Here is a 144,179-nt window from a genome sequence, read left to right as displayed (position 1 = left end):
AATGGATGGTAATTATCATCTGCACCACCTGTAGTGATAGTTGGAAAGCTGTCATAGGACGTTGTTCCTAACAGCTACTTTCAAACTTGTTTGAGCAGTGGTGAGTTGTCTTTCAGTTGGGAAGGGAGCCTCAGTGCAGGCAATGAGCGACAAAGAGGAAAAGGCACTTGAACATATCCTAAAATGGTAACTTGAAGAGTTGCTCACCACAGAGTAGGTTCATGGAATGGATGTTAGAGTAATACTTGCCCCACGGCAGTGGAAAGTTTAAAAGCTCTCAGAGGCAGATGCTCCTGTAAAGTACTTGGAAGCAGAGGTCAACAAGAACTTTCTTGCTTTACATGGGGAAGAATTCCTGATTGAAGGTAGTTAACTGCAATGTTGATAAAGGCAATTATCAGGATAGTTGTATACAGATAGAAGCAAGAAATTTTATACATACTAGACTTTCGTTTTATGGATGTTATAGATACACTCTCCCAGTGTTACTGTAATTTTAAATCCTCTCATATGAAGATGTTACTATCAGATACTGGCAAGCTGTGATAAGCAGTAATGGTCATCATGATATGCTAGTGAGACTCTGAATATAGATTGAACTGCAGTGTAGTTAAAGCCACTTAAGAACATGGTCATAAACGCTTACAAGAGGAGGTTTTCTTCATGGTGTCCTTTCATTGAATGGATGTGATACAGCTTCTTTCCGAGCTGTGGTGAAAAGTGGAAACTCCCCTAGGAAGGTGTTCCCAACAGCCACTTGCAATGTAGGTTTAGCAAGGGTGCTTTCTTTTATATCAAGTAGGAAACCTGAGTGCATGCAATCAAATGCAAAGATGAAAGGCACTTTACAATATGATCCTAAAAAGCTAAAAGGAAGTTTTTTCCTCCACAGAGAACTTACATGGAATGGATGTTACAGATATTCTCTTGCAGCTGCAGTGCAAGTTTACAAGCTCTCAAAGGAGGATCCTGCTTAAAGCTCCATGCCAGCTGAGTTCAGCAAGTAGTTTCTTGCCTTACATAGGAGAGAAAGCCTGAGTGACGGTCGTTAACTACAGTGATGGAAAAGGCAATTTGCAGGAGGATCCTATAGACACAGCAGCCAGAGATTTTCTGCACACTTGACTTTCATTTTATGAATGTTACAGATACTCTCTCCCAGCTGTAGTGACAAGTTTAAAAGCCCTCCAAGGAAGGGCTGACTTACAGCTACAGGGCTGTTGGGTTCAGAACGGGTGTTCTTTCATTATATTTGAGGGAAAGCCTGAGTGCAGGCCATGAAGATCAATGATTGAAAAGTTCACTCATCAAGATGATCTTCAGCAACTAAAATGAGTTTTTTTCCACCGTGTATGGTATTTCAATGGATGTTATAGATACTTTCTCCCAGCAGTAGTGAAAAGCTTAAAAGCTCTCATGGGAAGATCTTACTTACAGCTAATGGCAACCTTTGCTCAGTAAGAACATTGTCTCCTATACTGTGAGAGAGAGCCTGAGTAAATGTCGTGAGCTGCAATGTTTGAAAAAGTACTTTTCAGTGCAGATGCTAAACAGGTACAAGCAAGGGTTTTTCTCCACACTGTGCTTTTCGTATATGCATATTAGAGATATTCTCTTCCTTGTGTAGTGAAAAGTTTAGGCCCTCTCATAGGAAGATGCTCCCTAACAGCTACTGGCCAACCAAGCTCAACAAGCACATTCTTTCGTTCCCCATGTAAGAGAAAGCCCGAATGAAAGACGTAAATTGCAACCTTTGAAAAGGGACTTTTCAAGACCATCATAAACAGATAAAAGAAGGAGTTTTTCTTCACCCTGTACTTTCATTGAATGGATGTTACAGATATGCTGTACCAGTTGTAGTGAAAAGTATAAAAGGTCTCGTTAGAGTATGTTCCCTACAGCTATTGGCAAGCTGAATTCAGCAGAAGTGCTCTTTCAATACATTGGATAGAAACCTGAGTGTAGACTATTAACAGGTTATGTGTGATATCAGTCATGTGTCCTTTGTGAGATTGCTCATTTATTTATGTGTGAAATCACACCCATTGTTATGAGTTACATCACATCAATAGTGTGACATCACTCCCACTGCTATCTGTGAGATCAGTGACATGTAAATTGTGACATCACTCCCATTTTGTGCATGTGATATCACACCCTATGTTATGTGTGATGTGACACACTTGTTTATGGGTGACATCACAGCCCTTTGTGTGTGCCAACATCCTCTTTGCGTGTCACATCCATCAATTGTGAGTGACATCAACCTTAATTTTCATATGATATCAAACCACTATTGTGTGCGGTGTTACTCCCAGTATTATGTATGACATCACACCACTTGATTGTGACATCACTTTGATAGTGTTTGACATCACGCCAACAGTGTGTGACATCGCTCACATTTTGTGTGTGACATCATTCCAATCGTTATGTGTGACATCACACCCATTTTGAGACATCACACACTTTGAGCAGGATAAAACTAGGTTAGCCTGTCACATCTCTCAAATTGTGTGATATCACTCCCATTGTGTGTGATGACAGTCATATTCTTAACAGTGATGTGACACCCACTGTTATGTATGAAGTCACTTCAGGTTTCTGTGAAATCTCTCACATTTTACTCTGACATATCGCACTGGTGTGTTTTGTGTAACTCTCATTGCTATGTGTGGATATTCACTCATTTTCCTTAGAGACACCACTCCTGTTGTCTGTGACATCACCAGGTTGGTGTGAGCCTTCACACTCATTGTGTGTCTGACATCACACCAATGGTGTACTTGTGACAGGGCTCACATTTGTGATTGAAAACATACCCAATGATATGTGTGACATTATTCACTTTTTTGTGGCATAAGACAAGACACTTTTTCATGTATGACATCACACCTATTATGAGCGTGACAACATTCAGAGATGTTGACATCGCACCAATTGCGTGTGACATGAATGCAATTTAGCATATGAGATCGCTATTGTTATGTGTGAAGTTACTACTAATATTCTGTGTGACGTCACACTAATTCTTGAGGACATCACTCTACTACTGTTGTGCCGTCACTCTCATGGTGTTTCTGTGACTTCATTCATATATTTGGAGTGACATCTCTCTGTTATTTGAGACAACATGCCTGTTGTTTTTATGACATCACACCAATAGTGTGACATCACTGACACACATGTGTGACATCAGTCACGAGTCCTCTGCTGTATTATTCACCTGTTTCTGTGTGACATCACTCACATTATGTGTGACATCATTTGAATTGTGTGACAACACTCTCACTGCTATGTGTGACATCGTCATGTCCCTTTTGACACAACTCACTTTTTATAGTATGACATCACTCCCATTGTGTGCATGGGATATCACACCCATTGTTATGCCTGACATGACACACACGGTTATGGGTGACATCACACCACTTGTGTGTGTGACAACATCCTCATCTTGTGTCACATAACATCAATTGTGTGTGACATCAACCTTAATTAGGATATTATATCCCAACTGTCGTTATGTTGGTGTCACTCCCAGTATTACGTATGACATGACACCAATTGAGTGTGGCATCACTCTGATAGTGTGTTTGACATCACTCCAACGTCATGCTTGTGACATCATTCACATTTTTTGTGTGACATCACTGCAATTGTTATGTGTGACATCACCCCCTTTTTTGGACATCACACACCTTGATTGTGGTAACACTAGGATAGCCAGTCACATCTCACATATTGTGTGATATCACTCCCATTGCATGTGACAGCAGTCATATTATTCAGTGTTATGTGACATCCGCTCTTTTTATTTTTTTTAATTTTTCGTTTATTGCAGTAACATTGGTTTACAACATTGTAAAAATTTCAGGTGTACATCACTACACCTCCACTTCTGCACAGATTACATCATGTTCACCACCAAAACACCAACTAAAACCCATCACCACACACATGTACCGAACCATCCCCTTCACCTCCCTCCCCCCCGGCAACCACCAATCCAAACTCTGTCCCTATGTGTTTGTTTATTGTTGTTATTATCTATTACTTAACGAAGGAAATCATACGGTATTTGACCTTCTCCCTCTGACTTATTTCACTTTGCATTATACCCTCAATATCCATCCTTGTTGTCACAAATGGCTGGATTTCATCATTTCTTATGGCAGAGTAGTATTCCATTGTGTATATATACCACAGCTTGTTTATCCATTCGTCCCTTGATGGGCACTTAGGTTGCTTCCAAGTCTTGGCTATTGTGAATAATGCTGCAATGAACACAGGGGTGCATGTACTTTTACAAATTGGTGTTTTCAAGTTCTTTGGATAAATACCCAACAGTGGAATACCTTGATTTTTTGAGGAATCTCCATACTGTTTTCCATAGTGGCTGCACCAGTTTGCACACCCACCAGCAGTGTGTGAGAGTACCCTTGTCTCCAAAGCTTATCCAACACATGTTGTTTCCTGTCTTGTTAATTATAGCCATTCTGACAGGCGTGAGGTGATATCTCATTGTAGTTTTGATTTGCATTTCCCTGATAGTTAGTGATTTTGAACATCTTTTCATGTGTCTGTTGGCCATCTGTATATCTTCTTTGGAGAAATATCTATTCAGGTCTTTTGCTCATTTTTTAATTGGGTTGGTAGTTTTTTTGTTGTTGAGATGTATGAGTTCTTTATATATTTTGGAGATTAAGCCCTTATCAGAAGTATGGTTTGCAAATACCTTCTCCCAATTGTTAGGTTGTCTTTTCGTTTTGTTGATGGTGTCCTTTGCTGTGCAGAAGCTTTTTAGTTTGATGTAGTCCCATTTGTTTATTTTTTCTATTGTATCTCGTGCCCGGTCAGACATGGTGTTTGAAAATATGTTGCTAAGACCGATGTCAAAGAGCGTACTGCCTATGTTTACTTCTAGAAGTTTCACAGTTTCAGGTCTTACATTCAAGTCTTTAATCCATTTGGAGTTAATTTTTGTGTATGGTGTAAAGTAAGGCTCTACTTTCATTTTTTTGCATGTGGCTGTCCAGTTTTCCCAACACCATTTGTTGAAGAGACTTTCTTTTCTCCATTGTATGTTCTTGGCTCCTTTGTCAAAGATTAGCTGTCCATAGATGTGTGGGTTTATTTCTGGGCTTTCGATTCTATTCCATTGATCTGTGTGTCTGTTTTTGTGCCAGTACCATGCTGTTTTGGTTACTATAGCTTTGTAGTATATTTTAAAATCAGGGAGTGTGATACCTCCAGCTTTGTTCTTTTTTCTCAGGATTCCTTTAGCTATTCGGGGTCTTTTGTTGTTCCACATAAGTTTTAGGATTCTTTGTTCTATTTCTGTGAAAAATGTTGTTGGAACTTTGATAGGGATTGCATTGAATCTATAGATGGCTTTAGGAAGTATGGACATCTTAACTATGTTAATTCTTCCAATCCAAGAGCACGGAATATCTTTCCATTTCTTTGTGTCTTCTTCAATTTCTTTCAGCAATATTTTATAGTTTTTGGTGTACAGATCTTTCACCTCTTTGGTTAAGTTTATTCCTAGGTATTTTATTCTTCTTGTTGCAATTGTAAATGGGATGGTATTCTTAATTTCTCTTTCTGCTACTTCATTGTTAGTGTACAGAAATGCAACTGATTTTTGTATGTTGATTTTGTATCCTGCAACTTTACCATATTCGTTTATTACTTCTAAAAGTTTTCTGGTGGATTCTTTAGGGTTTTCTATATATAAAATCATGTCATCTGCAAATAGTGACAGTTTCACTTCTTCCTTTCCAATCCCTTTTATTTCTTTCTCTTGCCTGATTGCTCTGGCTAGGACTTCCAGTACTATGTTAAATAGGAGTGGTGACAGTGGGCATCCTTGTCTGGTTCCTGTTCTTAGAGGGATAGCTTTCAGTTTTTCACCATTGAGGAGGATATTAGCTGTGGGTTTGTCATATATGGTCTTTATTATGTTGAGGTACTTTCCTTCTATACTCATTTTATTCAGAGTTTTTATCATAAATGGATGCTGTATCTTGTCAAATGCTTTCTCTGCATCTATTGAGATGATCATGTGATTTTTATTTTTCATTTTATTAATGTGGTGTATTACGTTGATTGATTTGCTAATGTTAAACCATCCCTGCATACCTGGAATAAATCCCACTTGATCATGGTGTATAATCTTTTTAACGTATTGTTGTATGTGATTTGCTAGTATTTTGTTGAGGATTTTTGCATCGATGTTCATCAGTGATATTGGCCTGTAATTTTCTTTTTTTGTGTTGTCTTTGTCTGGTTTTGGTATCAGGGTAGTGTCAGCTTTGTAGAATGAGTTAGGGAGCTTCCCCCCTCCTCAATTTTTTCGAAGAGTTTGAGAAGGATAGGTATTAAGTCTTCTTTGAATGTTTGGTAGAATTCACCAGGAAAGCCATCTGGTCCTGGATTTTTATTTTTGGGGAGGTTTTTGATTACTGTTTTGATCTCCTTACTGGTGATTGGTCTATTCAAATTCTCTACTTCTTCTTGATCCAGTTTTGGAAGGTTGTATGATTCTAAGAATTTATCCATTTCTTCCAGATTGTCGAATTGGTTGGCATATAGCTTTTCATAGTATTCTCTTATAATCTTTTGTATTTCTGGGGTGTCTGTTGTAACCTCTCCTCTTTCATTTCTGATTTTACTTATTTGTGCCTTCTCTCCTTTTTTCTTGGTGAGTCTAGCTAAAGGTTTGTCAATTTTGTTGATCTTTTCAAAGAACCAGCTCTTGGTTTTATTAATTTTTCTTTTTTTTTTGGTCTCTATTTCATTTATTTCTGCTCTGATGATTATTATTTCCCTTCTTCTACTGATTTTGGGCTTTGTTTGTTCTTCTTTTTCCAGTTCCTTTAGGTGCATTGTTAGATTATTTATTTGAGATTTTTCTTGTTTGTTTAGATAGGCCTGTATCACTATAAACTTCCCTCTTAGAACCGCTTTTGCTGTATCCATTAATTCTGGCATGTAGTATTTTCATTTTCATTTGTCTCCAGGTATTTTTAGATTTCTTCTTTGATTTCTTCGTTAACCCAGTCGTTGTTCAGTAGCATTTTGTTTAATCTCCACGTATTTGTGGTTTTTCTGCTTTTCTTCCTACAGTTGATTTCTAGTTTCATACCGTTGTGGTCAGAAAAGATGCTTGGTATTAATTCAATCTTCTTAAATTTATGGAGAATTGTTTTGTGGCCTAATATGTGATCAATCCTGGAGAATGTTCCATGTGCCTTTGAAAAGAACGTGCATTCTTCGGTTTTTGGATGGAATGCTCTGTATATATCTACTAGGTCCATCTGTTCTAGTGTGTCATTTAAGGCCAATGTTTCCTTATTGATCTTCTGTTTGGATGATCTATCCGTTGGTGTAAGTGGAGTGTTCAAGTCCCCTACTATTATTGTGTTACTGTCTATTTCTGTTTTTATGTCTGTTAATAATTGCTTTATATATTTAGGTGCACCTACATTGGGTGCGTAGATATTTACAAGTGTTATATCCTCTTGTTGGAGTGTTCCCTTGATCATTATGTAATGCCCTTCTTTGTCTCTTTTTACAGTTTTTGTTTTAAAGTCTATTTTATCTGATATGAGTACTGCTATCTCAGCTTTCTTTTCATTATCATTTGCGTGGAGTATCTTTATCCATCCCTTCACTTTCAGTTTGAGTGTCTTTAGGTCTGAAGTGTGTCTCTTGTATGCAGCATATATATGGGTCTTCTTTTTTTATCCAGTCAGCCACCCTATGCCTTTTAATTGGAGCATTTAGTCCATTGACATTTAAAGTCGCTATTGATAAGTATGTACTTATTGCCATTTTTTAACTTTTTTTTTTCTCAGTGTTTTAGTAGTCCTTCTCTGTTCCTTTCTTCTTCTATACAGAATTGATGGTCACTTTAGTTTGACCTCTGTCTGAAAGCTGTACTCTTTAACTCCCCTCCTCCCTCCTTTTATGTTTTTGATATCATATCTAACCTCTTTTTTGTGCTTTTGTATCCATTACCCTCTTTTTTTTTTTTTTTTTTTTTTTTACATTTTTATTGATATTTTAATGGTTTCTAACATTGTGAGATTTTGGGTTGTACATTTTTGTTTGTCCTTCACCCCATATATGACTCCCTTCACCCCTTGTGCCCACCCCCCACCCCCACTTCACGGGTAACCACAGTCCAGTTTTCTCTGTCCATGTGTTGGTTTATATTCCACATATGAGTGAGATCATACAGTGTTTGTCTTTCTCTTTCTGGCTTATTTCACTTAACATAATACGCTCCAGGCCCATCCATGTTGTTGCAAATGGGACGATTTTGTCTTTTTTTATGGCTGAGTAGTATTCCATTGTATATATATACCACATTTTCTTAATCCAATCGTCAGTCGAGGGACACTTAGGTTGCTTCCACTTCTTGGCTATGGTGAATAATGCTGCAATGAACATAGGGGTGCATAAGCCTCTTTGGATTGTTGATTTCAGGTGCGTTGGATAGATTCCCAGTAGTGGGATGGCTGGATCATAGGGCATCTCTATTTTTAATTCTTTGAGGAATCTCCATACCGTTTTCCATAGAGGCTGCACCAATTTGCATTCCCACCAGCTGTGTATGAGGGTTCCTGTTTCTCCACATCCTCTCCGACATTTGTTGTTTTTTGTCTTGGTGATTATAGCCATTCTAACGGGCGTGAGGTGGTATCTTAGTGTTGTTTTGATTTGCATTTCCCTGATGATTAGTGATGTTGAGCATCTTTTCATGTGCCTATTGGCCATCTGTATATCTTCCTTGGAGAAGTGTCTGTTCATTTCCTCTGCCCATTTTTTGATCGGGTTGTTTGTTTTTTTGTTGTTCAATTGTGTGAGTTCTTTATATATTATGGAGATCAACCCCTTGTCAGATGTATGTTTTGCAAATATTCTCTCCCAGCTGGTTGGTTGTTTGTTCATCTTGATTCTGATTTCATTTGTCTTATAAAAGCTCTTTAGTCTGATAAAGTCCCACTTGTTTATTTTTTCTTTAGTTTCCCTAGTCTGGGTAGGCATGTCATCCGAAAAGATTCCTTTAAACCCAATGTCAAATAGTGTGTTGCCTATATTTTCTTCTATGAGTTTTATAGTTTCAGGTCTCACCTTCAGGTCTTTGATCCATTTTGAGTTAATTTTTGTGTATGGCGATAGCACATGGTCCACTTTCATTCTTTTGCATGTGGATGTCCAGTTTTCCCAACACCATTTATTGAAGAGACTTTCCTTTCTCCATTGCATGTCCTTAGCACCTTTGTCGAAAATTAGCTGTCCGTATATGTGTGGTTTTATTTCTGGGCTTTCAATTCTGTTCCATTGATCTGTGTGTCTGTTTTTGTACCAGTACCATGCTGTTTTGATTACTATTGCTTTGTAGTATGTTTTGAAGTCAGGAATTGTGATGCCTCCTGCTTTGTTCTTTTTCTTTAGGATTTCTTTAGCTATTCGGGGTCTTTTGTTGCCCCATATAAATTTTAGTATTCTTTTTTCTATTTCTGTGAAGAATGTCATTGGGATTCTGATTGGGATTGCATTGAATCTGTAGATTGCTTTAGGTAATATAGACATTTTAACTATGTTTATTCTTCCAATCCACGTGCATGGGATATCTTTCCATTTCTTTATGTCATCGTAGATTTCCCTCAATAATGTCTTGTAGTTCTCATTGTATAGGTCCTTCACCTCCTTGGTAAGATTTATTCCTAGGTATTTTATTCTTTTTGGTGCAATTGTAAATGGTATTATCTTTTTGAGCTCTCTTTCTGTTAGTTCATTATTAGCATATAGAAATGCAACTGATTTTTGTAGATTGATTTTGTACCCTGCAACTTTGCTGTAGTTGTTGATTGTTTCTAACAGTTTTCCAACAGATTCTTTAGGGTTTTCTATATATACAATCATGTCATCTGCAAATAGTGAGAGTTTCACTTCTTCGTTACCTATTTGGATTCCTTTTATTCCTTTTTCTTGCCTAATTGCTCTGGCCAAAACCTCCAGTACTATGTTGAACAGGAGTGGTGAGAGTGGGCAGCCCTGCCTCGTTCCTGTTCTCAGAGGAATGGCTTTCAGTCTTTCCCCGTTGAGTATGATGTTAGCTGTGGGTTTGTCATATATGGCCTTTATTATGTTGAGGTACTTTCCTTCTATTCCCAATTTATTGAGAGTTTTTATCATAAATGGATGTTGTATCTTGTCAAATGCCTTCTCTGCGTCTATTGAGATGATCATGTGGTTTTTATTCTTTGTTTTGTTGATGTGATGTATCACGTTGATTGATTTGCGGATGTTGAACCATCCCTGCGTCTCTGGTATAAATCCCACTTGATCATGGTGTATGATCTTTTTAATATATTGTTGTATTCGGTTTGCCAATATTTTGTTGAGGATTTTTGCATCAATGTTCATCAGCGATATTGGCCTGTAATTTTCTTTCTTTGTATTGTCTTTGTCTGGTTTCGGTATCAGGGTGATGTTGGCCTCGTAGAATGATTCAGGAAGTGTTCCATCTTCCTCTATTTTTTGGAATAGTTTGAGGAGGATGGGTATTAAATCTTCTTTGAATGTTTGGTAAAATTCACTGGAGAAGCCATCTGGTCCTGGACTTTTATTTTTTGGGAGGTTTTTGATTACTATTTCAATCTCTTTACTTGTGATTGGTCTATTCAGATTCTCCATTTCTTCTTGGTTCAATTTTGGGAGGTTGTATAAGTCTAAGAATTTATCCATTTCTTCTAGATTGTCCAATTTGTTGGCATATAATTTCTCATAGTATTCTCTTATAATCCTCTGTATTTCCATGGTATAAGTTGTAATTTCTCCTCTTTCATTTCTAATTTTATTTACTTGAGCCTTTTCTCTTTTTTTCTTAGTTAGCCTGGCTAAGGGTTTGTCTATTTTGTTTATCTTCTCGAAGAACCAACTCTTTGTTTCATTAATCCTTTCTACTGTTTTTTTGGTCTCAATATCATTTATTTCTGCTCTGATTTTTATTATTTCTCTCCTTCTGCTGGCTTTGGGCTTTGTTTGTTCTTCTTTTTCTAGTTCTGTTAGGTGTAATTTAAGGTTGCCTATTAGGGCTTTTTCTTGTTTGTTAAGGTGGGCTTGTATCGCTATGAGTTTCCCTCTCAGGACCGCTTTTGCTGCGTCCCATATGGTTTGATATGGCATGTTATCATTTTCGTTTGTTTCCAGATAGTTTTTGATTTCTCCTTTAATTTCATCAATGATCCATTGGTTGTTCAGTAGCATGTTGTTTAATCTCCACATTTTTGTCACTTTCCCAGTTTTTTTTTCCTGGTTCATTTCCAGTTTCATAGCCTTATGGTCTGAAAAGATGCTTGTTATGATTTCAATCCTCTTAAATTTATTGAGGCTTGCTTTGTTTCCCAACATATGGTCTATCCTAGAGAATGTTCCATGCGCGCTTGAGAAGAATGTGTAGTCAGCTGTTTTTGGGTGGAGTGCTCTGTATATGTCTACTAGGTCCATCTCGTCCAGTTTTTCATTTAAGTCTAATATTTCTTTATTAACTTTTTGTCTGGATGATCTATCCATTGCTGTAAGTGGGGTGTTAAGATCCCCTACTATTATTGTGTTGTTGTTGATTTCTCCTTTTAGGTTTGTTAATAGTTGTTTTATGTACATTGGTGCTCCTATGTTGGGTGCATATATATTTATAAGTGATATGTCTTCTTGATGGAGTGTCCCTTTTATCATTATATATTTCCCTTCTTTGTCTTTCTTAACCTGTTTTATCTTGAAGTCTACTTTGTCTGATATGAGTATGGCAACACCTGCTTTCTTTTGTTTGCCATTAGCTTGGAGTATTGTCTTCCATCCTTTCACTCTGAGCCTGTGCTTGTCTTTAGTGCTAAGATGTGTTTCCTGAAGGCAGCATATTGTTGGGTCTTGCTTTTTAATCCATCCTGCCACTCTGTATCTTTTGATTGGAGAGTTCAATCCATTTACATTTAGGGTAATTATTGAAATATGAGGGTTGAATGTTGCTGTTTTGTCACTTATTTTCTGGTTCTTTTGCATTTCCTTTGTTTCTTGTCCCATTTGTTTTGGACTGCCAATTCAGTTTGGTTGTTCTGTCTTATGATTCTTCTAGTTTTCTCTTTGTTTATCATATGTGGTTTTAATTTGATTATTTGTTTAGTGGTTACCTTGAGGTTTGGGCGAAAAATCTTCTGTATGAGATAGTCCATTATCTGATAGCCTCCTATTTCCTTATACTAAGTCAATTCAGTCATTTTCCTCTTCCCCTTCTAAGTTGCTCTTGTTATACCTTATTCTATCTTGTGTTGTGGCTGTGTGTTTACAGTGATGAGGTTAAATTTATTTTTGGTGAATTTCTTCCTTTGATCTTTGAGTTTAGTATTTAAGTGGTTGCTAACCTATTCCGGTAAAGATCTACTATTTCTCTGATTTTGTCTACCTACTTTTCTCCTTACTCCAAGCTTTGTGTTCCCTTTCTCTTCTTGTTTTCAGGCCTGAGGGCCTTCTTGAGTATTTCTTGTAGTGGCGGTCTCGTGGCCATGAACTCCCTTAGCTTTTGTTTATCTGGGAGAGTTACTATTTCTCCATCATATTTGAAGGATATTTTTGCTGGATAGAGTATTCTTGGCTGAAAGTTTTTGTCTTTTAGTATTTTGAATATATCATTCCAGTCTCTTCTAGCCTGAAAAGTTTCTGTTGAGAAATCCGCTGAGAGCCTGATGGGAGTTCCTTTGTACGTTATTTTTTGTTTTTGTCTAGCTGCCCTTAATATTGTTTCTTTGTCGTTGACCCTGGCTAGCCTTACCACTAGGTGTCGTGGTGAAGGCCTTTGTCTGTTAATATATATAGGCGTCCTGTTGGCTTCGCTTACTGGTATTTCCTGCTCCTTCCCCAGATTTGGGAAATTTTCAGCTATTATTTCCTTGAATAGGCTCTCTGTCCCTCTTTCCCTCTCCTCTCCCTCAGGAATACCTATAATTCTTATGTTACATTTTCTAATAGAGTCCGATATTTCTCGGAGTCTTTCTTCATTTCTTTTTAGTCTTAGTTCTCTCTCTTCTTCCATCTGGAGTATATCTGTATTCCTATCCTCTAAAGTACTAATTCTTTCCTCCATATTGTCAGCTCTGTTCTTTAAAGATTCCAGATTCTCCTTTATCTCCTCCATTGTGTTCTTCATCTCCATCAGCCCTGATAGGTTTTTCTTTATGATTTCAATCTCTTTTGTGAAGAAACTCCTAATCTCATTGAATTGTTTGTCTGTGTTGTCTCGTATTTCGTTGAGTGTTTTTATGATAGCTATTTTGAAATCTCTGTCATTTAGTTTATGGGTTTCTGTGTCTTCGGGGTTGATTTCTGGTTGCTTGTCATTTTGTTTCTGGTCTGGTGATTTCATATATTTTTGCATTGTGGTTCCTGTGTTGGTTTTGATTTTCCTCATCCTGGAAGTCTCTGGTTGCACTTTCCACCTGCCGCCACTGTGTGGTGGTGAAGAGCTGTGTAGTCTAAGCCCCCTGCGCTCTGCCCCAGTTTTTCTGCTGCGATCCGCAGTTTTGTTTTGTTTTGTTTTGTTTCTTTTCCCCACTGCGATCCACGGGTCCAGTCCAATTTATTCAGGTCTGCCTCGGACCGCTAGATCTGGTCGAGCTGCAGACTCCGGGTTGTGGGGAGGGGGGAGCTCTCTCTTTTGCCCTCTGGGTCCCTGACGTGGGAGGCTTCTCGTTTGCCCCTCTTTATCCGCTCTCTGGGTTGCTCAGATGTTGATGGTAGCCCTGTGGCTCCTCTGAGCCCTCTGTGCGGGAGTTTCCCACTGGCTGAGAGCGCCCGAAGAGCTACAGTTTCCCGCCGAGGGCCGCCCCTCCCCCCTCTCTGGGAGCCGCGCGGACCGGATCGCTGATCTGATGGGGAGGGAGCGGAGTTCTCCTTACCTCTCCCCACTTCCTCCGGGGGCCCAGCACGTTCCGCTCTCAGATGTGCGGCAGTGTGGATCCCTCCGCTCCAGCTTTTGACTGTCTGGGATTCCGTTGTTTGTCTGTGGCTGTTACTTTTGTTGTATTTTGTGGGGGAAGAATTCACGGGAAAGCTCACTCCGCCATGATGCTGACGTCACTCTCCATTACCCTCTTATCATGGAAATAGATAGTTTTTCCTATTTGTGGTCTTCTCTTTTCCCCTTAAATCAGTCCCTTTAACATTTCTTGTAGCACTGGTTTCTTGGTGACAAACTCCTTTAATTTTTGCTTGTCTGGGAAATTTTTGATCTCTCCTTCCATTTTGAATGATAACCTTGTTGTGTAGAGTATTCTTGGCTGTAAGTTTTTTCCTTTTAGCACTTTAAATATATCATGCCATTCTCTTCTAGCCTATAAAGTTTCTGCTGAGAAGTCAGCTGATAGCCTTATGGGGTTTCCTTTGTATGTAACTTGACATTCTCTTGCGGCTTTTAGGATTCTCTCTTTATCTTTAATTCTGGACATTTTGATTATGATGTGTCTTGGTGTGGGCCTCTTTGGGTTTATGTTGTTTGGGGCTCTCTGTGCTTCCTGTACCTGGATGTCTGTTTCCTTCCTTAGGTTAGGGAAGTTTTCATCTATTATTTCTTGAAATAGATTCTCTGCCCCCCTGTCTCGCTCTACTCCTTCCGGGACACATATAACACGGATGTTAGTGCACTTGATGTTGTCCCAGAGGTCCCTTAGACTGTCCTCACTCTTTTTAAATCTTTTCTCTTTTACCTGTTCACCTTGGGTAATTTCTTCTAGTCTTTCATCCAGCTCACAGATCCATTCTTCTGTATCCTCTACTCTGCTTTTGAGTCCCTCTAATGAATTTTTCATTTCCAGTATTGTATTCTTCATTTCTGATTGGTTCTTTTTTATATCTTCCATTTCTTTGTTGACATTCTCACTGAGATCATCTATTCTTCTCCCCACATCAGTGAGCATCCTTAACACTCTTAGTTTGAACTCTCTGTCGGGTAGGTTGCTCATTTCTGTTTCACTTAATTTCCTATCTAGGGTTTTGTCCTGTCCCTTACTTGGAATGTATTCTTTTGCCTCCTCATTTTGCCTCTTTCCCTATGCTTGTGTATACGTATTAGGTAGGTCAGCTATGTCTCCTGTTCTTGGATAGGTGACCTTATGTAAGTGATGCCTTAGGAGGCTTCCAGTGTACTTCCCTCAGTTCTCAATGTTCCAGGGGTGACCCCTATGTGGGCTACGTGTGTCCTTCTGTTGTGGCCTGTTTGCTCTCCCTGTAGGCACCCAGGGAGGCCGAGTTATGCTCCTGGCCAGCTGTTGTAATGCTGAGCTGCTTGTAGTTGTTGTGGGCCCTTCAGTCTCTTTATGAGGTGTGGGGAGCCCCAGCACAGTTGGCTGCAAGTTCTAATACCACATTTGTGTTGCAGTATTTCTTTTAAGTGAGTAGGCCCCCAGCATGGGAGGTTGTTAGGCTCAGGGCCTTGCAATTGCTGTAAGCCTCTAACCTGTTAGGTCTCTTGTCAGCTCTCTGAGGATTGCAGCTGGGTGGGGCTGGCCTCAGGCACAGGAGCACCCAATTGCTTCAGGCTTTGGAAGGTGGGGCAAACCCCCTATGTGGGTCTTTGAGAAGCCCAAGTCTTCTGCAGCTGACAAGCCGTGCGGCCAACAGGTCCACACACACAGTCAACACAGTCCTGCCCCGTGTGTGCACCCTGACCTCCCCAAGCGGACCCAGTCTCTCCACGGCGGGAGCCCCACACACTCCACCACTGCCCCACACTCTCTACCCGTTCCTTGTGCACACCCTGCCCCACTAAAGTCGGCTCAGTTGCCAGGCTGCAGAGAATCCAGTCACCAATCTATGCAGGCCCACAAGTTGCCTGAGGGCTTGTTGTTGGGTGGGGCCAGTCTCTAGGGTGGGCTGCCTGCCCTGGCTGAGCTGGATTAAATCGGTGCTCTAGCGGGTGGGGCAGACCCTGGGCTAGCAGGTCCCAGGGAGAACTCCAATTGCCTCTGTGTCAGCACGCCCACACCAGGCCACAACAATGGCCGCCGCCAATGTCCCAGTCCCTGGAGAGGTCTCACCCTTCACCGAGATACACTCAGGGCCTATTAGGTGAGTCTCTTTTCACCACAGTACTGTGCACCTTTCTTTCTGGTGATTTTAGGATGCTTTCTGAAATGGGTGAGTTTGCGCATGGGCCCTTTAAGAGCCGGTTTTAGTTTCTTTGTGAACCGGGTTTTCTGGGGGTGCTTCCCAATGTTTTAGTAGCAGGCACAGTCTGATATCATGCCGCTGGTCTCGATTGTGCTGGGTCCACAAAATGCCCACAGCGGGGGCACTCCCCGGCTCAGGGCCCCGCACCTCCAGGGAGGCTGCGTACCTGTAAGCTGGTCCCGGCGGCCGTGAAGCTGGCGGCTTGTGAAGGCTGCGTTTTTCCTCTCCAGAAGGGAGTCTCTGTCTCTTCCACCTCAGTGAGGATTGTCCATTGTTGCAGGAATTCCTCTTATCCAGTTTTCAGTTCTGTCTCAGGGGTAATTTTTCCACGAGTAGTTGTAAATTGGCTGTGTCTACGGGAGAAGGTGAGTTCCGAGTCTGCTTACGCCGCCATCTTGACTTCTCTCTCCGTGACATCCGCTCTTATGTATGAAATAACACCTAGGTGTCTGTGAAATCTCTCACATTTTACTCTGACTTAAATCCCACATGTGTGTATTGTGTAACTCTCATTATATGTGAATTCACACTCATTTTCCTGAGAGACACGACCCCCATTGTCTGTGACTTCACCAGGTTGGTGTGTGCCTTCACACACATTGTGTGTCTGACATCACTCAATGTGTGTGTGACATCACACCAATGGTGTATGTGTGACAAGGCTCACATTTGTGTGTGAAAACACACCCATTGATATGTGTGACACCATTCACTTGTTTTGTGACATAATTCACATTTTTATGTATGACATCATACCTATTGTGTGTGACAACTTTCACATACGTTAAAATCAAACCAATTGTGTGTGGGTTAGGGTTAGTGTTAGCATTAGTTTTAGAGTTTTGTTTAGAGTTAAGGTTAGGGATAGAGCTAGGGTTAGGGTTAGGGCTAGGGTTGGGTCTAAGGCTAGGGTTAGGTTTAGTGTTTAGGTTTAGGGCTATGTTAATAGCCCTAGCTAGATTAGGTTATGTTTAGGTTTAGGGCTAAGGCTAGGGTGAGGGCTAGGTTTAGGGTTATTGCCAGGGTTACGGATAGGTCTAGGGTGTGGGTTAGGGCTATGATTAGAGTTAGGTTTAGAGCTAGTGTTAGTATTAGTGTTAGGGCTGGGATTAGGGTGAGGGTGAGGGCTAGAGTTAGCGTTACTGCTAGGGCTAGGCTTATGGCTAAGTTTAGTGTTATGGTTAGGGTTAGTGTTAGGGTTAGGGTTAGTGTTACGGCTGGGGTTATGTCCAGGGCCAGGATTAGGATTAGATTTAGTGTTAGGTTTAGGTCTAGGGCTACTGTTATCTCTAGACTTAGAGTTAGGGCTAGTGTTAGGTCTAGAGCTAAGGCTAGGCCCTGTGTTCTGGCTAGGGTTACAGTTATGGTTAGGGCTAGGGCTAGGTTTAGGTCTAGGGCTAGCATTAGGGCTAGGGTTAGAGTTAGGTTGAGGGCTTTGGTTAATGTTAAGTTTATGTTTAGGGTTAGTCCTAGTGTTGGGGTCAAGGTTAGGGTTCTTGTTAGTGTTCAGATTCAGGTTTATGTTCGGGTAAGGGTTTGGGTTCGTGTTTGGTTTCTGGTTTGGTGAGGTTTAGGGTTAGACTTATGGGTTAGGGTCAGTTTTAGGGTTAGATTGAGGGTTAAAGTTAGGATTAGGGTTAAGTCTGTGCTATGGTTAGGGTTAGGTTACAGATTAGGGTTAGGATTAGTGTTAGCTTTAAGGTTATGTTAGTGATAGCGCTAGGGCTAGGGTTAGGGTTAGGTTTATGGATAGGATTTGGGTTAGCATTAGGATTAATACTCCGTTTAGGGTTAGGGTTACACATAGTGGTAGGTGTTGGTTTTGGGCTACAGTTCGGTTTAGTGTTAGTGTTATGGCTAGGGCTAGATTGAGCATTAGGGTTAGTGCCATGGTTCAGGTTAGGGCTAGGGTTAGGGTTAGAGTTAAGTCTAGGTCTAGCGTTATGGTTAAGGCTATGGCTAGGATCATGGTTCGGTTTAGGGTCATGGTTTGTGTTAGACTTAGTGGCAAGGGTACTGTTAGGTTTAGGGTTAAAGATTGGGTTATTTGTTGGGAATGGGAGAGATCGGTTTAGGGTCATGGTTAGGGTTAGGATTAGCATTAGTGTTGTGGCTACGGTTAGGGATAAGTTTAGTGTTAGTGTTAGGGTTAGGGCCAGGGCTCGGGTTAGAACTGGGGTTAGACTTAGGGTTAAGGATAGGTCTGTGGTTAAGGTTAGTGTTAGGGCTAGTGTAAGGGTCCTGTCTAGGTCTGGGTTAGAATTAGGTCTAGGACAAGTGTTAAGGTTAGCGTTACACTTAAGGTGAGGCTTTGGCATAGGGCTAGGTTTAGGCTTAGAGTTGTTTGAGGCTTAGGTTTGGGATATGGGTAGCGGTTTTGGTTGGTGTTGGGGATAGGGTTATTGTTAGGGCTTGGGGTTGGGTTAGGAACAGAATTCTGGTTAGTCTTAGGGCTCGGCTTAGGGCTAGGGATAGGGCTAGGGTTAGGGTTACGCTTGGGGTAGGTTTAGTGTTTGGGTGAGGGTCAGGTGTATGGTTAGCATTAGGATTAGGTTTTGGGAAAGGCTTAGGTTTAGGTCTAGGGTTAGAGCTAAGGTTAGGTTTAGGGTTAGAGTTCGGTTAGGTTTATGGCTATGTTTAGTGTTAGGGCTAGGGTTAGTGCTAGGTTGCTGGTAGGGCTAGGGCTGCGGCTGGCTTTAGGCTTATGGCTATGGCTAGGATTAAGGTTAGTGTTAGGGTTAATGTTGCGTGCGTTAGCGTTTGGGTTATGGGTAGGGTGAGGGTTAACTTTAGGGTTATGTGTAAGGTTAGGTTTGTATTTAGGGTAAGCGTGGGGCTGGCCCCATGGCTTAGCAGTTAAGTGTGCAGGATCCGCTGTTGGCGACCCAGCTTTGGATCCCGGGTGCACACCGACACACCGCATTTCCGGCCATGCTGACGCCACGTCCCACATGCAGCAACTAGAAGAATGTGCACTTATAACATACAACTATCTACTGTGGCTTTGGGGGAAAAAAATAGGGTAAGCATTAAGGTGACGGGTAGGAGTAGCGGTAGAGTTAGGGGTAAGTTTAGAGTTGGGTTAGAGTTAGGGTTGTGGTTGGGGTAGTGTTAGGGTTTGGTTTAGGGCTACTGTTAGTGTTAGCATTAAGGTTAGGGCTAGGACTAGGGTTAGGGCTAGAGTTAGGCTTAGGGTTAGGGTTAGCGTTAGTGTTAAGGCTAGTGTTAGGCATAGGGTTAGGGGTAGGGTTAAGGTTAGAACTAGGTCTAGGGCTAAGGCTAGTGTTAGTGTTAGTTCTAGGGCTAGGTCTAGGGTTACTGTTAGGGTTAGAGTATGGGTTAGGTTTAGGCATACGGTTAGGGTGAGGGTTAGGGTTAAGGCTATGTTTAGGGTTAGGGTTAGGGTTAGGTTTAGAGCTATATTTATGTCCGTGGTTTGGTTAGGGTTAGGACTAGGGCCTGTGTTGGGGTTAGGGCTAGGGCAATGATTAGGTCATGGTTAACATTAGGGTTAGGGCTACTGTTGGGTTAGAGTTGGGGTTAGGGTTGTGGTTAGGGTCAGGTCTATGGCTAGGGTAGAAGTTAAGCCTATGGCTAGGGTTATGGTTAGGTTTATGGTTACAGTTACGGTTATGGTTAGTGGTAGGTCTCAGGTTAGGCTCAGGTCTCTGTCTAGTGTTTGGGTTAGCCCTAGGTCTATGTCTAGGTTTAGTGTCAGGGTTAGGTTTAGGGTTAGTACTAGACCTATGTTTAGGTTTACGTTTAGGGGAAGGGTTAGAGTTACAGCTAGGGTTAGGATAGGGTTACAGTTAGGGCTAGGGTTAGGGTTCGATCTATGGTTATGGTTAAGGTTATGGGTGTGTTAGGTTTAGATTTAGTGCTAGATTTACGGGGAGGTCTAGCGTTAGGGTTACTGTTAGGACAAGGGTTAGGGTTAGGGCTAGGTTTAGGCCTTGGATTAGCCTTAGGTTTAACCTTAGGGTTTGGGTTAGATTTATAGCTACAGTTAGGGTTAAGTCTAGAGTTAGTGCTACAGTTAGGGTTAGGGCTAGGGCTGGTCTTTGGTTTAGGGTTAGGGCTAGAGTTCGGATTACAGTAGGGTTAGGGTTAGTTTTGGGCTAGGGTTAGGACTAGAGCTAGAGCTAGGGCTATCATTAGGGTTACGACTAAGTTAGGGATAGTGTTAAGGCAAGGATTATGCTTAGGATAAAGGCTAGGGTTAGGATTAATGTTATAGTTATGGTTAGGGATTGTTTAGGTTTTCAGTTGAGGGTAGGGGTAGAGGTAGCGTAAGGGTTAGGTTAGGATTAAGGCTAGTGTAGTGGTAAGAGTTGGGTTAGGGTTAGAGTTAGAGGAGTGGTAGGCTTAAGGGTAGGGTGAGGGTTGGGTTAGGGTTAGCGTTACGATGAGTGTTAGGGCTGGTGGTAGCATGAGAGTTAGCGTTAGGGCTAGAGTTAGGCTTAGGGCTAGGATTATTCTGAGGGCTAGGGTTGGGCCTAGCATTAGAAGTAAGATTAAGAGTAGGGTTAGGATTAGGGTTATGGTTAGCATTATGGGTAGGGGCAATTTTAGGGCTACAGCTAGGGTTATTGGTAGGTTAAGGTTACATTTAGGGTTAGGTTTTGGGTTAGGTATAGGCTTAGGTTTAGTGTCAGGTTTAGGGCTAGTATCATAGTTAAAAGTAAGATTAGGACTAGGATTAGGGTTAGGGTTTGGACATGGGCTAGTGTTGGCATTAGGGTTAGGGCTATGATTAGGACAGAGTTAACATTAGGGTTAGGGTTAGTGTTGGGTTATGGTTAGTGTTGGGTGATGGTTAATGTTAGCATTAGGGTCACCTCTAGGCTAGGGTTGGGGTTAGGCCTAGAGCTAGAGTTAGAGTTAGGATAAGTTTTAGGTTTAAGGTTAGTCCTAGAGCTAGGGTTAGGTTTACTTTTAGTGGTAGAGTTAGTGTTAGAGATAAGTTTAGTTTAGGGGCAGGGCTAGGGCAATTGCTTGGGCTCGGTTTTTGTTAGGGATAGAGTTACGTTTAGTGTTAGTGATCAAACTAAGGTTAGGGCTGTGGCTTAGACTGGGATAAGTGTTAGGGTCAAGGTTAGCCTAGGGCTGAGTTAGAGTTAGGGTTAATGTTAGGCTTAGGGGAATGGGTAGGGTTGGGGTTAGAGATGGTTTAAGGTTAGGTATAGAGATAGTTTTAGGGTTAAGGTTAGTGATAGGGCTAGTGTTATGGTTACGGTTAGAGCCAGGGCTATGGACAGGGTTAGGGTTAACCTTAGTGTTAGGACTAGATCTAGATTTATCATTAGGGTTAGAGCTAGGGTTAGTGTGAGGGTTCGAGCTATGGCTAGGGCTAGGGCTAAGTTTAGGGTTAGATTTAGGGCTAGGATTTCAGTTGGGTTAGGGCTAGAGTTGAGGGTTAGGGTTAGGGATATGGTTAGGGTTAGAGTCAGGTGTAAGGGTAGAGTTTGGCATAGGGTAGTGTTAGGGTTTGTGTTATGGTTAGGACTAGTGTTAGGCTTAAAGGTAGGGCTAGGGCTAGGCCTAGAGTTAGGGTTAGTGTTAGGGTTAGTGTTAGGTCTAGCACTAGCGTGAGGGTATGGCTAGGGCTAGAATTAAGGTAAGATTAGGAGTTATGGTAGGGTAAGGATTTGCTTTAGGGTTAAGTGTAGTGCAGGGTCACGGTTACGGCTAGGTTTAGGGTTAAGGGTAGGGTTAGTGTTAGGGGTATGGGGATGGGTTTATAGTGGGGAATGGGGATGGCTTTTTAGTGTTTGGTTTGGTTCAGGGTTAGCATTAGTGTTTGTGCTAGGGTTATGGATAGTGTTAATGTTAGGGTTAAGGTTACGGCCATGGCTAGGGTTAAGGATAGGTCTAGATTTATGGCTAGGGCTAGGCCTGAGTTTAGGGTTAGGACTAGGACTATGGTTAATTTCATGTGTAGGGCTGGGTTAGTGTTAGGTCTAGGGCAATGTTTAACGTTAACGTCACAGATGAGGTTAGTGCTAGGGTTAGGGTTACAGCTAGGGTTATGGTTACTGTGAGCGATAGTGTTAGGGTTAGGGTTAGGTTTAGGGTAGAGGTTGGGTTGGGGTTGGTTTAGGGTGAGAGTTAGGGCTCAGAGTGGCGATGGAGTGTTAGTGCAATGGTTAGGGCAGGACTATGGTTAGTGCTAGGTTTAGTGTTAGGTTTAGGACTAAGGTTAGTGCTAGGTCAGGTTTAGGGCTAGGGCTGTTGTTGGTTTTATGTTTAGGGCTATGGCTAGGATTAAGGTTGGGGTATGAATGGGTTAGGGTTAACGTTAGGGGTAGCGTTAGGGGTAGAGCTAGGTTAGAGTTCGCTTTAGGTTTAGGGGTGGGGGTAGGGGTAGGGGTGGGGTTAGGAGTTGGTTTGTATTATGGTTAGGTTTAGAGTTAATAGTAGGTGTAGGTGCAGGACTTGGATTAGTGTTAGGGTAAGGTTTATGGTTAAGGTTAGGTTTGGTACAGAGTTAATGTTAGTTTTGTGGTTAATGTTAAGGTTATGTTTGGGGTTAAGCTTGCGTTAGGTTTAGGTTTAAGCTTAGGGTTGGGGTAGGGTTTGGATTAGGATTAGGGGAGGTGTGTAGGTGTAGGGGTAGAGTTAGGCCTAGGGTTAAGGTTTGTGTTAGTGCTAGAACTGGGGTTAGGGTTAGTGTTAGGCTTGGCTTAAGGTTAGGTTTAGCAGAGTGGTACGTGTAGGGATAGTGTTAGGGTTAGTGTTAGTGTTAGGGTTAGGGGTAAGTTTAGGGCTAGGGCTAGGTTTAGGGTTAGGCCTAGGGCTAAGGTTAGGATTATGGCTAGTTTTAGGAATAGTGTTATCATTAGGGATGGAGTTGAGGTTAAGTTTGGGTTAGGGTTAGGTTTAGTTTTATGGTTAGTGGTAGGGTTGGGGTTAGGGTTGCATTCGAGTTTGGCCTATGGTTATGGAGGGGCTAGGGTTTCGGTTAGGGTTATGGTTAAGGGAGGAGTAGGTGTAGGGATAGGTTTAGGGTTAGTTTCAGGTTAAGGCCAGTGGTTGTTGTAGGGATTGGGTTAGGGGTAGTTTTAAAGTTAGGGTTAGATTTATGTTTACGGCTAGTGTTAGAGTTGGCATTAGGGTCTAGAGCCACAGTTAGGGTTAAGGGTAGGTTTATGGTTAGGGGTAGGTCTGGGGTACAATTAGGGTTAGCTTTTGGCTTTGTCTTACGTTTAGGGTTAGGGTTAAGGCTGGGTCTAGGGCTGGTTTTAGGGTTAGGGCTAGGGTTAGGCTTAGGGTTAGTGCTAGGTTTAGGGCAAGGGTTTGGGTTAGGGTTAATGCTAGGATTAGTGTTGGGGTTGGGTTGGGGTTGGGTTAAAGAGTTAATGTTAGTGTTCAGGGTAGTATTAGGGGTAGGCATAGGGTTACGGTTAGGGTTAGCGTTAGAGTTAGGGTTAGGGTTAGACTTAGGGGTAGGGGTTATCTAAGATTTAGGGTTATGGTTACAGTTAGGCATAGGGTCAGGGTTAGGTGTAGCGGTAGGTTTAGGGTTATGATTATTCTTAAGATTAGTGTTAGTGTTATCACTAGGGATTGGGTTATTGTTAGGCTTAAGGTTAGGGTTAGGGTTACGGTTAGGTTTGGGTTTAGGGTTGGGTTAGTGTTAGGGTTCGTGTTACCTTAAGTCTTAGGGTCTGGGTAAAGAGTGTTTTAGGGATAGAGGTAGGGTTACAGTTAAGGTTAGGGGTAGTGATACAGTTAGCTGTGGGAATTGCATTAGCGTTACCATTAGGGCCAGGGCTAGAGTTAGGTCTAGGGTTAAGTTTATGGCTAGGGCTTGGTCTAGGGCTTAGACTAGGGCTAGGTTCAGTTTTACTGTTGGGTTTAGTGTCAGATTCAGGACTAAGCATAGGGCTGCGTTAGTGTTAGTGTTCGGGGTTGGGCTAAGTTTTAGGCCCAGTTTTAGGGTTAGGGTTACAGTTAGAGTTAGGTCTAGGGTTGGGGCTTGTGTTAGGATTATGGATAACATTAGAGTTAGTGTTAAGGCTAGGGATAGTGTTAGGGGTCAGGTGAGGACAATGATTAGGGTTAGGGTTGGGGCTGGGTTTAGGGATAGGGTTAGTTGAAGACTTGGGTCAAGGTTAGTGTTAGGGTTATGGTTAGAAGTAGATTTAGGTTTAGGGTAAGGGTTATGGTTAGGGTTCGGGTTAGGGCTAGGGTTGTATTAGTGTTAGGGTTATTGTTAGGATTAGAGTTAAATATAGTGTTAGCCTTAGTATTTAGAGTTAGTGTACTAGAGTTAGCATAGTGTTAGGGTTAGGGTTAAGATTTGGGCAAGAACTAGGTTTAGACATAGAGTTAAGGTTATGGCTAGTGTAAGGTCTGGGTTTTAGGGCTAGGGCTAGGATTAGTTTCAGCTGTAGTTTGGGTTAGGGCTAGATCTAGGGCAAGGGTTAGGGTTAGGGTTACAGTTAGGGTTAGGTTTAGGGCTTGAGCTAGTGCCAGGGTTAAGGTTAAGTCTAGGACTAGGGTTGGCGTTAGGGATAGGGCTAGGCTTAGGCTTAGTGCTAATTCTTGAATTATTGTTATTGTTATTGTTAGTGTTTGGGTTCGTGTTGTATTGCGCTAAGTGTCAGGTATCGGGTTAGTGGTAGGCCTAGGTTTAGTGTAGGGGTAATTGTAGGTTTAGATTTAGGGTTAGGGTTAGGTATAAGGTTATGTCTGGGGCTATGGTTAGGGTTAGGGCTAGGTTTAGGGCTATGATGAGAATTAGGCTTAACGTTCGGATTAATGTTAACATTAGTTTTAGGGCTAGGGTTGGGGTTTGTATCATGAACCCTAACCCAACTTTAGCTCTAACCCTAAACCTACCCCAAGCCCTAAAACTCCCCCTAGCCCTAACCCTAATCATATGCCTACCCCTAACACTCACTGTAACTGTAACCCTAAGCCAACTCTAACCCTAACTTAAAACCTAGTCCTAACCCTAACCCTAACAGTAACCCTAACGCTAGCATAACCCTTACTCTAACTCTAGTCTTAACCCAAACCAAAACCCTATGCCTATTCCTACACTTTCCATTGTCCCACCCGAAGGTACACACGACACTAACGTCAGACCTAACCCTTATCATACACCTAGCTCTAACATCAAAACCCACACCGTCCCAAACCGTAAAAATAAATCTAGTGTTAAACCTAATAAGAAACCTAACCATAAATGTAATAACTAAACTTAGCCCTAAGCCCAGCCCTAACGATAACTCTTGTGATAACACTAACCCTGTCACTACACCTACTCCTAACTCTCACCCTAACCCTACATGTAATCCAACCCTAACCTTATCCCTAGCCCTTGCTGTAGCCCTAAACCAGTCCTAACACAAACACTAACCCTATTCCTAATCCTACCCCGACTGCTAAACCTAACCTTAACGGAAACACAAACCACATCATCTAACTCTAAGAATAACCATAACACTAATCCTAGCCCTAGCCCTAAACATAACCCAGCCCAGGCCCTAACCCTAACCCTAGTCCTAACCCTAACCCAAACCCTATCACTAAGCCTAACCCAAACCCGCACCTGAAACCTAACCCTAACCCTAATCTTAACAATAACTCTAAGACTAAACATAACTCTAACCCTAACATGAACCCTAACAGTAAACCTAATCCAACCCAACCCTAACCTTAAACCTAGCCCTAAGCATAAGCCGAACCCTAACCCAAACCCTAAACCGGGCCCCAAATTTAACCCTAACCCGAAGCTTAATCCGACACTAAACCTAAACCTAAACTTATCCCGACCCGAAACCTAAACCTTACCCTAATCCAAAGGCAAACCTCAAAATAAAGCTAAGCCTAAACCTCACAATAACCCTAATCCTAAACCTAACATGAACACGAATCGGAACCCTAACCTAAACAGAAATCTAGCCTAAAACCCCAAACCCTAACCCTAACTCAAACGCTAACCCGAAGCCTAACAATAAACCTAACCTGATACCGACACCAAACACTAACCATAACCCTAATCCAAACACTAAACTCACCCTAAACCTTAACATAACCCTAACAGTAACCCTAATCCTAACCGTCCTAACAAAGCAAAACATAACCCTAACCCTAACTGGAAAATGAACTCGAACCCTAGCCATAACCCTAACCCGAAAACAACCCTGAACTTAAACCTAAACCTAAACTTAACATGAAAATTAACCCTAACCCTATCAGCAATCCTAGCCCGAACTGTAACCCTAACCCTAAACCTAATCTTAGCCCGACTCTAACCCTAAGCCTAACCAGAACACGAACCTGAACCCTAAGCCTAACCCTAACTCGAACACTAGCCCTAACACTAAAACTAAACATTACCCTAACCCGAACCCTACTGCTAACCCTAACCTTAACCTGAACTCTAAACATAATTCTAACCCTAATGCTAACCCTAACCCTAATCCAAACCCAACATTAACCCTAACCCTAACCCTAACCCTAGACCTAAATCGAACGCTAACGCTAACCATAACCCTAATCGGAAACCAAAACTTAAACCTAACCCTAACCCGAACCCGAACCCAACCCAAAGCCTAACCCTAACCCTAGCCCTAACCCTAACCCTAACAAGAAACTTAACGCTAAAGCTAAGCCTTTTTCGAACCTGAAACCTAATACTAACCCTAATCCGAATACTAACCCTAACCTCAGCCTAACCCAAAGCCTAACACTAACGCGAATGCTAACCTGAATCCTAACCCTAACAAGAACCCTAACCCGAACCCGAACCCTAACACTAACCCGAAGACTTACCCAACCACAACCCTAAGTCCAAATCGATATCAAAACCAAGCCCTGACCCTGACATTAACCCGAAAACTAAGACTAACACTACACCTAACCCTAACCCTAAATCTAACTCAAACCCTAACACTAACCCCAACGCTAAACTGAACCTGACCACTGACTCTAACCCTAAGCGTAACCCTAAACTCTAACACTAACCCTACACGTAAAACAAACCTGTACCAAACCCAAACCCTAACCCTAACCAGAACCATAACCCTAAGGCTAACCATAACCCTAACACCAAAAGTAACAGAAACCCTAACCCTTACACTAACAAGATGATAACGCTATGCTAACTGAACCCTAACACTAACCTGAAATCTAACCCAAACCTGGCAACCAACCATAACTCTAACCTCAACCCTAACAATAACCTAAACTCAAACATACTATTAAAGCGAATCATAACCCTATCCCTAACCAAAACCATAAACCTAACCCTAACCAGAAACATATACCTAAATATAAACCTAACACTAACCCGAAAACGAAACCTAACCCTAAAACTGACAGTAAATGGAAACCAAACATAACAGTAACGTAAGACTAAGAGTACCCCAGGAAATGGCTCTGGGGAGAAAAGCATGATGAAGGGCACGTGTGAGGCCTTATGTCTGAGTGCAAAGGTGCCAGGCAGAGGGCGAGAGGATGGCTGGCTCAGGTCGCTGGCTTTCTCCAAAGGAAGCTGGACAACCAGCCGAACATGCTACCTGGGCCAGGCCACTTCCAAGGGGACAAGTTCCTGAGGACATAGCCCTGGGGACGGCCGTCAAGTCTCCTGGGGGTTGTGCTGGGCCACGTCAGAGGAGGAAGCAGCCAGGCAACTGATGTGCCAGAGGTGACATCAGGCGGCCTCCCACACCCGGGTCCCTGTCCTGCCCAGGCCTCCCGAGGGAGGACAATGGTCGTGGCAGTGGCGAGTGGGGTGGGGCTGCCGTCTAGCCTGTCCCGGGATGACAAAGGAGAGGGCGCCTGGAGATGGGCTGCCCCTGGCCAGGTCTGAGGGACCGACCCAGCTTGGGGCAGTCGGGGGCAGAGAGAGAATCCACCTCCGCCCTTTCCCTGCAGGATCTTAGGGCTGGCCAAATCCTTAACAAGACAGGTTGTCTGGAGAAAATCAGACACAGTTGAAGAACGTGTGTCCATGGGAGAAACACGGGAAACTGAGTCTCTCCACACACTGGCAGAGATTCTCTTCTTGCATACTCTCCTGAGCTAATGACAAAGGTGGATGTCATGGGTGGGCCTATGGGAAGGGAGAGGGGAGGAAGATGACTGTCATGCCAAGGGACATGTAAAGGCTTGTTTGAACCATTTCCCCTGCACTGGGGTCAGGTCCGGAAGGGCCGGCACGGAGGTGACTAGGAACTGACATCTCTATGGTGTGGCCGGCCCCAGGGCAGGCGTGGGGGTGGTGGGTGGAAGTGGGATGGCGTGTGAGTTGGCACCAGCCAGCGGTGGAGGCAGCGACTCAGAAGTCAGGAGTTTCTCTCTCTCTCCCTCTCTCTCTCTCTCTGTCTCTCTCTCTCTGTCTCTCTCTCACTGTCTCTCTCTCTCCCCCTCAGGGACCTGAGGAGAGTAAGGTGCTGTGCCCTGCCCACCTCGCCTACCTCTCCCATTGGCCTTTCTTTCTCTGACCGCTCCTGGAGCCCTGCGGGCTTGGGTTCAACCCCCCACACCCCCGCACAGGCCAAGGGTGCATGCGCGACTGCAGGGGCCTAGGGCTGGCCTCGGGAGTCCTCAGTGAAGGACCCGGCTTCCCGCCAAGCTCTGACCAGCTGGCACCATCCAGCTGAAACTGTTCCATCGCCGCCCTTCTGGACTTGGCTTCGGCTGTTGTCTCCCTCCCCTCCCCCACTCCCACTCAGCTTGAAGGCCGCTTCCCTTGGAAGCATTGCTCTGGCCCTGATGGCCACAGACGTACTGGGCTTCAAGCTCAAGGCTCTTTCTGGGCCAGCTGCTTCGTCCAGGGGCTCATTTCTTCCTGGAAATACAAAGCCATGGCCTCACCCCATGCCTGCACTTTGCGTCTGCAGCCAGGTCAGGTGTAGGAAGGACTCTGTGGAGTCAGAAGGGCCGAGACAGGCAGATGGCACCACAGGGCTAGGGAGCCAGGGCCAAACTGGGCAAGCCCTTCTGGCCACAGGTCCCAGCCTCCTCCCTGGAGTTGGGAAGGCCTGGCCTTCATACTGCCCAGGCCATGGCTCCAGGGAGAAATCTGCCATGGAGGGCACGTGTGAGGCCCTCTGCCTGAGGTCGCAGGTGTCACGCGCAGGGCCACTGCAATCCTGGCTCGGCTTGCCTGCTTTCTCCAAAGGAGGCTGGCCAACCAGCCGAACCTGGCACCTGGGACAGGCCCCTTCCAAGGGGACGAGTTCCGGATGACACAGCCCTGGGGATGGCTGCCAAGTCTCCTGGGACGTGTACTGGGCCCTCGTCAGAGGAGGAAGCAGCCTTTCCGGCGGTGTGCCAGACCTGAGATCTGGAGGCCTCCCACCCCCGGGTCCCTGTCCTGCCCAGGCCTCCCGAGGGAGGACGATGGTCGTGGCAGTGGCGAGTGGCGTGGGGCTGTTGCCGAGCCTGCCCTTGGATGCCCTGGGAGAGGGCGCTGGGGCATGGGCTGCCCCTGGCCAGGTCTGAGGGACCGACCCAGCTCGTGGTTGTCAGGTGCAGAGAGAGAATCACTCTCCGCCCTTTCCCTTTGGGTTCTGATGGCTGGCCAAATCCTTAACAAAACAGGTTGGCTGGAGAAAATCAGACCCAGCTGAAGAACATGTGTCCATGGGAGAAACCCGGGAAACTGAGTTTCTCCACACAGGGCAGAGATTCTCATCTTGCATCCTCTCCTGAGCTAATGACAAAGGTGTATGTCTTGGGTGGGCCTGGGGGATGGGAGAGGGGAGGAAGATGATTGTCATGCCAAGGGACATGTAAAGGCTTGTTTGAACCATTTCCCCTGCACTGGGGTCAGGTCCGGAAGGGCCGTCACAGAGGTGACCAGGAACCGGCCTCTCTGTGGTGTGGCTGGCCCCGGGGTGGGCGTGGGGGTGGCTAGTGGAAGTGGGATGGCGTGTGAGTTGGCACGACTCAGTGGAGGCAGTGACTCAGAGGTCAGGGATCTCTCTCTCTCTCTCCCTCTCTGTCTTTCTCTATCTCTCTCCCTCGGGGACCTGAGGAGAGTAAGGTGCTGTGTCCTGTCCACCTCGCTTACTTCTCCCATGGGCCCTTCTTTCTCTGACCTCTCCGGGAGCCCTGTGGGCTTGGGTTCAACCCCCCACACCCCCGCACAGGCCAAGGGCGCATGCGCGACCGATGGGGCCTAGGGCTTGCCTCGGGGTCCTCAGTGAAGGCCCCACCCTCCAGCCAGGCTCTTACAGGCTGGCGCCACCCAGCTGCAGCTGTTCCATCGCCACCCTTCTGGACTTGGCTTCAGCTGTTGTCTGCCTCCCCTCCCCCACTCCCACTCAGCTTGAAGGCCGCTTCCCTTCCTTGGAAACATTGTTCTCGTCCTGATGGTCACAGGCATACTGGGCTTCAAGCTCAAAGCTCTCCCTGGGCCAGCTGCTTCATCCCGGGTCTCATTTCTTCCTGAAAAGACAAAGCCGTGGCCTCACCCCATGCCTTCACTTTGCGACTGCAGCCAGGCCAGGTGTAGGAAAGGCTCTGTGGAGTCTGAAGAGCCGTGACTGGCATATGGCACCCCAGGGCTTGGGAGCCACAGCCATACTGGGCTAGTCCTTCTTGCGACAGGTCCTTGCCTCCTCTCTGGAGTCAGGAAGGCCTGGCCTTCCTAGTGCCCAGGCCATGGTCCGGCGAGAAATTCACCATGGAAGGCAAGCATGAGGCCCCCTGCCTGAGGGCGTGTGTGCCATGCCCAGGGCGACAGGAAGGCTGGGGCAGATCACCTGCTTTTTTCAAAAGAGGCTGGCCTATTCGCTCATCCTCCTGCTCCAGGCCCATTTCGTGGTGGACCAGTTCCGAAAGAAAGAGCCTTGGTGCCTGATGCCTATTTTTTTGGGTGTGTTCTCATCCCCGTCAGAGGAGGAAACCACTTGGCAACTGCTATGCCACACCTTGGGTGTTTTAGCCTCCCTCAGCCAGGTCCCTGCCATGCCCATGCCTACCTGCATGGAGGGACTACTAAGGTCTTGGCAGTTGCCAATGGAGATAGTCGTTAGAGACTTAACTTGGGGTTGTAGTAAAAGAGCATAACATAACAGCATTGAGCCTAGGCTCTGTCATTTATGAGCTGTGTAACCTGGATGAGTTTTCTAGCCACTGTACCCAGTCTCTTCATCTATATAATTGTGAAAAGACCAACATCTACTATGTCAGGATATTTTGAGGATTATGTGTGTTAATGTATCTTCAAGCACAGAATTAACATTCAGAGTGTAGTGCCTGGCTCAGTAGAAGTGCTTGCTGCTGTTATTATAATTATCATTATTTCATGTCCTTCACTTCCTCGTGAGTTCCCTGTAAAACCAACCATGATCCATGGTGTCAACAGTTTTATTCCAGGTTCCTGCTTAATGGCCTGCAGAGGGGCCCTCGGACTCATAGCCTCCTATTTTTATCCCAGTCTCTGGAGGGATGCATTTACCTCTTTCTTCTTTGCACTGAGGCACTGATTGGGGTCCCACACCCAACCCTGCATGTACTCCTTTTAATATCCCATGCTATTGAAACACTGTTTAGTGTTTACTTGGTGGCATATACTCCCTGACATGCACAATGCATGGGACATAGGATTTAGGAAACATTGTTCCCTGTAGGGCTCTGATTTTATCATAACACAGAGTACAGTTGATCAAGGGCCAAGGTAGAGTTCCTTATTGCAAAAATCTTCAGAGATGAGGGTATTCTAATGTGATACCACCTGAAAATAAAGCCAGCACATAAAAGCAGATGTAGTTTTAATAGGAAAAGCACACAATTGAAAGAATTGATCCAATTAAATATACTATTCTATTTGTTTATGTATCAAATTACGGATAGGTAATAAGCAGGTGTACAGATAGTAGAATTATCAATTTCATAGAGAATTCTTTTAACAGTTGTTCATATCTTGTGTTTTACATCATTTATTAGGGTAATATTTTCATCTTTACTTTTCCTTGTGTCTCTATCTTTCTCAACTTTTCCAAGAGATATATTTATATTATCTTCTAAAATTTCAGGGAAAGTTAAAAAAAGTTATGAAACATTTGAAGTTGTTGATTTTGTATATTGGAGGAGGACTAGATTGCAAATGAATTAGTGATAATTAGAGTTTTATTTTGGTAAAAGATGGTAGTTGGAATTGATACCAGGATGTTCGTAACCCAGTTTTTACATCATTATTTGATGTAGTTTTTAAAATGCCAGAACCGGTAATTTTAAATATAATAACTTGTTTCATTTTAAAATATGTGTTCTTGGAGTGGGTGACTGAGGTAAGTAGACAATAATTTACTGTAGTAACTTGTTTTTCTCCAATTAATCTGTTATAAACCCAAGAGCCATATAGCATTCTTTTGTCCAAATGACCTGATGGCACTTTCTTGACTTTTCTTGCTGTGACTCTAGCAATCTGGGGTCACACCACCCTCTCGCTCCTAGTCATGCTTTCATTTGTAAGAGTAACATTGTCAATAATATGGTGACAAATTTTCACACAGTCTACAATTTACTAAAATATATATATCAATTGCAAACTTTGATAACATAATTGTTAAGGAATGAACAATTTGTAGTGCACTTAACAGCTGATTGCTACAGATTATTGTGTACTGACATCATGGTTAAAACCATTATTTGCAACATGTGGCCTCTTTCAATTTTATTTTAAAGGAAAGGGTTCAATGACTTTTCTTTTTGAAGAAGGGAGACTTGCATTTCCATCTTAGAAAATTGAGAACTGGTTTTTAGCCCTTTTTCTTGTCTTCAGCTCTTCTTTATATTGGTTACTAATTCACATGTCCAGTTACTTCAGATTCATGGTACTATCTCCTCTGCCTTTTTCATGGCTCTCACATTCATTTATCCATAATCCATTCTGTGAAAGAGGTTTATCTCCACCTTCATATATTGAGGAAGGAACGGACCCTCCTTTATGTGAACTTGGAAAGAAAGGCCAAGGTGACGCCTCGGTGCCCCTCCCCACCAGTGAGCTGCAGATGGGCTGCAGATTCTTGTGAATCTTTTGCTCACCTCCTGGCTCCCTACATACTTGGCATTGTCTGGACGGAGAAGTCTATAGAAGCCGGCTGAAGGATAAGACTGGTTAGAAAGGACATCAACAAGCAGTGTGTTCCAAAATTGTTGGCCAGAAACATTAATAAGAAGAAATCTTTTCCGTTTATCTTGTTTTCTCTTTATCTTCTCTCTCTTCATTTTCCTTTACTTATATGGTATAAACCCTATCCACCCCCCATGGTGTTTTTTTTTTTTTCTCAAAGCCCCAGTACATTGCTATATATCTTAGTTGTAGGTCAACCTATGGTGGTTCTTTTTCCTGGAGTCCCGTGGCATTTTATTCATATCTCTTTCAATCAAATTATTTCTGTAGCGTAATTTATCTGTTTATACATATCTGTCTTCCTTGCAGACCCCCAACATCTCAAGACCTTTGGGCGCATAATATATACTTAAGTATTTGAGTGAATCAATGAAGATCTCTTGTTGAATAAGATCTAAATAAATACAATACCTACTCAGCACATGAATGCAAGCATTTGAGAGAGAGTTTTGTGTCTGCTGAAGCAGACTGTGGACCAATTTAGGGGCTCAGTGCCAAGGTTACTCAATAGATTGAGACAAAATGAAAGAGATAATTAACTTTAGATTTAAAATTCATGGAGAACAGGAGCAGGATATCTAGGTGTGAATCAGCACTTGATCATTCATGTTGCATCTTTGGAAAATCCAGTCCTTTATTTTTCTATGAAAATGTGACAGGCTAAGAGAGTGAACAGAGAACTGGTTTTTAGAAAGGCAACTTTGTCGCAGGAAATCCTGGAGGAAAATATATGGAAGGAGAGCTGGTAGAAACATGGCAGAAACTTTTTGTGTAGAAATCCTAAAAATTGAGTTTACATGCTGGCTGAAAGATTTGTAACTCAACATTTCTCCAATATAGGTTAGAGCAAATTTTAAATATCTAGGTATACAAAAGGAATACAAAGGAACATAGATCAAACTGAAAGGAGTTTAGGATAGAACAAAGAAATGAAGCTAAGGTAAACCAGCACACTAAAATGTGTTTCAGAAGTACCTGCAGTTTTGAAAGGTAGTTGGAAATTTATCACTCTGGTTTAAAGTAGAAAGGGAAATGGGAACAATTCTCTATCATTTCATGTCCATGAGATTAAAAGCTACAGTCTGTCAGAGAAGCAAAACCTGTCTGGCCTCTAATGTCCAAAAAAGTGTTTTGAATCATGCCTAATGAAAGAGAGTCTGTGTGATGTAATGCAAATACAGTATCATCAACTCATTTCCAAGTTTATTACAAACACTTTAGCACAAGTTTAATTGAGGTAATGCAGAATTCTATAAGGGGCCAAGGAAGAGGCTGATAGCATTCTCTCTTTCAGCTTCTCACTTGACCAAGGGAGAAAATGTTCTTGAACAGATTGACCACGTCTCCTAAAGACAGTGCTCATTTTCAATTTTTCTTTTTATAAACTCATCCTGCATTTTCCCTTACATATGCAAGCTACAGCATGTGTGTAGACACCCTTCATTGGCAATGAGGAGCAGATCCATACTATTAAATAATCAAATAAGCGGAACATACGGTTGGTGCCTTTTAGGAAAACTACAGGTTTAAGCCCACCTTTATTGGTGGAAGAACATGGTATACCCGAATTAAAATATCTACCATTTATTATGCAGCTAATCATGTCATGCTATTTAAATGAAACTTAATGAATTCTTCTTCTATAAAATTGATTATATTTTAGTCAAACTGATGTATAATTTTATATAAGTGCATTTTTACTTAAAATGTAAAACTCTTTAGAGTCTGCTTCATTCAATTTTAGAGGCATATTTTGTATATTTTGGTGTGATTTTATTTATTATCCTTCATAACAGAGAGGCACATCCTACTCTTTTTCTTGCTGCCCTCTCTCTACAAGTTAAAACTCATCCAAGTTTATTTTGCTTCATAAGGCATAGGCTTACTTTGTGATGAAAAAGAGATCATTTCTGAAACATATTTGGAACTGTAGGGAGCCCAGAATTTTAGACTATGCTCAGAATTTTGTGAGGTAACTTCAAAAAAGATGGAACATTTAAAGTTTACCAGGAAAGTTTTCTGCTACTTTGCTTAACAGTAGGTTTTTTTTTTTTTTAAACAGTTTAGTTTCTTAACTCTTTGGAAGGATGAGTGAAGGAGTTGGCAGGTTTAAATGTACCCCTGATAGAGCTCTCTCTGGGTTACTGTTTCAAAACAACCGTCCCAGTTGATGAATATTTAATGGGGACTCTGTCAGTCTCAGAGCTGAGAGAGGCAGTTCTCAAAGCTCCAGCAGGTCCTGGGAGAGGAGAGCGCTGGTAACCAGTGTCGTCCGAGTTTGGATGAGGCGTGGTCTTTCTCAGGATGTTAGAACTGAGTGGAGTTCTCAGATGCAGCTCAGTGACTCTAGACCTGAGCCCTGCTCAGAAACCAATTGACTTGTCATTCGATCTGAACCTGGTGTCTGCCCTCTGCTCGTGCCCCTTTCTGCCATTTCTCATGCTTCTCCTGACTCTCTCTCTTTCCTACACCTTCTTTCTTCTTTTTGCTCTTTTCCTTACTTTTACTCTCTATTATATTTCTTCTCCCTATCATTTTTTTTCTGTCTCTTATTGTTCTCATTCATTTGCTTTTTATTTTGTAATACAGTTACTCTGTGCATCACTTTCATCTTAAAATCTTCACCCTCTACAACGCCTATACTTCAGCTAGCTATGTTTTTTAAAGATTTTATCTATTTTTTATTTTTCCCCCCCAAAGCCCCAGTAGATAGTTGTATGTCACAGCTGCACATCCTTCCAGTTGCTGCACATGGGATGCGGCCCCAGCATGGCCAGTGAAACAGTGCATCGGTGTGCGCCCGGGATCCGAACCCGGGCCAACAGCAGTGGAGCGTGCGCACTTAACGGCTAAGCCACGGGGCCGGCCCTCAGCTAGCTATTTTGAAGAGAGTATTTTGATAAATTTCTATTAGATGTTATAACATGCTGATTCAAGGAAATAAAAACTATCACAAATGGGATGGGGATGAAGAGTGAATTCAGTTCAGGTAGACATGGAATTAGACAGAGGGAAACTGAGAGCTTAGTTGTAGGTGTTCAAAATATTTCCTGATACATCTTTGTAGTTCATTGTTGTGGTAAACTGCACAGAGACTTATTTACTGCTGGAGCCCAGATGTTTGCTCCTTGGGGCAGCTCATCAGACCTCGGCCTATAGAAAAGAAGCTAGGAAACATTGCATGCATTTCTAATGTGAAGAACTGTTAGTGTTCCACCAGGAGACACCTTGGGCTCTTCCCTGCACTACCTGAATAGAAAAAGAGGAAGAGAAGCTTTTCTCCATCTACACAAAACCAAGACCTTATCTTGAGTTTGAGAGGATTGGAGGTGACTGAAAACAAAAGTGTTCCCGAGTTTGGATTTGCTTTAACAAGAACTATTGGCTGGCTTTGATGTTAAAGGTCTTTATTCAAAATTGACTACCTCTAATGCTAAGTTCAGAGTGGAGATTTGTCAGTATAAGAGAGAAGAATCTCTTTTTGATTAAGTCACTAAAATACAGTATTTGGGAGAATGGTTATCTTTGAAGGCGACTTGTTCATATTCTGTTGCCACAGTGACATCTGTTGGTAAGTGACTACTTCATGCTATTCTCGATAATTTCTGTTTGAAAGACACACTGAGCTTGATAAATAAATGGCAAGCAATAGGATATAATGGAACACATGAGGAAGCCATTTAGGGTAAAGCTAATTCAGCCTGAATTTGTTTTTCCAAAAGGGTCTGTCGCCTGCACTGTGTATCTGCTTTGTCATGTCCCAAAGAGAAGAGTAAATGCCATTAAGATAAGAATGTAACTTCCCCCTCATTGGCATTTCCTTAAGGATAAGCATTTCTCCCTAGGCTAGGATTTGATTGCTGCAGTCATCCTGTGACCACCCAGCTCCAGACAACAGACATGACACCAGCCATGCCCATCAAGACAGCAGATCTGCTCCCCTGCTGTGTCCATCAATAGCTGTTCTGGCAGAGCAATCTGGCAGGGCTGATTTCGTGGCTATTGTAAAAGGGATATTGCAATCACATGTGATACATGCTCTTTGACGGTATATAACTTCTCTGCACACCCCACTTCTTTGGTGCCCTTCCTTCCTTAGGGAAGGAAGGCCACAGGCCATGGTCCTCAAAAGTTGGCTCATAAGAAACTCACTCCAATTTTGATTTATAAATTGATTATGGATTATTTAAGTCAACAAGCTGATATGCAGGAAGTAGTAAAGGCACAGTGGTACCCGTGTTGTCTGATATAAAATCTTTCCTCACTCTTTCCCTTCCCAGGATGCCCACTCTTCATGGTGGCACCTACTTCCATGGTGTCATCATTCTTCTGATCACTCCTTTCATTCCCTCTTACAATTACTCAACAAATATTTAAACACCTACTGTATGCCAGGCTTGGGATACACTAAGGAAAAAATTTTCTACAAAATCTCTGTCTTCACAGAACTTGTTTTTGTTGGCTAAGTGAGATAATGGTTAAGTAGGCAGACAAGTGAATTACATAGTCTATCGTGTGATGATCTGTGTCAAGAAGAATGTAAGTGATAGGCAATGGGGAGAGCTAGAGAGTGAGTGGGTTGCTACTTTAATTAGAGAGCACAGGGAGGCTGGAGCAAGGCCCAGAGGGAAGGGACAGAGTAGGAGGACATGCAGATATCCCAGGGCTGCAGAGATGCTGTGGAGGAACTGTGACTCGGATGTTGTTGGGCAGCAAGAAGCCAGTGTGGCTGGAGCACAGTGAGCAAGAGGGGAAAGGCAGAGAAGGTTTGAGATGCCGGGGATGGTGAGCAGATGAAAGAAGGCCCCTGGGCCCATCAAAACTGTGCTGTAAGTGAAATGAAAACTTTCAATGTCATTTAACTATACGTTATATAATTTAAGTAGTAAATATCTTTTGGTTTTCTATAGTCTTGTCAAGTACATCAACTAAAATGCTGCTAAATTGGGAATGTCTAAATTATCCGCAGGAGTGACTGCTGTATCTTGTCAGCCGTCTGGTCTGCACAGCAGTCGGGGATGGGAGTAATGTGACAGTCAGGAGAATAACTCTAGTCTTCAGGTTGTCACCAACTGTTTGTGTTATGTTTCATCTGTAACATGCGGAGGACGGAAAAGATGAGTGGTTTTCAGACTCCGATCCATGGAGCGCTGGATATTCCTGAAGGCTCTTGGTTTTTGTTTGTTTGTTTGTTTTTGTGAGGAAGATCGGTCCTGAGCTAACATCTGCCACTCCTCCTCTTTTTGCTGAGAAAGACTGGCCCTGGGCTAACATCCATGCACATCTTCCTCCACTTTATATGGGATGTCACCACACCATGGCCTGACAAGCGGCGCGTCGGTGCGCGCCCAGGATCCGAACCGGCGAACCCTGGGCCGCTGCAGCAGAGCGCGCGCACTTAACCGCTTGCCCCACCCAGCTGGCCCTGAAAGCTCTTTGTTTTTTTTCTTATGTTTATAAACTTCGATGCAAGCTTCAAGTAGAAGAGAGTGTCCCCTAGCTTTAAAAAGATTCCTGGACTTGGTCCTCACTTAGGTTTTCCAGTATGAAGAGTTTGCAGTCTCACGGACTCCCAAAGGACAGACAAAAGGACCAAGATCCCTTTTTTCCGAGTGTCTCTTGTGACAGTGCTCATTGTCTCTCATTCAAACCAGAAGGTGATTTGTCAATAGTGAGATATAGCATTTGAGACCCCATCCTTCAAGATGGCTGAGTTGTCGTCCATCATTTTACAGACTTATGCTAAGTGAATTATATAAAAAGTGAATGTCTCAGCAGGTATTTTCTGACACAAAATAGAAACTAAGAATTGAGAAAAGTAATTATGATTGATGTCTGTCAATAAGGGCATAGGGCTAGTCTAATTTCAAAAGTAATTAATGGCATGAGTGTTAGTGACTGTACATATTAAATATATTGAAAAGTATTCATATTCTCATAACAAAGAATTATAACTGGAAGATAAACTGGATGTTTTTGGTACTTATGGTTAAAGATGTATTTTATTTAGTTTTGTTTTCTGATTGAGGAAATGAGAAAATTTATTTTTTAATATATTGACTATCTTCTTCCTTTCCAACCTAGAATCTCAATCTGCTATTTTGGAAACTCTGAAAAATATGTTCAGATGCTGTTCAACAGGTAAGAAAATCTTGGTAGGATGTCAAATCCTTTTCTCTCTTATGTATCATAATATTGTGACACACTCTCATTTATCTTCCTGTCTGCCCATCTGACTAGGCCACCTTGTTTCTCTAAGCCTACAGGGGAATCCAGTCAGGTGGAAGGGGATGTTTTCTTCCACTTCCACTTTGCAGAGAAAATCAGCCTTGAAGTGGAACTGAGCACATGCTTTTCAGAAGCTGCATCATTCTCTACCCAGACAGAGCATTGGGCCTGACAACAGCTGGATCCAGCAGAAAACTGGACACTCTAGGAGATGTCATGTGGAGATGTGCCTGGCTGGACTAATAGTCACATGGATATGAGTTTTAAAAAAATCTCTCAGAGCTTTTCCAAAATCAAATAATATTCTTAAATTGCTGTAGATGAAACATTAGTTAGTGTCTTTTTAATTTCAACAGAAGCTTTTTTTTTTGTTACTAAAGAAGCCAAATTTCATCTTTTTTCTTGTTACCAAAATGGATTTACTATTAAAAAAAAAAGAAACCTGCAAGAAAGGAAACACTCATATGGAATAGAAATTGTGGGTAGCAATTGCTACTTTTTTATATAAAATCATCTGTTTTATTTATTTACACTTTCTCCCAACTGTGCTTTTGAAAATACCTTAGTATTAGAAATTACCAGTAAGAAGAGGGGGTGCTCCCTTGAGTGTGGTCCAGTAGAAGTCAGGTGACTCAGACCTGAGTTCTAGGCCCAGGTCTGTTTCTGGTTAGTGTGTGACAATGTACTTAGGCTCTCTGGAACATAGTATTCTTTTCTGTAAAATTAAAGAATTTGAAGATTTTTGAGAACTTTCCCAAATATTAAATGACTTCTCTTTTAAAAAAGTAGAAAGATCCTTCTCAAACTTATAAATTATCAAAAATTTTTTGTGACCTTTCACTTACCAAGAACAACTGATGTCCCTTCAATTATATTGATTGAAAATAAAGATCATAAAAGTATATATTTGGTAATCTAATAAATGAATTAGCATAAAAATGAGCCAGGAAAAAATTTATGATCAATCAAGATATTACATTATGAAAGTATTACTGTTTGTTACACTATATAAAATTATGACACTAAAACAGAATCTTTTTGCTGACTGTAAGTTTATATTGTTACTCATATATCACTATTAACCCTATTATGTTTTACAAGCAATAAAATGTTTTGAAAGGAAAAAACAATAAAGCAGCAGCCCTGCATTACACATGAAAGTTGTGCTCCCCCTGGAGGGAAAATGAGGATACAACATTGGTCGGGTACTTCATTTTGCAATCTACTGGTGCCTTTCAAACATATAGCCATTTGAAATGGACTGAAAACTGTTCTCTTAGGATTTTGCTCTGATCAGTGCCCCCAGGTCCCCTCAATGCCTCATTTGATTGTAAACTTATCTGAGGAATTGAATATTCTTTTCCATTTCTTCTCTTTAAGGTATCTGTGATAGTGCTTTTTATGCAACGACCACTTGGTACAATTTATTATTAGTTTCAGAAACATGCTTATTTAGGAAGAAATCAAGAAAACAGATGTGAGGAATGTGGGATCACCTAACTGATGGTGTTCGAGGGATTCCTCATGTGAGTCTTGGCATAGAAAATTCAAAGGGTAAAGCAGCATTGGTCAGATCAAAAGTGTGGGGTGAACATAATTCTGAAGGAATAATGATGGAGACGTAAAAACAAGAAACTCCTTGAATTGTGTTGGAAGTTATTAGACACATCAAAGAGCTGGGAAAAAACATTGTTTAATGTAAGTTCTTTCTAAACTCTAAGGCAAAAAGTAACATGAATTTACATGGTAATTATAAACCACAAAACAACAATTCACAAGACAAGTAAACAACTAAAGTAGAAACCAGAGTGAGAAAAATAGAGGTTAAAGGAGAGATGGAAAGAGATGGTTTGGGTCAGAAAATATGGCTTAGTCATCCTTGAGGTCTCCCTCAGACTCTGATCATTCCTAGTGCTCAGTAAACACTTTGACCCCATGAGCCTGGGGAGGAGCAAAGTGACACGTGGCTGGGAGGGGAGATAATGCAAAGATACCCTTGTGGAGGCACTGACATTGAAAATCAGTGACATATTGCAAAAGTGTTTACCATAATGTATTAAGGATTATTCTGGAAAGTTAAGGATTTTTCTGGAATGTACGTTTTCATTTTATGGAAACTCCAACAAGCCCAGTGAAAGATTTAGACATTTCAACTTTAGAAATAAAGAGAGGGGCCAGCCCCGTGGTGCAGTGGTTAAGTGAACGCACTCCGGTGCGGTGGCCTCAGAGTCACAGGTTCAGATCCCGGGCACGCACAGACACACCGCTTGTTAAGCCATGTTGTGGCGGCATCCCATATAAAGTAGAGGAAGATGGGCACAGTTGTTAGCCCAGGGCTAATCTTCCTCAGCAAAAAGAGGAGGATTGGCATCGAAAGTTACCTCAGGGCTGATCTTCCTCACACAAAATAAGAAAGAAACACAGCCAGAATGGGAAATTTTTTCTGTCAGTTTTAACAATGAAAACCAGTTAACATTTGGAAATCAGTTGCAATTTGAGATCAGAATGTGAAGAAAGAATTAGATGTCACATGTTGTTTTTCCTTTTCTCTGAGGCAGTAAGGCTTGCAGGGGGAATGAAATTCCATCTTTGCTCTATTGAGTTTGAGAAGGTGTAAAATTCTTTTGTGCTGGGCAACACTGTTGACCTGTGGAGAAAAACAAATGATTTAAACAGCTGATCTAAAGGAATAACTGAGCTCATAAAAGTTCTTAGCTTATAAAGAGTGCTTCTACTTTACTCAATTTTACTGGACATCCATTGACCTATATGTGCAAGGTATTTGTGGTAGTATTGAAGGAAATACAAAGAATTATAAGGTTCCAAGCTCCTCCACATACATGACATGGTTTGCAAGATGTAATTTGATTCTGCCAAGGTATTTAGTGTATGTTGAATTATAGAACCTAAAAAAAATGACAATGTTATTGAGAAATTGTAATTAAAGACAGCTTCTTAGGAGAGATGGACTAGATCAAGTCCTCAAAGGGACCAATTTTGGGCAGGTGGAGGGAAGAAAGAGTGAGGATTTCAGATGGGGGAAGAGAGGAAATGTACAGAAGTGGAAAGAAACATGGCATTTGTGCATGGGGGTGGGGAGGCCATGACAGGCACATCTTCCCGTGACTGAGAGGCAGCTCAGTTTCCTCCTGCAGGAGCCCAGCACTGCTTCCCACCTCCTGCCTCCTCCACCTGCAAACCCCACACCTGAGCCAAGGCCTATCTTATCTGGATCACTGCCTAGTCTTCCAACAGGTCCCTTTACTTCCAGTCTTAATTTCTTCTAATCTTTCCTCCACCATGCCTCCAGTGTTACATTCTAGAATCCAAATTTGCTTAAATCTGATATCTGCTTCGACTCCTTCAATGACTGTTCAGAGTAGCCTAGAGAACATTCAGACTCCTGAGCTGGACACGCAGGCTTTCCCTTGCTGTCCTCATCTTTACCCTCATCACCCACTCTGTCCTACATGTTTGCTTTGTTCCAGCCTTAAAAATACCACCCATTTTCTGAAAGATTTAGCATCTTCTATATCTGTCTTTTTATATGTGCTTCTTCTGTCCTCCTACCCAGTTTTTTAATCAACTTAATTTCTATTTCTTAATCTAAACTCATGTCAAACGTTCCTTTCTCTTGGAGACTTTTCCTGAGAGGTCTCCATCTAGAGATCCATTTTGATGTCCCCACTCTGGGACCCTGTACTTATCTACTTTTCCATAACTGTTGTTTTATTCATGTCTCATAGACAGTGAGCTCCTTAAAGCTGAAACTATCCTTCTTCTTGATAAATAAATGGCCAGCAATAGCATACATTGGAGCATATGAGGAAGCCATTTGGTGTAAAACTGATTGGGCCTGACATTGTTTTTTTTTTTTTTCCCCAAAAAGGGCCTGTAGCCTCTGTTCATCCATTGTATATCCGCCCTAAGCAATTAACATGTCCCAAAGACAAAAACAATGCCCTTAAGGTATAAATGCAACTTCCCCCACATTGGCATTTCCTTAAATATAATCATTTCTCCCTAGGCTAGAATTTGATTGCTGCGCTCATCCTGTGACCACCCAACTCGAGACAACAGCCACGCCCATGGAGACAGCAGACCTGATACCCACTGTGTCCATCAATGGAGGTGCTGACAGGTCAAGGTTGTGGCTATTGTAAAAGGGACATTGCAATCACATGTGGTACATGCTCTTTGATGGTATATAACCACGCTGTACACCCCACTTCTTTGGAGTGCTCCATTTCTTTGTGAAAGGACTCTCCTGGGCTATATGGTTGTCAAAGATTGGCTGATAGTAAACTCAGCCCAAGTTGGTTTTATAGATTTTTTATGGATTATTTGCGTCGACATTCTATTTGTCCCTCCAGTGTCTGAACACAGTACCTGACACCTTGAGGGCACTCAGAAAATGTTTGATGAGTGAATAAGTATGTGGGAGACCACACTGGCTGGAGCAGAAGGGGCATTTTGGGGAGTGGTAGAAAATTCACTCACGTTCCTACCATAGTGGTTGAGGCTGTGGGCTTTGGACCTGTTTGCCTTGGCACCAATCCCAGTTATCTCGCATTTAACTGGAGAACCTGTGCAAAGTATTTAGTCTCTGTGCCTTAGTTTCCTCATCTATAAAACGGGGCTTCTGAGAACTCCTGTCTCATAGGGTTTTAGTGAGATTTACATGCATTAACTTATGTAAAGTGTTTAGAAGAGCTCCTGGCGCATAGTAGGCATTAACGTGTTAGCTGTTGTGTTATCATTATTGCTCTTATATCTGAACGATACTCTGGTTTTGAAAAGATGTTTTCTTAATATAGTTGATCCTCATTATTTGTGGATCCTGTGTCTGCACACTTGCCCACTAGCTAAAATGTACTGGCAGCCCCCAAATCAACACTCACAGGGCTTTCACGTCCATTTGCAGATAAGCACAAAGTGGTGAAAAATTTGATTCACTCGAAGTGCACGTTCCCAGCTGAGGGGAACAAGGTGACGCTCTGCCCTGTTGTTTCAGCCCATGCTGTAAACAAGTGTCCTTCTTGCAGTCTATTTAGTGCCTCATTTATTATCTTTTTCTGCCTTGTGTTGGTGACTCGGCTGTTTAATATGTCCCCCATGTGTAGTGCTGCAATGCTGCCTGGTGATCCTCAGGGCAAAAGGCTGTGACGTGTCTTTACAGAGAAAGTATTTGTGTTCGATAGGCTTCCTTCAGACACGAGGTACAGTGCTGTTAGTCTAAGTTCAATGTTAATATATCAACAATATATATTAAACAAAGTGACTTTAAAGAGAAACACACAGAGAAAAAGGTTATGTATTGATCAGTTGAAGAAAATGTGACTAAGGTTTGCAGGAACCTAACCCTGCATTTCCTGTAGGAGCAGTGGGTCATATTCACTGATTCAGTGTTTACAGTGACTTTATAGAATGTCACAATGTGCATAACGAGAACTGACTGTATCTTATGTAATCTTCACATACTCCTTTATAACAGGCAGGGTAAGGAACAGGGTGTCCACATTCTATGGGCTATTACAGACCTTATGAGCTAAGTAGAGAATTTAAAAAGTCTTGTGTTCAGCCTAAGAGCCATGAGTTTTTGAGCAAAGAAGATCTATGATGAACTGATGTTTAAGGAAAAATTACCTGGCAAGAGACTGTAGTTTTGAGAGGAAGAGGGAGAACTGAGCCAGAAAGAAGAACCAGCTGTTAAACTCTCTAAGTATTCCCAGTGTTTGGTGAGGAGATTCGGAGCTAAGGTGCTGATGTGATAAAGGAAAAGTAGCAGCCAAAGGATGAAATAATGGATTTGGTAACCATATATAGGATGTAAGTTAGGCTGTGGTTTTCAAAGTGGGGTCCCTGGACCAGCAGCATCAGCATCACCTGGGATCTGGGAAGAAATGCAAATTGTCAGGTGCTGCTGCAGACCTGCTGAACTGGAAATTCTGGGGTTGGGCCTGGCAATCTGGGTTTCAACAAGGTCTCCAGGTGCTCTGGTGCCCATGAAGTTTAGGAGCCAATGAATAGAAAAATGATTCCAACACGTTACCATGCCCAGGTAAGCCACAGGGCAAGGAGGTGGAATTTGTTTGGAGGATAAGACACATTTTAAATTTTAGGAAAAAGTAATTCAGTGTCTGTTTCATCAGGAGGACTCCAGAGATGCCATTTTAGCTCTCTGCATGTGAAGCTCTTTTGTCCACAATATGTTCTCCTTTAGAGAGCCCTTGGTAAGTTATTTACCAATTACCACATGTTCTGAGAGTCCCTTATTTCTTGAAATCCCCTTTGAGACTTCAAAATGTACTTTATTTTTGTGCACAATCTCCTCTATTTAAAATCTGGAATTCTCTTCCTATAGGATCATGTATCGCACATGCAGCCTTACAGTCAATTTGGAATGCCATTGGTTTCTTCCAAAAGCTTAGAATGTTTTAGAATTTAGAACCTGATGAATAGAGAATTCATATGCTTCTGTGTAGGATTAATATTTTTCAGATGTCTAGAGGTTTCCCAACTTGCCTGTAATGTGGCCTTAAGATTTAGCAGAACTTGAAAATCTGAATATAGTAGAAAGTGAATTCCATCTGTAATATTAACATTTACAAAATAAATGATCACATTGTTAACGTACCAATAAGCACTTTCTATATTCTAGGCTCTGAAAATATCTTGCTTACATAGTATACCTGATAAAGTTTCAAAGATGAGCCAATTAACTTTTCAGCAAAAGCTTTACTTGACTGTATCTTGGCTTCCTTTTTGACAGTTTTAGCCTTAATGTCACAGTAATGTTTTCTTTTTCTGGGAATCAGATAATCTTCTATCAGGCGAACACTTTAATTTTTAATGGTCACTTGTATTTTGTGATATGCACGTGTTCAAATAATCTATAAGAACTAACCATTGCCACCCACATATAAGATTATAAAGGAATGGAAGAATTTTGGCTGACTTACTGTATATAATTGTTCAGCCGAAGCAGATGGTAGACTCCACTACATACAATGATTTAGGGGTTTGAAGCAGTATCTTTAAATACAAATAATCTCAAAAATGCTAATATATAAAGTATATTACTTACAGTGTTAACTAACCAAAATAGTTAAATTTGTTATCTTTCCTCACTTTATAAGGATGTACCCATTGTATAGATTCTGTACAAAGCTGCAAAGATCACTTTTTTCCTTTTCAAAATTTATTTATTTTAATTTTTAATAGTGAGAACCTTAGTGTTGGGTAAATTGCTGCACAATTACTGGAAATGCTGAGAGTCTTTTGAAAAAGTGTAGAAGTCTAAAGATAATGAAAAGTACATTTCTCCAATGTCAAGTCCTTTGAGCTTCTGTCTACTTGTACTCTGAAGAGATGGAAGATTAAGTACCAGCACAGGACACAAAGGAACAGGCTGCCAACTTGAGGGCTTCCCATGGACCACAGAGTGCCTGGCAGACTCTTGGAGATTGAATCTGGGATTTGTTCATGGCTGGGACCTGAGAGGAGGATTTTGCTTAAGTGATCAGAGAATAGACCACTTTTTTCTTGATAATAAGTAATATTTACCATGTAAATTTCTTTATAAATCTCTGAATAAAATAAAATTATAACCCGTATAGAAATCAACTCTTAGTGACAAGCCCCACAGCCTTCTCTAGAGAGCTCAACAGAAAATGTCTGAGCTGACTGTGAATTGGTCTTCTCTAAAGCCAACAAGCCCTTCATTGATAGCCCTGGATAAAGAAGGCCAGATACAATTCTTTGAAGATGTTTAGCTGAATTCAGAACCAAAAATCCTACCCCCAGTTGGCTCCTCTGTGAGAATGGATGGCTGGCCTTATTTCACAGGCTGGGCAGTTGAGGTTTCAGATGAGCTTAATTGCTCTGTTACACAGAGATGGAAAAGGAAGAATGTGACATTGATTCAGTGCTCAGATTTTGCAGGTAAAGATAGGGTCATAGAGGGGAATAAAGATTTCAGCAAATTGGTTTTTTGTTCTCTGCAGTGTAAGTAATTTAAGAAACAGATAGTCTCTCACTCCAACTCTCTTCCCTGTTATCTATCTGTAATATGGCTGTAAAAATTCTCTCTTTAAAGATTTCAGTCTTGGACCAGCCCCGTGGCTTAGTGGTTAAGTGCGTGAGGTCTGCTACTGGCGGCCCGGGTTCGGATCCCGGGCGCACACGGATGCACCGCTTCTCCGGCCATGCTGAGGCCGCATCCCACATACAGCAACTAGAAGGGTGTACAAATATAACATACAACTATCTATTGAGGCTTTGAGGAAAAAAAGGAGGAAGATTGACAATAGATCTTAGCTCAGAGCCAGTCTTCCTCAGCAAAAAGAGGAGGATTAGCACGGATGTTAGCTCAGGGCTGATCTTCCTGATACACACACACACAAAAATTTCAGTCTTTTTTCTTTGCAGTCTGTTTATTATCATCTTTAAGAATGCTTTGATTTCACCATCTTCTTGGCACCAAAACAGTAGCCATTGAGATGTTATTATAGATTCAGTTTTGAAATTTTATCACCTTATCTCTATTGGCTCTGCCATTTCTTAGTTTTAGTTCTTACTGCATCTTATGCTTGAAAATATTTGAAGCTTATAGTGTGTATCAGTTCCTTATTTTCTCAACTTTTTATTTATCTAAGTGCCCTCAACTATCACTTTAAAAAAAAAAAGTAGTGAAATACATAACAGAACAGTACACTGTAATAAATTGACCAATTATAAAATTAAGTTTAACCTGAAATCCCTCCCCACTTAACAGAGACCATCTTTCATAATTCACCATGCTTTTGTTTGGGCAGGGTGAGTTTATCAATGATTTTTGGATGTTTTAAACCACACGAGATGAATACAATATGGTAAAATTGTTAATCTTGCAGAAGTTGTAGAATTTACTGATGGTTAGAGAAGTTGATGGCGGAGAACCTGAATCATATGAAAAGTAGTTGATTAATTAGCACCTGACAGAGTTTGTTAATTTGTTAAAGATGATGATAAGACATACATGTTGAAAAGATAACTTTGCATATCAGAGTATTGTCAGAGGCCACTGACAAAATTCGTAATGCTCTCAAATACTACAAAAAATGACCATTTTTTCATAAAAGATGTCATACATGATGGCATCAAATACTTATGTCAGAAAATTTGCAATGAAGAAAATTAACACTTGAGTCATTTTAATTCTAACAATTTGTTCATGCTTACTATTAGGTTACAAACAATTTTTAGAAATACAGTGATAAATGATGTACTTGCTTAATTTTTAATTTTTTTAGGAAAAGACTTTCTCACATTTTAAAAAAATATTTATTTGTATTTATTTTATGCTGAATTTATTCCTAGGCCCAAAGACTTTTTTTTAATTAACTAACACCAACTCTTTTCACACTCTTTCAAAAAGTTGAAGAAGAGAGAATACTTCTAAAGTCATCCTATGGGGTTAGTACTACCCTGATATCAAAGCCAAAGACACTAAGAGAAAGGAAGACTACAGGTCAATACCTTTCATGAATATTGATACAGAAATCCTCAATAAAATAGTAACAAAGCAAATTCAACAGCATATTAAAAGGATTATACATCATTTTTAAGTGGGATTTATTCCTGGAATACAAGGATGTTGCAATATATGAAAATGAATCAATGTAATTAACCACATTAACAGAATGAGGGAAAAAAAGTGATCATCTCAATGGATGCAGAAAAGGCGTTTGACAAAACTAAACATGCTTTCATGTTAAAAACACTAAAAAACCCTCAGAGTAAAAGGAAGCTACTTCAACATAATAAAAGCCATATACAGAAATCCACAGAGAACATCGTATTCAAGGGTGAAAGAGTGAAATCTTTTTATCTAAGACCAGGAGAAAGGCAAGAAGGCCCACTTTCACCACTTCTATTCAACATGGTATTAGAAGTTCTAGCCAAAGCAATTAGACAAGAAAAAGAAAGAAATAGCATTCAAATTGGAAAGGAAGAAGTAATATTATATTTGTTTACACATAATAACTTATATGTTGAAACCTCTAAAAATTCCACAAAAAATTTTTAGAACTAATAAATTATGCAGAGTAGTGGGACAAAAAATTAACCTGCAAAAATTAGTTGTTCTTCTATACATTAATAACAAGTTATCTGAAAAAGAAATTTTAAAACTTTACATTTTTATTTACAATAGCATCAAAAAGAGTAAAATACTTAAGACTCAACTTACTCATGGAGGTAAAAATTCCAATGAATTTTTTGCAAATATAGAAAAATCTATCCTAAAATTCCTATGGACTCTCAAGGGACCCTGAATAGCCATAACAATCTAGAAAAAGAAGAACAAAGTTAGAGAACACACACTTCCTGATTTCAAGACTTACTACAAAGTAATCAAAACAGTGCAGTACTGGCATAAATACACACAATATACTAATGAAACATTATAGAGAGCCCTAAAATAAACCTTTGCATATATGGTCAAATGATTTTTGACAAGGGTGTAAAGATCATTCATTGGAAAAAGGATAAGTTTTTCAACAAATGGTGCTGGAAAACTGGATACGCACATGCAATAGAATGATGTTGGACCCTTACCTTACACCATATTCAAAAATTAACTCAAAATGGATCCAAGATATAAATGTTAGAGTTGAAGCTATAAAATACTTAGAAGAAAACACAGGGTAAAAGCTGCATGTCATTGGGTCCAAATGCCATTGTCAACAATGATTTCTTTACTATGACACCAAAGACATAAACAACAAAAAAAATAACAAATTGGACTTCATCAAAATGAAACATTTTCTGTATCACAAGATACTAGCAACAGAGTAAAAAGGCAATGCACAGAATGGTTGAAAATATTTGCAAATCACATATCTGATAAGGGATTAATATCTAGCATATATAAAGAACTCCTACAACTCAACAATAAAAAAAACAATTTAAAAATGCACAAAGGACTTGAATAGACATTTCTCCAAACAAGATATAAAATGGCCAGTAAACACACGAAAAGATGTTCAACATCACTGAGTATCAGGAAAATGCAAAATAAAACCACAATGAGATACATGTTCACACCCATTAGCATAGTTACTATCACAAAATCAGAAAATAACAAGTGTTGGCAAGGATGTTGAGAAATTAGACTGCTTGTGCAATGAAGGTGAGAACATAAAACTGAAAAACAATATGGCAGTTCCTTCAAAAATTAAAAATAAAATTCACCATATGATCTAGCAATTCCACTTAGGGGTTCTGAAATAATAGAAAATATATTTATCAGTCTCTGCCTCCAGTTCCTGGCACAAAGCTCCTAAAACATTGTAATTTCCTAAATGATAAGAACACTAGGAGCAACTCTTATTCTAATATTTGTCTTTGACACCATCCTTGACACAGAGACCCTAAAACCCTTGTAATTTCCTTTTTTTTAGAAAGATCAGCCCTGAGCTAACATCCGTGATAATCTTCCTCTTTTTGCTGAGGAAGACCGGCTCTGAGCTAACATCTATTGCCAATCCTCCTCCTTTTTTCTCCCCAAAGCCACAGTAGATAGTTGTATGTCATACTTGCATATCCTTCTAGTTGCTGTATGTCTGATGTGGCTTAGCATGGCCAGAGAAGCGGTGCGTGGATGCGCGCCCGGCATCCGAACCTGGGCTGCCAGTAGCGGAGCGTGTGCACTTAACTGCTGAGCCATGGGGCCGACCTCCTTGTAATTTCCTAATTGATAAGAACATTAGGAGAAGATTTTGTTTTATTGAGGCAACTCTGGGTGGGCTTCTGGATGGCTCCTGGATGGGGGCTGGTCATCAGGAAAACCAAGCCCTGATTAGAAGCTTCGAATTTTTAGCCCAACCCCTTATCTTGCAGAGAGGGGAGGGGGGCTGGAAACTGAGTTAATAATTAATCATGCCTACGTGACAGAGCCTCCATTAAAATCCCAATAGAAGGAGGTTCAGAGAGCTTCCAGGTTGGCAATGACAAGGAGTGCTTGGAGAGTGGTGTACTTGGATATGGCATGAAAGCTCTGTGCCCCTTCTCACATACCTTTCCCTATGCACCACTTCCATCAGGCTGTTCTTGAGTCATATCCTTTTATAATAAACTGGTGATCTAGTAAATGTTTCTCTGAGTTGTGTGAGCCACTCTAGCAAATTAATCAAACCCAATGAGGAGGTTGTGGAAACCTCTGGTTTATAGCCAGTCAGTCAGAAGTACAGGTAACAGCCTGGGCTTGTAACTGGCATCTGAAGTTGAGGTGAGGTTGGGTGGGTGTGCAGACTTATAGGACTAAGCCATCAACCTGTGGAATCTGATGTATCTCTGAGTTGACAACATCAAATTGAGTTGAATTATCTGACGACTAGCTGGCATTCCAAGAATTGCTTGTTGGAGGTGTGGGGAACCCTCCCACGTGTGAAAAAATGAATCTCAGAACACCATTTATGAACATACAACCGAAATGATTGAATGCAGATATATAAAGACATAAATGTACACCCGTGTTCTTAACAGCATTATTCAAAATAGCCAGAAGCTGGAAGCAAACCAGGTGTGCATCAACAGATGAAATGACAAAGAAATGTGGTGTATACACACAATGGAATACCATTCACCCTTAAAAAGGAAGAAATTCTGACACATGCTATGACAAGGATGAACCTTGAGGACTTTATGCTAAGTGAAATAAAGCCATCCACAAAAGGAAAAATACTGTATGATTCCACTCATATAAGGTACTTAGAGTACTCAAATTCATAGGAATAAAAAGGAGAATGTTGTTTCCCAAGGACAAGAGGGAGGGATAACATGGAGTTGTTGCTTAATGAGCACAGAGTTTCAGTGAAAGGTGAAAATAGTTCTGTGGATGGTTGGAGGTTATGGCTACACAATAATGTGAATGTACTGCATGTCACTGAACTGTACAATTAAAAATGGTTAAAATGGTCAATTTTAGGTTATGCATATTGTATGACCATTTAAAAAAATTAATTATTTTCAACAAATGAACAAACACTAGCTACATGCAATAGCATAGATGAATATCACAACCAAAATGTTGCATAAAAGAAATTATATTCAAAAGGCTATAGATTTTTTAATTCCATTTATATAAAATCTAAAAAAGAAACAAAACCGAGGTCTGACTTCCAGTAATCGTGGAGTGACTTCTTGAACTAACACTCTCACAGATAACAATGATAAAATCTGCATAAAATATTATATGTATTTATATAGAATCATGTATTTATATGTAATACACATATAATAAATGTGTATATGTGTGTATGTATAAATATCTTCCGAAAGCAAGCAGAACTGAGAGGGAGTCTTCCCTTAAGTGATGGGAATTGCACCAGAAGATATTTGCAAGCTTGAGTCTTTTGCCTCAAAGCATTCCAAAATCTGTACATGACCCAGACAGGGGAAAAACTACAGTCTTACTTGTAATGTTAGAGGATGTATTTTGGTGCTGACAGAGTAGTTGGAAAGTTAAGGGAGAAATTCTAGAAGGGAGGGAGACACACAGAGGAAAATCTCAAAATATGTATGTAAGTCTCCCCCACACACACACCAAATTGGCAGATCTTTGAACAATACACATGCAGGGTAGACCCCAGAGGACTTAGTTTAAAAACAGCAATTGGTAGATGAAAGAACTGAATGAGGATTTCAGCTATGCTCACTGTAAAGGAAAGAAGATTAGAGTTTCAGTCCAGCCAAGTTAACTCCCTGCTAGAAAAATAACAACATTCTTCAAAGGAATACAATAGAATCCAGAGTCTCTATAACTATCATTCATGGTTTCCAGTACACAGTTTAATTTTTTTTAATTTATTTTTCCCCCAAAGCCCCAGTACATAGTTGTGTGTTATAGCTGCACGTCCTTCTAGTTGCTGTATGTGGGGCGTGGCCTCAGCATGACCAGAGAAGCAGTGCGTCAGTGCGAGCCCGGGATCTGAACCCAGGCCGCCAGTAGCAGAGCATGCGCACTTAACCGCTAAGCCATGGGTCCGGCCCTCCAGTGCATAGTTTAAAAAATCATGAGATTTGAAGAGATGGGAAAATGTAATCCATATATGACCAAAAGCAGGGAGTAGAAACTCTTCCCAAGGTGTTGCAATTAGCTGACAAGGATAAGACAGCAGCTATTATAAAGATGATCAAGGTGGTATGAAAAATATTCTCATAATGAATGAACATATCTGGAAACTCAGCAGAGAAATGGAAATTACAAAAAAGAACCAAATAGGAAGATTAAATTAAAAAAATACTTTTGAGTTTACATGTATATTAGAAACAGTAGAAGAGGGCCGGCCCTGAGGCTTAGAGGTTAAGTGTGTGCGCTCCACTGCTGGCGGCCCTGGGTTCGGATCCCGGGTGCGCACCGATGCACTGCTTCACTGGCCATGCTGAGGCTGCGTCCCACATACAGCAACTAGAAGGATGTGCAGCTATGACATAGAAATATCTACTGGGCCTTTGGGGCGAAAAATAAATAAATAAATAAAAATAAAAATAAACAGTAGAAGAAACATGAAGATAGAGCAATAGAAATTATCCAGTCTGAACAAAAGAATGTAAAAATTTTGAAGAAAAATGAAGAAAGCCTTACCTGTGAGATGATTGAGTCCCCAGCAGAGAGGGGAGAGACAGAAAAATTAAATGAAGCAGAAAGGCAAATCAATATGTAATAGCATAAAACTTCCAAAATTTGGTGGAAAATCTAAAATTTTAGATCCAAGGAAGTCAGCAAACCCAGAAAATAAAATACAAAATAAAACCATACCTGGGCACATGATAGTCAAGCTGCTAAAATCCAAAGATAAAAACAAAATCTTGAAAGCAGTCAGGGAAATACATATATACAGGGGAAGACATTACATACAGGGAGAAATAATGTCAATGATGGATGATATATTATCAAAAACAAAAGAGACAAATCAACAACAAAATGACATCTTTCAAGTGCAGAAAGAAAACACAAAAGTCAACACAGGATTCTATATTTAGCAGATCTCACTTTCAAAAAGGAGGCAGAAGCCACAATAATAATCCACACAACTATTAGGTGGCTGAAATAAAAAATAAAATTGCAAATATCAAGTCCTGGTGAGGACAAGGAGCAACTAGAACTGGGAATGCAACATGATACTTGCATTCGGATAAAGGTTTAGCAGGTTCTTATAAAGTTAATCATACACTTATATGACTCAGATACCCCACTCCTAGGGATTTACTCAAGCAAATTGAAAACTAATGTTTAAACAAAATCTTTGGGTGAATCTTCATAAGCATGTTATTCATAATTGCCACAAGCTGGAAATAAACTAAATGCCCTTCATCAGGTGAATGGAGAAAGAAATTGTGGTGAATTGGGACATTAGAATACTACTTGGCAATAAAAAGGATAAACTCTTGATTCACACAACAACATGGATGAATCTTGGCTGCATTTCTTTAAGTGAAGGAAACTCGATTCAAAAGGCTGTACAGTATGTGGTTTCATTTGTATGACTTTCTAGAAAAGTCAGCATTACAGAGATGAAAAATGATCAATGGTTGCCAAGGGGTGGAATGGGGGAAGGGGTTGACTACAAACGGACAGTATGAGAGAATTTTGGGTGGTGAAAAAAACAGCTCTGTATGCTACTGTGGAGGTGGAAACATGACCATAAAGTTGTCAAAACCCACAGAACTGTACACTACAAAGAGTGAATTTTACTCTGCAAATTTTAAAAATCAATCAGGATGCTGGGGAACTCAGATGAAATGCAGTGACAAATGAATCTCACTGTATTACAAGCATGTGACATAGCCACACATAATGGGTGGGGATGAAAGGTCCTGACCTAAGTTACATTGGAAGACAGTGTTTTGATGGGATGCTGTAAAACTAAAGTACTGTACAGAAACACTGTACTCTAGGTGGTAAGTTTGTTTTTCATAAGGGTATGGATTAACAATTCTGAAACTAATTGACACATTAGGAAATATATTGTAGCTAACTGGAGTTAAGTTTCTCACTGTTGGTGAAAGAAGTTAAAAATAAACAAAAGGAGAATGCTAGAATAAACTCTGTGGTGCTGGATAGGAGTTGGAAGTGTAAGTATGAATCCATGTCACTTCTAATATATCTATCCAGATAGATGGATAGATTGATAGATCAATAGATAGATGTGTATACCTGAGTTTATATTCATACATACATTTCCAGGCTCTGCTGAGAGGGTCCAGAAGCAGTGACACCTTAGTATCAATGAGCACACTTAGCTCCCAGATTTTGGTGTCTAAATATCATTCTCCAATAAAAAGAACCAGGTTTTCTTGGAGAAATGGCTAATTCTAGGGCTGGAGATGGAAAATACAATATGAGCCTGGACCATCTTGTAGTGCCAGAAAGTAAGAAAGTGCTTTAAATAAAACACAGCAAATGATGAGATGTGTCAAAAGGAATCAATCTGAAAGACTTCTCAATGGCTCAAGCTGTAAAACTGTGAGCAACATAATAAATAATGGTAGCATTCAACTATTACACAGAGAATAAAATAAATATCCATGAGTCTATACTGACATAAAATAGATTAAATAAGAAGGGAAGAAAGAAAGAGGAATAAAAAAGAATAAGAGAAAGAAAGGAAGAAGGAAGGGAGAGGGAGGGAGGGAATCTTCCTCACAGAATTCCAAATAATAAATGTGGCTGGATAACATGAAATAGAAAATCGCCACTAAAACACCACAGTAATAATTATTGTGGGTAAGGCTGACTGATGAATGCAAAAACTGTGGGTGAAACTTAAAAAAAAAATACATTTGCAGAGCCTCAAATAATCTGCCTCAAAATACATAACTTTTTTATGTTAATTACTTTAAAAGACTTATGACTATCGAAAGCAAAAATTATAACACTGTATTGTGGGATTTATAACATGGGAAGATGTAAAATTTATGACAACAATAGCACAAAGGACAGACAGAGGTAAATGGAACTGTTCTGTAGCAAGTCTTCCATATTTTACATTGATTAAACTGGTGAACTATTAAGTCTAGGTAGGCTGTGATATGTTAAAGATGCATATTGTAATCTGGACCAACCACTAAAAAATGCAAAGTTGTGTCACTTAAATGTTAATAAAGGAATTAAACAGCATACAAAAAGGGTCTGTACAAGAATGATCACAGGAGATGACCTGCACGTCCCCAGGAGGAAGATGAGCCCACTGAGGGGCATCCACAGAGCAGAACGCCCTCAGCCGTGCGAGGAGCAAACGCTGACACACACATGCTGTGAGAGACTCATCAACCTCGTGCCGAGGGAAGCAAGCTGGACAGAAAACAATACACGTGGGATGATTTCAGCCAAGATGAACCTATGCTGAAAAAACCAGAACAGTGGTTGCCTCGGGGGAAGGAAGAAATTGCCTAGGAAGGACAGGAAGAGGTTTTCTGGGGGTGATGGAAATATCCTATTCTTAAAGGGGTGAAAGTTATATGGGCATGTTTATTTTCCAAAAATGTAAGGTTGAGATTTGTGCCTTTCAGTGTGCGTACTTCTTACCCTCCCCCCCCACACACACAAAAGACTAAAAGAATAATAAAGTGAGGTGTGAATGGGATGGAGTGTGGAAGAAGGAAAAATGGCAGATGATTAGTAATTGTTGAAGCTGGGTGACGAGCCTACTATGCTGTTTTGTTTATTTTGTATATTGTTTAAATTGTTCTGCAATAAAACACTTGTATAAGAAGACAAACTCGATATATAGTGTTCGCTGGTAAGACGTCAGTTACCTTTGGGGAGGAAGGAGGGAGAAAGGGATTGTTGGGGACTGAGTAAAGCTGGTGTTAGTTCTTGGTCACACAAGTCTGTTCACTTTGTAATAATTCTTTGAGGTTTACATGGATGACTTCTGCGTATATTTCTATACGCATGTTATACATCAATAAACATTTTAAATCCGGCATATTTGCAAAAAGATCCTAACTCCATATCTCAGAATAACAGCAGTGTTTTGTTTTAAAGTGGAACACGTTCACTCATGATATCATCAGATGGATTTTAATACTCCCAAGTATCTAGTAATGCCCTCACCCTTGAGTGGCCCCCCTGGGTCGTTCCATTTTTGCCTCAATTTGGCAAGTGGCATGGCTTTGAGTTTTTATGATGGGTATGGGCCCTTAAGGTGGGTGGGTTCCAAGGGGAGGATCTCTGCAGCGACCCTGATCACGGGGTCCAGAGGGAGGATCATGGCAGGCTGGATGGATGGAGGGGATGGTAGGACAGATGGCCTTGAAAAGGCAAATTCCAGGATCCCATGCACCCGGTATTTCCATTTTAGATATTGAATTTACATTTCAAATACTGGCCAGGGAGCTTCCACCAGGGCTGCAAGCATCCTCAGCAATAGCCAGGCTGGTGAGCCCCATACCTACCTGAGTACTGGCCTCAAAGGATGCAGCCCAACCACACTGCACATACTCTGGGGGATGGGCAAGGCATGGAGAGATGGCATCGTATAGAGAAGGGGCGGGGTAGAAAGTGGGGTGTAGAAGCAAAGGGGCGTGTGCCAGGGGTGGAGGGACAGGTGGGAGTTGGGTCCCCTAGCTGTGTATGCTGGGTGCTTTTGTCTCAACCATTCCCAGCTGGGAGCTTGCAGGACAGCAGGACTACAACTCCCAACATGCTCTGGGCACGGGGTGGTGCCTAGCCCTGGGGGGAGGAGCAGGGCGGTGAAGGCTTGCCTGAGGGCCAAATCATCTTTGACTCGGGACTCTGGTCCTGCACCCGCTCCAACTGGACTGAGTCCCGGAAGGATGTGACGGGACGAGAGGGACCAGGGAGTTAGGAGGGTGTGGCAGCTGCATGGGCAGCCACAGGCCTGCAGCGTGCAACGGCTTTTGTCCAAAATTGAAGCTGGACTCGCGCCTCTTCCCCACTGCCTCCCTCCGCTGCTTGATTCCTCCTCCCACCTGCGTGCCTGTGGGTCTTTCCACAGCCTCCAACCTAGTCCAGGGCCAGGTGCTTCTCGAAAGTGCTTATGGGAACTGGTTTAACATCCCAGAAACTTTCCAGTTTGCCTGCTACCCTCTGCCTTCTCCAGCCAAAGTGTCATCATTTCATCAGCTTTTGGGAGACATTCACCCTTGTGGCCCCTCTTGCAAGCATAACTTAAGAGTTTGCAGGGTGCTAACATTGGCTGTTGCTTGCTTTTTTCGCAGATGTGGAAGTTGAGGCATCTGTGAGGTTAATCACTGGTTTCCCCAGGATCCACTAAGAGCAGAGGAGAACAAATCAATTCCCAGGCAAGTATCTAGTAGGACGTTTTCACCAACCCATTCCAGTGCAGAGGCCTCCGAAACAATATCCTTAAGATGAGAATAGCTTAAGTATTTTGCCCTTTAGATTGATCACCTAATCTCAGCTCAGGCCTGAGAGGCCAGTCTTTCAGGGACATGGGTGGTGATTCTTATCCCTCAGGAAGAGACCGGTGGTCCAGCTTTGGGAGAGGCATGTTCATGGTAGACAGCACCTGGGCAGCATTTGAAACCCATTGCTTTAACATCTCTGCTTTGGATTCAGGCAAGGTTCCCAGATAAACACGCCTTGGGATAGTCAGATGTGCCATATTCTTTAAAAATTGATTACATCAGTGAAAAGAACAGAACATAAAATATCCTGCTCATTTGCAAAAGATAAAATGCAAGCAAGACTTTCTTGTTAATTTTTTTCTGCTCATTCTCTTGGCTGTACTGTACGCTTGAATGCAGAAACAAAAAACTTGAATTGCCATATTCTCTTTTCCTGAGATTGGTAAATTAACTTAAAAGTCTTATTGAAACCTGTGGAGGAATGATTAGCATTTTTTCTGATTTATGTCATCCTTAAAAGTTTGGGCGTTGATCTAAACGAAAAAAGTCCTTGTTTATATTACACAGCCCAATAGGTTACATTTCCGATTCCCGAATGTGGAATATTATCAAAACAACTGGAAAACCTGATCTTGGAAACTAGACCCTGTCACCTTGTCAAGAATTTGCCTCTTTATGAATTAATGACACATGAATTCTTTAACATTTTTGTAAAGAAAGGATGAGAAACTCTGCAGTGTCTCTGAATGTGGCAAGAGGGGGAATTCTCGTTAGACCACATCCTCGGGTTCTTCTCTCGTGTTCAACAGGCCCAGGTGATAGTCCGTGTGGTCAGGTGCAGCGCAGCTCCACAGCCCCCAGTGTTCCATCCTACTCTGGCCTGTGACCTTTTCAGGGGGTTCTGATGACAGTCGTCCACAAGTGTTGGAAGGAGACATTGTAACGTGAGGATATTCTTCATCTTGAAACAAGGATTAATTGAGAGGAAAGTCTCTGCGTCTGTGTGCTCCGATGCACTGCTGTTGGGGTGTGGCTTCAGTGACCACTGTGCTCCCAGCAGTCCCCACAATGGCTGCCTCAGACATTTGATCTCCTGGTGCAACCACAGCAGCTGTTGACAGAGCTGGGCTCTCGTCGTGTTGAAGTGTCTTCCATCAGATTTTGTGACTCTGACCCTCCTCTGCTCACCCTCTTCCCATTCCTAACTGCTGCATTGATTGCTTTGTAGTTGTTTCCTAGGAGCCACTGTGTGTAACTGGATTTCACAGTGTCTTTAGGGACCCACCCTCACTACACGAGTCACTGTACAACAGCCACTTATCCTGGTGTAGCCCATGTTCGTCCTCTAAATTGGAGCTGTGAAGAACCTTGCTTACTCGGAGCTCCTCTCATTCTCATGCTGTTGAGACTGCTTACGAATCTGGTCATCTCGTCTTTGGTCTCATCACATTATTCTTTTCATCGATTATTCTGAAGTCGGATACGACTTTGTTAATAATGTGACACTGGCTGTCACAGGCACTTCTATGTATCTTCCCCAACAGCTCTGTGAAGTAAGCCTGTGATCCCCATTTTACAGGGGGGACACTGAGGCTCAGAGAGGTCGAGTAGCTTCCTTCACACAGTTTCTTGGTGCATTTTGAGTCTCCACCTGGAGCTCCGCCTCTCAGGTGTGTGCACTTAGCTGGTGTTCCACTTTGTTCCTCTCTGCCAGCCTCACCAAAGGCACACGGCCCATCCTGAGTCCATTGTCTGCTAGTTGGCAGTCACCCTGCACAAACAGGCCCTGGGTGGGGAGTGGACTAGCAGGGCGTGGTCGTCCGGCCTACCCTGGGCAGATTCTAGGTTTATTGCAAGAGCTGGAGCAGTGGAAGATACTGACCATCACTCACCAGCAAGGTTTCTTATGTAGAAATACTCCACTGACTTTTTGCAGGCGTTTTGTCTTTTTGTCTTCATTGCTCCTCTGGGCTTTCTCCTACAGTCCGTGCTGTGCAGTAACATACAGTACAGAGACTGGTGAACATAATACTGTTGCCGTGCACCAAACGGTCACATCACTCATTTTTCCAATTATGAAAGAATTACATTGTAAAAAAAGTCATATTATACAGATCTACGTAGAGTAAAGTGAAACCTTCCCCTTCCATCCCCTTCCCTGCAAACTCACTCCCCTACTCAGAAGGAACTATTGTTAAGAGGTTGCAGCTTATTCTTCTGGACATTTCCAATGAATTTATAAATACACATAAAGATTTTTTAACATAAATTACATAACTACATCGTTTTGCAACTTGCTGTTTCCCAAACCATATATCATAGACGTCTCTCCTTATCAGTGTACGTCACTCTAACTTAGCTGTTTAGAAGTTTTAGAGCTACTCCAAAGAACAGGAATACCACGATCTGTTTATTTCTTCTTTGATAGAGATGGGGTTATTTCCAGTTTCACTATTATACATAATGCTGCAGTAAGATCCTTGTATGGAATTTATTACACTGCTATTCAACTGCTCAATTTGCTTTGTTCCCTTTTAGTCAGAGACTATGATATATTTGTAACAATTTTATGGGAATTATTTTATAGGGAAATTAATTTTATCTCTGAATAAAGACATTTATGGGGAAACTGGACTCCAAGGTCATCCATCTCAGTATTCTGGAGAAAAATCATGAGACTTAGAAGGTATTATGCTTGCTGCATCACATTCTAACAAGTCAAGTTAACAATTTAACGTTGAATGATTGGGCTGGCCCGGTGGCGCAAGCGGTTAAGTGCGCGTGCTCCGCTGCGGCGGCCCAGGGTTCGCGGTGGCCCGAGGTTCGCGGGTTCGGATCCCGGGCACTCACCAATGCACTGCTTGTCAAGCCATGCTGTGGTGGCATCCCATATAAAATGGAGGAAGATGGGCATGGATGTCAGCCCACGTCCAATCTTCCTCAGCAAAAAGAGGAGGATTGGCAGATGTTAGCTCAGGGCCAATCTCCTCACTAAACAAAAATAAAAAACAAAATAAATAAAGATGAATGTTTGTATAGCCTCTACAGTCTTTATTCAGAAGAAGGATGACTTTCTCTTGTCTTGAAAACTTCTGACTCCAGGGGATCTCAGTTGGGCTTCAGAGAGGATAAGATGTTTGTGTTGTATCTGTTTCTCTTCAGCTGTAGGCTGCATCTTCTAAAGATCATAGAATTGAACATGGTCCAATCGATATATACGATTTTGGTCAAAAATTCAAACTAATGAACCCACGATAGGAATCTATAACTTTGGTTCTTAATGAAGAATTTCCTTTGATATCCTCAAGTCTCCGTGATTACTAATAAAAACTCACCTATGGATGAAGAGATGTGGTTCTGCTGGCAATGTCTGTCTTGAACATCCATAGTTAAGCCTGCCACATCTGTAGGTAGATTAGACTTGACCTTTCTACGACCTCTGCCCTTGTTCCTTGACCTGGGAAAAACAAGAGTTTCAAAAAACTGTTGTTACTAGCACTGAATGCTAGAAATGCCCATTAAAGAGTGAGTTTGATTTGGTAAACCAAAGGGAGTATAAGCAGAACAAAGTCTTTAATATCTATGAAATTTCAAAAAGTTCTACTTTTTTAAATGTAACTCTATTTTTGCAACAATGCAAAATGTATATATATGAATGAAATATCCCTCTGTCCATTTCTTAAGTTGTTTCCATTGATTTGATGGATTTACCCTCTAATCAGGGTTCCAAGTGTGAAAGAACATCTTGGTCTTTCAAAGAAAAGAAGCCATTGATATTTGATTTTCTTTTAGCTCGGCATCCTACAGGTTTGAGGAATAAATTATCATGTAATGATACAATGATTCTGAAATCTAATTGTTAATTAGAGGGGTGTAAGGGATGATTGAATAGTGGTTCATCCCCATGGTCAGGGGTATTGTACACATGGCTATGTAAACACGATTCAGGAAGCTGCTTCAGCCCCGTGACATCCCTGAGAACCATAGTGCAGGAGGATCTAGGGGCACAGCCCTTTGCCTCGATCTCCTGGGTTACATGTAGATCCAGAGGTCTTGACAGTGGCTTCAGAGCAGCTAACTTTTGTCTATTTCTCCCCTTCCTTCTCTCCAGCTTATCTCAAACAGTCCTGACTATCGTCTTTTAAATAAGACCAATTATAGTTATTTACATGAGCTTCTTGTTCATTATTGCAGAGTAATAATAAGCGATACCATTAAATATCATTTAATCTACCTAATTAAATTTGTTGTACCTTTTAATTGATTAGAACATTAAAGTTAGTTCAGAGTTTGATATACACCAAGTGTGTTAATCTGCTTACAACTGCCATGTGCCTCACTCCTCTTAGAAGTGTATCTTTGGCCCATCACAAGATTTTAATGACTCAAATCATCATAAATTAAGATAATGCACTGTCTTTTCGATGACCGGGAGGCACATGGGTCCATTTTGGAAATATGCCCATCTGTCTTTGCTTCCCATGGGATGTTTCTGGTCACTAGGTCTCCAGGTGGCTTGCACAAGCCGTAGGTCTGTTATAGCTTGGTGTCTCTCCTTCCACTTGGGGTAGAAATAAAAGAGGTCAGAGAGAATTATTAAAGTTTTGGTTGCATGAAGTCTTCTATGAAGACTATCCATGCATATTGTTCTGGATAGCTCTCTGTTCCTAAGACTACTAGTTATTTTAAGAGCTTGTCAGGAACTGTGAAACGTCTGATGTTTTACCTTACCTGCAAACCAATAATTTAGCCTACAATGGTCTTAAAGATGCTGGCAAAAGTCACGAGTCCCATGCATCAGAGACAAAGGACTTAATGACACAACAATAGCAGTGGCCAGAGTATCAGCATTTGCACCGGTTCACTAAATCTCACTTCCTACAGGGTGATACACAGTGGGCCAGGTGACATGCAGAGGGTTGCAAGATCTCAGAGCCTAAGGAATTCAAATCTTTGATAACGGGCAGGATGTCTGCTAACGTTTGCCCTGGGAGGGTGTTATTTTTATTATACTGGGCAGTAATCAAGCCTGCCCTTTGCTCCAGAGGAGGCCAGTATTTCTATCTTCCAAGGCTGACAGCTCTACACACATCCTTGATAAGACAGCCTGGTTTTACTGGCTTTCAAAGATAAGCTTGAATGAGATTTGATCATCATTCAGTTCTTCTGTTTCCTTTATTGAGATTGTGCAAATATGCTCTTTTCTCTGTAAAGTTCACTAACTTTATTCGTACATAAGAAATGCAACTTTTCGTTGTATTTATTAAGTTGAAATTTTCTTATTAGAGAAAATGATGACACTATTATGGGTTGGATGTGAAAGTATGTTTTTCCCAGAAAAATGTGAAAGTAGATCGGTGCTCACAGAACTTTGCCACAAGGAGCTGATAGCAACTTAAATGATTTTAATTTGAATACTGTTTTATACAACTTTCTTCCATCTTACATCATCCTCTCTGCTTCCTGTAATTCCCATATGGGAATGGGACAGTTTCAGGGATTCACTGAACTCATATACAGTATTCAAATGGTTTTGTCTGTTGTGTTTTTTTAATTGAGATAAAGTTGACATACAACATTAAATTAGTTTCAGCGGTACGACATAACGATTCAATGTATATATGTTGAAATGATCACCACAATAAGTCCAATTAACATCCGTCCCCATATAGAGTTACAAATTTTTTCTCTTGTGATGAGGACATGGCATATTTCAAGGTGCAGAAGAATCAACGATGATGTCATACTTTTCCATATACAGCTTGATGAATTTGGACATAAGCATACACCCTTGAGACTGTCACCACCATCAAGGCCACAAACATATCCATCATCTCCCAAAGTTTTCTCTCACCTCCTTTATTACTTTTATTCTCTGATAAGAACTCTTAATATCTACTTTATTAGCAAATGTAAGGTATGCAATACAGTCTTTTTAGCTGTAGGCACTATGCCGTATCCTAGATTTCCAGAACTTATTTATCTTGATAACTGAAACTTTGTATCTTTGAACATCAGCTCCCCATTTCTCCAACTCCCCAGCCCCTGGCAACCACCATTCTAAACTCTGCTTGTGTGAGTTTAACTGTTTTAGCTTCCACAAATAAGGGAATATTTGCCTTTCTCTGTCTGCCTTATTTCACTTAGCACAATATCTTCTAGGTGCATTCATGTTGTCGAAAATAGCAGCAATTCCTTCTTTTTTCAATGTTGACGAATATTCCATTTCTTTATCCATTCATCCATCAGTGACGTTTAGGTTACTTCCATATCTTGGCTATTGTGAATTTGCTGCAATGAACATTAGAGGGCAGATATCTCTTTGAGACCCTGATTTCAATTCCTGTGGGTGTCTACCAGAAGTGGGATTGCTGGATCATAGGCTAGTTTTCATTTTTGGAGGAAATTCCATACTGTTTTCCATAATGGCTGTACTAGTTTACATTCCTACGAGGTTTCTTTTTCTCCACATCCTCACCAACATTTGTCATCTTTAGTTTTTTTGATAATCGCCGTCTTAACAGGTGTGAAATGATAGCTCATTGTGGTTTTGATTTGCATTCCCTGATTTGTGATGCTGAACACCTTTTCATACACCTGCTGGCCACCTGTATGTCTTCACTGGAAAAATTATACTCTGGTCTCTTGTCCATTTTTTAAATTGATTTGTCCTTTTGTTTTTGAGCCAAACAAAAAAAGAGAACAAAATTTCCAGATATTATGTGTGCTTCCCAGTTGATGCAGATGGCTTTGTATTTACAGTGGTACCAAAAGATCATGTTTCGTGCTTTTTCTTCAGCTTGTCATAAGACCAGCAGTAGCTGCGGCATGGCAGATAATCGGGATCTTCTGGGTTTGGAGATTTACAAAATAAATGAGTGGTAAGGAATTTTTTATTTTTCCAAGGAAATTATTGTGATCATAATCCATGGAATCCAGGATTGATAGGTGCAGGAAGAAATTAAGTTGAGGATCGTTGATCTGGCATTACTACTGATCTTGAGGGACAGGTATCTACTATATGAATGTTTGAATAAAAATATTAGAGATCAGGAATTTGTGGTGGATGAATATGTTTTGTGAATTATTTACTTTTGAACATAACCATTTGGATTATGTGAACATCTGGGATATGGGAGTAAGTTGCTAAGAGGGGGTGGTTGATAACGTCACTATTGATCTAATCTCTATGAACACCAATGGTCAATGGATTAAGCAAATGAGTAGACAGAAAACACAGAAATGGTAAGATTTGGGATTTAGTAAAGGACTGGGGACTGACTGTCCTGAGAGAGAGTGTCAGGACTTGTGCAGTTGAGAGTGACAAGGAAAAGAAGAGAATAGAAACACACTCAAACAAGGAGGGCGTGTTAACAGGATGGAGGGGGGAAATGATCTGGAGGAGCCTTGAGTTTTGACCTTGAGCTTTCTGTTCTTGATGCAAATCTGCCTGATGACATCCCAGGACACAGGTCAGATCTATCCCCAGAGGATAGAGGGAGGGTGGAAGTACAAAACAGCCAGGATAATTGTCCTAAAAAGGCAGGCCTCCTTTATCATTTGACCCAGTTTCATGATTTGTTTTTATAGGATAAGAGGAAAAGAAGGATGATAAGTCACGTCTTCACAGGAGAAGCAGCGTAACTGTGGGAACCAGTCCAAACCAAAGCCTGGTTTACGCATTTCCATTCTTTTGAGGATGTCCAGTGACATATTCAAGAGGCCAGTTACTAGAATCCCATCCCATTCTTGAAATGAATGGTCTCTGAGAGGACAACTTGGACCAGCCCCACCAGATCTGCTGGCCCGAAAGACCGCAAGGACTCCAGGCCTGTAGCAGCGCAGGACAACTCGTAAGTACTTTCAATCTTGCCAAAGCATTGCAAAAACTTGCACCTAGTCACATAGGTGAATCCCTGCCAGGTGTGCTCGCAGGTGGTCTGCATTCCAGGTCCCATGCCCACTCCTGCTGGTCTTCAGTTTTGGCAGAGATGATTCCAGGAACTGATCTGTGTATTCCACAGCTCCACTGTGGAGGTATCAGGAAGGAGTAAACTTCAGTGAAGAGCACAGGAGCGAGACTGGTGATAGCACTGATGGCGGGCACTGATGGCGGACAGACTTGCTAGCAAGGCAGAGAAAGTGAGGGTCTAAGAAAGCCGTCCTGACAGCAGATGAAATCGAGCAGGCACCTCAGTGAGGTCTCTTGGCAGCGTCCCTAATGTTTCCTTGCTTTGAGCTCTTGAAACTTTAGAATATATCGATACTTCTTTTTTTATTAAACTCTGCTTCGAGACATAGAAAATATAAACAACAGTTTCTTTCTGAGGTGAGAGGTTGAGTTTCAGGTGAGGAGAGAAAGATCTTCCTTTTTCATGCTGTTCTCTCATTTTCCTTTACTATGTATATTATTTATTTGTACTTTAAAGTCAGCAGCGAGTTATCAAAGTCACGGGGTGATTCAGTTTTTCCCCTCACAGTCACAGTAAAACCTACTAAAAGTGGATTATTCTTTTTGTATAATATTCCAATAGATTCCAAAATATTATTTCAAATGCACTTTTATGTCTACGTTCTCAAATTAGATATTTACTTCTAGGTCTCCATTTTTATGTTCTCTGTTGCATGCTAATTCAGAGTTGCATCTAAGGAAATACCAGATTTCCCTCAGTATTTTAGATCCATATGTGTTGGAAATTTGATTCATGGAGATGGACATGGCAGTTGGGGGATCGTGCTATTATCAAAAGAGATCTTTTCAGCATCAGTAATGTTGAAAGAACCCACTGCATGTTGGGATTTAATTGTCTATTTGAGGGATCAAGCTTTCACTGTTGGCACTTCTCTTTCTTTTTGGAGGGAATGTACAGCCTTCCCAGTCTTTCCATTACCAAATCACATTCCTGGGTGGCTGTGACGTGTCAGGAAGGGCTTGAGATGCCGGGAACCAGGATTCATCTTCAGCTTCTGGTTGTCCTGAGAAGGCTTCCCTGGCAGAGTGCAGCCTGTATGTCTGGGTGAAACTTGCAGCCATCAGAAAGGAGGGGACAATTCACAAGTGCGAAGCGATTCATCTGGTCCTTGTCTTACAGTGTCTTCCCAAGTGATGAGGTTCAAAATGACACTTGGTATCCCTTTGAAAGCTCCTAGTCATGGGGTGGATTCTCGGTGCGAGCTCAGAGCAGTGTCTGTTCACCACCAGATAGGAAGCATTTCAGTATTTTAATTGGTAAGGCTGTGTTAATGTACGTCCATGGACCATCAGTTCCGTGGCACTCCCTGCTGTAGCCCTCCACACCCCTGTCATGCTTCATCTTTCAAAGCTTCAAACAGTGTTCACACCCCAGCAGGTGGTGGTAATGTAACCACAGCACAGGACTGGGGACCAAAACACAACAACCCAGGGGCGACAGAGTTTAAGGGCCAGGGCCCAACTGCCCCATTTGGACGAGTTGGTAACACCAACACTTAGTGTGTAAACTGGAGGATTGTCCAAGAACATGGACCTCAGAATGACACGGGCTCCGAAGTCACCTTGGACAGCAAGGAACAGTGTGAGGTCACTCACTGGCCAGGATTATGGTCGCTTATACTGGCAAAGTAGAGGTAACCGGGGGTCCATCAAGACAAGCGAGAGAGGAGGCTTGGGGCCTTCTGGGGAATTTCTGCCCTAAAGGGAATTGCATAAAGAAGGCAAGGGTGCTGAAAATCCTAGGTCACAGGGAGCAGTCATGTTTATGGAACGAGGCCCAGCAATAGCCTTAAAAGCTGCATAACAAATCTTTCCGCCTGGATACAAAACAAGCAGGAAAAGGAATTCAGAGTCCTGGACAAGGATCCCAGCAGGATTCAAATCCAGGTCAGGGGTGAACAGGGAGCCCCTAGAGAGGCCTCAGGAGCTAGGTCCTGCCTGCCTTTAGTCCATTTGCAAATGAGCTTCCTTGGGCCTTGTTCTCTCCACGTGCACATTTTGATCTTTTTACGTTATTTTCCCCACTTAGAGCTGATGCAATTCCAGAGATTGAACTAGAAAACTACAAGATCCTAAAATTTAGTCAAAAGAAATCTCAACAAGAGAAGCAGAAAACGTTCCCTGTTCCTCAAGAATGTAGAAAGGCAGCCTCTGCCTGTGGCACGACATGGTCCTGGATAGTGCTGTTTTAAAGACACCCACATTTCAGTGGTTGTTGCTCTGCCTGTGAAAGTACCTTCAACCTTAAAATCCCAAGAGAACGGGCGGGGGGCCATGTCTGCTGCTGGAGGAGCAGAATGATACTGAAATGAACTGGTCTTCGGAATTAGGGGGACTTGGGAGTGTTCCCACTAGCCAGGGAAGGGCTGGCCCTTCTCCCTTCTCCCACATAAAATAAGCTGTTGACCCAGAAGAGTTCATGATTCAAGGAGAAATGTGAGATTCAGTGTCTCACTTACATGCCTACGGAAAGCCACAGAACCACACCACAACTCCCAGGCTCTAAAGGGAACAGGACTTTAATATAATATTCAAATATGGTATTTATAATTTACAACAAATAACTACTGTCCCTCCACGATGTGTGAATAGGTGCTGGGGTAGAGACATCAGGGAGCTGGGGTGGGGTGGTCCCCTCTTTCTTGGGTTTAAGGGGACCTCAGAGATCAGCTTACGATGCTCCCCTACCCGTCAGTTGGGAGGAGCTGGCCCAGTGCATCCCAAGCATCCCAGCTGTGTCCCCGCTGCTGAGGATGGGGCTGTGATCGGCCACTGGTACGGGGGTTGGTGTTGGGGCCTGGGGACTGAGTAGAAGAGTCGGGTTATGCTGGGGGGCCTCCCTCAGTATCATGGCCCCCACCCTGTCCCCACTGCACTGAGTGCTCCAGACTCTGTGCTCAGTGCTGTCAGCCACCAGTACCCCATTTGTCCCTGCCATGCAAGAGATCATTTAGTATCACCTATTTCACAGAGGAGGAAACGGAGTCTCAGGATGCTGAAGAGAGTCACCCCAGTCACAGGACTGCTCAGTAGTGGAGCTGGGATCCCAGTGCCAGTTGTCCGACTCCCCAAGGGCACGTTTAGCTCAAAGTTTTACTGAACCGCTAGGAGTCAGTCACCACAGCCCAGACACTCACTCACCCCTGAACTTGATGATGGCGGGTTCTTCTTATCCTTAAGTATTCTGCTGGCCAACTAGGTCTGGGGGTCCAGCTGGCACGACAGGCTGTAGCTCCAGGACAGAGAGGCTTCTGTGAACCTACCAGAAACCACACCTCAGGTGTCCCCTCACTGCCTGCCCAGCAGCTGGAGTCTGGGTGTCCCAGAGGTCGCCATGCAATAAGGCTTTTGGCTGAGTGGGGGGCCACGGAGACAGGCTCTCTGGACTGGCCAACAGGGAGAGGTCACCCCTGCCCTCACCCAACTCCTGCCCGGCCTCACCTATCATTCTCGTTGAGCAGCTCCATGTCCTGGAACTAGGCCCCAAATATCTCCTTGGGCTCTAGGTTGTAATTCTTTATGGCCACCTGGAGCAGCAGGATCTCCCTCATGACTGGGTATTCCGGGGACCAGGGGGAAAGAGAGGCTGCAGATAGGGCCTGAGTGGGGGATGCTGCATGGACCTTGTGGGTGGTGAGGAGTTGGGCAGGGGAACAGTCCTGGGAACTGTCCTTCCCTCCAGTTTCATCCAGGCTCTACCTGTTTGTAGAATGGGAATAATCAGCTCCTACTCCAGGAAATTTTCCTTGATGCCATCCTCCCCTCAACCCACCCGCCAATTGGATGGGTCTCCCACTTCTTTCTCATCAAACTCTTCCACTCAATGTAAGATACAGGGGGTGGAGTCAGGGACTGTTCTGCCCAGAGGGTCTCTGAATTACTCCTCCTTCCCCTCCCCTGCAGGGGGTGCTGCAGCTGTTCACTTCAGTCCTCTTCTCAGGTTGATCTCCTTCCCCTGGAAGGCAGACAGCAAGAGTCCATCAGACAGAGCCCCCTAGCCTGACTAGCCCCCTAGGCCCACTCCTTCTCAAGTTGCACTACTGCCAGGTCCCCAGAGGGGGCTGGGCATGCAGAGAAAACAGGACTTGGACCTAGGCCTGGCTCTGGGCTCCAGAGAAGGAGCACATGGGGGAGAGGCTGAGGGACCTGGCAGCACAACCCTCTCTGATGACAGACTTGGAGGCTAAGGCCTCAGGCAGAGGGGACTGCTCAGCCACTTATGTGCTGCCTTGACTTGGAGGGACCCGAAGCCTCTCTCCCTCCACGGGCAGCATGGGAGGGAGAGGCTGAGTCCAGCTCAGATAAAACCTCACGCAGCTGTGCCGTCAGACAGCTCTGAGCTTCACCATCCTGGGGAACCGGAATGGGTGTCTCAGGTGGAGCCTCTGTTCACTCATCCATAAGATGGGCCTGATGACCCAGCTACGAGGGGCGGTTGTGAGGCTCTCATGAGAGATGTGCCAAGTGCTGAGAGTCAGAGCTCAGTTCGGGGGCTCCCGCAGCCCATGCCTCAGGATCCTGGCTCTCCCTGCCTGGTCCTCAGGTGCACCCACCTCGAGATTATCAGCTATCAGCAGGTGCAGCATCAGCAGGTGACCAAGGAAAGTGCCAAGATAGGGGATGACACTCTGTGACATCAGAGTGTGGGTGGGATGAGCCCTTGCTCTCAAGTCGGCCCCCTGAAGACCCTCCCCTGAAAAGTCCTTACCCTCAGCCTCCTGGCCCACCCCAGGGTTCCCACGGGGAGCAGCCTAGGACCCTTAGCAGCCTCCCCTCAATTTCTCCTCCCTTCACACCCCAAGAACACCACACTCCTGCTCCTCACCTCCCAGGGCCGGCTTCTGGCAAATCACAGGGTATGCGGTCCCTGGCCCTCCGCACAACAACCCATCCTGCACCAGCTCTTCCAGGCCCTCCTCCTGGTCACTTCTACTGGGGGATTCAGGCACTGTGGCAGCAAGAGGAAGGGCCGTCCTCTCTTGATTTGAGGCCTCCAGCAGGGAAAGCAGAGCCCCTCCCCCACAGGCACACACACCTTCTGCTGCTGCTGCTTCTCCTGCACTCTCTGGGGGCTGATCTGCTGGGGGCCAAACGTGGAAGGCCCCTCGTGTCAGGGTCGAGGAGAGTGTAAGTAAGGCCATAGTACTCTCACCACATATCTCTCCAGCACCACTGGCCTCTGACCCTGGACATCTGACTCCAGGCAACTGGTACAAATAGCACTCCATCCTCCAAGATATTGTGAGTCTAGAACAAGGCCAACTCCAACTTTCACTCTGGGTGTGAGCTTGGGCTTTGGGCCAGGCCTCCCCGAGCCTGTTTCCTCATCTGGAAGGTATGAGAACTCCAGCTACCTCACAGGTTCTCCTGAGGACTCAGTGTCACATGACACTGTTCTCGCCCTCATCCTTCCAGGTGGAGCAGGCAGAAAGCTCCCACATTCCTTTCCTCCCTCTTACCTCATCACCACCCTGTGTGGCCTGCAACTGAGGCTCAACTTGGGGGGGGCTGGCCCCCAAGTTCACTCTCAGCTTTCAGGGTTCAGTTCGGACTGAGAGCCTGAGTTTCTTTCTGTCGGCCTGGGCAATCTCGTGCTTCTCTCCTCTATAGGCGTCCACATTGGGCAGCCCCAAAACACTGGTATTTGATTCCTCAGTTACAGGGATTAGACAGAGTGAGAGAGAGAGAGAGAGAGATGGAACATGAAAGAGGGAGTAAGAGGAAGTGAGAGACATTTTTAGTTAAAATTTAGACAAGACATCCCATCACTTTGGCTGTTATTATGTTAAGAAGCCAGTTACTAACTACTTAGTGGTTCCACTGGGATGGGTATACCATGGGTGGGGCTTACTGGGTACCACTGTGGAGATCGCCCACCTCATAGGCCAAGACGAGGCACTTGGGTCGCATTCTCCAATAAACAGGAAACAATTGAATGGTTTTATGCCACAGGATGGCAGTATCTAAATTTCCATTAGTTTCAACCCCCTCATGATGCTGACCTGAAAATGAGGCCAAGTTGGAAGCGACTGTTCCATAGCACATTGCTAGAACCCAGGCCTGTTTTGAGGGGTATTCTGTGCTGCCTGTCACTCCTTCTTGTTATTCTTCCATCTCTAAGATTGTGTCTTAGGTACATGTGACACCAGCCCACAGGGGTAATAGATATTATGTCATATACACCGGGTGACATCCCTAGGAAGTAGATTCTAGCCTGATCCCCATGGTGCAGGTTTAGAGACTGGGGAGGACCTGAGAGGTACAGGGACTTTCTCAGGATGAAGAACTGGTAAGAAAAAGGAGGTCTGCATTCATCTCTGTCTCCTCAAAGCTAGGACCCGACTTAGGTTTCCAGGGAGCTGTGGCTAGGGCTGTGTAGGCTCCTTGTGTACAGTTCAGGAGATGACATGGGGGAGGAGGGTTAGCAGCCAGGGCACAGGGGGCAGCTCTGGACATGTCTGATTGAGGGAAGGGGCCCAGGTAAAAGAATCTTGAAAAATGACCTCACTTCCTTGGTCATAGACCTCAACAGATCTTAGAACTCTGGTAACCAGGCACCCACAGCCCCCCATCCAGCTCACTTGACTGGAGACAGTCAACAGGAAAAAATATTTTGTTGTTGTATCCCAACTTTTGGAGGATCTAGGCTCAAAAATACCCAGAAAGAGAAACTTTTTGGTCGTTGCCGACATTGGCTCAGCCCTCATCCCCGACGCCTCTGGGCGTCTGGCAGGAGGCAGTGAAGGGTAACACGGGGCAGCCCAGGAAAGGCTAGTGCAGGCCGGGACACAACTGTGATCCCACCTGATCAGCCCCACACCCCTTGTCCCTCATCTTGTGTGTGTGTGTGTCTGTGTGTGTTTGTGTGGAGGGGAGAAGGCAGGGTATGAGGGGCAGGCCATTCCTGGGCAGGAGCTGGTTGTTAGTTGTCGGAAGCATGGTGGGCCTGTCATGTTCATAGCCCAGGTCATGGCTGGCAGCATGAGAAGGTGAGCTCCTCTACTCTTATGTTACTGAGCCATAGAGGTTTCATCTCTTTTCCTGCCTGACCACAGTTCTTTGCAGGGATGTCCCTCTGTGCCTGAACTGAGGAGCAGACTTTCTCTTGGGGGATGACCCCAGTGGCAGTCTGCAGGCAGCCCCTGATTCCTTCTGGCCTAGCTCCAGAGCAGTCTTTGCAGAACTCCAGTCAGAAGGTCATCGAGGAGCTGCCCACTTGTTTCAATTTCACCAACTCACTAGGCAAGGGTAAGGTGCATGAGGTCACAAACACCATCCGGTGCTGTTCTGAGATGAGAGGAGGAGCAGAGGGTCTCCACACTCAGGACCTTGAGATGACCAGGTTGGACCAGAACTAGGGCGTGACCAGACTGGGGCTGTCTCTTTTTCAAACTAAAGAGGATGTACACGCAGGTAACCTTGCCTGGTTCGGAGCTGAGCTGCCATGACCCTCTTACCCTTGCCCGGTGTGAGCTTCTGGAGGCCACTGAGGCAGAGGCAGAGGGTAAGGGGGACTGCAGGCTGGATATTCCTGGAAGGGAAGTGGGATCTTTCCTGTGTTTAGAAGGACACATGGAAAGTCAGCTATGTGGGTGAATCTTTCTCTTTATCCCACTGTAGCGCCAGCTGCAGAGCTCCAGCCAGTGGCAGAAGCAGAGCAGTGGGCAGTGGTGGAGGTAGAGCTGGCTACAGCTCCGTTCACATCACTACTACTAGCGCTGAGCCCAGCGTCCCCTCCATCAGCAGTGTTGGAGCTGGAGCAAGGGCCGACATCAGCTTCAGCAGGAGTGAGAGCTGCTGAGCTGGAGTCACCTGGACCATCATTTCTAGTGGAAAGTCCATCTCCACCTGTGGCTGTTAAGGAGCGTGAGAAGAAGCCCAACCTCACGGCCTTCTCTCCTAAGCTGGTGGTGGAGCAGTTGACCGTGATGGATGTGGTGAACAGCTGGGCCCTCAGGGCGGGGTGGAGCAGGTCTTCCCTCTGCCATCGTTGCCCCAGACCTGATCCAGACTCCCATGATCTGGGCCCAAATCCCAGCTCCACCCTTTACCAACCATATGACCTGGGCAACTTCTGGAACCCCTAAGCCTTTGCTGTCCACCTGCAGACCGTAGAGGTGGACACTAACAGGACCTGCTCCGCAGAGTGGCTGTGCCGGCTCGATGAGGTAGAAGAGATGGAAAGCTGGGCAGGGGCTGGCCCATCAGTGGTGGAGGGGAACTCACTGTGTGCAGCCAGGTCTACGGTGGCCCAGCCGGCTCCTCAGGAGGCTCAACAGTCTCAGGACTTGACACTTGAAGTGTGCTTCACTACAAGGGAGACAGACAAGGCAAGTGGTTGTAGCTGCCACGGGGGAATGTGCATCAGAATGGGGAGTGGGACCAGAGGGCGGATCATGGTGGTGGAAGATGCTCCCTCGGCATGAGCTGAGTTGAGCCACCGTCTGGAGCTTGGGGTTAGCCAGGACGGGCTGGGTGCAAATGCCCCTCTCCCTTCCCTGCCGGGATTGGGTCCTGGGTCATCCTGTGCTGGGTACCCTCGGTGGACAGAAAAGAAAACCCAGGGACTCTCACAAGGCTCAGGCCACATCCTGAGCTTCCTGAGCTCCCTGAGCTCCAGCTCTAAACTGTGACAACTGTGTGGGTCTTTAGTGGCTGTGGACACAGAGGTGGCCTGTGGCAGGGCTGGATGACACTCCCTCTGTTCCCCAGGGGCTCTTCTGGAAGGTGGTGCCCTCTCAGTGCCTGGGATCCACCTGGGGCAAGACGAACAAACCTGGCAATGAGCACTAGACACCCACCATCCAGGCCACCATTGACCAGTTCTGAAGGGTGGCCAGCCTCGTCATCACCACCTGCCTCGGGGACCAGAGCATGACAGCCCAGGACAGGGCGAGGATGGTAGAGCACTGAGTCCAGGTGGCCCAGGTATGCCATGGGAGGCCCAGTAGAGCCCCTCTCTGGAGACTTGGGAACCGCCTCTCCACCTTTATCAGCTCCCAGGATTGCAGTGTGTGGTCTAATCTCCTGCAAGTCCCTAGGCCCTTCCTGCCAGGGGCCCGCTGACCTTGACTCCAGGTCCCAGTGGGAGGATGCTCACTTCCTACCTGGCTCCTTCCCTTGGTTGAGCTAAACTCTTCCTCCTTGTGATTGTTACTTTCTGGGTCCTAAATGTCCTTCTGGGGCTCCCTGAGCATCTGTCTCATCCAGGAGTGGAGATTTAAATAGAAGGGGACTGAAGCTAGAGCAAGCGGGGCTCTAGTGCCCAACCTCACACCTCATTCTCTTCCCTTCCCCAGGAGTGCGAGATCTGGAAGAACTTCTCCTCGCCCCGCACTCTCATCTCTGCTCTGCAGAAAACCTCCACAAGCCACCTGAAAAACACACGGGGGGAAGTTTCCCTGTGGGTAGACCTCTAGCCATAGGAGGACCAGGATGGATGGAGGATCTCCTGTATGTCTGCCATTGGCGCCTCAGTCAGCCAGGAACTCCTGGGAGGCAGCAAATGCTGGGGACAGGGCCTGGGAGTGGGCAGTTGGTCTCTAAGTCTCCTGGTGTCCTTAGTGCACCAGTTCTGCTTCAGGACTCGGTTTCCCTAAATGTCAGCTATTGAGTTGAGCCACATTGGAGATTTTCAAGTGTTTATAGCAACAGAACTCTATGGCCAGTTGAAACTCATAGTGGCCAAAACAGAGCTGCTCTGTAGAGCTGGGGAGTGGAGACCCCAGTGACCAACAGGAGAGTCCCCTCCCAGTCCCATGAGACCTTAGCGCTCAGAGGAGCCCAGTGAGAACGCTCCTCCAGGCAAGTTGAATCTCTGGGGTTGTCAAAGAAAAGGGATTTGAACTCAGACCCCTCACATTATCCCTAAATTTATCCTTCCCTCTTTCCCCTCCCCTCGGGTAAAGCTCTGAAAAACTTAAGGAGCTCTATAGCCAAGACGAGTCCTTGAGCAGAAAACTGATGACCAAGATAGAATGGAGGCTGTGGGTCTGGAAAGAGAGGAGGGGAGAGGGGGGCAGAGGTACTGGGCAGGCTGTGGTTTTGATAGTTTCTCACTTGAACTTTCTCTGAAACATTCCCGTCTATCTTGTCCAGGTTAACAAGCAGAGGGATCTGTTCAGCTCATGGGCAGCAACGTGCCATTTTTGGGCAGGAGGCCCTGGTCATGGGACACAGTGGTGTTGGTTGGGCTGTTCCAGGAGGAGTTGCCGAGCTGGTGCCATCAGCAGGTCTCTGGCTTCCGTGCACGTCCATCCTGCTGGATGTAGCTTCTTCCAGGCTGTTGCAGTGGGTTTAGCCCTCAGCCTAAACCTGTCCTCAGCAAGCCAGGCCCCTGTTGCTCCTTCTGTCTTCACCATGTCTCCAAGGGGAGGGCACCCTGCCTGTCCCAGGGACATGCATGGCAGAGGATTCCCATGGTCCAGGTGGACAAACAGGCTGCTCATCCTTGGGCCTGAACGGCTGGACCAGAGACAGATGTGTGTGCTTTCGGTGACCACCCCGGACCCCTAGAGCAGTCACTTGAGCCAACAACAAGAGTCTCAGCTGAGTGCCTGGTTGGCAATGACATATGCCCCCAGGGGCTTATGAGAAGCGTCTAGGCAACTCATGGATTCTTAGTGGATCCTGCTGAAAGGACTTTAGGAGCTTCACGTAAATGAGGAAGCAAAGCGTCCTGTCACCACCTTCCCTGTGGATCAGAGGTGGCACATTGGGGGTTCAGTTCCTGAGTGGATAAAGAAAGAGTTCAGTGCAGGGGAATTTCCTGAGGGGTTCCTTGGGGAGGAGAATGCTTTGACATGGCCTCTGGCCCAGCCTGGGGGCCAGACACTCCACGAGACTGGGGCAGGCAGGAGCCACTCAACCAGACTCCCAAGACACACCGTCCTCTCCACTGCTCGGCCAAGGACCAAGCTTTGAGAGCTCAGAGGACAGGAATGTTGTCAGTGGTGGGGCTGGGGGTTAGGTGAGGATGTGGGAACAGGGCATATGGCTGGGAAGGGCAAGTGGCCTGTCCTCTCTGGGCCCCTAAGCAACTCACTGCCCCTGTTTGGGCCTCTGTCTCCTCATCAGGGAAGGGAGGGATGGTGATTGTGTGATGCAGGCCTCACAGGGTGGTGATGAGTTAAGAGGGAGGAAAGGACTGTGGGAGCTTTCTGCCTGCTCCACCTGGAGGGGTGAGGGCGAGCAAAATGATGACAGTTTTGTGACACTGAGTCCTCAGGAGTACTTGTGAGGTAGCTGGAGTTCTCACACATTCCAGATGAGGAAACAGGCTCGGGGAGGCCAGACCGAAAGCCCAAGCTTACACCCAGAGTGAAAGTTGGAGCTAGGCTTGTTCTAGAATCACAACACCTTGGAGGATGGAGTAGCATTGGTACCAGTTGACTCGAGTCAGATGTCCAGGTTCGGAGGCCAGTGGTGCTGGAGAGAAATGGGGTGAGGGGAGTATGGCCCGCTGACACTCTCCTTGACCCTGGCAGGAGGTGCCCTCCACATTTGCCCCCCAGCAGATCAGGCCCCAGAGAGTGCAGAAGAAGCAGCAGCAGCAGGTGAGTGTGCCTGTGGGGGAAGGGCTCTGCCCTCCCAGCTGGAGCCCTCAAATCAAGAGAGGACGGCCCTTCCTCTTGCTGCCACAGTGCCTGAATCCCCCAGTAGAAGTGACCAGGAGGAGGGCCTGGAAGAGCTGGTGCAGGATGGGATGTTGTGCGGAGGGCCAGGGACCGCATACCCTGTGATTTGCCAGAAGCCGGCCCTGGGAGGTGAGGAGCAGGAGTGTGGTGTTCTTGGGATGTGAAGGGAGGAGGAATTGAGGGGAGGCTGCTAAGGGTCCTAGGCTGCTCCCCGTGGGAACCCTGGGGTGGGCCAGGAGGCTGAGGGTAAGGACTTTTCAGAGGAGGGTCTTCAGGGGGCCGACTTGAGAGCAAGGGCTCATCCCACCCACACTCTGATGTCACAGAGTGTCATCCCCTATCTTGGCACTGTCCTTGGTCACCTGCTGATGCTGCACATGCTGATGGGTGATAATCTCGAGGTGGGTGCACCTGAGGACAAGCATTGAGGACCAGGATCCTGAGCCTTGGGATGTGGGAGCCCCCGAACTGAGCTCTGAGCTCTCAGCACTTTTCACATCTCTCCTGAGAGCCTCACAGCTGCCTCTGGGAGCTGGGGTATCAGGCACATCTTATGGATGAGTGAACAGAGGTTCCACCTGAAACACCCATTGTGGTTCCCCAGGCAGGAGAAGCTCAGAGCTGCCTGATGGCACAGCTGCGTGAGGTTTTATCTGAGCTGGACTCAGCCTCTCCCTCCCATGCTGCCCGTGGAGGGAGAGAGGCTTCGGGTCCCTCCAAGTCAGGCAGAACATAAGTGGCTGAGCAGTCCCTTCTGCCTGAGGCCTCAGCCTCCAAGTCTGTCATCAGAGAGGGTTGTGCTGCCAGGTCCCTCAGCCTCTCCCCCATGTACTCCTTCTCTGGAGCCCAGAGCCAGGCCTAGGTTCAAGTCCTGTTTTCTCTGCATGCCCGGCCCCCTCTGGGGACCTGGCAGTAGTGCAACTTGAGAAGGAGTGGGCCTAGGGGGCTAGTCAGGCTAGGGGGCTCTGTCTGATGGACTCTGGCTCTCTGCCTTCCAAGGGAATGAGATCAACCTGAGAAGAGGACTGAAGTGAACAGCTGCAGCACCCCCTGCAGGGGAGGGGAAGAAGAAGGAATTCAGAGACCCTCTGGGCAGAACAGTCCCTGTGTCCACCCCCTGTATCTTACATTGAGTGGAAGAGTTTGATAACAGAGAAGTGGGAGACCTATCCAATTGGCAGGTGGGTTGAGGGGAGGATGGCATCAAGGAAAACTTCCTAGAGGAGGCGCTGCTTATTACCATTCTGAGAACAGGTAAAACCTGGTAGGAACTGGAGGGAAGGAGGGTTCCCTGGACTTGTCCCTGCCCCATCCCTGACACCCGACAAGGCCCATGCAACATCTCTCACCCAGGCCCTAACTGCAGTCTCTCCTTCCCTCTGGTCCCTGGAATACCCAGTCATGAGGGAGATCCTGCTGCTCCAGGTGGCCACAAAGAATTACAACCTAGAGCCCAAGGAGATATTTGGGGCCTGGTTCCAAGACATGGAGCTGCTCAATGAGAATGATAGGTGAGGCCGGGCAGGAGTTGGGTGAGGGCAGGGGTGACCTCTCCCTGTTGGCCAGTCCACAGAGCCTGTCTCCGTGGCCCCCCACTCAGCCCCAGGCCTTATTGCATGGCGACCTCTGGGACACTCAGACTCAAGCTGCTGGGCAGGCAGTGGGAGGACACCTGAGGTGTGGTTTCTGGTAGGTTCACAGAAGCCTCTCTGTCCTGGAGCTACAGCCTGTCCTGCCAGCTGGACCCCCAGACCTAGTTGGCCAGCAGAATACTCAAGGCCAAGAAGAACCCGCCATCATCAAGTTCAGGGGTGAGTGAGTGTCTGGGCCGGGGTGACTGACTCTTAGGGGTTCAGTAAGGCTTCGGGCTAAGCATGGCCTTGGGTAGTCAAACAGCTGGCACTGGGATCCCAGCTCCACTACTGAGCAGTCCTGTGACTGGGGTGACTCTCTTCAGCTTCCTGAGACTCCATTTACCCCTCTGTGAAATAGGTGATACTAAATTATCACTCGCGTGGCAGGGACAAATGGGGTACTGGTGGCTGACAGCACTGAGCACAGAGTCTGGAGCACCCAGTGCAGTGGGGACAGGATGGGGGGCCATCATTCTTCCAGGCCGCCAAGATAACCCGACTCTTCTACTCAGTCCCTAGGCCCCAACACCAACTCCCATACCAGTGGGCGATCACAGCCCCATCCTCAGCAGCGGGGACACAGCTGGGAGGTTTTCCAGGCACCTGGCCAGCTCCTCCCACCTGACAGGAAGAGGAGCATTGTAAGCTGTTTCCTGCGACCCCTGAAGCCCAAGAGAGAGGGGACACACCCACCTCAGCTCCCTGGCATCTTTACGCCAGCAACTATTCACCCATTGGTGAGGGACAGAATTTATTTGTTGTAAACAATAAATGCCATATTTGAATATTATATTAAAGTCCTTTTCCCTTTACAGCCTGGGAGTTGTGGGGTGGTTCTGTGGCTTTCCGTAGGCATGTAAGTGAGACACTGAGTCTCACATTTCTCCTTAAATCAGGAACTCTTCCGGGTCATCAGCTTATTGTATGTGGGAGAATGGAGAAGGGCCAGCCCTTCCCTGGCTAGTGGGGACACACCCAAGTCCCCCTAATTCCGAAGACCAGTTTATTTCAGTATCATTCTGCTCCTCCAGGAGCAGACATGGCCCCCCGCCCGTTCTCTTGGGATTTTAAGGTTGAAGGTACTTTCACAGGCAGAGCAACAACCACTGAAATGTGGGTGTCTTTAAAACAGCACTACCTAGGACCACGTCGTGCCACAGGCAGGGGCTGCCTTTCTACATTCTTGAGGAACAGGGAATGTTTTCTGCTTCTCTTGTTGAGATTTCTTTTGACTAAATTTTAGGAACTTGTAGTTTTCTAGTTCAATCTCTGGAATTGCATCAGCTCTAAGTGGGGAAAACAAAGTAAAAAGATCAAAACGTGCACGTGGAGAGAACAAGGCCCAAGGAAGCTCATTTGCAAATGGACTAAAGGCAGGCAAGACCTCGCTCCTGAGGCCCCTCTAGGGGCTCCCTGTTCACCCCTGACCTGGATTTAAATCCTGCTGTGATCCTTGTCCAAGACTCTGAATTCCTTTTCCTGCTTGTTCTGTATCAAGGAGGAAAGATTTGTTATGCAGCTTTTAAGGCTACTGCTGGGCCTCGTTCCATAAACATGACGGCTCCGTGTCAACTAGGATTTTCAGCACCCCTGCCTTCCTTAAGCAATTCCTTTTAGGGCAGAAATTCCCTAGAAGGTCCCAAGCCTCCTCTCTGGCTTGGCAAGAGGTTGCCCGGTGAGCTCTACTTTGCCAGTATAAGGGACCATAATCCTGGCCAGTGAGTGACCCCACACTGTCCCTTGCTGTCCAAGGTGACATCTGAGCCTGTGTCATTCTTAGGTCCAAGATCTTGGACAATCCTCCAGTTTACACACTAAGTGTTGGTGTTACCAACTCGTCCAAATGGGGCAATTGGGCCCGAGCCCTTAAACAGTGTCACCCCTGGGTGGTTGTGTTTTTTTCCCCAATCCCGTGTTGTGGTTACATTACCACCACCTCCTGGGGTGTGAAGACTGTTTGGAGCTTTGAAAGATAAGGCATGACAGGGGTGTGGGGGGCTCCAGCAGGGAATGCCACGGAACTGATGGTCCATGGACGTACATTAACACAGACTTACCAATTAAAATACTGAAATGCTTCCCATCTGGTGGTGAACAGACACTGCTCTGAGCTCACACAGAGAACCCACCCCATGACTAGAAGATTTCAAATGGTTACCAAGTGGCAATTTGAACCTCATCCCTTGGGAACATCCTGTAAGACAAGGGACAGATGAATCTCTTGGCACTTGTGAGTTATCCCCTCCTTTCTGATGGCTGCAAATGTCACCCAGACACACAGGCTGCACTCTGCCAGGGAAGACTTCTCAGGACAGCCAGAAGTTGAGGATGAACCCTGGTTCCCGTCATCTCAAGCCCTTCCTGACATGGCACATCCACCCAGGAAAGTGATTTGGTAATGGAAATACTGGGAAGGCCGTACTTTCCCTCCAAAGAGAAAGAGAAGTGCCAAGAGTGAAAGCTTGATCCCTCAAATAGACAATTAAATCCCAACAAGCAGTGGTTGCTTTCAGCATTACTGATGCTGAAAAGATCTCTTTCGATAGTAGCACGATCTCCCAACTGTCATGTCCATTTTCATGAATCACATATCCAAAACACATTGATCTAAAAAACTGAGGGAAATCTGGTATTTCCTTAGATGCAACTCTGAATTAGCATGCAACAGAGAACAGAAAAATGGAGACCTAGAAGTAAATATCTAATATGAGAACATAGACACAAAAGTGCTTTTGAAATAATATTTAGGAATCTATTGGAATATTACACAAAAAGAATAATCCACTTTATGTAGGTTTTACTGTGACTGTGAGGGGAAAAGCTGAATCATCCCATGACGTTGATAACTGGCTGCTGACTTTAAAGTACAAATAAATATTGTACATAGTAAAGGACAATGAGAAAACAGCATGAAAAAGGAAGATCTTTCTCTCCTCACCTAAAACTCAACCTCTCAACTCAGAAAGAAACCGCTATGTATATTTTCTATGTCACGCAGTAGAGTTTAATAAAAGAAAAGTATTGGAATATTTTAAAAGTTCAAGAGCTCAAAGCAAGGAAACATTAGGGACGCAGCCATGAGACCTCACTGAGGTGCCTGCTCCATTTCATCTGCTGTCAGGACGGCCTTCTTGGCCCCTCACTTTCTCTGCCTAGCTAGCAAGTCTGTCCTCCATCAGTGCTATCCTCTATCTCGCTCCTGTGCTCTACACTGCCTTTTCCTCCTTCCTGATACCTTCCTCAGTCGTCAGAAATTGTTGGCAGTCGAGCTGTGGAATGCCCATATCAGCTCCTGGAATCATCTCTCCCAATTCTGAAGACCAGCAGGAGTGGGCAAGGGACCTGGAATGCAGACCACCTGCGAGAACACCTGGCAGGGATTCACCTGTGTGACTAGGTGCAAGTTTTTGCAATGCTTTGGCAAGATTGAAAGGACTTACGGGTTGTCCTGCACTGCTGCCGGCCTGCAGTCCTTGCGGTCTCTCGGGCCAGCAGACTTGGTGGGACTGGTCCAAGGAGTCCTCCCAGAGACCCGTCATTGTCAGGATGTGATGGGATTCTAGTCACCGGCCTCTTGAATATGTCACTGGACATCCTCAAAGGGATGGAGATGCTTAAACCAGGCTTTGGTTTGGACTGGTTTTCACAGTTATGCTGCTTCCTCTGCGAAGACGTGACTATCATCCATATTATCATCCTTCTTTTCCTCTTACCCTACAAAAATTAATCATGAAAGTGGGTCAAATGATAAAAGAAGCCTGCCTTTTTAGGACAATTATCCTGACTGTTTTGTACTTCCACCCTCCCTCTATCCTCTGGGCATAGATCTGACCTGTGTCCTGGGATGTCATCAGGCAGATTTGCATCAAGAACAGAAAGCTCAAGGTCAAAATTCAAGGCTACTCCAGATCATTTCTTCCCCTCCATCCTGTTAACACCCCCTCCTTATTTGAGTGTGATTCTATTCTCTTCTTGTCCTTGTCACTCTCAACCGCACAAGTCCTGGCACTCCCTCTCAGGACAGTCAGTCCCCAGTCCTTTACTAAATCCCAAATCTTACCATTTCTGTGTTTTCTGTCTACTCATTTGCTTAATCCATTGACCACTTGGTGTGCATAGAGGTTAAATCAATAGTGATATTATCAACCACCCCCTGTTAACGACCTCCTCCAATATCCCAGATGTTCACATAATCCTAGTGGTTATGTTCAAAAGTAAATAATTCAGAAAACATATTCACCCACCACAAATTCCTGATCTCTAATATTTTTATTTAAACACTCATACAGTAGATACCTGTCCCTCAAGATCAGAAGTAATGCCAGATCACCAATCCTCACCTTAATTTCCTCCTACACCTAACTAATCCTGGATTCCATGGACTATGGTCACAATAATTTCCTTGGAAAAATAAGAAATTCCTTACCACTCATTTATTTTGTAAACCTCCAAACCCAGAAGATCCCGATTATCTGCCATGCCGCAGCTAGTGCTGGTCTTATGACAAGCTGAAGAAAAAGCACGAAACATGACCTTTTGGTACCACCGTAAAGACAAAACCGTCTGCCTCAACTGGGAAGTACCCATAAGGCCTGGAAATTTTGTTCTCCTTTTTTTCTATTGGCTCAATAACAAAAAGACAAATCAATTTAAAAAATGGGCTAAAGACCACAATAGACTTTTTCCAATGCAGACACACAAGTGACCAATAGGTGTATGAAAAGGTGTTTCACATCGTTAATCATCAGGGAATGCAAATCAAAACCCCAATGAGGTATAACTTCACACCTGTTAAGATGGCGATTATCAAAAAAACTAAAGATGACAAATATTGGTGAAGATGTGGAGAAAAGGAAACCTTGTGGGAATGTAAACTAGTACAGCCATCATGGAAAACAGTATGGAGGTTCCTCCAAAAAAGAAAACTAGCATATGATCCAGCAATCCCACTTCTGGTATATACCCACAGGAATTGAAATCAGGGTCTCAAAGAGATACCGTACTCTAATGTTCATTGCAGCTAATTCACAATAGCGAGATATGGAAGTAACCTAAATGTCACTGATGGATGAATGGATAAAGAAATGAAATATTCGTCAACCTTGAATAAAGAAGGAATTCCTGCCATTTTTGACAACATGAGGGACCTAGAAGATACTATGCTAAGTGAAATAAGGCAGACAGAGAAAGGCAAATACTTATATGTGGAATCTAAAATTGTGAAACTCATACAAGCAGAGGTTAGAATGGTGGTTGCCAGGGCCTGGAGGGATGGGGAAATGGGGAGCTGATTATCAAATGATACAAAGTTTCAGTTATCAAGATAAATAAGTTCTGGAGATGTAGGATATGGCGTAGTGCCTTCAGCTAACAAAACTCTATTGCATACGTCACATGTGTTACTAGAGTAGATACTAAGAGTTCTTACCACAGAATGATAGTAATAAAGGAGGTGAGAGAAAACTTTGGAAGGTGATGGATATGTTTGTGGCCTTGATGGTGATGACAGTCTCAAGGGTGTATACTTATGTCCAAATTCATCAAGCTGTATATAGAAAAGTATGACACCATCGTTGATTCTTCTGCACCTTAAAATATGCCATGTCCTCATCACAAGAGAAAAATATTTGTAACTATGTATGGACGGATGTTAACTGGACTTATTGTGGTGATCATTTCAATATATACTCAAACATTGAATCATTACGTTGTACTCATGAAACTGATATAATGTTGTATGTCAACTTTACCTCAATAAAAAAAACACAACAGACAAACCCATTTGAATATTGTAAATGAGTTCAGTGAATCCCTGAAAGTGCCCCATTCCCATATGAGAGTTACAGGAAGCAGAGAGGATGAAGTAAATGGAAGAAAGTTGTATAAAACAGTATTCAAATTAAAATCATTTAAGTTGCTATCAGCTCCTTGTGGCAAAGTTCTGTGAGCACAAATCTTCTTTCACATTTTTCCTGGAAATCATACTTTCAGATCCAACCCATAAAAGTTTCATCATTTACTCTAATAAGACAATTTCAACTTAATAAATAAAACCAAAAGCATCCCTTATGTATGAATAAAGTTAGTGAACTTTACAGAGAAAAGAGCATATTTGCACAATCTCAATAAAGGAAACAGAAGAACTGAATGATGATCAAGTCTCATTCAAGCTTATCTTTGAAAGCCAGTAAGACCAGGTTATTTTTTCAAGGATGTGTGTAGAGCTGTCAGCCTTGGAAGATAGAAATAGTGGTCTCCTCTGGAGCAAAGGGCAGGCTTGCTTACTGCCCAGTATAATAAAACTAACACCCCCCCAGGGCAAAGGTTAGCAGACATCCTGCCCGTTATCAAAGATTTGAGTTCCTTAGGCTCTGAGATCTTGCAACGCTCTGCATGTCACCTGGACCACTTGTCTCACCCTGTAGGAAGTGAGACTTAGTGAACCGGTGCAAATGCTGATACTCTGGCCACTGTTATTGTTGTGTCATTAAGTCCTTTGTCTCTGACTCATGGGTCTCGTGTCTTTTGTCAGCATCTGTTAAACCATTGTAGGCTAACTTATTAGCTTGCAGGAAAGGTAAAATATCAGACCTTTCACAGTTCCTGACAAGCCCTTAAAATAACTAGTAGTCTTAGAAACAGAGAGCTATCCAGAACAATATGCATGGATGGTCTTCATAGAAGACTTCATGCAACCAAAACTTTAATAAGTCTTTCTAATCTGTTTTATTTCCACCCCAATTAGAAGGAGAGGCACCAAGCTATTACAGACCTAGGGCTTATGCAAGCCACCTGGAGACCTAGTGACCAGAAACTTCCCATGGGGAGCAAAGACAGATGGGCATATTTCCAAAATGGACCCATATGCCTCCCTATCATCCAAAAGACAGTACATTATCTTAATTTATAATGATTTGAGTCATTAAAATCTTGTGATGGACCAAAGATACACTTCTAAGAGGAGTGAGGCACATAGAAGTTGTAAGCAGATTAACGCACTTGGTGAATATCTAACGCTGAACTAAACGTAGTGTTCTAATCAATTATAAGGCACAACAAATTTAATAAGGTCAATTAAATGATATTTAATGGTATCCTTGATTATTACTCTGCAATAATGAACAAGAAACTCATGTAGATAACTATAATTGGTCTTACTTTAAAATATGGTAGTCAGGACTGTTTGAGATAAACTGGAGATAAAGAAGGGGAGAAATAGATAAAAGTTAGCTGCTCTGAAGCCACTCTCAAGACCCCTGGATCTACATGTAACCCAGGAGATCGAGGCAGACGGCTGTGTACCTAGATCCTCCTGCACTGTGGTTCTAAGGGATGTCACGGAGCTGAAGCAGCTTCCTGAATCGTGTTTACACGTCCATGTGTACAATACCCCTGACCATGGGGATGAACCACCATTCAATCATCCCTTACACCCCCCTAATTAACAATTAGATTTCAAAATCATTGTATCATTACATGATCATTTATTTCTCAAACCTGTGGGATGCCGAGCTAAAAGAAAATCAAATTTCAATGGTTTCTTTTCTTTGAAGGACCAAGATGTCCTTTCGCACTTGGAATGCGGGTTAGAAGATAAATCCATGAAATCAATAGAAACAACTTAAGAAATTGACAGAGGGATACTTCATTCATATATACACAGCTTGCACTGTGGCAAAAATAGAGCTATATTTTTAAAAATTAGAATTTTTTGAAATTTTATATATATTAAAGACTTTGTTATGCTTATACTCCCTTTGGTTTACCAAACCAAACTCACTCTTTAATGGGCATTTCTAACATTGAGTGCTAATAACTGCAGCTTTTTTAAATTCTTATTTTTCCCAGGTCAAAGACCAAGGGCAGAGGTCATCAAGAGGTCAAGTCTAATCTACCTACAGATGTGGCAGGCTTAACTATGGATGTTCAAGCCAGACATTGCCAGCAGAACCACATCTCTTTACCCATAGGTGAGTTTTTACTAGTAATGACAGGGGCTTAAGGATATCAAAGGAAATTCTTTATTAAGAACCAAAGTTATAGATTCCTATCTTGGGTTCATTACTTTGAATTTTTGAACCAAATCATATATATCGATTGGACCATGTTCAATTCTGTGATCTTTAGAAGACACAGCCTACAGCTGAAGAGAAATAGATACAACGCCAGTATCCTACACTCTCTGAAGCACAACTGAGAGCCCTTGGAGTCAGAAGTTTTCAAGACAAGAAAAAGTCATCCTTCATTTGAACAGAGAGAGTAGAGGCTATTCAAAGATTCAACTTTAAATTGTTAACATGACTTGTTAGAATGTGATGGAGCAAGCATAATACCTTCTAAGTTTCATGATTTTTCTCCAGAATACTGAGATGGATGACCTTGAAGTCCAGCTTCCCCATACATGTCGTTATTCAGTGATAAAATGAATTTCCCTATAAAATAATTACCATAAAAGTGTTAAAAATATATCATAGTCTCTGAATAAAAGGAAACAAAGCAAAATGAGCAGTTGAATAGCAGTGTAATAAATTCCACACAAGGATCTTATAGCAGCATTGTGTATAATAGTGAAACTGGATGTAAACCCTTTGATATCAAAGAAGATATAAACAGATCATGATATGCCTATTCTTTGGAATACCTCTAAACCTTCTAAAAAGGTAAGTTAGAATGATGCACACTGCTAAGGAGAGAGGTGTATGATATATGGTTTGGGAAACAGCAAATTGAAAAACGATGTAGTTATGTAATTTATGTTTTAAAAAACTTTGTGTATTTACAAATTCATCGGAAATTTCCAGAAGAATAAGCCACAACCTCTTAACAATAGTTCATTCTGAGTCGGAGAGTGAGTTTTCAGGGAAGGGGATGAAAGGGGAATATTTCACTTTACTTTACATAGATCAGTGCAATTTGACTTTTTTTACAGTGTGTACTTGTTTTATAATTAGAAAAATGAGTGATGTGACTGTTTGGTGCAGGGCAACAGTATTATGTTCACCAGTCTCTGTTCTCTCTGTTACTGCACAGCATGGACTGTAGGAGAAAGCCCACAGGAGCAGTGAAGACAAAGAGGACATGACACCTGCAAAAAGTCAGTGGAGTATTTCTACATAACAAAACTTCCAGGTGAGTGACAGTCAGTCACTCACAGATACAGTCAGTATCTTCCACTGCTCCAGCTCTCGCAATGAACCTAGAACCTGGCCAGGCTAAGCCGGAGGACCACGCCCTCTAGTCCACTCCCTCCCCGAATCCTGTTTGTGCAGGGCGACTGCCATCAAGCAGACAATGGACTCAGGATGGGGCGTGTGCCTTTGGGGCGGCTGGCAGAGAGGCATAAAGTGGAACACCAGCTAAGTGCACACACCTGAGAGGCGGAGCTCCATATGGAGACACAAAATGTACCAGGAAACTGTGTGAAGTGAAGGAAGCTACTGCATCTCTCTTACCTTCAGTGTCTCCCCCTATAATATGGGGATCACAGACCTACTTCACAGAGCTGTTGGGGAAGATACATAAAAGTTCCTGTGACACACAGTGTCCACATTATTAACAAAGCCATATCCGACTTCAAAATAATAGATGAAAAGAATAATGTTAATGAGACCAAAGATGGGATGCTCAACTTCGTAAGCAGCCCCAGCAGCATGAGAATGAGAGGAGCTCCGAGTAAGCAGGGTTCTTCACAGCTCCACTGGAGACAATGAACACGGGCTACACCAGGATAAGTCACTGTTGTACAGTGACTCGTGTCATGAGGGTGGGTCCCTAAAGAGACTGTGAAATCCAGTTATGCACAGTGGCTCCTAGGAAACAACTACAAAGCAATCAACTCAGCAGATAGGAATGGGAAGGGGGCGAACATAGGAGGGTCAGAGCCACAAAATCTGACGGAAGACACTGAACCACGAGCGCCCAGCTCTGTCAACAGCTGCTGTGGTTGCACCAGGAGATCAAACGTCTGAGACAGCCATTGTGGGGACTGCTGGGAGCACAGTGGTCACTGAAGCCACACCCCAACAGCAGTTGCATTGGAGCACACAGACCCCAAAACTTTCCTCTCCATTAATCTTTGTTTCAAGATGATGAATATCCTCATGTTACAATGTCTCCTTCCAACCCTTGTGGAGGAGTGTCATCAGAACCCCCTGAAGAGGTCACAGGCCAGAGTAGGATGGAACACTGGGGCTGTGCGAGCGGCGTTGCACCTGAACACACAGACTATCACCCGGGTCTATTGAACACGAGAGAAGAACCCGAGGATGTGGTCTAATGAGAATTGCCTGTATTGCCACATTCAGAGACACTGCAGAGTTTCTCATTCTTTCTTTACAAAAATGTTAAAGAATTCATGTCATTAATTCATAACGAGGCAAATTCTTCACATAGTGACAGGGTCCAGTTTCCATGACCAGCTTATTCAGTTGTTTTGATAATATCCCACATTCAGGAATCGGAAATGTAACCTATTGGGATGTGTAATATAAACAAGGACTTTTTTTCATGTAGATCAACACCCAAAGTTTTAGGGAGGACATAAATCGTGAAAGCTGCTAACCATTCCTCCACAGGTTTCAATAAGACTTTTAAGTTAATTTACCAATCTCAGGAAAAGATAAATTTTCAATTCCAATTTTTTTTCTGCATTCAAGCGTACAGTACAGACAAGAGAATGAGCATAAAACAATTAACAAGAAGGTCTTGCTTGCATTTCATCTTTTGCAAATAAACAGGATATTTTGTGCTCTGTTCCTTTCACTAGTCTAATCAATTTTTAAAGAATACGGTACATCTGACTATCCCTGGGCATGTTTATCTTGGAACCTTGCCGGAATCCAAAGCAGAGATGTTAAAGCTGACGGGTTTCAAATGCTGCCCAGGTGCTGTCTACCACTAATATGTCTCTCCCAAAGCCGGACCACCGGTCTCTTCCTGAAGGATCAGAGTCATCACTCATGTCCTTGAGAGACTGGCCACTCAGGCCTGAGCTGAGATTAGGTGTTTAATCTAAAGGGCTAAATGCTTAAGCTATTCTCATCCTAAGGATGCTGTTTCGGAGGCCTCTGTACTGGAATGGGTTAGTGAAAACGTCCTACTAGATACTTGCCTGGGAATTGATTTGTTCTCCTCTGCTCTTAGTGGATCCTGGGGAAACCAGTGATTAACCTCACAGATGACTCAACTTCCACATCTGTGAAAAAAGCAAGCAACAGTCAATGTTACCACCTTGCAAAACTCCAAAGTTGTGCTTCCAAGAGGGACCACAAGGGCGAATGTCTCCCAAAAGCTGATGAAATGATGGCACTTTGGCTGGAGAAGGCAGAGAGCAGCAGGCAATGTGGAAAGTTTCTGGGATGTCAAACCAGTTCCCATAAGCAGTTTAGAGAAGCACCTGGCCGTGGACTAGGTAGGAGGCTGTGGAAAGACCCACAGGCACACAGTGGGGAGGAGGAATCAAGCAAAGGAGGGAGGCGGTGAGGAAGAGGCGCCAGTCTGGGCTTCAATTTTGGACAAAAGCAGTTGCCCGCTGCAGTCCCGCGGCTGCCCATGTAGCTGCCACACCCTCCTAACGCCTTGGTCCCTCTCGTCCCGTCACATCCCTCTGGGAATCAGTCCACGTGGAGCGGGTGCAGGACCTGAGTCCTGAGTCAATGGGGGTTTGGCCCTCAGCCAACATCACACTGCCCTGCCCCTCCCCCCAGGGCCAGGCACAGCCCTGTGCCCAGAGCATCCTGGGAGTTCTAGTCCTGCAGCCCTACAGGTTGCCAGCTGGGAGCGGTTAAGAGAGAAAAGCTCCTAGCATGCACAGCTCGTGGCCCCAACTCTTGCCTTGTCCTTCGGCCCCTGGGCCCCACCCCTCTGCTTCTCTATCCCACCCTCTTCCCCACCTCTTCTCTATACCATGCCCATTCTCCATGCCCTGCCCAACCCCCAGAGTATGCGCAGTGTGGTTGGGCTGCAACCCTTGAGGTCGGAACTCAGATAGGGGTGGGGCTCACCTGCTTGGCTATTGCTAAGGTTACTTGCAGCCCTGGTGGAAGCCCCCTGGCCAATATTTGAAATGTAAATTCAATATCTAAAATGGAAATATCGGGTGCCTGGGATCCTGGAATTTGCCTTTTCAATGCCACCTGTCCTACCATTCCCCCTATCCCTCCAGGCTGCCATGATCCTCGCTCTGGACCCGTGGTCAGGGTCGTTGCAGAGATCCTCCCTTTGGACCCAATCTGCCTGAAGGGCGCATACCTGATCAGGAGTCTTAGAAGGACTGCCCTGAGCCATGTCATGAAAAGGAGAAAACATCACATTGGACAGCCCCAATTCCTGCATTATACAGACAGAAAACTCAGGTGCACTGGTAAGTGACCCCTAAGCCACTTCAGGGGAACACATACATGCCCCTACTCCCACGCTGCACACAGGCTGGTTCACTGGACTTCCTTATCCCAGTGTAGACCTCTTGGCCTCGTTAACATAGGCAACAACACCGAAACTTCCCATTGGTACCTCCCACAATGTTAGGGAAGTTTGTGCAGGAAGGTAATATACAATTTCTGCTCTACTATAGGGCTGCCTCCTTGGGAACTAGTTTTAATATCCCTGTTTAAATATACCCTCAGAATCACAAAATAATTAAGCAAAACAATTTGTTGCTGTGGGGGTTTATGGTGATAATTCTCTGAAGTTGTTTTTCCATTTAGCCTTTCCGATTGACTCCAAATACTACAGCACCACACACTTCTCAGACTGGTGGATACACAGCTCCACTTTTTTGCAGGGAGAACACACAACAGCAGAATATCCGTGGCCTGACTTTCTGGAGCATCGGTATTACTACAAGATTTGGAAGAAGCAACGTTATGTCATTTCCATCCAAGGTAAGGAATTAAAAACTTAACACTAAGATGAGGTGGGAAAGCCATATGCCATTAGTAATTGTCAGTAATATGTGCCTGAAATGTCAGACTTCCTCTGAGAAAGAACTCTGAGACCCTATTTCCCATTGTTTTAAATAGGAAAAATTAGAAGGCATAGCAAATCTATCGAAAATCTCTACCAATCTCCTAAGTCACAATATGGCACCTAGACATAAGTTACGAACATCATGTGCTCCTCATTTTCTTCCTCATTCAACCCAGTCCCACAGGTCTTGAGTGCATGCTGTGAACGTGGCACTGTGCTAGGTGTCGAGGACTTGGTGAGCATCGTGGTGGGGGTGGACCTTGCTGGAGAAAGATGGCATCATAAAATCTCAAATCCCTGCCACTTACAAAACTGAGGCTAAAATGTAAAGACCCAGGGGACCACGCAAGGATGAGGGCATTAAGAGATACTTGGGAGTATTAAAATGCATCTAATGGTGTCATGAGTGAATGTGTTCCACTTTAAAACAAAACACTGCTGTTATTCTGATATATTGAGTTAGTATCTTTGTGCAAATATGCCGGATTTAAAATGTTTATTGATGTGTAACACGTGTACAGAAATATATGGAGAAGTCATCCACGTAAATCTCAAAGAATTATTACAAAGTGAACACACTTGTGTGACCAAGAACTAGCACCAACTTTAGTCAGTCCCCAACAATCCCTTTCTCCCTATTTCCTCCCCAAAGGTAACTGATATCTTACCAGCGAACACTGTATGTCAAGTTTGTCTTCTTATACAAGTGTTTTATTACTGAACAATTTAAACAATATACAAAATAAACAAAATAGCATGTTAGGCCCTTCACCCAGCTTCAACAACTACTAATCATTTGCCATTTTTGTTTCATCCACACTCCATGCCATTCCCACCTCACTTTATTATTCTTTTAAGCCTTTGTGCGTGTGTGGTGAGTAAGATGTATGCACACTGAAAGGCACAAATCTCAACCGTACAGTTTTGGCAAATAAACATGCCCATATAACTTTCATCCCTTTAAGAATAGGATATTTCCATCACCCCCAGAAAACTCCTTCCTGTTCCTTCCCAGGCAATTTTTTCCTTCCCCCGATGCAACCCCTGTTCTAGTTTTTTCAGCAAAGGTTCATCTTGGCTGAAATCATCCTATGTGTGTTGTTTTCTGTCCAGCTTGCCTCCCTCAGCACGAGTTTGATGAGTCTCTCTCAGCATGTGTGTGTCAGCATTTGCTCCTCGGCAGTTCTGAGGGCGTTCTGCTCTGTGGATGCTCCAAAGTGCGTTCATATTCCTCCTGGGGACGTGCAGGTCATCTCCTGTGAACAGTCTTGTAAAAACGTTTTTTGGCATGCTGTTTATTTCCTTTATTAGCATTTAAGTGACATACCTTTGCATTTTTACGGGTTGGTCCAAATTACAATATGCATCTTTAAGATATCACAGCCTACCTAGAGTTAATAGTTCACCAGTTTAATCAATGTAAAATATGGAAGCCTTGCTACAGAACAGTTCCATTTACCTCTGTCTGTTCTTTGTGCTATTACTGTCATAAATTTTACATCTACCCATGTTATAAATCCTACAATACAGTGTTATAATTTTTGCTTTAGATAGTCATAGGTATTTTAAAGAAATAAGAGGGGCCGGTCCCGTGGCTTAGCAGTTAAGTGCATGCGCTCCGCTGCTCGTGGCCAGGGTTCGGATCCCTGGTGCGCACCGACGCACCACTTCTCCAGCCATGCTGAGGCCGTGTCCCACATACAGCAACTAGAAGGATATGCAGCTATGACATACAACTATCTACTGGGGATTTGGGGGGAAAATAAATAAATAAATAAAATTATAAAAAAAAGAAATAAGAGAAATAAGTTAAGTGTTTGGAAAGGAAATGCTTTGAGACTCTGCAAATGTACTGTTTCTTCTTTAAGTTTCATCCACAGTTTTTGCATTCATCAGTCAATCTTTCCAACAGTAATTATTACTGTAGTGTTGTAGTGTTAAAGTGGCGATATTCTATTTCATGCTATCTAGAGCATTTATTATTTGGAATTCTGTGAGGAAGATTCCCGCCCCCCTTCCTTCTTCCTTTCTTTCGGTCATTCTCTCATTCTTTTGTTTCCCCTTTTTTCTTTCTTCCTTCCCTTCCTTTCTTATTTAATCTTTTTTATATCAGTATAGCCTCGTGGATATTTATTTTATTCTCTGGGTAATAATCCAATGCTACCATTATTTATTTTGTTGCTCACAGTTTTCCAGCTTGAGTCATTGGGAAGTCTGTCAGATTGATTCCTTTTGACACATCCCATCATTTTCTGTGTTTTTTTTTTTTTTTTTGAAAGCACTTTCCTACTTTCTGACACTATAAGATGATCCAGGCTCATCTTGTATTTTCCATCTCCAGCCCTAGAATTAGCCATTTCTCCAAGAAATATCTGGTTTATTTTATTGGAGAATGATATTTAGAAAACAAGATCTGGGAGCTAGGTGTGCTCATTAATACTAGAGTGTCACTGTTTCTAGAGCCTCTCAGCAGAGCTTGGAAATGTATGTATGAATATAAACTCAGGTAGACACATCTGTCTATCAATCTATCAATCTATATATCAATCTATCTGTCTATTTGGATAGATATGTTAAAAGAAACATGGATTCATATTGATACTTCCAACTCCAATCCAGCACCACAGAGTTTATTCTAGCATTCTCCTTTTGTTTATTTGTAACTTCTTTCACCAAAAATGAGAAATTAACTCCAGTTAGCTAAAATATATTTACTGTGTCAACTAGTTTCAGAATTGCTAATCCATACCCTTATGAAAAACAAATTTACCACCTAGAGTACAGTGTTTGTGTACAGTACTTTAGTTTTACAATACCCCGTCAAACACTGTCTTCCAAAGTAACTTAGGTCAGGACCTTTCATCCCCACCCCTTCTGTATGGGTATGTCACATGCTTGTAATACAGTGAGATTCATTTGTCACTGCATTCCATCTGGGTTCCCCAGCATCCTGATTGATTTTTAAAATTTGCAGAGTAAAATTCACTCTTTGCTGTGTACAGTTCTATGGGTTTTGACTTTATGGTCATGCATCCATATCCACAGTACCATACAGAGCTGTTTTTTTCACCCCCAAAGTTCTCTCATGCTATCCCTTTGTATTCAACCCATTCCCCTACTCCATCCCTTGGCAACCACTGATCATTTTCCATCCCTGTAATTCTGCCTTTTATAGAAAGTCATACAAATGGAATCATATACTATATAGCCTTTTGAATCTGGCTTCCTTCACTTAGAGAAATGCATCCAAGATTCATCCATGTTGTTGTGTGAATCAAGAGTTTATCCTGGGGCCAGCCCCGTGGCTTAGCGGTTGAGTGCGTGCGCTCCCCTATTGGCGGCCCAGGTTCGGATCCAGGGCACGCACTGACACATCACTTCTCTGGCCATGCTGAGGCCGTGTCCCACATACAGCAACTAGAAGGGTGTGCAATTATGACATACAACAATCTGTTGGGGCTTTGGGGGAAAAAAAGGAGGAGGGTTGGCAATGGATGTTAGCTCAGGGCTTATCTTCCTCACACACACAAAAAAAGAGTTTATCCTTTTTATTGCCAAGTAGTATTCTAATGTACCAATGCATCACAGTTCTTTCTCCATTCACCTGACGAAGGACATTTAGTTTATTTCCAGCTTTTGGCAATTATGAATAAAATGGCTATAAAGATTCCTACAAAGATTTTTGTTTAAACATTAGTTTTCAATTTTCTTCAGTAAATACCTAGGAGTGGGATATCTGAGTCATATAATAAGTGTATGTTTAGCTTTATAAGAACCTGCTCAACTCTTTTCTGAATGCAACTATCATGTTGCATTGCCAGTTCTAATTGCTCCTACTCCTCACCAGCATGTGGTATTTGCAATTTTATTTTTTATTTCAGCCACCTAATAGGCGTGCAGTATCTTATTGTGGCTTCTGCTTCCTTTTTGAAAGTGAGTACTGCTAAATATAGAATCTTGTGTTGACTTTTGGGTTTTCTTTCTGCACTTGAAAGATGTCATATTGTTGTTGAGTTGTCTCTTTTGTTTTTGATAATATATCATCCATCATTCACCTTATTTCTCCCTGTATGTAATGTCTTCCCCTGTATATATGTATTTCCATGACTGCTTTCAAGATTTTCTTTTTATCTTTGGATTTTAGTAGCTTGGCTATCATGTACCTAAGTATGCTTTTATTTTATACTTTATTTTGTGGGTTTGCTGACTTTCTTGGATCTAAAATTTTAGATTTTCCACCATATTTTGAAAGTTTTATGCTATTACTTATTGATTTGCATTTCTGCCTCATTTAATTTTTCTGTCTCTCTCCTTTCTGCTTGGAACTCAATCATCTCACAGGTCATAAGGCTCTCTTCACTTTTCTTCAAGATTTTTACATTCTTTTCTTCAGACTGGATAATTTCTATTGCTGTATCTTCATGTTTTTTCTACGGTTTCTAATCTACTGGTAAACTGAAAATTATTTATTTTATTTCATCTTCCTATTTGGTTCTTTTGTGTAATTTCCACTTCTCTGCTGAGTTCCCACTTCTGTTCATTCATTATGGGAATATTTTTCTTTACCACCATGATCGTCTTTATAACAGCTGCTTTTGTATTTTTGACTGCTAATTGAAACACATTGGGGAGAGTTTCTACTGCCTGCTTTTGGTCATATATGGATTACATTTTCCTATTTCTTCAAATCTAATGATTCTTTTAAATTGTGTACTGGAAATCATGAAAGATAAGTATAGAGGTTCCGGATTCTATTGTATTCCTTTGAAAAGTGTTGTTACTTTTCTAGCAGAGAATCAACTTGGTTGGACTGAAATTTCAATCCTATCTCCTTTACAGTGGGCATAGCTGAAATCCTCAGTCAGTTCTTTCATCTTCCAACTGCTGTTTTTACACTAGGCCTTCTGGGGCCTACCCTGCATGTGTGTTGTTCAAAGATCTGCCAATTTGGTGTGTGTGGGAGAGAGACTTACATATATATTTTGTGATATTCCTCTTTGTGGCTCCCTCCCTTCCAGAATTTCTCCCCTAACTTGCCAGCTACTCTGCCAGTCCCAAAATACAGCCTCTAACATTACAAGTAAGACTGTAGTTTTTACCCTGTCTGGGCCATGTACAGATTTTGGAATGCTTTGAGGCAAAAGACTCAAGCTTGCAAATATCTCCTGGTGCAATTCCCGTCATTTAAGGGAAGACTCCCTCTCAGTTCTGCTTGCTTTTGGAAGTGATTTATAAATACACAGAAATACACATTTATTATACGTGTATTACATATAGCTACACGAGTCTGTATAAATATATATATTTTGTGCAGATTTTATCATTGTTATCTGTGAGAGTGTTAGTTCAACAAGTTACTCCACAATTACTAAAAGCCAGACCTCGGTTTTCTTTCTTTCTTGGATTTTATATAAATGGAATTATAAAATATATAGCCTTTTGAATATAATTTCTTTTATGCAGCATTATGGTTGTGATATTCATCCATGCTATTGTATGTAGCTAGTGTTTGTTCATTTGTTGAAAATAATTATTTTTTTAATGGTCATAAAATATGCATAACATAAAATTTTAACCATTTTTAAGTGTACAGTTCAGCGACATTCAATACATTCACATAATTGTGTAGCCATAACCTCCAACCATCCACAGAACTATTTTCAGCTTGCACCGAAACTTTGTGTCCATTAAGCAACAACTCCCTGTTATCCCTCCCTCTTGCCCCTGGGAACCACCATTCTCCTTTCTATTCCTATAAATTTGACTACTCTAACTACCTTATATGAGTGGAATCATACAGTATTTTTCCTTTTGTGACTGGCTTTATTTCACTTAGCATAAATTCCTCAAGTTTCATCATGTCATAACATGTGTCAAAATTCCTATCTTTTTAAGGGTGAATAGTATTCCACTATGTGTATACACCACATTTTTTGGTCAGTTCATCCATTGATGGACACCTGGCTTGATTCCAGCTTCTGGCTATTTTGAATAATGCTGTTAAGAACATGGGTGTACATATATGTCTTTATACCTCTGCGTTCAGTTCTTTTGGGTGTATACCCATAAATGGTGTTCTCAGATTCACTTTTTCACATGTAGGAGGGTTCCCCACACCTCCAACAAACAATTCTTGGAATGCCAGCTGGTGGCCAGATAATTCAACTCAATTTGATGCTGACAACCCAGAGATACATCAGATTCCACAGGTTGATGGCTCCATCCTATAAGTCTGCACACCCACCCAACCTCACCTCTACTTCAGATGCCAGTTACAAGCCCAGGTTGTTACCTGTACTTCTGACTTACTGGCTATAAACCAGAGGTTCCCACAACCTCCTCCTTGGGTTTGATTAATTTGCTAGAGTGGCTCACAAAACTCAGAGAAACATTTACTTGATACAAGTTTATTATAAAAGGATATAATTCAAGAAGAACCTGTTGGAAGTGGTGTATAGGGAAAGGTATGGAGATAGTACACAAAGCTTTCATGCCATCTCCAGGTGCACCACTCTCCAAGCAGTCCTTGTCATTGTCAACCTGGACGCTCTCTGAACCTCCTTCTATTGGGATTTTAATGGAGGCTCCCTCACATAGGCATGATCAATTATTAACTCAGTTTCCAGCCACTCTCCTCTCTCTGGAGGATAAGGGGTAGGGCTAAAAGTTCCAAGCTTCTAATCAGGGCTTGGTCTTTCTGGTGACCAGCCCCCATTCAGGAGCCATCCAGGAGCCCACCCAGAGTTGCCTCAATAGAACAAAAGATTCTCCTAATGTTCTTATCACTGGGGAAATTACAAAGGTTTTAGGAGCTCTGTGCCAAGAACTGGACGCAGAGGCCGATAAATATGTTTTTTTATTACTTCAGAACCCATAAGTGGAATTTCTAGATCATATAGTAATTCTATTTTTAATTTTTGAAGGAACTGCCATACTGTTTTCCACAGTTTTATATTCTCACACTCAGAGCACAAGGGTTCCAATTTCTCAACATCCTTGCCAACACTTCTTATGTTCTGATTTTGTGATAGTAACTATGTTAATGGGTGTGAAAAAGTAGCTCATTGTGCTTTTATTTCACATTTTCCTGATACTTAGTGATATTGAGCATCTTTTCATGTGTTTCCTGTTCATTTTATATCTTCTTTGGAGAAATGTCTATTCAAGTATTTTGTGCATTTTTAAATTGAGTTGTTTTTTTATTCTTGACTTGTAGAAGTTCTTTATTTATTCTAGATATTAATCCCTTATCAGATTTGTGATTTACAAATATTTTCAACCATTCCGTGGTTTGCCTTTTTACTCTGTTGATAGTATCTTGTGATACAGAAAACTTTTTCGTTTTGATGAAGTCCAATTTGTTATTTTTTTGTTACTGATGTCTTTGGTGTCATATTAAAGAAATCATTTTTGCAATGGCATTTGGACCCAATGATACACAGCTTTTACCATGTGTTTTCTTCTAAGGATTTCATAGCTTCAACTCTAACATTTATATCTTTGATCGATTTTGAGTTAATTTTTGTATGTGGTGTAAAGTAAGGGTCCAGCTTCATTCTTTTGTATGTGGGAATCCAGTTTTCCCAACAACATTTGTTGAAAAACTGATCTTTTCTCCAATGAATGATCTTTGCACCCTTGTCAAAAATCATTGGACCATATAGGCAAAGTTTTATTTCTGGGCTCTCTGTGCTATTTCATTAGTATGGTGTGTGTATTTATGCCAGTACCACACTGTTTTGATTACTTTATAGTAAGTTTTGAAATCAGGAAGTGTGAGTTCTCTAACTTTGTTCTTCTTTTTCTAGATTGTTTTGGCTATTCAGTGTCCTTTGAGAGTCCATATGAATTTTAGGATAGATTTTTCTATTTTTGCAAAACCATCATTGGAATTTTTACCTCTTTGAGTAAGTTGATTCTTAAGTATTTTACTTTTTTGATGCTATAGTAAATAAAAATTTAAAGTTTTTAAATTTCTTTTTCAGATTACTTATTATTAATGTATAGAAGAACAACTAGTTTTTGCATGTTGATTTTGTGTCCCACTACTCTGCAGAATTTACTAGTTCTAACAAATTTTTGGTGGAAGTTTTAGGGGTTTCAACATATAAGATAATATTTGTAAACAAATATAATATTACTTCTTCTTTTCCAATCTGGATGCTATTTCTTTCTTTTTATTGCCTAATTGCTTTGGCTAGAACTTCTAATATCATGTTGAATAGATGTGGTGAAAATGGGCCTTCTTGCCTTGTTCCTGATCTTAGGGAAAAAGCTTTCAGTCTTTCACCCTTGAATATGAGGTTCTCTGTGTATTTCTATATATGGCTTTTATTATGTTGAATTAGTTTCCTTTTACTCTGAGGGGTTTTTTAGTGGTTTTAGCATGAAAGCATGTTGAGTTTTGTTAAATGCTTTTTCTGCATCCATTGAGATGATCATGTGTTTTTTTCCTTCATTCTGTTAATGTGGTTTATTACATTAATTCATTTTCATATATTGAAACATCCTTGTATTCCAGGAATAAATCCCACTTAAAAATGCTGTATAATCCTTTTAATATGCTGATGAATTTAGTTTATTACTATTTTATGGAGGATCTTTATATCAATATTCATCAAATATATTCACCTATAGTTTTCTTTTCTCTTAGTGTCTTTGGCTTTGATATCAGGGTAGTGCTAATCCCATAGGATGACTTTAGAGGTATTCTCTCCTCTTCAACTTTTTGAAAGAGTTTGAAAAGAATTGGTGTTAGTTAATTAAAAAAAAAATCTTTGGGCCCAGGAATAAATTCAGCATAAAATAAATACAAATAAATATTTTTTTAAAATATGAAAAAGTTTTTTACTAAAAAAATTTAAAAATGAAGCAAGTACATCACTTATCACTTTATTTCTAAAAAGTTTTTTTAACCTACTAGTAAGCATGAAAAAATTGTTAGAATTAAAATGACTGAAGTGTTAATTTTCTTCATTGCAAATTTTCTGACGGAAGTATATGATGCCGTCATGTATGACATCTTTTATGAAAAAATGGTCATTTTTTGTAGTATTTGAGAATATTATGAATTTTCTCAGTGTCCTCTGAAAATACTCTGATATGCAAAGTTATCTTTTCAACATGTATGTCTCATCATCATCCTTACCAAATTAACAAACTCAGGTGCTAATTAATCAACTACTTTTCATATGATTCAGGTTCTCCACCACCAACTCCCCTAAACATCAGGAAATTCTACAACTTCTGCAAGATTAACAATTTTACCTTACACTGTATATATCTCATGTGATTTAAAACATCCAAAAATCATTGATAAACTGACCCTGCCCACACTAAATCATTGTGAATTATAAAAGATGGTCTCTGTTACGTGGGGAGGGATTTCAGGTTGAACTTAATTTTATAAGTTGTCAATGTATTAGAGTGTATTGTTCTGTTATGTATTTCACTTCTTTTCTAAAAAAAAGTGATAGTTGAGGACACTAAGATAATAAAAATTTGAGAAAATAAGGAACTGATACACACTGTAAGCTTCAAATGTTTTCAAGCATAAGATACAATAAGAACTAAAACTACGAAAAGGCAGAGGAAATAGAGATAAGGGGATGAAATTGCAAAACTGAATCTATAATAATATCTCAATGGCTAGCGTTGTGGTGCCAAGAAGGTGGTGAAGTCAAAGAATTCATAAAGATGATAATAAACACACTACAAAGAAAAAAGACTGAAATTTCATAGAGAGAATTTTTACAGTGATATGACAGATAGAGAACCGGGAAGAGAAGTTGGAGTGAGAGACTATCTGCTTCTTAAATTTTTTCCGCTGTAGAGAACAACAAACCAATTTGCTGAAATCTTTATTCCTCTCTATGACCCTATCTTTATCTGCAAAGTCTCAGCCCTGAATCGATGTCACAGTCCAGCTTTTCCATCCCTGGGGAACAGAGCAATTTATCTCATCTGAAACCTCAACAGCTCAGGCTGTTAAACAAGGCCGGCCACCCATTCTCACAGAGGAGCCAACTGGAGGTAGGATTTTTGGTTCTGAATTCAGCTAAATATCTTCAAAGAATTGTATCTGCCCTTCCTTATCCAGGGCTATCAGTGAAGTGCTGGCTGGCTTTCAGAGAAGAGCAATTCACAGTCAGTGGAGACATTTTCTGTTGAGCTCTCTAAAGAAGGCTGTGGGGCTTGTCAGTAAGAGTTGATTTCTATGAGGATTATATTTCTTTATTTTATTTAGAGATTTATAAAGAAATTTACATGGTAAGAATTATTATCAACAAAATATGTTGTCTATTCTCTGGTCATTTAAGCAAAATCTTCCTCTCAGGGCCAACCCATGGACAAAGCCCAGATTTAATCTCCAAGAGTCTGCCAGGCACTCTGTGGTCTATGGGAATCCCTCAAGTTGGCAGCCTGTTTCCTTGTGTGCTGTGCTGGTGTTCAATCTTCCATTTCTTCCGGGTACAACTAGACAGAGGCCTATCAGATCATCAAGGGACTTGACATTGAAGAAATGTACTTTTCATTATCTTTAGACTTCTACACTTTTCAAAAAGACTCACAGCATTTCCAGTAATTGTGCAGCAGTTTACCCAACACTAAGGTTCTTACTATTAAAAGTTAAAACAAATAAATTTTGAAAAGGAAAAAGTGATTTTTGCCATTTTGTACAGAATCTATATAACGGGTGCATCCTTATAAATGGAGGTGATGGTGCTCAGGGCAAGCTACCCCATTAGACACCACCCTGGTGTGTGGATTATTTCGAGCTGAAGAAAATAAGGACTCAGAGAACTCAGGAAGAATATTTGAATTTCCCCTCCCAAACTGCCTAAAGAATTTAAAACAAAAGATCTGTTTCAGGAAGGAGTTATTATCATGATGGATGTAAAGATAATGTAAGATAGATGTTACAATAGGAAAGGCACCAAGCCCCTTTTATCAAAAACTCTATCTCTCCCTGACCACATTATCTATAGATGACACTGAGAAGAGTTGTCAGGCAAACATTTGCATTTCTATCTCCATGTGAGTTGTCTTCTTGCCCTCTGTGGTCCTAGACCACTACCCACCCCCAACACCATCCTCCTGTTTAGCTACAATACTTAAGCTGGCAGCTTAGACAGAGGGACGAGTTGCTCATTTCTGAGTTTCTCTCATGTATACATGTTATTAAACTTGGTATTATTTTCTCCTGCTAACCTGTCTTGTTAATTATTTGGCCAGCCATGAGAACATTAAGAAAAGGACAGAGGGAGATTCTCTCACTCTCTCAACAGTTTTTGCGCCCAACGTGGGGCTACACTGGCTGGCAAGTTGCGTTCTCTGGCTGGAAGAAGTGCCTTCTCCCTGGATTACTGCAGATGATGAGATATGGGAATGCCTGACGAAAGCCGGCAAAATGTAAGACTTCTTACCACGTCAGTCTCCCGGAATCTCTACCTGTGGAGTCCGGTGGAAGGAAGTGGTGAGAATTTTGTTCTCTTTCTAAATTTAGATTGGCAGGAGAAAATATTTGGGAAACTAATTTCTTCTGCTTTTAGTGACTCTGGTAAATTTGGTAGAGTACTCTTGGTTTTGATATTTATCCTTTTTCCTCCCAGAGATAGTCTCTGTTTTTCTCTTTTGTCTTTGTCCTTTTTATCATGTGTCATAAGAAGGAAATACCATAGGGTAGGACGCAGGCATAGGCCCTATAAGCCTGCTGTCCGGGCTGGCCCCACAGACTGGTGAGTTTGCAGGTCTCACCAGACTGGCGTCTATTAAGACAAACTTTGCTGTGGGTTAATATGCACATGAAGTGAAGGCCATTGCCAATGGCATCTTGGAAGCCAAAAAGGCCGCAAATTTGGTGGGCATGGGTCGAGGCGTTAAGAGCCATTAGGGCGCTCGCCACTGTCAGAAGACTCCCGTGACAGGATAATTTGGGTCATGGAATGGGGTAGATGACACAGGTCCCCCGCCAACTGCAAGTAAATGTCCATGCAACGACGAGGTACTCTGTAAAGCACACAGTCCCGAACCACGTGGCACCTCCCCCCCAGGTATTATTCTGACTCCAAGCGACCTAAGGAGTGGCTAAAGCTGTCATTGTGCACATAAGAAAAAAATCGGATGAGGTTTTTCCTTCTGTCTTGTTCTGTGTCCTGAGACAACTTGGCTTTGTGACCAGTGAAAATATTCTCCTTGGTCTCCACCATACGGAAGGTGCATTTACTGGGGTGCTCCTTGTTGGCCAGTCGAGTAGACTGGGGTTCTGAACTGTCTCTTTGTCCAGCTGTGCCAAGCTCTCAGGGGAGTTTGTCATAAAGGGCCCAGTCCATAAGGGCTTTTGTCATCTTAACCTTCGTTGCTTGTTAGTGCTGGAAAAATCCCATTCTAGTATTGCCTGCCTGATGTCACAGATTAGCGGGTCTGTGACTGGAGGCATCCCACACTATTGTGGGAGAGTGGAGACACCGTTTTCACTACACCATCCTTACCACCTGTGCAATGAAGTTCTTTAATTTTTCTGAATATCTTTGGGAGTGAATTCTGTGGATCATGGGGGCTACATCATCTGCGCCCTCACCAGGGACGCCTCTTGCGTCCATGGTAAAGATTTATTCTAAGCATGGAAAGTTACCTCCGGGTCTTTCCTTAAAAGGCTTATTGGATCGAGTCACTATTGGACTAAATATACAAATGAAGATTCTACTCGTCAATGGCCCGACGACAGATCCTTTGAATTGGGAAAACTTCTAAATTGGGGGAAAAAAATGTTTTCAGACCTCTCACACAATTTTTTAATTGATACCTAAAAAAAGGCCAGAAAAAGGAAGGGAAAAATTTAAATAGTCTTAAGACCTTGACTCAGGTTACAATGGAACTGAGAACATGTAAAAGTCTAAGTGTTGATAAGATTATACATGTTGGAATGTTTGAGCTAATTTTATATAAAGAGGTTACATCAACTTTGCCTGAGTATGTTTTAAAATGTCTGACTGGGAATGCTTCCCTTGTCCAAAATTAGAAGACCAAGACCTATTGATAAAAATTTTAATGATAACTATGTTTAATGGTATAAGAGGTGATGAAATTTACATGAACTTTTGTACAAAAAACTGATGTTATTTCTATTACAGAACTGGTTAACAAAAATAGTAATTTAAATGATGGCTAATTTTATCTAATGTCTTATGAAGTTTTATAGGCAATCAATAATTATTGGGAACAAGTAAATTAATAGTTGTGAAAAAGATGAATGTTGGGTGAACTTTAAATAATAATTATGTGTTATGGTGATTACAGCTTCCAAAATCTTTTTGGTGACTTAAAACTGTAGAGTTTTGCTAAATTTTGTGATAAAAATTCACTGAGTATCATCATTTCCAAATAAGATAAGATATTAGACATTGATTGCTAAATGTACATTTGTCTACTTTTGTCTTTTCATTACAGAAATATTAAAAGGTGTTTTGGGTCTATTGGTAAACATGTGTTTTATTAAAAGATTGCACTATAAAGTAACATATTTCTAGAAGTTATGAAGTGTTTATAAATTTTCCAAGCCACAATATACTAATGTAAAAGAAAGTTTATAATGGTTTATGTAGATTTTACTTACAAATTGGGGTTTCTAAGAGTTCAAATTTCTAATTAGTATATGTGATTGAAGCTACTAAATATTAAAAAAAATATGTCTGTGTACAAGGAAAGTAAGATGTATAAAGAAGGAACAAAGAATGGAAATATTTTATTTGATTGATTAAGAAAGATAAATTTGTCTTCAAGTACTAGGAGGGAAAAGAAAGACATGGGACAAATTCTGAATGTAAAAAGAAAGTTATAGGTTTGTGGAAGAGGAATTCTGGAAAAGGAGTTTTTGTATGGTCAAGTTGGCTAGGATTGAAATGAATTTAATTAAGTAAATGAGTTTTAATATCAGAAGGAAGCTGGTACAAAATTATCATTTGGTCTTATTTCTCTTAAAAGGATAATTTTCTTGAACTTGATAAAGAGGTTATAAAAGATTTTTCTTTACCTTTGGGTAAGTCTACCTAAAAGACAGAAAGAAAAAACCTGTTAAAATAATTTCTTGTGTTCAAAAGACTGAGGTCTCTCTATTAAGGTTTTTGGACTGTTAATGCTCTCTTTGCTTTAACGTTTTCTATTTTTGACAAGCTCCTCAAAATTCATATCTTAAATAAAGTCTTTTTTTTTACTTTTTTTCTTTGAGAATTTTCAAAGGGCCCTGGAACTTCTCAAAGAAATTTGCTCTCTTCCTATAAGGGGAAAGATACTAAATTTATTAGGCTTATTCATTATGTTAAATTACATGGAAAACATTGTCAGACAAGTGATGATAAGTCTGCTTAGGTGCTATTATGTGGGCAAATGTTATTGACATAGGTGTTTTAAAATTGTATAACATTACTGAAATTCTGATCTGTCTTGATTATCAGTCATAATTCTGGTTATTATTATTTTAAAGTGTTGTATGTCACAAAATTAACCAAATTTCTCTGTCAATTGCCATTTTGAGGTCTTATTGTTTACAGACTTATTTCTTTGCTCTAATGCTTTTGCAAAATATTTCAACTTCAGAAAAATTCATGGAAAAGACTCTGACATTTACACTGGAGTACAGGTTTCTGACAAACTTTCTGATCATAAAACTGAATTGGTAAGAAATTACAGAAATCTGATGGAAAGACTGATAACTTCATGAAGCTGCTAACAGAAAGATTGGGATCAAAAATGGATTACACAGGAATGAATGAACTGATAGGGATAATTATAATTTTTATGATTTTTCATTTGATGTATTGCTGAATTTTTAATGTTTTGCTTTTTCAGAGTTAAGGAAAACTTTTTCTCTTTTCTCCTGAGCTAGCTATGACTTATAACAATTTGGTAAATGATATTTTTGTAAGTAAAATTGAAATATTTCTCTTTTTCTCTCTATCTGATCCCTGGAATATGGAAACCCTTAGTAAGTGAGTATTGTTGTTTTCATGGCAATATAGTTATTTGCATAAGTTCAATAAGAATCTGTTCTCCTTATAACAGGACACAATTGGAAACACTGGTTATATTACCAAGGCTGTGACTGGAACATCATATTTGCGATATAACCATACAGCTTTTGAGGAATGAAGATTGGACTTTATGGAATAAAGCCACGTGGACATATTGGCCTGGTACCTTATGTTCCAAGCAGCACTTACCAGGATAAGTAAAGAATGTCTTATCTGGCAAGCACAAGAAACCTCGAAATATTTTGGAGGAACCTCGGAAGAGAGGAATTCACCCAAATTTGTAGGTATTACAGGCAAAGTCTGATGACAAAATCCTTGGCTTGGCTTTTCTGGCCTGGAGAGGCCTTCAAAGTTCAATGTGAGATTCCTTTAAAAAGTTCCAGCAAAGCAGATTTAAAAGAGCCTATGTGATCAATTGCTATTCTTGCTGTACTTATGCAAATAATTGGGCCAACACTATTGGAAGTAGACTTATTTTGCAAACTAGTCAGTTTTAATTTGTCTATCTTTGATAAAAATGAGGGTGATCTTAGAAAAATTATATTTCAGTAAAAACTATAGTGTACATTTGCGGATATTAGATCCTAGTTTTGTTAATTGTCTTTTAAGGTTTTTGTTTTATATCTGTTGACTGGACTGGATCCTGATTTCTTCTAGTCTCCTAAAATATCTGGCTACAGATGTCCAAACTAACGTTTTTCATTTTTTCCATCATTTTCATTTGGAATCACTAAAAACTGAACCTGCCCTTTTTCCTGAAGCCTTACAAACTGAAGCTGATGGACTTGATATAAATTTAAGAGATTACTCGATGACATCATCAGAGACATTTTAAACTGCCAAAGATGCTTTGAAGCTGACTTCTAAAAATCTTAACAGGCTGTCCCTTATACTCAGAAACTGCTTTACAACTTGCTCCAACCATTAACCTTGTTTTCCTTTCGTTTACATAGAAATGCTTCCATTAAATACTTGATTGCTTGCTTCCACAATATAGGCATAACCTTGAGAGCCCACCTGCATCACCACCTTCTAAAATGAACTTAATTGAACTGATCTATTATCAGGACTAAGAAATGTGTTCAGTGAGATGAAACAATCTACCAATTCAGCTTCTGGACTATGAAACTACTTTAATTTTCAAAAGGACTGTGAAACTTCTAGGGAAGTTTCAGAGGAGGGAACTGATGGTGCTCAGGGCAAGCTACCCCAGGGGGCACCACTCTGGTATGCAGATTATTTCGAGCTGAAGACAATAAGGACTCAGAGAACTCAGGAAGAATATTTGAGTTTCCCCTCCCAAACTGCCTAAAGAATTTAAAACAAAGCATCTGTTTCAAGAAGGAGTTATTATCATGATGGCTGTAAAGATAATGTAGGATAGCGGTTGCAACAGGAAAGGCACCAAGCCCCTTTTATCAAAAACTTTATCTCTCCCTGACCACAATTTCTATAGATGACCCTGAGAAGAGTTATCAGGCAAACATTTGCATTTCTATCTCCATGTGAGTTGTGTCTTGCCTTCTGAGGTTCAAGACCACTACCCACCCCCAACACCTTCCTTGCCTTTAACTGCAATACTTAAGGGGCCAGCTTAGACAGAGGGACGAGTTGCTCATTTCTGAGTTTCTCCCATGTATACATGTTATTAAACTTGGTATTATTTTCTCCTGCTAACCTGTCTTGTTAATTATTTGGCCAGCCATAAGAACCTTAAGGAAAAGGGCAGAGGGAAATTCTCTCTCTCTCCCCACAGAGGAAACATAACAAATTTAACTATTTTGGTTAGTTAACACTGTAAGTAATATACTTTATATATTACCAATTTTGAGATTATTTGTATTTAAAAATACTGCTTCAAATCCTTAAATCATTGTAAGTGGTAGAGTCTGAAATCTGCTTTGGCTGAACCATTGTATAAAAGGTCAGCCAAAATTCTTCCATTCCTATATAATCTTGTATGTGGGTGGTAATGGTTAGTTCTTATAGAGTGTTTGAACACGTTGTGGGAGATCACGATTTGGCCACCCTGAAATATATGTCTTTACTGTGATTTACCTAATATGTCTCAGTCTCGAAAACTTTTATCTTTAGCTCAACCTTCATTTAAATCAACAGACCTATTTGATGAAGGCGACATGAACATTTACTCAAAAACTCCTCAGAAAATTACTAATTTAATCTGTACTTTGGAAGATCCATTGTAAAACACAAACTGGATTTGCCAGGCCCCTCAAAACGGCTCATAACTCTGTTTGTACATTTATCTGGGAAGATATTATATGAAGGTAATTGTTCCTCCCAAATGCTTTCTTTAACTCAATCAGCAATACTTCCAAAGTTTTAATGAAAATGTGGCCAATTTGGTGAAATCTAAGTGACTTTTTTCTTTTTGCATGACAATGAGATTAAGAAAATAAGTATTTTAATTACTGTTATTGATTTTAAAAATCAGAGAAGAAGAAAACAAACTTCTTTGTCCAAAGACATTTCTGCAAATGAAATCATCTGAAAAACTGACAGCTAGCCCCCTGTTTTAACCACTAAACCATAAGAAATGTAATACTGTGGGCAAACACTTGAGCGTTGTCTCTTGCAGTAGTCCCCAGCACTGTTGCCCTATCAGGGCCATGGATCAGGGGAAGGAGCCAGTGTAGGGGAGTCAGCTGTGCCCTCAGCATCCTTCCTTCCTTGGTAAGAACCCGGTCCCAGCTGCTCCCTGTCTCATCTTCTGGGGAAGCAGAGAATTCTTCTGGAGACACAACACATTGGGTTAAGGATGTCATCGTTCTTTTATAAACAGATGTTAGATCGTGTGATGGACTTCTCAGGACAGGAGAAGTCGCCGCAAGGAAAGGCAGAACTTCTCCAGGAGCTGACGGTCATCCAGGGAAAGCAGAGTCAAGGGCTGCACAGCGCCAGCCCGCCCTTGCTCTCCATCTCAGGGACACCTTGGTCCCCAATCCCCGACACCCCTCCCGGCGCCCCCCCAGGGGTTCCCATTGTATCCTCGGAGGCCCGCACAAGCGCAGGACCGGTGCTCAGAGTGGCAGAGGGGCCGCCGAGCTGGAGAGCCCCAGGGCGCATGCACTGGGGGCGGAGTCCCTGATGCGGAAGTGGTGGCCACTGGGGTTTGTGGAGGGGGCTCGAGCAGTTTCTGGATCCTTCCTCCAAGATTTTCAGTGCTGGGGATCTCTCCTTTCTGCAGTGTGGAGGAGCGCTGGGCAGGAGCGGCGCTGAGGTAGGCGGTGGGCAGCGGGCTCGGCGTGGAGTTCTCTGCCGCATATGGCGGGAGCGCGGTGTCCGGGGCGGCGGATGGGCTCGGGGGCCGGGGCTGCTGGCGGGCTGCTCCAGGCGGGGGAGCCCAACCGCTGTCCCTTGGAGGAGCAAAGAGCGCCGCTTGGCCAGCCTGTCCCTGTGCCTTGGCGGGGCCCCAGCTCAGCGGGGCCTCACCTCGGCGGGGCCTCCTGCCCACCCATCCGAGGTGCAGGGGGCGGCAGGGAGTCGCCTACCCTCTGCGCACGCCCCTGAGTTCGCGCCATCCTGGATCCCGTCTAGGCCACGTCGCGACATCTCTGGGTGAACGCTTTCCTTCACAAGAGGCACTGTGGTCAGCGCTCCTCTGCCTGACTCCGCTCAGGCTATTGGGCTCTTCATTACGTTCTTTAAACAAATGAACGGTTCCTACTTCCTTGGGACCACCTTTATAGAAAAGCCTAATCGTATTAATAGTTTCTGATAATTGACTCTATATTTGCAAGGCAAACTTTGAATTGTTGTAAAGTGTATTTAATTAAAGGAGCTTTAAACAATCTTTGGTGCAAATTATGTAGCTTCCTAATAATAACTCACCTTCTGTTAACATAGATTGATGACTGATCAATTGTTGATTGACATAATGTGTATGGAATTTTGGCTTCAGTTGAAAAGATTTTCTTGGCAGTTGGTGCTAAAATTAAAATCGGATAAGGAGGAGGATTTTAGAAGTAGTATGCAGTGTGTGTTTTATCTCCATACTCTTTTAGAATTGTAAGAATTTAGATTTGGAAAGCCCATAGAATAAGAATTTTGAAATTTTGATTCAACTGAGAAAGTGAAAGGTCAAAAGGCCAAATACAGTAGGATTTCATTTGTATGATATTCTAGAAAAGATAAACCATAGGGAAAGACAACAGGTCGTTAGTTGACGTTAGTTGTCATTAGTATTCATATTTAGTTAATCATTTACTTTAATAGTTTAATCATTAGTTTTAATATTTCTTATTAAAAACACATTTTAATGATAGCATCCTAATTATGCTTTTGGATGACACTAGAAGTTAATAACCTATTAAATTCTGCAGTAGGAAGAAATGACATGTTGGTTATTGGTGTTTTTGAAGTTTAAGTATTGGTGGTAATGAAATTTTTAAATAACTATTTTTGGATTCTGAACTACTGATTTTTTTACTAGATCCTGTTGGACATGGCATGTTACAAGTTTCAAAACGCTCTTTAAATTATTGCAGCAGGCCGAAGCTATTGAATTATAATGTAAGATCTTTATAGATGAAACAGGGAAAAATACAAAAAGCCATTCATCATTTTATCTTTGTCAAAAAATCAAGTAAATCTTACCATACACATGATGAATGACTTTTGGCTAGACAGACCTGAACTTGACAAAATGGACTCATTAGTATGGTGAACTTGTTTTGGAATGTTAAAGTGGGAGAGGATATATAATTTTTACCTGAGGGTGACCCAAGTCAATATGGTGGGTTTAGCTGCTTATACACTCTGAGTTATGATCTTGATTAAAAAGCTGGTCATAGACACTTCTCCAAGGAAGATATACAGATGGCCAATAGGCACATGAAAAGATGCTCAACATCACTAATCATCAGGGAAATGCAAATCAAAACAACACTAAGATACCACCTCACGCCCGTTAGAATGGCTATAATCACCAAGACAAAAAACAACAAATGTTGGAGAGGATGTGGAGAAACAGGAACCCTCATACACAGCTGGTGGGAATGCAAATTGGTGCAGCCTCTATGGAAAACGGTATGGAGATTCCTCAAAGAATTAAAAATAGAGATGCCCTATGATCCAGCCATCCCACTACTGGGAATCTATCCAACGCACCTGAAATCAACAATCCCAAGAGGCTTATGCACCCCTATGTTCATTGCAGCATTATTCACCATAGCCCAGAAGTGGAAGCAACCTAAGTGTCCCTCGACTGACGATTGGATTAAGAAAATGTGGTATATATATACAATGGAATACTACTCAGCCATAAAAAAAGACAAAATCGTCCCCTTTGCAACAACATGGATGGGCCTGGAGCGTATTATGTTAAGTGAAATAAGCCAGAAAGAGAAAGACAAACACTGTATGATCTCACTCATATGTGGAATATAAACCAACACATGGACAGAGAAAACTGGACTGTGGTTACCCGGGCAGTGGGGGTGGGGGGTGGGCACAAGGGGTGAAGGGAGTCATATATGGGGTGATGGACAAACAAAAATGTACAACCCAAAATTTCACAATGTTAGAAACCATTAAAACATCAATAAAAAAAAAAAAAAGCTGGTCATAGACATTCCAAGAAATTTGGACCATTTTATGTATCAATATATTAAGATGTCTTATTTCTCTGATAGTTTCTGATTTCAGGGTGTCTGGGAAAAATAGTTTCTCAACATAGGTACTTGGGATTATAATTTTTTATTGTTGATTTATTGAATCATAGAATTGTTGAGTTGGAAATAATTTTAGTGGTTGTAGAGCCTAACATCTTCATTTTCCAGGAAATGGAAAGTGAGGTTTCTCAAGTTAAGTCGTCCATAGACTGACTGTTACTTTAGTGGCAGAGTTGGAACTAAATGCTCAGATGTTTGTCTCCAGATCCCTAGTACAGTGCTCTCTGTGCTACGTACTATTAAGTAGACAAACCAATGAGTTACCTTCTCAAATCATATATGTAGCCAGCAGGGTTGATCCTTTCCCATATGCATTTCTTTCCTTTCTTTTTTAAATAACTACTAACCACAATTAATTCATTCCTCTACCACATTTAATGACTATCTTTGTGTGTGTCTCCTCGAGCACACGTGTGGACTCCCTAGAATGGACACCTTCTTGTGAATGGATTGCTGGGCCAGAGGCTGATGTGAATCTGCATCTTGACGAGCTGCAGCCAAATCATCCTCTGAAGTTTTAACAATTTCCATTCCCTCCACCAGTGTTTGAGTCATCCTTGCCCTGGGAATTGTCAGATTGGCATTGTCAGATTTTTAAATTTTTGCCAATCTGATGGGTGAGAAATGAAGTATTTGTTTTCCTCTTTGTACAACTGTTTTGACAAACGCATAGAGCTATGCAACTACCAAAATTGAGATACAGAACAGTTCCAGCACCCAGAACTCCCTTGAGCTGCTCTTTTGTAGTCAACTCTTCCCCTACTCTTAACCCCTGGTGACTAATGATCTGTTGTCCCTCCCTATGGTTTGTCTTTTCTAGAATATCCTATAAATGGAATCCTACAGTATTTGGTCTTTCGAGTCTGTATTCTTTCATTTAGCGCAATACATTTATTTGAGTGTTCATCCATGTTGTTGACTGTATCAGCAGTTCCTTCTGTTTTATTGCTGAGTATAGTATCCATTGTATGAATGTACTAAGGTTTAGCCATTTACCAGTTGAAGGACATTTGAGTTATTTTCAGTTTTGTCATTTTGACTATGAACAAAGCTGTTATAAATCTTTGCAAACAAGTTTTTGTGTGAACATAAGTCTTCTTCTCGTGGGTAAGCACATAGAAGTGGAATTGCTGGGTCATATGGTATGTGTATGTTTAACTTTACTTTAAAAACTGTTTGTGGTAGCAAAGTCACGGCCCACAAAGATGTCCTAATCCCTGAACTTGGGAATACATTAGTTTACTTGGCAAAGGTGAATTAAATTTGAAGATAGAATTAAAGTTGCTGATCAACTGACTTTAAAATAGGGAGATTATCCTGGATTATCCAGGTGGGCCCAGTGCATCACAAAGACCCTTAAAAGGGAAAGAGAAGCAGTAGAGTAGAAAAAAGATAGAACAAGGGAAGCAGGGCCAGAGAGATGCCGAGTTCTTGGATTTGAGGGTGGCGGAGGGGGGCCATAGGCTAAGGAATGTGGTTGTCTCTAGAAGCTTGAAAAGTCTAGGAAATGGATTAACCTTTAGAGTCCCCCAAAAAGAACTTCGTTCTGGCAACACCTTGATGTTATCCCACAGGGACCTGTGTCAGACTGCTAACCTACAGAACTGTAAAACAATAAATCTGGGCTGTTTTAAGCCATGAAATTTGTGCTAATTTGTTACAGCTGCATAACCAACTCCACTTTAAAACTATTTTCCAAAGAGGCTGAACCACTTTGTGTTCCCACCAGCAATGTAGGTGTTTTCCAGTTACTTTCCATCCTCGTTAACACTTGGTATGGTCAACCTCTTTAATTCTAGTTATTCTAATAGGTACGTAGCAGTATCTCAATGTGGTTTTTATGTGCCTTTTTCTCACGATTAATGATGTTGCGCATCTTTTCATGTGCTTATTTGTCATCTGTGTATCTTCTTTGGCGAAGTGTACAAATCTGTGCGCATTTTAAACTTGGATTTTCTTATTGCCGAGTTTTGAGAGTTCTTTATAGTCCTGTCAGATATGTGATTTGCAAAGGTCTTCTCCCAGTCTGTGGCTTGCCTTCTCCAGCCTCCCACCAGTGTCTTTGAAAGGTCTGTGTAACGTAACTGGAGAGGTTCCACATGACTTCATCTTCACAGAGTGAAGTTGGAGCACCTGAGTCCAATTAGATGTTGATCAGAGTTGGGTCTGGGTCTGGGTCTCATTTTTAGTAAACCCAGCCCTTCTGCTTTCCCCCTGTTCCTGTTTGTTGTGCTCCCCTCCCCCGCATAGGGATCTGGTTCTAAGTCTGGTACATCTCTGTCTCCTGAGGTTTGAGAGCCCACAGAAAATTCAGTTATGCCCTTCAGACATCTCAGCGCAGCTCTCCAACCTCCTACCTTACATCGCTTCACAATATGGCAAATTCCCTGAAGGTCAGACTAACAATATGTTTGACTTAGGCCACTTCCACCACTTCTGGAGGTTTCACTTTGCTTTGTGGAAGCTTTTGGCCTAGTTACCCAGATTCCTGTGTGGCATCGAAACTTAGCACAGGTGCTGTGAGGAAGAGCAGTTGTGTGTCTGAGAGCCCTCAGGTTTCCTCTGCCACACCAGTCCTGCTGAATCACTGCAAGTTTGGCTAGTTTCTCTTTTCCATAGCCGAGGCTCTGACTGAGCAAGCCAGATCTTGGGCAAGCACCCAGAATCAGAAAACGCCTGCACGGGAAAGAAAGATAAAAATCCTTGCTCATATACAATAGTTTTTCTTCTTTCTGGAATTTTAGTTGGTTGACTCTGAAGTTCTCTGATGCTCTAAAAATATATTTATAACTTATCTGTCTTTGTCCAGTTTTGCAGCTAGAGTACTTTCCTGTCCTAGTTTACTCTAAAACAGAATTTCCCTTGTCATTTGTTTTTAACTCCATCAGTTATACACTGTCAATATTATTATTGTTTGGTAAAGTCATGCTTTCAATGATTTATTCAGATGTTTACCCTTTTTTATCCTAATGATCCATTTTTACATTTTAGCATTTCTTCTATCAATTTCTTTCTTCTTAAAGTACATTCTTTTTTTTCACTTTTTAAGTTTTTTCCTTGAGGAAGATTAGCCCTGGGCTAACATCTGTTCCAATCTTCCTCTACTTTGTATGTGGGTCACCACCAAGGCGTGGCTGGTCAGTGGTGTAGGTCCACGCCTGGGATCCAAACCCATGAACCCAGGCCTCCAAAGCAGAGAATGCTGAACTTAAACCACTACACCAGGTAGCTGGCCCCCTTAAAGTACATTCTTTCAAAGTTTCTTAATGAGCATTTGTTGGTGGTAATACTCTTCGTAAATGTTGGCATAAAAATATCTTTAATTCACCCCAGTTCTTCAAATATGGTTTGATTGGGTACACACTGAACTTTATTTTCTCTCTGTACCTTGAAGATTTAATCCAACTCTCTCTTGCCTTCCTTTGTTAAGAAATGTATCATAGGTCTAAATGTAAGTCTCTGTAAGTGTTCTGTCCCTCTGTGGGGCTTTGAATATCTTCTTTTGTATTTGGTGTTCTTTGGTTTCCCTGGATGGATTCGACTCTAGATTTTTTTTTTTTTAATTGTGCTTGAGATTTATTCAGCTGCCTGAAGCTAGAGTAGAAGTCTTTTGTCAATTCTGGAAATTTCTGTTATTATGTCTCAATATTCCTTTAAACCATATATATATTTATATTATTTAATTCAATTATATATACACATACTTATTTATACGCATTCAATATATATTCATTAAATATATATTTATATTATTTAATTCAATATATTATCTTATTCAATATAGTGATTTGTATTATTCATAAAGTATACATATATTATTCATATATATAGTTTCCTTTACTTGACCAAACTCAAGCCAGGCTCCTTTGAGCCCTCTTCACTAGGCCTCCATCTTGGCCTTTAATAACCACAACATTGCAACACAAATGGTTTCACCCCCCCCACGCATATTATAAGACTTAAGCACTGACATAGTTTCTATCAGCTCAAATCCGCATCCCTAGGATGATCCCTGCCCCCTTAAAGTGCCTGCCTGAGAAAGCTCAAGGCAGCCAAAAGAATTGACTGTTTGTTCTGGCCAACACTCGATCATTGGCCCCTGACATCCCTTTCTTAAAGCATTTATCCAAAAGTGCTTATAACTGTGACTCTTTCCTCTGTCCCTTTGAGTTGTGTATGTATCTCCTATAACTGCATTTCTCAAGGTCCTCAGAGCCATTCCTTGACAAGAGGACAGGGTGTCTGTTTCCCAGACTCTGTGAGAGGAGAGAAGTGAAACTTTGATCATTTCCAAATAGCAGACACAACTGGCCAGATCACACTGCACTGACCAATACTCTGTAACTTTTCCCTCCCTGACTCCACTGATCCCCTGCTCACCCCTCTGCTTGCTCCCTCATTCTCCCTTTCAAATGCCCAGTCAGCTCTGTACAAATCAAACTGAGTTCAGTTCACCCTGCTCCCTCTTCCCTATTGCAGTGGTATATTACTGATTAAAATCTGTCCTGACCACTTTTACTAGAGCCTGGCTTTGTGTATACTCTATATTTAACACACATCAAGATAATCTCATACATATGCATATATATGCATATACTAACACAACCATGGGCCCTCCAGGACCAGTTCAACTGACCTTATCTTATCAACAGAGTAGTTAAGGGTTTTCTTTCAGGAACTGAGACCCCTCGTCCAGTTCAGACCAGTTGAGACCACCAACCCATCAACTGGGCCTGTGCAAATGTTTGATAAGTGATCTTTTTGACATCGAGCTAAAAGCTTCATCCTCAGATCATGGTAACAATGCCAATTTGTGACACACATCTGATGAAGAACCATGAAGCTTGACTTTGCTTGTGCAGATCATCAATTACCTCACTTCTCCTTACTTCCAATCATCTACCTCCACATGTCAGACCACCCTGCCCTTCATCCCATAAATTGTGCCCCAACCTCTGGATCGGGGAGACAGATCTGAGACAGACACATGGTCCTTGTCTCCTTGCAGATCAATCTCACATAATAAAGCTATAATTCTTTCCCCAAAAGCTGATGCCAGAATAATTGGCTTTTTTAATGTGCATTGGGCAAGAGAACCCCAATATTGTGAGGTAACATCTATATATATATATATATATATATATATATATATATATATACACGCTTGATGGATGTTTTATCATCTTTTTTTTTTCTTTGTTGAGGAGGATTCACCCTGAGCTAACATCTGTTGCCAATCTTCTTCTTTTTCTAAGGAAGATTCACCCTGAGCTAACATCTGTGTCAATCTTCCTCTATTTTGTATGTGGTTTGTCACCACAGCCTAGCCACTGAGGAGTGGTGTAGGTCCACACCCAGGAACTAAACCTGGGCCACTGAAGTGGAGTTCTCTGAACTTAACCATGAGACTGGTCCATCTCTAATTGTTTTGAAGACGTTACTAGATATGTAATTTTAGCTTCACTATGATCTCTGGATTTCCTTGCTGTTCCTTTAGTCTCTCACTTCAGTGTATGTGTTTCTTCCTCCATCTTTCATGCTAGAGGAATTCCTCAAATATCAAGTGGTACTTGGCTACCCATTCATATTTCTGTGATGGGGAGGAAACAGCTGAGTAGGGCCTCTGTGGGCCTAATGGGGCTTGTGTCTGTCTGGACATAGTGTTTCTTCAGGGGTGTAGAGTGTTGAACTAAACAGGCAAACAATGTTGGTGCCCAAGCTGATCTCTAACAACATACTTATTCCACACATTCCCACAATGACAGACATCCTATGAACACTTGAAAATGCTGACAACACACACACACACCCACATACACACTATTTGCAAATGACCAGCAGCATTCAGACTGTAAACTACACCTGATAATGCACACTGATACTCAGAACATACACACAAACTCACACATACAGGCAACTCACTGTCTCAGAGCCCACAGTGACTTGAACTCTCTAGACACACACAGACATCAACAAAGCACACCTTCACACAGATGCCATAATAGCCATGCCCCCTGTGACCATACAGAATTGCTGAACACACACACATCCACACAACAAGGAACGTGGCCGTGCATGTGTGGGCTTGATCAGGGGGTTTTTCACACCTTAGCATCAACATGGACACCCCAGTGTGAGAGGGAGAGGCAGAAGGCACAGGGAGAACATGTAGGGACCAATCAGGAGGCACTTGCATAAAGCAAATATGATACCTGCAAAGCTGGTTGCTAAATGACATATGACTCAAGGGTTTGAGGAACCAAGAGGAGCTGAAATGGTACAAAGGGGGTGACTGATACAAACCCATCACAAGATATTTAAATGTAAGGGACAGTGATATTTTAAAAGGCATTGAGAAGAGTGTATCAAAGCTTAGATATAATTCCAAACAATGAATGACGTGGAATTCTGACCAAAGAACAGCCATTATTGCTGTTAAAATGTTTCTTATAAAATTATACTCATTGAAAAATGACAAATATTCATTGGTTTAAAACATTTCAGGATAAAATTACTGCAGGTTCCACTTTTGTTGCGTAGCTTTCCTTGGGCAGCTATAAAAGCTGGACAAAGCACACAGAACAGCTGTTTGAAGGGTTGGAGAACCCGCTCTGCAGGCACGACTCGAGGGTCTATAATCTCTGAGACGAGGGAAGCACAAGATTGTGAGTACCAGCTCCACGCGGCTTCTCCCCTAAGGCATTTGCTATTTCAACAGTGAGAGAAGAGAGTCTGAGTAGAAAGGGGAGGAAAAGTGAAATGAAATTTGGTTCCAGCAAAGTCCAGTAACATCTGCTTCCAGTCAGATGTGGTAAAGGCAGAGCCAAAATTAAACATTGATTTAATAAATATTGTGTGTTTGAAAGCACCAAAAGGATGTTGAAGCAAACAGGACTAGATGAAATAAAATTTCACAAAAGGAAGAGAGTCTTTTTAGGTGAGATTGCCAGACATGCACTCACCCGGGGGAATTTGCTTAATCTGGACTCTGATAATCAGACTTGTGTTACCAGAAGACAATAGTAAGTATAATCGGTCATAATTGATCTATGTTAGCTTTTTAATATCACAAGTTTTGTTTGTCTGTTAATTTTTTTTTTAATTTTTTGTTTATTGCAGTAACATTGGTTTATAACATTGTAAAAATTTCAGATGTACATCATTGTACTTCTATTTCTGCATAGATTACATCATGTTCACCACCAAAATACTAATTACAACCCATCACAACACATATGTACTAAATTATCCCTTTCACCCTCCTCCCTCCCCCCTTCCCCTCTGGTAACCACCAATCCAATTTCTGTCCCTATGTGTTTGTTTATTGTTGTTATTATCTACTACTTAATGAAGGAAATCATGAGGTATTTGACCTTCTCCCTCTGACTTATTTCACTTTGCATTATACCCTCAATGTCCATCCATGATGTCACAAATGGCTGGATTTCATCATTTCTTATGGCTGAGTAGTATTCCATTGTGTATATATACCACAGCTTCTTTATCCATTCATCCCTTGATGGGCACTTAGGTTGCTTCCAAGTCTTGGCTATTGTGAATAACGCTGCAATGAACACATGGGTGCATGTACTTTTACAAATTGGTGTTTTCAAGTTCTTTGGATAAATACCCAGCAGGGGGACGGCTGGATCATATGGTAGTTCTATCCTTGATTTTTTGAGGAATCTCCATACTGTTTTCCATAGTGGCTGCACCAGTTTGCACTCCCACCAGCAGTGTATGAGAGTTCCCTTCTCTCCACATCCTCTCCAACACATGTTGTTTCCTGTCTTGTTAATTATAGCCATTCTGACGGGCGTCAGGTGATATCTCATTGTAGTTTTGATTTGCATTTCCCTGATAGTTAATGATTTTGAACATCTTTTCATGTGTCTGTTGACCATCTGTATATCTTCTTTGGAGAAATGTCTCTTCAGGTCCTTTGCCCATTTTTTAATTGGGTTGGTAGTTTTTTTGTTGGTAAGATGAATGAGTTCTTTATATATTTTGGAGATTAAGCCCTTATCAGAAGTATGGTTTGCAAATATCTTCTCCCAATTGTTAGGTTGTCTTTTCGTTTTGTTGATGGTTTCCTTTGCTGTGCAGAAGCTTTTTAGTTTGATGTAGTCCCATTTGTTTATTTTTTCTATTGTTTCTCTTGCCCGGTCAGACGTGGTGTTTGAGAAGATGTTGCTAAGACTGATGTCGAAGAGCGTACTGCCTATGTTTTCTTCTAGAAGTTTCACAGTTTCAGGTCTTACATTCAAGTCTTTAATCCATTTGGAGTTAATTTTTGTGTATGGTGAAAGGTAAGGGTCTACTTTCATTTTTTTGCATATGGCTATCCAGTTTTCCCAAGACCATTTGTTGAAGAGACTTTCTTTTCCCCATTGTATGTTCTTGGCTCCTTTGTCAAAGATTAGCTGTCCATAGATGTGTGGGTTTATTTCTGGGCTTTCGATTCTATTCCATTGATCTGTGTGTCTGTTTTTGTGCCAGTACCATGCTGTTTTGGTTACTACAGCTTTGTAGTATATTTTGAAATCAGGGAGTGTGATACCTCCAGCTTTGTTCTTTTTTCTCAGGATTCCTTTAGCTATTCGGGGTCTTTTGTTGTTCCATATAAATTTTAGGATTCTTTGTTCTATTTCTGTGAAAAATGTTGTTGGAACTTTGATAGGGATTGCATTGAATCTATAGATGGCTTTAGGAAGTATGGATATCTTAACTATGTTAATTCTTCCAATCCAAGAGCACGGAATATCTTTCCATTTCTTTGTGTCTTCTTCAATTTCTTTCAGAAATATTTTATAGTTTTCGGTGTACAGATCTTTCACCTCTTTGGTTAAGTGTATTCCTAGGTATTTTATTCTTATTTTTCCAATTGTAAATGGGATGGTATTCTTAATTTCTCTTTCTGCTACTTCGTTGTTAGTGTACAGAAATGCAACTGATTTTTGTATGTTGATTTTGTATCTTGCAACTTTACCATATTCGTTTATTACTTCTAAAAGTTTTCTGGTGGATTCTTTAGGGTTTTCTATATATAAAATCATGTCATCTGCAAATAGTGACAGTTTCACTTCTTCCTTTCCAATTTGGATCCCTTTTATTTCTTTCTCTTGCCTGATTGCTCTGGCTAGGACTTCCAGTACTATGTTAAATAGGAGTGGTGATAGTGGGCATCCTTGTCTGGTTCCTGTTCTTAGAGGGATGGCTTTCAGTTTTTCACCATTGAGGATGATATTAGCTGTGGGTTTGTCATATATGGTCTTTATTATGTTGAGGTACTTTCCTTCTATACCCATTTTATTCAGAGTTTTTATCATAAATGGATGCTGTATCTTGTCAAATGCTTTCTCTGCATCTATTGAGATGATCATGTGATTTTTATTCTTCATTTTATTAATGTGGTGTATTACGTTGATTGATTTGCGAATGTTAAACCATCCCTGCATACCTGGAATAAATCCCACTTGATCATGGTGTATAATCTTTTTAACGTATTGTTGTATGCGATTTGCTAGTATTTTATTGAGGATTTTTGCATCGATGTTCATCAGTGATATTGGCCTGTAATTTTCTTTTTTTGTGTTGTCCTTGTCTGGTTTTGGTATCAGGGTAATGTCAGCTTCGTAGAATGAGTTAGGGAGCTTCCCCCCCTCCTCAATTTTTTGGAAGAGTTTGAGAAGGATAGGTATTAAGTCTTCTTTGAATGTTTGGTAGAATTCACCAGGGAAGCCATCTGGTCCTGGACTTTTATTTTTGGGGAGGTTTTTGATTACTGTTCCGATCTCCTTACTGGTGATTGGTCTATTCAAATTCTCTACTTCTTCTTGATCTAGTTTTGGAAGGTTGTATGATTCTAAGAATTTATCCATTTCTTCCAGATTGTCGAATTGGTTGGCATATAGCTTTTCATAGTATTCTCTTATAATCTTTTGTATTTCTGAGGTGTCTGTTGTAACCTCTCCTCTTTCATTTCTGATTTTACTTATTTGTGCCTTCTCTCTTTTTTTCTTGGTGAGTCTAGCTAAAGGTTTGTCAATTTTGTTGATCTTTTCAAAGAACCAGCTCTTGGTTTTATTAATTTTTTCTATTGTTTTTTTGGTCTCTATTTCATTTATTTCTGCTCTGATTTTTATTATTTCCATTCTTCTACTGATTTTGGGCTTTGTTTGTTCTTCTTTTTCCAATTCCTTCAGGTGCATTGTTAGATTGTTTATTTGAGATTTTTCTTGTTTGTTGAGATAGGCTTGTATCGCTATACACTTACCTCTTAGAACTGCTTTTGCTGTATCCCGTAAATTCTGGCATGTCGTATTTTCATTTTCATTTGTCTCCAGGTATTTTTTGATTTCTTCTTTGATTTTTTCATTAACCCAGTCGTTGTTCAGTAGCATTTTGTTTAATCTCCACGTATTTGTGTCTTTTCTGATTTTCTTCCTATAGTTGTTTTCTAGTTTCATACCGTTGTGGTCAGAAAAGATGCTTGGTATTATTTCAATCTTCTTAAATTTATGGAGACTTGTTTTGTGGCCTAATATGTGATCAATCCTGGAGAATGTTCCATGTGCCTTTGAAAAGAACGTGTATTCTTCGGTTTTTGGATGGAATGCTCTGTATATATCTACTAGGTCCATCTGTTCTAGTGTGTTGTTTAAGGCCAATGTTTCCTTATTGATCTTCTGTTTGGATGATCTATCCGTTGGTGTAAGTGGAGTGTTAAAGTCCCCTACTATTATTGTGTTACTGTCTATTTCTGTTTTTATGTCTGTTAATAATTGCTTTATATATTTAGGTGCACCTACATTGGATGCATAGATATTTACAAGTGTTATACCCTCTTGTTGGATTGTTCCCTTGATCATTATGTAATGCCCTTCTTTGTCTCTTTTTACAGTTTTTGTTTTAAAGTCTATTTTGTCTGATATGAGTACTGCCACCCCACCTTTCTTTTCATTGCCATTTGCGTGAAGTATCTTTTTCCATCCCTTCACTTTCAGTTTGTGAGTGTCTTTAGGTCTGAAGTGTGTCTCTTGTATGCAGCATATATATGAGTCTTGTCTTTTTATCCAGTCAGCCACCCTATGCCTTTTAATTGGAGCATTTAGTCCATTGACGTTTAAAGTAGCTATTGATAAGTATGTACTTACTGCCATTTTTTAACTTTTTTTTTCTCAGTGTTTTAGTAGTCCTTCTCTGTTCCTTTCTTCTTCTATACAGAATTGATTGTCACTTTAGTTTGACCTCTGTCTGAACGCTGTACTCTTTAACTCCCCTCCTCCCTCATGTTTTTGATATCATATCTAACCTCTTTGTTGTGCATTTGTATCCATTACGTTCTAATCATGGAAATAGATAATTTTTCCTATTTGTGGTCTTTTCTTTTCCCCTTAAATCAGTCCCTTTAACATTTCTTGTAGCACTGGTTTCTTGGTGACAAACTCCTTTAATTTCTGCTTGTCTGGGAAAATTTTGATCTCTCCTTCCATTTTGAATGATAACCTTGCTGGGTAGAGTATTCTTTGCTGTAAGTTTTTTCCTTTTTGCACTTTAAATATATCGTGCCGTTCTCTTCTAGCCGGTAAGGTTTCTGCAGAGAAATCAGCTGATAGCGTTATGGGGTTTCCTTTGTACGTAACTTGACATTCTCTTGCAGCTTTTAGGATTCTCTCTTTATCTTTAATTCTGGACATTTTGATTATGATGTGTCTTGGTGTGGGCCTCTTTGGGTTTATCTTGTTTGGGGCTCTCTGTGCTTCCTGTACCTGGATGTCTGTTTCCTCCCTTAGGTTAGGGAAGTTTTCATCTATTATTTCTTGAAATAGATTCTCTGCCCCCTTGTCTCGCTCTTCTCCTTCCGGGACACCTATAACACGGATGTTAGTGCGCTTGATGTTGTCCCAGAGGTCCCTTAGACTGTCCTCACTCTTTTTAATTCTTTTCTCTTTTACCTGTTCACCTCGGGTAATTTCTTCTAGTCTTTCGTCCAGCTCACAGATCCGTTCTTCTGTATCCTCTACTCTGCTTTTGAGTCCCTCTAATGAATTTTTCATTTTCAGTATTGTATTCTTCATTTCTGATTGGTTCTTTTTTATATCTTCCATTTCTTTGTTGACATTCTCACTGAGTTCATCTATTCTTCTCCCCAGATCAGTGAGCATCCTTAACACTCTTAGTTTGAACTCTCTGTTGGGTAGGTTGCTCATTTCTGTTTCACTTAGTTCCTTTTCTGGGGTTTTGTCCTGTTCCCTTACTTGGAATGTATTCTTTTGCTCCTTCATTTTACCTCTTTCCCTGTGCTTGTGTCTACGTATTAGGTAGGTCAGCTACGTCTCCTGCTCTTGGATAGGTGACCTTATGTAAGTGATGGCTTAGGAGGCTTCCAGTGTGCTTCCCTCAGTTCTCAATGTTCCAGGGGTGACCCCTATGTGGGCTACGTGTATCCTTCTGCTGTGGCCTGTTTGCTCTCCCTGTAGGCGCCCAGGGAGACTGAGTTATGCTCCTGGTCAGCTGTCGTAATGCTCAGCTGCTTGTAGTTGTTGTGGGCCATTCAGTCTCTTTATCAGGTGTGGGGATCCCCAGCACAGTTGGCTGCAAGTTCTAATACCACGTTTGTGTTGCAGTATTTCTTTTAAGTGAGTAGGCCCCCACCGTGGCAGGTTGTTAGGCTCAGGGCCTTACAATTGCTGTAAGCCTCTAGCCTATTAGGTCTCTTGTCAGCTCTCTGAGGATTGCAGCTGGGTGGGGCTGGCCTCAGGCACAGGAGCACCCAATTGTTTCAGGTTTTGGAAGGTGGAGCAAGCCTCCTATGTGGGTCTTTGAGAAGTACAAGTCTTCTGCGGCTGAGAAGCCCTGCCGCCCACAGGTCCACACACACAGTCAACACAGTCTTGCCCCGTGTGAGCGCCCCGACCTCCCCAAGCGGACCCAGTCTCTCCATGGCGGGAGCCCCACACACTCTGCCACCGCCCCACACTCTCCACCCACTCCTTGTGCACACCCTGCCCTGCTCAAGTCGGCTCAGTTGCCAGACTGCAGAGAATCCAGTCACCAATCTATGCAGGCCCACAAGTTGCCTGAGGGCTTGTTGTTGGGTGAGACCAGTCTCTAGGGTGGGCTGCCTGCCCTGGCTGAGCTGGATTAAATCGGTGCTCTAGTGGGTGGGGCAGACCCTGGGCTAGCAGGCCTCAGGGAGAACTCCAATGGCGTCTGTGTCAGCACGCCCACACCAGGCCACAACAATGGCCGCCGCCAATGTCCCAGTCCCTGGAGAGGTCTCACCCCTCACCGAGATGCACTCAGGGCCTATTAGGTGAGTCTCTTGTCACCAAAGCACTGTGCACCTTTCTTTCTGGTGATTTTAGGGTGCTTCCTGAAATGGGTGAGTTTGCGTGCAGGCCCTTTAAGAGCCAGTTTTAGTTTCTTTGTGAACCGGGTTTTCTGGGGGTGCTCCCCAGTGTTTTAGTAGCAGGCACAGTCAGATATTATGCCGCTGGTCTCGATTGTGCTGGGTCCACAATATGCCCACAGCGGGGGCCCCGGCTCAGGGCCCCGCGTCTCCAGGGAGGGCTGGAGGTACCTGTGAGCTGCTCCCGGCGGCCGTGAAGCTGGCGGCTTGTGAAGGCGGCGTTTTTCCTCTCCGGAAGGGAGTCTCTGCCTCTTCTACCCCAGTTAGGATTGTCCGTTGTTGCAGGAGTTCCTCTCATCCAGTTTTCAGTTCTGTCTCAGGGGTAATTTTTCCACGAGTAGTTGTAAATTGGCTGTGTCCACGGGAGGAGGTGAGTTCAGAATCTGCCTACGCCGCCATCTTGACTCCAGTCTCCTGCCTGTTAATTTTTATTGCCTCCACAAGAAGACTCTGTGAAAGGAAGGACATTGTATCATTTGCCACATGATCTCCAGAACATTCTTCAGTTGGAGCTGTATGATGTCTATAAATATTTGTTAACTGTTGGTTTCATGAATGCTATGGACTGAATGTCTATGTAACCCAATTTCATACTTTAAAATCCTAATCCCCGACGTGATGGTATTTGGAAGTGGGGCCTTTAGGAGTTAATTATTTTACGTGAGGCCATGAGTGTTAAGCCCCCATGATGGGAATAGTGCCCTTATGAGGATATGGATGGCCAGAGCTCTCTCTGCCAGATGAGGGTAGAGAAAGAAGCTGTCCTTCTGCAAAACAGGAAGACAGTTCTCACCAAAAACAAATCAGCTGGAACCTAGATCTTGAACATCCCAATCTTCAGAACTGTAAGGAATGCATTTCTGTTGTTAAAATTGCCCAGTCTAAGGACGGCCCAGTGGCGCAGTGGCTAAGTGTGTGTGCTCCACTTCAGCAGCCCGAGGGTTTGCAGGGTCCGATCCTGGGTATACACTGACGCATCGCTTGTCAAGCCATGCTGTGGCGACATCCTATATAAAAAGTAGAGGAAGATGGGCACAGATGATAGCCCAGGGCCGAACTTCCTCAGCAAAAATGAGGAGGATTGGCATCGGATCTTAGCTCAGGGCTGATCTTCCTCACATACACACACAAAAAAACCAAAAGTGCCCAGTCTAGGGGCCTGCCCCACCACTTAGTGGTTAAGTTCAGTGAGTTACTCTTCGGTAGCCTGGATTCGGTTCCTGGACACAAACCTACACCACTCATCAGCAGCAATGCTGTGGGGGTGACCCACATACGAAATAGATGAAGACTGGCATGGATGTTAGTTCTTGGTGATTCTTCCTCAGCAAAAATATAAATAAAGAACCCAGTTTATGGTATTTATGTTACAGCGTCCCATATTGACTAGGCCACTGAGTGTGTGAATAAGTTCATTTAGATCAGCGATCCTTCTTCTTCATGACACGTTATTGCCAACGATTCCTAAGTTGGTGTGAGTCAAATTTCCCTTAAGGATCATAAAGACGTTAGAGCCTTTCTCCCTAGCTATGCGCCTATTGATACACATGAAAACATGTTGCAACAAGTGCTTTATCGACACCTTAGTCTCACACCTCATGCCATTAACCTTCAGCGAACCTCAGTGTTAAATCCGGTGCTTTGGGCAATACAGGAAAGTCCCTGGACTGAAGAGGGACCGGTATCCACCATGCAGCTCCTGTCCTCTGCCCAGCCAGCTCCAGCGCAGGGTCAATTTATAAGATAGACTTTCCTCCAGGCAGTTCTGTCCTTCTCCCAGCCTGATCTCATTTAGGATGATCTCACCAAGAGCCATGAGTGGAAATTGAGAGGGAAGAGCTACAGAAGGCATCTGCTAGGGGAAATTCTTTGTGGTTACATGATCTAGAATATGGACAACCGGCTGCTCTAAGTTGTCCTGAAAATGGAATCCTTCCTATGTCTGCAATATCCTTCCATGTCCTCTTTCCCCTCCATCTCTCTGTTCTTGGTGGCAAAATTCCCTTGGCAATGACAATATAAAAATGAAAGTAGGGAATGGCCCATTGCCAGTCTCAGAATTCTGTGAAATTTTACTGCCTATCCCCAGTCTTCCAGGACTAACGCCCTTTTTACTCTTTTAAGATTAGATTTCATTTTATTTATTTATTTATTTTTATTTATTTATTTATTTTTCTGTGAGGAAGGTCAGCCCTGAGCTAACATCCATGTTAATCCTCTTTTTGCTGAGGAACACCGGCTCTGCACTAACATCTATTGCCAATCCTCCTCCTTTTTTTTCCCCAAAGCCCCAGTAGATAGTTGTACGTCATAGTTGCACATCCTTCTGGTTGCTGTATGTGGGACTCGGCCTTAGCATGGCTGGAGAAGCGAGGCGTCGGTGCATGCCCGGGATCCCAACCCAGGCCGCCAGTAGCGGAGTACGTGCACTTAACCGCTAAGCCACGGGGCCGGCCCCTAGATTACATTTTAATCTCCTTTAATCAGAGTTTTCTCTCATCCTTGTTATGTATATACATTTTCTAATAGAGAATATTGAAAACATTTTTGGCCCTACAATTTCCAGATTAACTCATAGCTATTTTTCTGATGGATGCATGCCTCTGTGATTATGTTTATAATGTCATTAACTATAGAAATTGACTAAATGATGAGTAGTAATGTACAAATACAGGAAAATGGCCCATTTTTATTCAACATAAAGTTTCATGTTTTCATCAAGACAAATACACGAATATTTAATTATTCAGCAAAAACTCTTACTGTGTACATGTAAGCAATTATAAATGTATTGGAGTTGGTTTACCTTGTCGATTATTCCTTGTTTCTGAATTGTCCTTTCAGCATTTCCATGAACATTTTAGAATCCTGCATCCTTATCCTACCATTTTAAATACTAGGTCATTGACAAAAGTCCAAATGACTTGTCCAGTTGTGTGCTAGTGGGTCCTTTATAGGGTGTCTTCCCGGGTACATTTTCACATAGTCATCGACAAAAGTCCACATTACTTGTTCAGCTGTGTGCTAGTGGTTCCTCTGTAGGGTGTCTTTCTGGGTACGTTTTCCAATGTGAACTCCAGCTGATGGCCTTGTGACACTGATGTAAATACTGGTGTCTCCTCATATCATGGGGCCAATGTTGTGTGGTCCTTTACGGAGTCATATATAACCTAATACTTTTCATTCAGTTAGTGTAAGGAATGCTATGGAAAGTAGATTGGGGACAATTAATAAAAGAAGATTGATTATGAACATGTTGTTAGGGAGAAAAATTGAACCTCTGGTTATAAAGGTTTATGTTTTATGCAATTAATCAGCCACCCTAACAAACCTTGTTCATAGGCAGGGCTATATACATATATTTGTTAGATTAAGATTATATCATCCATTAGTTTGAATGTGCTTTTGTAAAATATACCTTGTTTCTCTTGCTCTTTCATACTGGGAGAAGCACGGAATAGATAGAAACCGACTGGATTACTCTGGTCCTAACTCGGATGACGTAGGGCTTGAATCGTTGAACAAATGAGGCATTAATGGCGGCTACACCACTGGGATTTCCGGATCCAACATCAGTTATACACCCTATTGTGGATATGGACTCTAGAATAGGATTGTGCTGTTATCCCGAGGGTAACTTTTTCAGTTGATCAATATTTTGGATCAATAAGTGATAAAATATTTTGACTAGCTGGTCTAGATTTTAACGACTCAGGTTATTTTCTTCTCTGATGTCACCCCAACCAAAATTGTTAGTCCATTCAAGTTTTGTTATCCCTTGATTTGGCTTACCTTTGTTTTTTTCTTAATTAATTGAAGCTCCATAGGGTCTTCTTGTCTTATTTTGTCATTGCTGCCTCTTCAGAGAAAGGTCAATTTCACTGATTAAAAGTAAGAGAGAGTAAAACCCTCGAGAGGCCATTCATACAAGTGCTCATTTAGACAACAAATGATAATGTTGCCTTTGCAAGGTCCGGTCACCGCGGCCTTTACACCATGTCACTGGGCAAGCAGTGCCTGTAACACCAGAAACGCCAAAGGAGATACTTTTGGTAAACAGATGGGGGCTGTGTTTGTGGAGTTTTTTTTCTTTTTTAAAGCTTCCCTTCAATACCTACCTGTGTTGGGTTAACAATTAATGTAATAAATAATTATTGGGTTGAATTTATTTTATTGTTAACTTTCGGTGATTATCTGTTCTGATATAAAATTATGCAAGGAGAAATAATTCTTATTCCTCATAGTAACAGTACTACTTCTATGAATTAATAGATTAATGCAGTATTAGATTAGGAGTTTGTTTCTGTGATTGAAATTAATATAAGTATATTGTCGAACCTGAAAGCTTTCTTAATTGGTGGCTGAATTTAGGCCAACTAGGGTATTGTTTGTACTCCCTCTCTAAGGAAGTTTGTAGCCTGTATCTAAAAGGCTGTACCTCTTTAGGGCTGGGTCTGGAGGAAGCAGGATGCTGGACAAGTGTGGAGCTGGCTCTGGCCCAGAGGGATGAGAAAGAGACACAAGGCACCTGCTGCCACACACAGCTGCAGCAGACATCACTCATCAGGCACGACATGCTTGGCTGCATAGCCCAGAGAGCCTCCAGTCCTCAACAAGGTGCACACGGAAGGCACTCCAGAGCAGGGGACTGTGATGAACCCATTTGCCGTCACCGCTCCCCTAAGACGTGCTCCAGGCCTCCTCTCCCCACTTACTTCAGCAGCATCTCACTGTCTTCGGGACTCAGGCCTTCAAGGCCCGCCAGCAGGCTGCTCCAGCACTTCTCCTTCCTTCCCATCCCCTCCCCTCTCTGCTCCCAATCTTGTTTCAGGGCAAGTTACTTGTGGCTCCTGAGTGCTGTTCCTTGGCCTGGAAGGCCTTTCCTTCACCCCATCCACCCTGTGCACTACTACTTATCCTTCAAGACTAAACTCCAGTGATGCCTCCTCGGGAAGCCCTCCCTGTTGCTCCATCTTCCCAGGCATGCTCTGGGCCACCATTCTGCCTTCTGCCCACATCTATCACTGCTGGGAACCTTGCTGGGCCCCCTTGTCTGGTCTCCACGTCCAGCCTAGCCCCTCAGGAGTGGAGGAAATGTTTAGGCTCAGGGCAATAGAGCAGATTACTGGACTGTGGTGACACTGCCCACCACAGGAGAGGTCATTCCTTGGCCCACTTCCAGCTTGGGCCCAAAGCAGCTCAGGGAGAGCCAGGACACAGGGAGGCTGGCTCTGGGCTCAGCAGGTCAGAGGGTCAGCCTAGGGAAAGTGCACAAGGGGCTACACAGAGGGGCTCAGGACAGATCCCCAAGTCAACTATACACTTGCTAAGAACAGCAGGGGCCAAAGACAGCTGCACAGGCCGCAGGAGGTGCTGGCGAGCTTTTCATTTGCTCAGACAGTCCCAGGGCTGGATAGAAGGATCTCAGGAGGCCCGTATGAGTTGGAGGTAACCTCGGGGGCATGTAAGCAGAAGCTGAGTTTCCCACAGGAAGTGGAATCTGAAGAGGTGACCTTCAGACGCCTGGCAGGTCTAACGTCTCCGAGTTGGAAGTCAGTCCCCTCAGTCACAGCCTCTAGCTGCCCCCTCACAGGGCTGTGCCTCTCAAACACAGCTCCCAAGGTGAGTGGAGGCTGAGGGTGAAGGAAATCTCCTACCCATGAGAACTGCTGTGATCACGGCCTCCCACAAGGGGCCAAGGATGATGAGCAAGGGAGAGAGGGACTGACCCACAGGACTTCCCCTTGGATGCTGAACATGCTTGTGATTCATGGGGCCAATCAGTATCTGTCTTCATCTTCCACTCCTCTCTCCCCAAAAGGACATGTCAGTGTTTACTATGACATCCACAGACACATCAAGGGCATCTGGGAAGAATCATGTGTACATCTGGAGAGAAAGGAACTGTGAAAACCTGTAATATCTGCATCCATGTGTGCAGATACCGACATCTACATACAGCTGTCACATTCCTCCAACAGCCCCGGAATACTCCGCAATCATGCTTGCAGGTTTCGGCACATGACAGCCAAACCAACTGGTGGTGTCCACAAGTGCCACCACTCCTGGGGCCTACCTTGAGATTGGGGGGAGACAGGGTGCCATGCCCCATCTCACAAAAGTCTGGTTGGTGTCCAGGAAGGTCTCACAGCCTTTGAGGATCATGCACTCCATGGCTATGTTTTCCTGGATGCTCTGTGTCTCGTTTACTTCATTGTGCATTATCCTGTGGGGACAGAAAATAAGCCAGAGACAGGCTGCCCCCACTTCTCAGGGAGAAGGGAATGCCGGGCCTCTGGTGAGACCTAGGAAGAAGGCCTGGCACCCAGGATGCTCAGGTGGAGCCTGTGGTCATGAAGGGGGAGAGACATGCATATTGAATACCTGCTGTGCTGGGCACTCTATGGACATGATCTCATATCATCCTTCTGACAGCCCAAGGAGACAGGTGTTCTTATTTCAGAGAAAAGGAAATGGAAATTAATAGGTAGAAAGCAAGTCTGATCTAAAAGTCTGAACCACGTGGAACAGAGATGGCAAATTGGGAGGAGGACGGGAGTACAGGAAACAACCTTTCTTCATTACTCTGCCCCACTACTGGCCTTATCTCCATCCACAGAACTCCACCCACCCATCCTGCCTCAGGGCCTTTGCACTTGCTATCTCCACCCTTCCCCCAATGCACTTTATACAGTTCTTCCTTAATGTTTGGGCCCTGGAATGGCTTAGTTTTGGAGCATCTGGCAATCCCACTGGCTCATGGAAAGACTGACATCAGTAGGCTCCAACACATCTAGGGGAGAACAGGACACACCTTGCCCCTTCATCTGCGAGTATGGACAACTGTCCTATTTGTCCTGTTCTGACTGCCGCAAACCCCTCCTCTCCAGGAGGTGGAGCCATTTGACTGCTTTTGAAAAATAGCATTAGTGGAAAAAGGGGGGTGTGAGTTGCCAACTTTGCTAAGAGCCTTGGTGGGTTTTCAGGAATCTTAGGAAGTTAGTAATTTTGGAGGGAAGAGTGTCTGGAAAAAGTACCCCACCTGCTCCAAGAAAAGAACAAAACCTCTTATTTGTCTGCTTATGCCTCAAACTCTACAACAACGACCTGATCACCAAGAGGGCTGGTTAATATTCGTGACTTTCGAAGTTTTCTCGTAGACACTGTCCCATTTAACCCGCCCAGCAATGAGAGATGACACTGGTGGAGTTGGATCTGTGATTAACGAACTCAGCGTGATGAGCAAATTACTGGGCCCCTCTGACCCTCAGTTTGCTCACCTGTAGAAGGTCAGAGTGATGATGGAAGAGAACGCACTTCACGTGCTGACCTCAGGCCCAGCACACGACAGGTGCTTGAGTAAAGGGCCATGATGACTGTTGCTATTTTCACTGGTTGCAAAGATGTTATTATAAAAATATTATCCGTTGTTTTCTGGTTATCAGATTGGGGCATGGAGATGGGGTCTTTTCCTTAAGAGCCTCAGTCCCTCCCTCCCAGCAATGCTCTTCTCAGCAACCCAGGCCCTAACCCTGTTCTAGGGAGGCATCTTTCAAGGATATGCTAGTTCACTGGATATGGACTCATTTTTGGAGGTTAGCAAAGGCAAGCAGAACCATTTCTTTTGAAGCGGGTGGGGATTTTGCTGAGGAGGGCTGTATTTGTTAAAGACAAGGGGGCGATTCCAGAGTAGCAACACTAGTTTCACTCTTAAACAAGTGCCAACTGCAGCTGCTCAGGACTACTGTCAGTCCTGGCTAGAGTTTGCGCTGAGAGCCACACTGTCAACGCAGCTGAGGAGGAGTTCCCAGGGCCACAGGCTCCCAGGGCAACTGGAAGCGACGACCTGGGTTACAGTAAGCCCAAGAGATGAGGTTCAGGAGAAAAAGCGTGACAAAGGCCAGAGGTAGGAGAGAGTCAGCCCCAGGGGAGGAGTGTTTCTGAGCACAGCCAGGGAGGATAGGTTATTTGATGGCTTCCTGCTGGGCTGGGAGCCTTCCTCAGTCCCCCAATGGAAGGAGAAAAGAGGATGAAAGGGCTGCTGTCAGGGCGACAGGAAAACCCTCTTCTGTGCCACTGGGGCTGGGTTCAGGCCAGGTGCAGGTGATCAGGTGGGACAACGGACGAGTAGGCTTCGGGAAAGGGGATCAGGGTCTTGGGACAAATGCCTTGGCACCCATGTGCCTTCCTCAGCCCTGCCGGCAATGGGACAGGGCATTCTGCAGTGACGAGGAGCCTGCAGTGACGAGAAGCCTTCCCCAAGTCTTCTCCTTGGGGAAGTGTGCAGGATTTGGCTCCTTGGGGTACAAGAGAACTGGGGTCCCCACCCCACAATGGTTTTTGTTAGTCTGGAATCACGCTCTGATTACATCTGCTCCCTGAATGAACCTCCAGTCTTGGGCCTGTGAACTGCCCTGGTCCAGCCTGGTCGTCTCTCTGCCCAGCTGGGAGCCGTGGCCCTACTGGCTGCCTTTTGCTGGACTCGGGAAGACATTTAGGTCACTGAGTGGTTGGCAGGGCTGGGGATTGGACCTCACATGCTGCAGACCGACCCTCCTTTGCAGCTTCTGGCAGCCCATCACTGAGTACGAGGCTGCTCATCGTCTCTTTCCCTCCATAAGGTGGAGGCCCCAGGGCTCAGCTCTTGGTGCGCATCTCCTTCCTGCCTAAACTCACTCCCCTGGTGATCTCACCTGTCTTGTGACTTTAAATACCATCTCCGAGCTGATGGCTCCCGAATGGCTCGCTCCCTTAAACTCCAGACTCAAACGCCCTCCTCCCTTCTTGTCCTCTCCAGCACTGTTGTCCATCTGAAGCTCAACATGCTCCCAGTAAAGCTCCAGTGAAGCAAGAAAGACTCCCCCTCCACACCTGCCCCTCCCGCACCTTTCTCCATCCCGGTTAGCAGCCACTCCAACCTGCTTGCTCAGCCAAAAACCCCGGAATCGCCCTTGACTCCCGTCTTCTCTCTCCCCACATCTAATGCATCAGAAACTCCTGATGGTTCCATCTTCAAAGCACACCCAGAATCTGAATCTCCTCCTCACCTCCACTGCCACCACCTGGTACAGGCCACCGTCAACTGCTGCCTGGGCTGTTGTAGGTGTCTCCTCTCTGGTCCCTCTGCTTCTGTTCCGGCAGAAGAAGGTTGCCCCTGAACTTTGGTGGCTGAAAGAGGGGCAGCAGAGGGGCCTTGACCAGAGGGCTGGGGCCACTGAAGCTGGAAAAGTCATGGGCTTCTCCACCCATGATACTGCCTGCTGTTAACTGCAGCCTTGGGCACATGAAGGCCTGTCACCCAGGACCCCCTCTGGGGCTCCTATACCACAGGTTGTGTCACACTGACACTGGAGAACAGAGGAAGTTGGCAGAGTGCCTGCGAGTCCCTGGGCAGATCCCCATCCTGGCAGGTGGCCCCACGTGAGTGCCCAGGGCCCTTCCCCAACCCTATCTGTGCCACGGACAGTACACCACCCACACCATCCCACCAAGTGCCCCCTTGTCTTCAGCTGTGAACTCCTAAGATTGTTCCGGGGGCCCTGCTTGCAGGTGCGGCAAGCTGGGGGTACCCCAACCCTCACCACTTGGGATCCTAACCTGAACATGAGCTTTTACCATCTGGGACTCAGCAAACCCACGCTGGGGAACATCATCAGCCTTGGCCTTTCCACTGGCTGGGCCACTGGGAGGCGGGCTCAGCCAGACATCTCCTCCAGTTTAGCCCTGGCATTGTCCAGGCTGTTGGCTCGATGTGCTCGTGAAAAGTGGGCAAGGAGCTCATGCAGTGTCAGAATGTGCCTGGGAATCTGCAGCAGGGAGAGGCAGTAGGAGAGGGACAGAGGCAAGGATGGGGAAGGAGAGAGACAGTGATGAAGCAAGTCAGAGTGAGACCAGCAATGTAGTGAGGGAGAGAGAGAGACAAAGCAGATAGAGAATGGTTGTCTCAGCTCCCAGCACTCCCATGAGCGGTGCTGAGGGCAGACACCCACAGCACTTCTGATCTCAGACTCTAACGTGGAGCCTCTTCCAGGGTCTTGTCTAGGGCAAGAACCCAGATCTTGAGACTCTAAGCCGGCAGGAAGAAGGGCCTGGAGGTGGGCTCAGGACACGGAGCTCCCCCTCACCTTCCCACACTGCCTGCTTTGCGGAGCTGGACATGCCTTCGGTCCGCTGGGTTAGGGGCTGGCTCTAACCCCATTCTCCAGGCAGCCCAGAGCTGGGGCCTGTTAGGGCCTGGGCCCTTCCGGCCATGGCCCCCTGGTGCCCCCAGGTGTGGCTTCCTCCCAGCTTGGGCCCTCACTGCCATGGCCCCCTGAGTGGGCTCCCCAGGCATGTGCCCTCAAGGACAGGGCTAGGTGCCAGCTGGAACATGTGGTCAGTGAGGAAGGTCTCCATCACCCTCTCCTTGCACTCAGTTTGGCCTCATAGTGCTTCCGCAGCTTGTCAAAGTCACTGTTTTGCTGGCAGTGGGCCAGGATCTGCAGGCTGTACTGGTGGCTGGAGACCAACTCCTGATAGAAATTGACCATGGGCAGCAGGGTGTCCAACAGGTCTGCTCGGGGAGATGCCCCACAAGCCCTCGGTCACCCAGCCCCACCCACAGAGATCAGGGCCAGGCTCAGACCTCCCACCCAGAGACACCCTTGTTTTTGGGGATGACTTTGGCACCACTGCCCTATCCATGGCCAGATAGGTGACCACAGGTATCGGGACCACATCAGAGTCACAGATCTTTATAGAGATGGGGCCCCGTCTAATCTGACACCTGTGTATTTGAAGGTCCACGAGGACTGTCATGGGTGCTGTGGTGTGCCCCACTGCCTGAAGGGTCTGACGTGCCACCCAGCTGCGGAGCTTTGAGGGGTCGGCTGCGGCCTCTGTGGTAACTGAGTTGCAGCTCCACATCCCCCTTGGCCCTGGCTCCCCCAAGAGGCCTCCTTCCCAGAGTGCCCCACCACTGACAGAAGTGACCCATTCGAGGTCATATGGTAAGTCAGTAGCTGGCCTGCAACCAGGTCTCCTGACTCCCCCATTCCAGGGCTTCCCCGCACATGATATGCCCTCCCAAGTCACATCCCTTCAGCTGTCTGTCCCTTTATCCATGTGTCCCTGTCCTTCCACACCTCCCCATGTTCAGCAAGGTGGGTCTGCTGCTGGTCTGCTCTGTCTCAACCTCCTGGATACACAATACCCTGGCTTCCAGGCCCCAAAAGCCCAGCCAATCTCCCCAAACTTGCCCTTCAGTACTTGATTGGCAGGGATGGACCCACTGAAACCTCTGCTTATAAACTCCATTAAAAAAGAAAAACATGCCGCCTCTGCAATAAACTAAGTGGGAGCTCTTACTCTTACACAGAGCATTCCATTACCCACGGAACAACACCTTCAACCACGCCTCTACAGGAAGTGAAGACTTCATCTTTCTAGGGCCTATTCTCATTATGATCTTGAGGAAAATCTGGACTCTCTGACTTAGGAAAGTGAACAACAAAAGGGTCACACTCAGTGTGGGAAAGGCGTGATGCAGGAGTCCTGCTGTGCAGCCCTTGGGGCCATCAGGGTGGTGCAGCCAGCTTGGATAGCAGTGACTCAGGGTGGAAGGAGTGGGAGACATGACATTGCTTCTACATTTGTTTCAGTCATTCTACATTTGCAAACCTGTGCCAAGGAGATTCTCTTTCATATGAACACTTCAGATGCAGAGATGAGTGTTTCTAGAAACAAAAAATTGCAACAATGTTAAGAGGCAATTATGGGAGATGGCTGCATGGATGATGGCATGCTCACAGGTACTGGAGCATCATACAGCCATCAAAAAGCATACTTTCAGCATGAGAAAACACTTGTGATATAACGTTAAGTAAAAAAAACACATCAAGGTTCAAATTCAGGGGCCAGCCCAGTGGCTTAGTGGTTAAGTACGCACGCTCCGCTACTGGGGGCCCGTGTTCGAATCCTGGGTGCACACCGACGCACCACTTCTCCAGCCATGCTGAGGCTGCGTCCCACATACAGCAACTAGAAGGATGTGCAACTATGACATACAACTATCTACTGGGGCTTTGGGGGGAAAACAATAAAGGAGGAGGATTGGCAATAGATGTTAGCTCAGAGCCGGTCTTCCTCAGCAAAAAGAGGAGGATTAGCATGAATGTTAGCTCAGGGCTGATCTTCCTCACAAAAAAAAAAAAATGAATTTCAAAAAAAAGATTCAAATTCAATATTCATATGTGTGACATTGTGTAAATAAAACTGGGAAAAAACTCAAGATCGGTGCATAGAAAAAAAATTGAAGAAACAGTGTTTACAGTGGTTATCTTTGGGAAGTAGAAGTATGGTTGATATAGCTTTCAATATTTTCTGCTTCTCTAGATTGTCAAATTTTCTCAAATGGGTTCGTATACATTATTTTTAAAAGGATAAAGTAGATAAGAAACTAAAAATGTATCGCTTCATCCTAGAGAAACAGCTTTGGCCAACTTGTCTTTCCTTTTCTGCTCTGTCTGAGGGATTCTGCAGGTTTTTAAGGGGCCACTGTTACACTCGGGGAGGATGGAAGTGCCACCAGCCTGGAGGGGTGGGCCCTGGAGAGGGACTTCTCAGGTGTAGGCGGGGGCAGAAGGGGCTGGGGACCTCTGCCAGGGCTGCCTGCTCATCCCAGGCCCCAGTGGGCCAGCTGGAGATGCAGGCCTTGGGGTCTTGGTAAAGATCTGGTGCAAACCCACATTGGCCTCACTGACAGAGGATCCACAGGGTAAGCTCCGGCCATGGAATTCCTGCCCCTCCAAGGCCCCGCCCAAGTCCAGCAGAGCTGAGGGGTCCAGGAAGAGTGCAGGGGCTGCCACCACCCGTGAGACTCTAGCAGCAAAAACCTTTCTCAAGTGAAACCATATGTGAAACCCCATCAGCAGGATGGACTATGTAACTTGTAGGGCCCAGTGCAGAGCAAATACGCAGGACCCCTTGTTAAAAAATGACAAACTTTCATGATGGTGACAGCAGAGCACTAAACCAAACACAGGCTTTTCTAAACATGGGTCACACGCGGCAGAAGCTGGCAGAGGACGGGAGCTGCTCTCGCTGCCAGCCTTCCTGGAACCCTCAGTGCCCACCTGCTGGGGTGACTCTGAGGGATCTTAGAGGAACTCAGGGCTTTGGAGAATTCAGAGGAAATGCCACTGATGATGTGAAAAGAGCTCAAATGTGAGACACACAGAGCAGGATCAAATCTGCCTTATATTGCTTCTCAGCTGTGTGACCTCCAGCAAGATGCCTAACATATTCTGAACCTCAGGTCTTTCCTATAAAATATGAAGTGAAATGAAGTCACTTCTGCAAGTAATGGGACAATTTGAGGGTCTGGTGCAGAGGAGGAGCTCAGTAAATGCTACCTCTCCACCACCCCCTTTTGGGGGACAACTTAGAAAAGCAAAAACACCCAGATTCTCCCAAACACCTGCTCTGTCAAAACCTAAAGTGCCCTGGGGAACATGCCTTCTCACTGTCAGCTTAGCAACAGGCTGGGCAATGGGCCTCTGAGCACCCCTGGCAGCCACATTTTCCATGGCTCCCCTCCCAGCACCCTCTTCCACGCCCATGCTCCCCAGCAAGCCAGCTCCAGAACACAGCCTGAGTCTCCTCTCCCAGGATGAGGTGTAAGGAAGCCAGAGAGACTTCTGCTACTTCCTGCTACTTCCCTCTCCTCCCAACTGTTCCTCCTCTGCCTCTGTTCATCAACCCCGACTCCTACCACCCTGGAGACCTGGGGACCTCCCACCCCAATGTGACTGGGGTTTGAGCTGAACGACAGAGGGGAAGCCAAAGGGACTCTGTCTTTCACTCCATTTGTGGACAGGAAAACTGAGCCTGGAGAGGAAGAGTCATCCTCCCAGGAGTCAGGGCAGCCCCAACTTAGGAGCCTGTCCCTGCTTCCTGAAGTGGTCTCTGTCTTTCTCTGCCACATCAGATGCCCCTCCCTGGTCCCATTCTCCACGTGTGATTTCTGCTCCCTCCCTCTGTGATGACAAAGCACTTTGGCTGTTGGAGACCCCTGGTGTTGTCCTCCTCAGGGAGCTGTCACAGGGTGCTGTCCCCTCTCCCAACAGTTTGTGCCCTGAAGGCAAACCCTTGCCTTGGTATCTCACTCGCTCGGTACAACAAGAGCAGGGGGTGGAAGGTGCTCAGTGGGTGCAGAGACATATCTGAGCTGTGTAGCACACGTCCAAAGATAGTAGCTCAGGAAATCACAAACATACCACAGACCCAGCTCTGCTCCCTTTTCAGGGCACGTGGCTTTGTTCCCTCAAGGCCACTTGCTGAATTGCAGGAAGAATGGGCTCTGACACTTGAGCAAAAGGAGCACTTTGAAAGCAAAATGGGACAGTTACCTGCTCTCCCCTTCCAGGTTGCTAAAACTACCCTGGCCTGTGGTTGAAGAGTGCGTGAAAATATCCAATGGAGAAATACTCAGTGCCGATGAAGGCTTTTCTATCTTTTCAATTCTCTGAGAATCTTGGCACATGAAATAGTGGCTGTTCTTGGATCTGAACTCTAAAGAGCTAAGGGACTCACACACACAGGCTCGTGGAGAGCTCAGAGAAACGTGGATGCCCAGTCAACACCCTCACTGTCCTGATGTCATCCCTTCCATGCCAGTCTGTTCGCTTGGCCAGTTTTAGGATTTGCACCTGGTATCCCTTTCTCTTTAGGATGGTGAAGTGTGTGTGTGTGTAACAGTAGTCTGTATGTAAAACTGATGGTGCTCTTCTCAGAGACATCTACAGGACATCTACTCCCCAAGGACCAGAGCAAAAACCCAGATGCAGTCAGGTCAGGCACTCTGCTCCCAGCACAGGCAACACCGGCAGTTTGGGAGACTGATTTAAACATCGGGCTGGGTGGGCAAAGCCCTGGAGAGCTGTGAGCCTGGGACCCTGCAGAAGCCTTGGGAAACAGCCCACCCCTGCTACCAGCCAGTGTCAGGATGGCAGCAGGAGCCCCATCCCCACTGAGATCGCAGAGGCTGCCTTGCTCTTATTCTGCAGGTCCCTTCTGGGAATGCATTTGCTTTGGATCCGCGTTGGCTTGTCTGACGTCCAAGGCCTGCACAGTTGACCCTTGTCAACTATGGCCATGGAGAGTTGGGACTTTGGCTTGTTATCCCAATTCGCCAGTTAGAGTCCAGCTATGGCTGCCCAACCTGACTCAATGTCTGGCGTCTCAGCTGAGCCCTGCCCACTTGCCACCCCACAGTCTGGCCTTCTTGGCCCATCAGAGGCAAACTCTTTTTTGCCACACCCCTTAGCAGCACTGCTCATTGGCTCCTGCCACACCTCAGTCCCCTCTCTGGAGACAGTGTCTTTAATCCAGAATGCATTTAGTCAGTGCAGTCATTGATGAAGGAATTAGTCCAGGGTTTTTCCTTGTTTGTTAGCAGTCAAGGTTTTGCTCAAGATCTCTGTACTTCTTGCTTTTCAAACAGCTGCCACAGAAACTCGGTTCTCTCTCCTTTATTATTGATTCTCTCTGGCCTCTTCCAAGCCTAAGAGATGCCCATCTCTGTCTCCCTTTGTGCCAATCCTGTCAGCATGTCCTGATGGAGTCTCTGTGGTGGGCAGCATGCTGGGCACGAGTGAGACACAGCCGGAGGTGGATGTCAGATCCCTCCCATGGAGGAGCTTCCAGCCTAAGAAGAGGGTCAGATACCCACAGAGGTAACTTATACTCCAAAAAGGTGAGGCCAGAACAGAGGTGTGCCCCTACTGCAGTGGGAAGGTCTCACCATGGAAGCCACAAACGCTACCCAGAGGTTTTGCAAGACAAAAGGAGCCCAATTGGGCTGGGCCCGTGGTGTAGCGGTTAAGTGCATGCTCTCCACTGCTGGCGGCCCGGGTTTGGATCCCGGTCCTGCACCAATGCACCGCTTGTCAGGCTATGTTGTGGTGGCATCCCATATAAAAGTGGAGGAAAATGGGCACAGATATTAGCCAGGGCCAGTCTTCCTCAGCAAAAAGAGGAGGATTGGCATGGATGTTAGTTCAGGGCTGATCTTCCTCATAAAGTAAAATAAAGGAGCCCAACTAGTGTGTCATAGAAAGGAAGGAAATGGAGCAGAGGGGATGGTGTGAACAAAGATGCAGAGCACGGCAGGGTGTTGAGTGCAGGGCAGCAGGGGTGTGGATGGCAGGAGTAACATGGGAAACAGGACTCAAGGCACAGAGTGGGCCCTGCAAAGGGGCTGCCTGGGGAGGGGTCAAGGCGGCCCTTTCCATGTCAAAGTTGGTTTGCAAACCTGACTCCATGGCTAGAGTTTTACCTTAAACCCTGAACTAAAGATCTCTGCAGGTTCTTGCAGAGTCAGCCTTCCAGGATTCTGAGTGCTCCCAAGCCAGTAAAATACCACGACCATCTCTAAACTCCTACCCTGCCCTTTACGGCTGCCTGAGCCGTCCCAACTTACTTCCAATCATAAATGGGAGAAAAATAGCTATTAAAACAATGAAATGGTGTCAAACTGAGGATTGTAGAGGAGGGGAGGATTCTTCCCAGAGGAGGATGCTCCCTTTGTTTTAGATGGTCCTTGGAGCTTTTTGGTTACAAAAGATGAGGCTCAAGAGGCTTGTTTAGATGGGAGAGAAGAGACTGAGACAGAGATGGATAGTTTTGTTCAATAAACTTTGTGCAGACTCTTGTTTGTGTGTGATCTCCTGTTACCTCTAGGGAGAGATGGCTGCGGGTGAGAGTTCCGGGCGTGGAGAATATAGAGTGAGTAGAGACAGGGTCAGTGTCTTCGATGTGTAATCTGTGAACAGCCCGCTTAGAAGGGCCTAATGCCTGGTTTAAAGCTCCGTTATTGCTGCCTTGAAATTCTTAAGAGCCTTGCATTTCCAT

The sequence above is a fragment of the Diceros bicornis genome (genome assembly GCF_020826845.1).
Source record: "Diceros bicornis minor isolate mBicDic1 chromosome 21 unlocalized genomic scaffold, mDicBic1.mat.cur SUPER_21_unloc_1, whole genome shotgun sequence".
NCBI classification, from domain to species: Eukaryota; Metazoa; Chordata; class Mammalia; order Perissodactyla; family Rhinocerotidae; genus Diceros; species Diceros bicornis.
This window is presented reverse-complemented; position numbering follows the sequence as displayed.